Source organism: Perissodus microlepis, chromosome 10, assembly GCF_051167445.1.
Source record: "Perissodus microlepis isolate ML-2025 ecotype Zambia chromosome 10, ASM5116744v1, whole genome shotgun sequence".
NCBI classification, from domain to species: domain Eukaryota; kingdom Metazoa; phylum Chordata; class Actinopteri; order Cichliformes; family Cichlidae; genus Perissodus; species Perissodus microlepis.
The window spans coordinates 19,183,577-19,298,319 of record NC_140470.1 but is presented as its reverse complement, the minus strand read 5'-3'; the positions used below and the strand labels follow the sequence as shown (position 1 = coordinate 19,298,319).

At 41.9% G+C, this 114,743-nt stretch overlaps 9 protein-coding genes, 1 long non-coding RNA gene, 1 other non-coding gene and 2 pseudogenes across 19 annotated transcripts in view; 9 read left to right on the top strand and 4 right to left on the bottom strand.

The window, feature by feature from the left end:
• Nucleotides 1-15,889: 15,889 nt before the first annotated feature.
• Nucleotides 15,890-24,263, bottom strand: LOC146379322 (uncharacterized). Its single transcript, XR_014801423.1, has 2 exons — nucleotides 23,913-24,263; nucleotides 15,890-16,281 (listed from the first exon to the last, which is right to left on the bottom strand). It is a non-coding gene; the product is annotated as an uncharacterized LOC146379322 (long non-coding RNA).
• Nucleotides 24,264-28,058: 3,795 nt separating this feature from the next.
• Nucleotides 28,059-28,130, top strand: trnaw-cca (transfer RNA tryptophan (anticodon CCA)). The gene has a single exon. It is a non-coding gene; the product is annotated as a tRNA-Trp (tRNA).
• A 479-nt stretch (nucleotides 28,131-28,609) lies between these two features.
• Nucleotides 28,610-31,828, top strand: LOC146379320 (uncharacterized). Its single transcript, XM_084941293.1, has 2 exons — nucleotides 28,610-28,941; nucleotides 29,600-31,828. Exons 1-2 carry the CDS (start codon nucleotides 28,845-28,847, stop codon nucleotides 30,079-30,081), a joined length of 579 nt encoding a protein of 192 aa, XP_084797419.1. The 5' UTR covers nucleotides 28,610-28,844; the 3' UTR covers nucleotides 30,082-31,828.
• A 608-nt stretch (nucleotides 31,829-32,436) lies between these two features.
• Nucleotides 32,437-44,210, bottom strand: aifm5 (apoptosis inducing factor mitochondria associated 5). Its single transcript, XM_084941266.1, has 19 exons — nucleotides 44,195-44,210; nucleotides 44,006-44,096; nucleotides 42,507-42,616; nucleotides 42,171-42,280; nucleotides 42,044-42,088; nucleotides 41,140-41,221; nucleotides 40,756-40,868; nucleotides 40,581-40,667; nucleotides 40,319-40,410; nucleotides 39,701-39,831; nucleotides 37,957-38,072; nucleotides 37,791-37,862; nucleotides 36,947-37,010; nucleotides 36,652-36,728; nucleotides 36,414-36,531; nucleotides 35,867-35,965; nucleotides 35,575-35,650; nucleotides 35,370-35,474; nucleotides 32,437-33,916 (listed from the first exon to the last, which is right to left on the bottom strand). The coding sequence occupies exons 1-19, from the start codon at nucleotides 44,208-44,210 to the stop codon at nucleotides 33,883-33,885; spliced, it is 1,638 nt and encodes a 545-aa protein (XP_084797392.1). The 3' UTR covers nucleotides 32,437-33,882.
• Nucleotides 44,211-45,461: 1,251 nt separating this feature from the next.
• Nucleotides 45,462-48,653, top strand: LOC146379318 (TLC domain-containing protein 2-like; annotated as a pseudogene).
• A 298-nt stretch (nucleotides 48,654-48,951) lies between these two features.
• Nucleotides 48,952-55,795, bottom strand: LOC146379317 (F-box only protein 40-like). The gene is made up of 7 exons (XM_084941104.1): nucleotides 55,710-55,795; nucleotides 55,441-55,489; nucleotides 53,676-54,857; nucleotides 52,196-52,482; nucleotides 51,900-52,031; nucleotides 50,170-50,509; nucleotides 48,952-49,415 (listed from the first exon to the last, which is right to left on the bottom strand). Exons 1-7 carry the CDS (start codon nucleotides 55,793-55,795, stop codon nucleotides 49,197-49,199), a joined length of 2,295 nt encoding a protein of 764 aa, XP_084797230.1. The 3' UTR covers nucleotides 48,952-49,196.
• An 823-nt stretch (nucleotides 55,796-56,618) lies between these two features.
• LOC146379314 (F-box only protein 40-like) lies at nucleotides 56,619-68,068 on the top strand. Its single transcript, XM_084941103.1, has 8 exons — nucleotides 56,619-56,684; nucleotides 57,644-58,205; nucleotides 58,505-59,010; nucleotides 65,666-65,845; nucleotides 65,960-66,201; nucleotides 66,389-66,520; nucleotides 66,696-66,981; nucleotides 67,077-68,068. Exons 1-8 carry the CDS (start codon nucleotides 56,619-56,621, stop codon nucleotides 67,278-67,280), a joined length of 2,178 nt encoding a protein of 725 aa, XP_084797229.1. The 3' UTR covers nucleotides 67,281-68,068.
• On the top strand, nucleotides 60,205-62,612 carry LOC146379316 (uncharacterized; annotated as a pseudogene). Its single transcript, XR_014801422.1, has 2 exons — nucleotides 60,205-60,533; nucleotides 61,113-62,612. The product of XR_014801422.1 is annotated as an uncharacterized LOC146379316 (transcript).
• On the bottom strand, nucleotides 62,698-64,275 carry LOC146379315 (uncharacterized). Its single transcript, XM_084940527.1, has 4 exons — nucleotides 64,131-64,275; nucleotides 63,742-63,989; nucleotides 63,114-63,203; nucleotides 62,698-62,982 (listed from the first exon to the last, which is right to left on the bottom strand). The coding sequence occupies exons 1-4, from the start codon at nucleotides 64,258-64,260 to the stop codon at nucleotides 62,893-62,895; spliced, it is 558 nt and encodes a 185-aa protein (XP_084796653.1). The 5' UTR covers nucleotides 64,261-64,275; the 3' UTR covers nucleotides 62,698-62,892.
• Nucleotides 68,069-68,967: 899 nt separating the features above from the next.
• On the top strand, nucleotides 68,968-73,291 carry ccdc92bb (coiled-coil domain containing 92Bb). 3 transcript variants are annotated; one of them, XM_084940524.1, is made up of 4 exons: nucleotides 68,968-69,307; nucleotides 69,684-69,832; nucleotides 69,936-69,983; nucleotides 72,079-73,291. In XM_084940524.1, the coding sequence occupies exons 2-4, from the start codon at nucleotides 69,703-69,705 to the stop codon at nucleotides 72,792-72,794; spliced, it is 894 nt and encodes a 297-aa protein (XP_084796650.1). In that variant the 5' UTR covers nucleotides 68,968-69,307; nucleotides 69,684-69,702; the 3' UTR covers nucleotides 72,795-73,291. The 3 variants fall into 3 exon arrangements, with proteins under 3 accessions (XP_084796650.1, XP_084796649.1, XP_084796651.1); XM_084940523.1 differs by having other exon boundaries at nucleotides 69,684-69,844; XM_084940525.1 differs by lacking the exon at nucleotides 69,936-69,983.
• A 105-nt stretch (nucleotides 73,292-73,396) lies between these two features.
• Nucleotides 73,397-94,389, top strand: LOC146379312 (clustered mitochondria protein homolog). 4 transcript variants are annotated; one of them, XM_084940519.1, is made up of 30 exons: nucleotides 73,397-75,926; nucleotides 76,170-76,246; nucleotides 79,273-80,592; nucleotides 81,758-81,918; nucleotides 82,007-82,178; nucleotides 82,461-82,601; nucleotides 82,685-82,815; nucleotides 82,897-83,051; nucleotides 83,234-83,359; nucleotides 83,448-83,586; nucleotides 83,718-83,810; nucleotides 84,012-84,230; nucleotides 84,359-84,534; nucleotides 84,647-84,958; nucleotides 85,058-85,191; nucleotides 85,502-85,603; nucleotides 85,720-85,820; nucleotides 85,905-86,057; nucleotides 86,463-86,525; nucleotides 86,614-86,861; nucleotides 86,949-87,033; nucleotides 88,663-88,816; nucleotides 89,882-90,021; nucleotides 90,133-90,213; nucleotides 90,696-90,821; nucleotides 92,402-92,523; nucleotides 92,680-92,773; nucleotides 92,855-92,989; nucleotides 93,073-93,146; nucleotides 93,278-94,389. In XM_084940519.1, the coding sequence occupies exons 3-30, from the start codon at nucleotides 79,317-79,319 to the stop codon at nucleotides 93,387-93,389; spliced, it is 5,025 nt and encodes a 1,674-aa protein (XP_084796645.1). In that variant the 5' UTR covers nucleotides 73,397-75,926; nucleotides 76,170-76,246; nucleotides 79,273-79,316; the 3' UTR covers nucleotides 93,390-94,389. The 4 variants fall into 4 exon arrangements, with proteins under 4 accessions (XP_084796645.1, XP_084796642.1, XP_084796643.1 ...); XM_084940516.1 differs by having other exon boundaries at nucleotides 86,614-87,033; XM_084940517.1 differs by having other exon boundaries at nucleotides 76,170-76,251; nucleotides 86,614-87,033.
• A 112-nt stretch (nucleotides 94,390-94,501) lies between these two features.
• Nucleotides 94,502-109,125, top strand: LOC146379311 (lissencephaly-1 homolog A-like). Of its 3 annotated transcripts, XM_084940521.1 has the most exons (12): nucleotides 94,502-94,676; nucleotides 97,738-97,872; nucleotides 102,256-102,551; nucleotides 104,039-104,123; nucleotides 104,216-104,290; nucleotides 104,521-104,727; nucleotides 105,830-105,998; nucleotides 106,401-106,503; nucleotides 106,668-106,896; nucleotides 107,357-107,458; nucleotides 107,546-107,702; nucleotides 107,853-109,125. In XM_084940521.1, exons 3-12 carry the CDS (start codon nucleotides 102,520-102,522, stop codon nucleotides 107,924-107,926), a joined length of 1,233 nt encoding a protein of 410 aa, XP_084796647.1. In that variant the 5' UTR covers nucleotides 94,502-94,676; nucleotides 97,738-97,872; nucleotides 102,256-102,519; the 3' UTR covers nucleotides 107,927-109,125. The 3 variants fall into 3 exon arrangements, with proteins under 3 accessions (XP_084796647.1, XP_084796646.1, XP_084796648.1); XM_084940520.1 differs by lacking the exon at nucleotides 97,738-97,872; XM_084940522.1 differs by lacking the exons at nucleotides 94,502-94,676; nucleotides 97,738-97,872 and adding an exon at nucleotides 94,788-94,878.
• Nucleotides 109,126-112,790: 3,665 nt separating this feature from the next.
• The window catches only part of mntb (MAX network transcriptional repressor b), an 18,640-nt gene continuing 16,687 nt past the window's right edge, over nucleotides 112,791-114,743 (top strand). The window contains exon 1 of the mRNA XM_084940514.1: nucleotides 112,791-112,977. Coding sequence (XP_084796640.1) covers nucleotides 112,902-112,977 — 76 coding nt within the window. The 5' untranslated portion in view covers nucleotides 112,791-112,901. The remainder of the gene's footprint in view (nucleotides 112,978-114,743) is intronic.

Here is a 114,743-nt window from a genome sequence, read left to right as displayed (position 1 = left end):
CAGTGCAGCATCATGCCGAAAGTATCCCTTTAGCTTCCATTAAGGGATGTAAATGGTCTGCAGCAATACTCATAGGCTTTTTATTTCAAGCCATAATTATTACGGAGGCACAGAGTGTGCCAGGAAAGAAGCCCGGACTGTTGACATGAGGCACGTTGACTTCATGGATTCATGTTGTTGGCAATCTGAGCTTATCCTGAAGTGCAATGTTTTGCCAGCCTTCACCTGTGCGGTCGACCCACTGCACCCTCAGATTTCGGTTGTTGGTTCACAGAAATGGAACCTGATGTGAACCTTTCCTGCTGTTAGCCCATTTGCTGCTAGACACATATATGCTGTGAGCCAGAGATGGTTTCTGGGCAGCTCCCCACAGTAGTAAATATTAGATGTCTGAGTTATTGTGGCTTTTCAGTCAGCTCCATTAAGTCTGGATATTCCCCTGATCCAGACTTGATGGGCATGAAAATGAGAAATACTTAAATCAGATTGGTGCTAATAATCCTGTCTCCATGCTAAGCTTCTGACCTATAGCTGCAGGATTCTGTGCCACATGATTGGCTGGTTGGACAGGAGATGATGTACAGGTGTTTTTATCAGGGTACTTGAGTATATGTACTCATTACTGAAACTGAAAATGTTACTTGTCATAAAAAGTATGCCAGTGCAATAAATGAAAATTGGTGTAGGGTCCAAACATAACACAAAGTGTTGACTTTAACCTTAATTTAAGGGGTCTAACACAGATTATATTATGAATGTGCATGTATGATTACATTATTTTTGAATTCAGATTGTATTCATTTCACAGTACACACAGTAAGAATATCATGTAATAATCATGACATACTGCATGTTTTATAGAATATACTTTGTAAAGAAATTCTAAAGAGCCCTCTGAAAACAGTGTAAAAAATAGAGTAATGTTCCTTGAAGGTGTACTTAACCATAGTATGTAGTCATTTCTCTTCATATGATACAAATTTTCATCAAAATTTCATTATCTTAGATTAATCACCCAAAAGTTAATTCCACTTTAATCACCTATAATATAACATGTATTTGCACATGGATGCATCTCCATTAATAATCCACTGTTGTAGTGTTGTTGAAATATGAAAAAGAAATATGTCATTGTGTTTGATGACTTCTTTACTTTTTCACACCTTTCTGAGATTTCCTTACATCATATCTTAATGCTGTTTTAAAGTTCCATACCTTGTGCAAAAACATAAATCTGTATAATGAGCAAACAGATTTGACTGGATCAGCTCATGGCAGATAACCTAACAATGGTGTCAAAAAATATGATATAAATGACTATCCCCCGGGTCGTCTTCTGTCACACCAACCCTCTGATTTCCACCTGTCTCCCTCTCATTCACACACATGTGTCTTGCTTCTACTAACTTTTATTCATCTTTTCTCCAGACCATACCTCCACGTCTCCAGGCCTTTCTTCCACAAAGACTTCCATCACCGCTGCAAACAAAAAGAGACTCAGAGCCGATGTCTGATATAATTCCATCCCCACCCTGAACCCATCTGTCACTCCTACTGCTTACCTCACCTCTGACTCGCTGTTCTCATACATGTCCTGCACCACCGCCAGGGTGACCAAGAAATAAATGTGTAGCTAATACTGTGTTTTTTGACAGCTAGTCTTTCCAAGCTTTTTAGATTAACATATTGAGCGTGTTACTGGTTTGTCATTTAGCATGTACAGGCTAAATATATTTCCAGCACCTTTGCTAAGTATATGCAATAAGGATAGTAGGAAGTTCAAATTTGTTATTATGGTCTCATGCGATAATCTTAACATACTCCTGTTTTTATTTCATTTCGCCATGGTTTCCGCAGGCTTTAGGTTTCAGTTTGGACGTACCCATAGATTTGCAGACTTTTTTGAGCCACATTTGACAATGTAATCAATTTTTATCCAATTATGACGCACACACTTCACAGCGCACCCCCACCCCCCTTTGCAAATCTGAAAAATAACAAATAAAAACTAATAAAACTTAAAAGAAATAGCAATTAAAAAACACAAAATTCCTGTTTCTCGGAGTATAGAGCCGCCTGATTTTTGGACAACATAACTCTTCCAAAATTATTAGACACTCAAGCAATGGCACTGGATTCACCACTGACACCAGGTGAACTCCAGGAAGCCCTGATAAGTATGCCCAATAATAAGGCTCCAGGTCCAGACGGCTTTCCTGCAGAATTCTACAAAGAATTCTGGTCGATTCTAGCACCAGTTTTCTACAGAACGTTGTTGGAAATCAAAGAAAAGGGCAGACTTCCATCAAATATGAATTCTGCAAACATTAATCTCCTGCTAAAACCAGGCAAAGACCCCGTATATCCCTCAAGCTATTGTCCAATATCCCTTATAAATGTAGACCTTAAAATAATCTGCAAAGCTCTCTCAAAGAGACTGGAGAAAATAACCCCCCTCTTAATTCATCCTGACCAAACTGGTTTCATAAAAGGTAGGCACTCATCAACAAATACACGTAGATTACTTAATTTGATAGACTACTCATACAGTAAAAACCTAGAAACTACAATATTCTCTTTAGACGCAGAAAAAGCATTTGACAGAGTTAACTGGAAATTTCTATTTGCAACTTTACACAAATTTGGTTTTGGATCCTCTTTCATAAACTGGTTAAAAATATTATATAATTCCCCAACAGCTTGTGTCAGAACAAATGACCAAACATCCTCCAGCTTCTGTCTCTTGAGGGGCACCAGGCAGGGATGCCCACTCTCCCCTTCACTGTTTGCAATTTTTATTGAACCACTAGCAGCAGCAATTAGACAGAATTCAGTAATTAAGGGCATAAAATGCAAGAACGTGGAACATAAAATCAGCCTTTATGCGGATGATGTGTTACTCTTTCTCCAAAATTCACAAACCAATATCACTGGGGTGATTGAATTGATAAACTCTTTTGCAAGAATATCAGATTACTCTATTAACTGGTCAAAATCTACAGTCCTACCGATTAATTGCTCCCTCCATAATTCCTCTTCTACACCACTGCAATCGGGAAATATAAAATATTTAGGTATTAATGTTTCTCCCAAGCTTGCAGATCTAACTAAATTAAACCATATCCCACTTTTAAAGAAGGTAGAAGGTGATCTGGCTAGGTGGAAATGTCTACCCATATCACTCATGGGAAGGGTTGCCGCTATAAAAATGATGGTCTTACCAAAAATAAATTATTTATTCTCAATGATCCCAACTAAACCGCCACAAGATTGGTTCAGATCTCTAGATTAATGTATGTCCAAATTCCTTTGGAAAAATAAACCCCCACGTATAAGCTTAAAAACACTACAAAAGACCAAGGATAAAGGAGGATTAGAACTACCTAACTTTCAGCACTACTTCTTAGCCAACAGGCTTCAGTTTATCTCAGGATGGCTAAAACATACCCTCTTAGATGAACCTTGGCTAGATGTAGAACAGGCACTTTGCAATAATCTAGAGATTTCAGATCTACCATTTATCAGCTCAAACATCCAACGACATGAATGCTTTAAAAGCATCAACATCAGCTCTTCTCTGACAGCATGGTGGGAGTTTCTAAAATTGACGGAGTCTTCATTAATCCCATGCAAACGTACACCTATCTGGAACAACCCGGACATGTTACAAAACAATAATATGATAAACTTTTCAGATTGGAGTGGTAAAGGAATCAAATATTTAGAACATATACTAGAAGGAACAGAATTTATTTCATTTGACGGACTAGTTACACAATATGGGATCAACAAGAAAAGATTTTTAGAATATCAACAAATTAAATCCATAGTAAAAAAGAAATTTAAACCGGGTCAAGTTGAACTACAAACACCACCAAGTGTGGTTCAATTTCTTACTCTTAAAACCCCCAAATTACTATCCAAAATATACAGAATGTTTTCTAAAACAGATGAATCAATATCACTTCCTATTGCAAAATGGGAAACGGATTTATCAGTTAACTTAGACCTAAACTTCTGGTCTCAGACTTGCTTAAAAACCTTTCATCTAATCAGAAATCCCAGTCTTCAATTAATTCAATACAAAATATTACATAGAGTGCACTATACAGGTCATCGGATGTTCAAGATGGGCTTTACGTCTACCAACAACTGCTCACACTGCCAAACCAATTCACCGGACAATTATATCCACTGTAGCCGTCGCATTGAAATGTAATTATTATGTGATTGCAATGTTCAAAATTTGGTGTTTAATCTGGATTCATGTTGTGTTGTCGCCACCTACTGGTGGGCCTGAGTGTGGCGCTCTGTGGTGCGCATGCTTTGGGGTGATGCTCAATTAAGCGCACATGTCACCAGAGACTGAAGGCTCGAGCCAGAAAGAGAATGCTGGCTTGTGTAAAAGGTGGAAATATAGAAGATATGGACTACAATTGCTCATGAATGTTCAGTAGAAAGGCGCACACGGTATGTTGGTGCATTTACTTTGTGTGTATGTTTTATTTCAGTTGTAATTTTTGTTCTGCTGATGTAATATCCGTATTTTCATTGATCATTTCACCATAGTTTTTCACGGTGTTTGCTGGTGAAAAGAAGATTAAAATACTGGCTGAACATCAGTTGGAGCATGGCCCTTTATTCTACTTCGAACATGAAAAACCTTCAGGAGCAGTTACAGTGAAAAACGTGGCCTGTTATGGAGCGAGCAGCCAGAGCCCTGCACGCCATTCTTCCAAGACGGCAGCCCACGTGGAAGAGTAGACTGTGAGTTCTTACATCAGCGAAACGTTTGAACTGCATAAAGAGATCTAAGAAAAAGCCAAAAAGAAAATTGTATGGTGTAGATATTGTACATTTGTTCATTTATTGAAAGTTTATTACTGTGCTGTTTGATATTTAAGGTAGTGTACTCTGGGTAAGTTTCCTTTTATTGTTCTAAGTTGTTGGTTCAAAACATTGTAATGGAGCAGAGTACACAAGAAACTCATATCCTTGAGCAAATACTTATAGCCTTAGAAGATGAAAAGGCACAGTTAGAAAAGAAATTAGAAACTGAACTTAAAGATGCAGAAAGAGAAGAAGTTGAAGCACGCATAGGAGAAATTCATGGAGACCTTGAAATACACAAAATAGGGCTGCCTCAGCCATCATCTAAACCTGATGCAGAGGTGAGACGGACAGACCGTCAAAGGCAACTAACAGAAAAAATGCGTGAGTTTAAACAGACAGAGATAACAAGCAAAGAAAGAAAGTTTATGTCAACATATTTAAACTTTAAGGCAGAAATTCAGCTCACTAGGTCCAAACTTAAAGAAGAATGTTCTAAAGCAGAATTAGCTGAAATGATCAAGTCAGTAGAAAAATGTGAGTTAGGCCTACAGCAAGATTATGTGGCTTTACGTGCACTGACTACACCATCTCAAGATATGAGAAGAAAGATGGATAGCTGTACTTCAGTTTCTGCTGAGATGATGATACTTCTGAAAAGACGTTACGCAGATGTTGACAAAGAGTTTGATGCAGGAGCTGTAAAAGAATCACTCCTTCAGTTACTCCAAAGAGAAGGTGCAGAATCAATTTATGGCTCAACTGTGTCTAGAGCTGGAAGAAATAGCCAGCACAGCCATAGTCAGCAAGGAAGTCATGTATCTGCAAGGAAAGCAGAGGCAGCAGCACGGCTGGCATCGAAGCAAGCTGAAATAAACAGAGAAATGGAAATATCTGCCCGGAGAAAGGAGATATTAGCTCAACAAGAGCAATTGAAAATGTTGGAAAATCAAAGAGATCTTGAGGTCATTCAGGCAGAATACAATGTATATGCTGAAGAGGAATCAAAAATGAATGCTGAAATAAGAAATTGTGAAGTAAGGAGTACTTTGTCTTTCAGTCAGCTTCCTAAACCACTTAGCAGTCCCCCAGGCACCCAAGTTCCTCAGAGCACTGCACCTCCTCACTCTGAAGGTAAATTCATACGGACCTCACAAAGTGTTCACGCCCCTCACTATGATACTCAAGTGGTGCCAAAAGAAAGTGAGCTCTCTCTGGTGCAGGCATTAAAAGAGTCCTTAGTAATGTCTAGACTTCCAGTACCAGAGCCGTTTACATTTACAGGAGACCCACTGAAATTTGTTGAGTGGAGCACTTGCTTTAAGGCGCTTATCGAGACTAGCTGCGCAGATTCAGCGCATAAGCTGTTCTACTTGAAGAAGTACATTGGTGGAGAAGCTCTCTGTGTTTTAGAAGGGACATTTTATCGAAGTGACGAGGAAGCTTACAAGCAAGCTTGGGATGCTCTGAACAAACGCTATGGACACCCATTTGTAGTTCAAAGAGCCTTTAGGGGAAAACTAAGCAGTTGGCCAAAGATTGGTCCAAAGGAGTCACTTAAATTAAGAGAGTTTAGTGATTTCCTCATTTCTTGTAAGAATGCAATGCCCCACGTCCAAGGCCTCAAGGTTTTAGATGATTGTGAAGAAAATCAAAAAATATTGCTGAAACTTCCTGACTGGGCCACAACCCGCTGGAATCGTTTTGTCACAAAATTACTGGATGAAGAAAGGGCATATCCAGGGTTTGCAGAATTTGCAGACTTTGTGGCTGAAGAGGCGCGTATAGCATGTAATCCAGTTTCTTCTCTGTTTGCCTTAAAAAACACATTTGAAAAACCTGAGAAAGAACAAAAACGTCTGAAGGCCAGTGTCCTGGTGACATCAGCAAATGGGTCTAAAGATGTGAAGAACACAACTACAGTTCAGAGCAACAGAAAATCAAAACCCAACCCTTCCTCAAATCAGAACAAACGGCAACTTCAATGTATCTGCTGCAAGCAAAATCATTTTATCTATAAATGTGCAAAGTTTACAGCAATGCCGCTTGAAGAAAAGAAACAGTTTATTAGGGACAACAATATGTGCTTTGCTTGTCTGCGAGTCGGCCACATTTCCAAAAACTGTCGACAGAGAGCAACATGTAATGTCTGCAGACGAAGCCATCCTTCTCCTCTCCATGAAGATCCTCCACTGGGAGACGAACCTGAACCACCATCAGAAGAGGAGAATGCAGCCACCGTATCGTGCAGTGTGAGAGTAGGCAACAATGATTGCACTTCAATGATCGTTCCAGTGTGGCTTTCTTCATCAGCGAAGAATCAAGAGACATTGGTTTATGCTCTGCTAGACACCCAAAGCAGCAACACATTTATTGACCAAGATATTTGTGATAAGATACAGGCAAGCAGGGAACCAGTGAAGCTAAAGCTGACAACAATGACTGACAGGTGTTCGATTGTACCTAGTCAAAGAGTGGATGGACTGAGGGTAAGAGGGTACAACTCAGAAAAGTACATTGACTTGCCACCAACTTACACTCAAGAGTACATTCCATTGGAGAAACACAGTATTCCAACTCGAGAGACAGCAAAAAAGTGGCCCCATCTACTCAGCATTGCAAATGAAATGCCAGATCTCTTGGACTGTCCTATAGCTCTTCTCATTGGTTACGACTGTGCAAGAGCTTTAAAACCAAGGGAAGTCATACCAGGAAACGATTATGATCCCTATGCAATAAAAACAGACTTAGGGTGGAGTATCGTGGGAGCCATTAAGCCATGGAAAAGTTCGATGGAAGCTGCAGGGATCTGTCATCGTGTCACAGTAAAGGAGCTGCCATCTGTCACACCTGCTTCTGTGATTAAAGCACTTGAAAATGACTTTCTGGACACAAACCATAAAGAAGGGAGTGTATCTCAAGAGGACATTCAGTTTCTAGAGATGCTGAATGAGAACATTCACTACAATGAGGAAGGCCATTTAGAAATGCCTCTGCCTTTTAGAGAACGCCCACAGCTTCCAAATAACAAGCAGCTTGCAATGTTTCGCTTGAAACGTTTAAAAGGAAAAATGGATAAGAACCCAAAGTACAAGGAAGACTACATCAAGTTCATGATTAATGTCTTTAAAGATGGTGATGCAGAGGAAGCAGATGGCACATCAGGTAGTAACACATGGTACATTCCGCACCATGGCGTGTATCATCCCAGGAAGCCAGAGAAAATTCGAGTTGTTTTCGACTGCTCTGCTAAACACGAAGGCATCTCTTTAAATGACCACCTACTCACAGGCCCAGACTTGATTAATGCTCTGGCAGGGGTTTTGTGCAGATTTCGAGAGCATCAAATAGCAATTATGTGTGATGTGGAAAAAATGTTTCATCGCTTCCATGTCAACCCAGAGGATCGAGACTTCTTAAGGTTTCTGTGGTGGAAGGACGGGAATACAGATACTGAGCCTAAGGAGTATCGCATGCGAGTGCACATTTTTGGAGCGGCATCATCACCGGGATGTGCTAACTATGGCATGAAGTATCTCGCCAGGGAACAAGAAAAGGACTACCCACTGGCAGCCAGATTCATTCACAAAAACTTTTATGTGGATGACGGGCTAATCAGCATTGATTCAGTCAGGGAAGCCAAGCAGCTGGTCTGTGAAGCACAAGAGGTCTGTGCAAAAGGGAAACTGCGCTTGCACAAATTTGCATGCAACAACAAGGAGGTCATGAGCATTATCCCAGAAACAGAACGAGCCAGCAATACCAAAGATGTAAACCTGAACTACTCTGTAATTCAAATGCAAAGTGTGCTGGGAGTAAAGTGGAACATAGAGGCTGACGTGTTCTCATTCAGTGTAGCCCTCAAAGAAAGGCCAGCCACACGCCGAGGAATTCTAGCAACAGTTGCTAGTGTGTATGATCCGTTAGGATTTCTCTCACCCTACATTTTGACAGGAAAACAAGTACTCCAGGAAATGTGCAAACGCGGAGTGGGATGGGATGAACCTATTCCCCCGGCACTAGAGACCAAATGGAAAGCATGGCTCAGTGACTTGGAGAATCTAAAAAGGATTGAAATACCAAGATGCCTTGTTCCTGAGAACTTCGGCAAGGTCAAGAAAATTGAGCTGCATAATTTTTCGGATGCCAGCAGCAGTGGCTATGGACAATGTTCATACATCAGGATTGTTGCTGATAAGAACGTACATTGTGCACTGGTCATGGGTAAAGCCAGAGTGGCACCCACAAGAATAATCACTATCCCACGCCTTGAGCTCACTGCAGCTGCAGTTTCTGCAGCTGTAAGTAACTTCCTCAGGTCAGAGCTCGAGCAGAAAATTGACGAGGAGTTTTTCTGGACAGATTCTAAAGTGACGCTTGGATACATAAAAAATGATGCTCGTCGCTTTCATGTCTTTGTGGCAAATAGAGTTCAGAAAATAAGAGACTCTACTGATCCGAAGCAATGGTTTTACATCGAATCTGATCAAAATCCAGCTGATCACGCGTCTAGGGGCCTCAAGGTGGCAGATCTGCTAAGCTCGAATTGGCTCACTGGACCTAAATTCCTATGGGAAAGGGAAATTGTCACAAACCAACATTCCCCTGATCTTCTTGTTGGGGACCCAGAAGTAAAGGTCCTGAAGACAAATGCCCTTGAAGAAAACAGGTTTCTTGAGAGGTTCTCAAGATTTTCCAATTGGGATACAGCTCTTAACGTTGTGGCAAGAATTAAAAGACTTGCAAGGAGAGATAACTCAGGACCCATTAGTGTAGAAGAAAGACAAATGGCTGCTTTTGTACTCTTCCAGGCAGCACAGAGGGAAGCCTTTAAAGAAGAGCTCAAATGGTTCAGTCAAAACTCAGCTGGACTACCAAAAACTCATAAAATGTATCAGCTTGATCCTATTTTGGTAGACAACTTGCTTAGGGTTGGAGGAAGGTTGAGAAAGTCCTCAGCATCATTTGCATTGAATCATCCAGTAATCCTTCCAAAGGAAGGCATTGTCACACAACTCATTCTTGACCACTGTCACAAGAAAACGCAACACCAAGGCCGAGGCCAAACTCTAAACAAACTCAGGGAAAGTGGCTATTGGATCATAGGTGGCAGTAGGGTAGTGGCCAAATACATTAAAGGGTGTGTCAACTGTAGAAAAGTGCGTGGGCCAGCTGAAGAACAACGCATGGCTGACTTGCCATTTGACAGAGTGGATCCTTCGCCCCCATTCACCTACACTGGAGTTGATGTTTTCGGCCCCTTCTATACGAAACAAGGTCGAAAGGAATGGAAGAGGTATGGCCTATTGTTTACGTGTTTAAGCTCGAGAGCCGCGCACATTGAGATGTTGGAGGATCTCTCCACTGACGCATTTATAAACGCTTTAAGATGCTTCATAGCAATCAGAGGCACAGTCAGACAGATTCGTTCTGACCAAGGGACAAATTTTGTCGGAGCTAAGAACGAGTTCAAGAAGGGTCTATTGGAATTAGACAAGGAGATGATTTCTACTTATCTAGCTAAAAACCAGTGTGACTTTCAAATGAATGTTCCTGAAGCTAGTCACAGAGGAGGCATTTGGGAACGCCAGATCCGCACTGTTAGGAATGTCATGAGTTCTGTCCTAGCCCAAGCCACAGGGAGGTTAGATGACACCTCATTGAGAACTTTCTTCTACGAGGCCATGTCAATTTTGAACCATCGTCCACTCACTACTGATACAATCAACGACCCCAACAGTGCTGAGCCTTTGACGCCTAATCATTTGCTCACAATGAAAGAGTCTGTGCCACTTCCGCCTCCTGGTAGATTTGTAAGAGAAGATTTGTACGCCAGGAAGAGGTGGCGGAGGGTGCAATATTTAACAGAGTTGTTCTGGAGCAGGTGGCACAAGGAATACCTAACCAGCATTAGTTTAAGACAACGATGGCATACTCCTAAACAAAATGTACAGGTTGGAGATGTAGTGATTTTAAAGGAGGACAATATTCCAAGAAATGAGTGGAAATTGGCAAGGGTGGTTGAAGCCAATGAAGATGATGATGGTTTAGTGCGGAAGGTTAAGATCCAAATAGGGCAAAAGGATCTGGGAAAGAAAGGTGAACGTTTGAAACAAGTCTCTTTTCTTGAGAGACCAGTTCAGAAACTAGTGGTACTAGTTAAAGGGTCTAAACTACAGTGAAGTAGTACAAGGATTAAGACCACAAACATAATATGTGATCTATAAGTTTATTTAAGAAGTGTTTTTTTTGTAACATAAGTTGATGTTTGATTGTCAATTTATTAAAAATTACAGGATTTAATTTTGTTTAACACATGTAAATAGAAATCCTTTGTAATTTTGGTGGCAGTGTAGCCGTCGCATTGAAATGTAATTATTATGTGATTGCAATGTTCAAAATTTGGTGTTTAATCTGGATTCATGTTGTGTTGTCGCCACCTACTGGTGGGCCTGAGTGTGGCGCTCTGTGGTGCGCATGCTTTGGGGTGATGCTCAATTAAGCGCACATGTCACCAGAGACTGAAGGCTCGAGCCAGAAAGAGAATGCTGGCTTGTGTAAAAGGTGGAAATATAGAAGATATGGACTACAATTGCTCATGAATGTTCAGTAGAAAGGCGCACACGGTATGTTGGTGCATTTACTTTGTGTGTATGTTTTATTTCAGTTGTAATTTTTGTTCTGCTGATGTAATATCCGTATTTTCATTGATCATTTCACCATAGTTTTTCACGGTGTTTGCTGGTGAAAAGAAGATTAAAATACTGGCTGAACATCAGTTGGAGCATGGCCCTTTATTCTACTTCGAACATGAAAAACCTTCAGGAGCAGTTACATCCACGCTCTTTGCTTCTGTCCACCAGTTCAGAAGTTTTGGCGCGAGATATGTGAAGACTTATCAAAGTGTCTGAAATGTAACATTCCAACTTCCCCCTTAGTGTGTTTGTTGGGCAGCTTAGATAATGTCACTTCAGAAAAGAATATAGCCCATATGGTTTTCACTGCCCTATGCATAGCCAAGAAAACAGTCCTCATGAACTGGAAAAATAAAAATAATCTTAATTCTAACCAATATAGAAATTATCTATTAGATTACATTAGTCTTGATACAGCCTCTGCCACCACATCAGATCAATTGCTCTGGGCTCCTTTGATCAGCTTCATCACCTAGTGGGGGTGGGGGGTCATAGTTTGGTCCCGCCTTCACTGTTGTGATTGGTGTGGGGGTAGGGACAGGCTTAGGGCGTCGGGGGGTTCCCCGGAGGCATCTTTCTTGGGGGGCTCAACCCGGGGTAGCGGTCATGTCCAATTAGGGGCTCTGTTGGCTCTCAGGTGACGGTTTCCTCGTGGCTGCGTGCAGCGGGGCTAGGGGAGGGTCTGTGCTGACGGACGTGGGTTACTGACCTAGTAGCCTGGCTGCCCCTGGGTGGGTCCGGGATGGGCGTGAGGTTCTGGGGGCGCTCCGTCTCTGGGCTGGGGCCCTGGCCGGGCCTCGGGGGCTTGGGTCCTGGTTGGTGTGTTGCCGGGGTTGTGGGCGGGTGGGTGCATGGGTGCATGCCGCCGGTGCGTCGAGCCACCTGGGGGGCTCTTCAACTGGTGAGGGAGGTTGTCACATCTTGCAGGAGCTTTCCTCTCTTCAGGAACTCTCTCTGCAGGAGGGGGAGATACAGGAGAGGTGGAGGAAGATCTCAGCCTGGGCGTCTATTGTCTTATGTAGTCTGGAAGATGAGTGGATGGTGGGGTGGGTGAAGTTTTCTCTGTGGTGGGGTTGGGTGGACTGTCCCGGGCTCTGTGGGGCCGGGCGGCGCTGCTGCACTGGGCCCCGGTCTGGATGGGCCTGGGCCCCCTTTCCCTGGCGGGTCGCGGAGTATGGGGGTGCCTACTGGGGTCAGCGGGGGAGCTGGCCCCTTCCTTCCCTCCCCATCTCCAGCTGCCTCCCTCTTCCTGCTCCACCACAACCACCCACACATGCAGGGCCTTGGAGTAGGGGTGTGTCACCAGGGTGCAGAGGAGGCTACCCCCCCCCCCCCCCCCCTCTGTCCCCTTCTGGCTGCCTCTGCCTCAATTTTATCCCACAACTTAGACATTCACATACATATAGGATCTTGGGGGTGGGCACGCTACACGGATTCCAAAAGACCATCAGGGTGTACACCTCACCCCTGGCGTCGTTGCCCACCTCTCAATTTTAAATACACGTAGACACTGAGAGCTATCAGGAGGGACTATGCGCTTACCTGCTGCTCTCTGGCAGGTAGCTCCATGCCCTCCTGGGGTTTTAAATGCACCTTAGAACACACATGCATCAACACTACAATGAGCGGGTGGAGGGAGGTTTGGAGTCTTCTCTCACCCCCGTTCTCTGCGGCCTGCTGGAGCGGGGGGGCTAGAAGGAGGAGTTGGCCGTCCGACTGCGGTCTGGAGTGTGGGGCCTCCCTGCTGCTGCGGAGTCGGGGCGGTCTGCCTCTCCCCACCGCAGGGAAAAGGGTTACACCACCTGGGTCTGGGTGCAGTTCCCCCCTCCAGGGGCAAGGGTACCTAGACCCGGTTCGTAGAGTACGCTTGGGGAGTGTGATCGTGTGTACAGCGTCTCTTTATGTTTGTCTCCACATTGGTTGAGTGTGGAGTAAGTGCATATGAGAGCATGAGGGTGGGAATGGATGTTTGTATCTGTGTGTGCCTGTATGTCTGTGTCTATATGTCAGGTTGGGTATCAGACGCCACCTCTCTGGGGACATCTCAGGCCCTCCAAGGTTTGGAGGCCTATCTCCCCCCACCACCACTTCCCCTGCCAGTGGCGGACTCCCTCAGACATCGGTGCGTTGGTGGTTCTTTGTGTCTGGGGATGGGCATCCAGGTACACACCGGCTCACTCCTTGGCGGCCGCTTATCGGGGCCTGGAGCCTGGGGCTCGCTCGGGCCACTTCGGAGGTGGGGTGCCCCCGGCCTCTCGGCCTGGGGCTCGGTCACTCAGGCACAGCTGGCTGCCGGCGGAGCTCACGGGTGCGTCACTGCAACCCCCCCTGGCTTCTGCTCCGCGGCTGCTGAGTGACCCCTCATCTGGGACTCTCCTCAGCTCTTTCTGGGACAGTGGCGCGGCTGCCCCTCTGTTGGTCTTCCTTGGTCTCTTGTGTTCTGGGGGCCTCTGGATGTCTGGAGTTTTGATCTCCTCCATACCTGCTTCATGCCCTGGAGGACGGGGCAGTGGCTCCCCACACCCTCTAGCAGATCATTACATGAAGGAACCTTTTAAAAAAACAAGCGCGTCCATGCTCACAGGTGTACACATGGGTGCTCACACACACAAACTACACCCTTTTTGGCTCCTACCTCAAAGCACACTGTGTTCTGTTGATCTTATGTGCTGCACAATAATGTTTAATATTTAGTATTTACTGTCATATTCCCATATATCATTGTGATGTTGTTTATTATATTACTCTTGTTCTCCTCTGCTTGTTTTCTTTTTTCTTTCTCAACAGGTGATCCAGGTGATTGATAGATGCATTTTTTTTTTTCTGCCCATTCTGTTGGTTTTTGTGTTTTGCCCTTGTCCCTCTTCTCAGCTGTTTCTCTTTCCCTCTTTCTTTCTCCCCTTCTTTCCCCCAGTCAAGTCTGTCCCGTATTCAGCAAGTGAAAATAAAATAAACAATAAAAGGTGAATCAAATGGACCATTACGGCAAGGCTGGGATGGTCAATTTGGTAAAGTAAATCCGTTGGGCATCTTTCTTTGCCTTTAGACAATAATTCTGATGGCAAAAGAGCCAAACGGGACAGGCAAAAAAAAAAAAAAAAAAAAAAAAAGAGCCGCCTGATTTTCTGTGCGCTATTTTCAGTCATGGTGAATAAAATCTGCAAAGCTCGTCACTTTCGTTATCTTGTAACTTTTCCTTATGAATAACCTTCTTCTAGCTACAACGAAAAGCCTCCCCTTCACATGCGCTGGGTAAAAACCTGATTAACCTGATCTCCTGGAGAACCAATCAAAATGTGAGACTCTCTTTTGGACACTAGGACGAGGAATAAAAATGCTCACATTCTATGCCACTCCTGACTCATACAGTTACTCTCTTCTCCGTCTATCATCTGCTTTTAGCAATTTCTAACATAGTAAGATGCAATTCGTTAATACTGTTTAAACTATATGGGTGACTGTGCCTCATCAGTGTCAATCTGTCCTACAGTGAGATCAGGCTCCCCGTCGCTCTCAGCCATGTTAGTTTTTGCAGAGCATCCTGACATCTGGTGGTGATTTTGTGACACTGCACTAAGATCATCAAGTTGTTTGCGCTAACAACTCTCAACTTCTACTTTCGTCTTTCAAATTCCTGTTTGTCAGTGTGGAACAAAATACTCAGGATTTCTCAGCCCAACAAACCGCAGGAGCTCGTTCAGCTTTAAAAAGTTGCCAAAAGTGCTGAATGTGCTTTCCAGTCATATGTATATTTGAAGTACTGCTGAAAAATTACATCAGCATAATGTGACTGATTTTTGTTTTTAATCAACTTACTAACTCTGAAAGAAAAACTGAAACAACTATACATTTTTATCCTTTACAGAAAAAAAGAAGTCGTTTGCTCTACTATACATAGTTTTTTTCAATTTCAGGGCCTCTCCCAGTTTGACAATCGTGTGAGTTCACCCTGTGAAGGAATTCCTTAAAGCAGCTGGTGATGCCTTTAGGCTCTGAACAACAGACATTAGGGAAGTTTTTTTCTCTTCTCTTTCTGGTTTATATGTAACAGCAATCCAACTGGGTACAAACAGTCCTGACTGAATGCCATCGTGTTGACTTAACATGAGAACAAAGACCGGGCAGTTATTGCAGATCTGAAACCAATTTGCTTTGACAATTTAGCATTTAAAGAGCATCTTAATTTACTCTGATCCTTTGTTGCTCTCCTTTGATGGGATCAGCAGATACTTAAAAGCCATTAGGTGTGACACATTTTTGCGTAGTCATGTGCCTCTCTGTGAGGGTGCTGTTATTTTTGGACAAGAGAACATGCAGTGCTGGTATGCGCTTTATTGTCTATAGCGTGACTGCAACAACACATCTGAGAAAATATTTTGTGCTTTATTGAAAGACATAAAAAACACAATTCAAGCAGTTTTTGGTGGGAAAAAGATAACATGTCTGCCTATAATCTATACAATGTTTCTGGGTCCAGTCTTACAGGTTATAAAAGTCCTCTTCAGCCAAATTCCCATCACCCGTCATCTGCTTCCTCTTCTTGAGCCTTCCGGGAGCAGAGCTGGCCAGAGCAGTTCTTCAGCTGGCAGCTTTAGCATGTGTACAGAAACATAAAGCTTGCCAGTGAAGAACTGCTGTGCATCAGCTGGTATGAAGCCGGCGAGCGTGAGAGAGCCTGCAGTGATGCACAATCCGCTTTAAGGCGCAAATGGTGACTCCTTCCTCTTTCTTCCTCTGGCTTTAGGTGCATGTATTTCTGCAGAAGGAGAAGAAAAGATTGTTTAACTTCCCCTACAAACTCCCTGCTTTAGTAGCGTGGGCATGAGGTGGCATACAGCCAGTCACACACGTACAGTAAGTGGGTGCAGTCGAATCACAGTGTGTGCAATCAGCTGTGAGTAAGTGGGTGAAGTGAGCTGATATGCAAAGAAAAAAAAAGTGCCCGGGGAGATGCACACAAGATCATGCGTCAGATCACCAGGATGGACAAGCGGATCAGCGGCTCAGCTGCCTCTGCACGATATACGGTGCCAGCGAGAAATTCTTAGACATTCTTTTAGTTACAGGATGCTCGCATTCAGAGAGCAGCCTCCTGAACGAGAAAAAAAAGAAATTTTGTCAGTTACCGTGGTTACAAAGGATGAGCGAGAAGCGCTGAATAGGAGTAGACAGCCCGTACAAGAGAGAAGAGACCCTGCAGAAGTCCAAAGAAATATTTGTTTTTGAAGTTTTAAAAAAGTTTGGGTGTGTTCCAGAGAACACCTGTACTATAACTCATCTAAATTAGAGCTGTCATCTAACCTAGTGGTATGTTGTAACTGTACAGCTGACTACACGGTTTAAGCAGGCTAACTAACAAAGATAAGATTCATATCTAAATTAAAGTAACTAAATACAGAATTTTCCAGCCTGGCTAGAAGCATGGTCCAGGCAATTGACTGTATATAGAAGATGGATGTAGCGTCCAGTAAAGCTGCATTTTTTCTAATGGCCAGAGGGGGCAGATCCACTGGCTACGAAAAAAGAAGTGCAACAGTGTTAAAGTCTGTGCTTTATTGTGTATTACTATCATCCTTTTCTATGATGATAGTAATACTTTTTCTCATGAATTTACAGCGTTAATAACTTTTTTCAAGTCTTAGTCCCCTTACCCAAAAGAGATTAAACTAAGGTAGGCTAAACTGTGGGATTAAGGCTATTTTATAAGCCCAGAGTACTTTGGCTTCTAATGTCATGTTCGCTTCTAAAACACAACTGTGACTGCAAAACACGCTGCTTAAGGTTTCACACCGTGACTTCACTAACAACTGTGTGACAGCCATCTTTTATGTACAGTCTATCAAATAGTGTGTGCCAGATTTTTTAGCTGTTTTCACGTTGCCCAGATGATACGCATTTGAGAAAACGAATGTCATAATCAGTCGACTCAGATATTCGGGGTACGCATCTTCTGACCAGGTGACAGCTATTGCCAGAAACAAAAGAAGTATTTTTAGTAGTTAGAAACTCTCTAAATATACTTTTTTTTTTTGCTTTATAGGAATGGTTGAATCCTACTGAACTTTGTAGATCTACTTTGTAGTTTTGGGTGAATGGCCAAACAATGGTTTGCCATAACCAAAAACATGCATCCGCCTTGGCTTCACTTTATGCAGCACTACCGAGTAAATACACTGGCTCTAGTCTTTACCCCACATTTTTATTTCTTCTCCTTTTTAATTTTGCTTCTAGTTTTTATTTGACAGTTTGTAACTTATTTCTGAATTTCACTCCAATGCAGACCCGAGGGCTTGGAAACCGTTTCGAGCTGATGCAAAGAAGTAAATACACATGCAGAGAGTTTGAAAACTAACCACTTGCAGCCAAACACATGTGAAGTAAAGTAGCTCAGTGTTTTTCTAGCCTTCAAAGAATGCAATTTTGTGTTGATCTTAAGATACTGAGGACATGCTCCACTTCTCCCGTCGACGATGAGTAACACATGCTGCACATTCCTGCTGTAAGGAGGGCAAGAATAATCTCAGGTGGTTCACGGCCCTGTGGACTGTGCACGGTGGGGCTGTGCGGGTCTCAATCAGCAAGATTTATGAAAATGCCAGAGACGTGGCCATGGGGAGAAATCATTTTGCCTCAAACTGAGTTGGATTTTACTCAAACATCAAGTTGTGGGGTCATTTCTATGCATGCACAGAGCTTTGACATGAAATCTACTGGGTGTGCACAGAAAACCAGCCACTAGGACAGATATGCTCATGTCAAACGTCAGATTTTTTTCTGAAGTGGGTGAGTCAGCAGCCTGCCTGTTCTGACTCGTCGATGACGTGCATTGGTAAAAGTATCAGGAATGAAGTGTATTATCTTTTTTTTTTAAGTACCCTCCCAATTCTGCGTCAGATATTTGATTTAAAAAGACGGCATCTGATTACTTTATTTACTCAGAAATGGTTTTAGTTCATTTGAATCTTAAAGAAAGGACTTTCACCTTTGCTCTCTTTCAGGAGTTAGGCTCTCTGTGCCCCCTACCCCAACCCCCATCTCTCAGGATTCAGTATTTGACATTATTGCTGACCTCCACACCCCGAGCTTATCTTTTTTTGTAAACAGTCTGATTTGTTTATTTAAAATGAAACATTCAATGTGACTGGTGTGACGCAGTGCGACGATTGCAAAGAAAAGCCTTCCTTCTTCCTGGTTTGCTTCCATTTTGTCCCCACCTGTGGACTTCACATTTATTTTTCATGACCATGTAATGGCCCTTCAATTGTTTTATAGATACTAAATTCCACTGCAGAAAAGGTCACGAAAGAGGTTTTGTGCAACTTAAATTGTGCAATCATCAGTTTTACAGATACAATAGCCGCTGGGGGGAGTTGATTTTTCTTTAGGGCTACAGAGGACTTTTAATTAGTGCTGTGCTGTAGTTGGCCTCCAGGAAACAAAACCAACCACATTCTTTTATATCCATGTTGCTCCAAGTGCGCAAGTGTATTCACTGAGAATGAATCAGCAGCAGGAGGATACATCCTGAGCACCAATGCTAGCTAAATGCTAAATGTTAAATGCTACCAGTGGTTTTAGCTAAACACGAGTCGGTGTTACATGCGCTGTACCATTATTGTTTGATGGTTATCGGTGTTAAAGTGACGTCATCGCATTAGGAGAATTTAGCATGCATGGTCAGAGGTGGAACCAGTTGGAAACATTTGCAAAATGTAGCAGCTATCATGACAATCGCAGGCAAATTCACTCACTCTCCATAAGAACTGTGGAGACAGTGCACTAGATGAAAGTTCCCTCATTAGTATTTGTTGCTGGTCATCATTGCTGGGGTACTGAACAGGCTTCAGTTCACTAGGTAGCCCTCTATTTATCAGCCTGACATATTTCAGTCAAAGGTGTCCTTCACTTTCAGGAGCTTAAAGTGGAGAAAGTTTAACCCAACCACTTTGTGTCATGAGCAGTAATTTTGCCTGCATCGCTTGAATTAAGTTTCTAGCTGATTTTCTGTGGTCTCTGGTTGCTGCAACTCACTTTGTGGAATTCCTTTAACAGAAAGCCTTAGGAACAGTTGCGCTGTAACTTCAGCATATTATCTGAATTTGATCAATTGGGGTTAATAACATTTGGAAAGACTAGAAGGCGTATATCTATTTTCTTTTATTCCATTTCTGTGTTTAGGAAACCCGCAAGAAACGTGTGAGCTAGGCTGGCAGGAGTCCTGTGCACATGCTCTCCATCAGCTCAACTGACGATTTTAATGACATAAAAGCATAAAAGATGGGTGAATCTTCCAGGTCTAAAAAGTGAAGCCAACACGATAGTGTCTCAAACCTGCATTCTTTTAATGGCCGATAGAGGGCGACTTCTCTGGTTTCAAAAACACTTCTAGTTGCATTGAAGTCTATGGGGAAAACAGCCGTCCACTTCTGCACTCTGCAACGCTTTCTTTTTGACTTTATGGGCTTAATCACTACTTTCACGTCACATTGAATGAAAAATGAAGTCCATTTTGTACTATGTGGTCTTAGAATGACCAGTATAGTCATTCTAATCTAAGAGACAGGAAGTAGGATTATCCAGTTGTGTGGGAATTGGCCAATAACTCAGTCACAAATTATGCTAGTCAGTGAGTTTGGACCATAGGTGCAACTGAGCAACTTTCATTCTAGTCTGACTCCTCTTAATGTGTGCGGGGTCCATGGTCTTTCATAAGAGTAAAAACTAAAACCATTATGTTTAAAGGCACTCAGTGACAATGCAAATGTGCTGACGTTTAGCCAAAGTAATTTTCACCACCTTACTTTATCGTCTTAGCATGCACGCATCAAGTTTCATGCCAGCTGTTGTACTGCAGGCTTTGCGGAAGTGCGGGATCAACAGAATGACAGACTGACAAACTGACACTGGCATCTCTGGAAACAAGCCACTAGCAGTTAGGAAAAAAGTTTCTGAATGAAGTCAGTGAAGAGGACGTGCAGTACGAGTCCCCGGGCCACCCTCAGGAGTACTCGCAGTGTTAACTGTTCACTATGACTGCCACAGCGTCAAAATTGAAACTGAATTGCCTTTTTGTTCCATCGCGTGCCACTCCCTCCACGAAAAGTGACTCTGTATTTTTATGTTAACAAAGCCAGCCAGTGTTGAGTCTCCCGACTCTTTTGCTGTGCCACTCTTTCCTATATCTCCACTTCTTCTTCTTCTTCTTTTTTGTCTTTCCTGACTCGTCTGTCCTCTCCACCCTCTCCCTTGGTCAGATCAGACTGTCCTGCATTCCTGACATTCCAGCTGCGTATGTTAGAAATTCCATCTGGCTGCTGTGGGCTCGCACAGTCTCCTCCACTCCTTTTTTTCCATCGCTCTGTTCCTTACCCATCGCCTGTCTCTCTACTCATCTACATCTGGACTGTCCAGGCTGAGGCTTCACTGTCAGGTTTGACGCTCGCCACCCCCTTCTCTTTATTTCTGGCTGCATCATCCAAGAAAGGGAGGCAGACAGAACCGAGGGGTTTTGTCGAAGGCCTTGAGACAGGCTTATATACAGATGACACACAGCCTAATACACAAAGGATTGAGTTTATCTGGGGCCGTCGATGTGCATTCTCTGCCACAGCAAAATGGGATAAGAAAAAGGAAAAACACAGTGGAGTTGAATGGGCAGGACGTGAAATAGAAATGAGAAATAGGAATGATGGTTTGTAAACAGGACGGTGTAAATGAACCATGTACAAACCGAGGAACTGCTGACATTTTAACTCTTTAGGAGGTTTTCTTATCAGACTTTAGCCCACAATTATGATAAAGAGAAGAGAAGAGAAGAGAAGAGAAGAGAAGAGAAGAGAAGAGAAGAGAAGAGAAGAGAAGAGAAGAGAAGAGAAGAGAAGAGAAGAGAAGTTACATGATATGTGGGTGGGACATTTTGCTGAAGGTGAGGAAGAGAAAACACAAAAACATACAGTGCAAAGTTGAGACTAGGTGAGACAGACAGAGACCTCTTACCATGCTTTGAGCCTACTTCTTTGACCTCTACGCTCAGGATCGAGATAACATTACCCCGATCATGACTGTGACTTTGCTGCAGTTATCTCCACGTTTGGAGAGACAGCGACGGGGGTTTGAATGTTTCTACACCTCAGTGACTGAAAACGGAGGATAATTAAACGTTATGCATCTGTTGCATATATCAATTCAGGTGCATTCCTTTGCTGTGGGTGTGGCCCTGCTTGAGAGTGTTTACTGTCCCAGATTGTAGTCTGTAATACAGAGTGAACATTTCAGACTGGGAATGGGGACAAAGACAGAGAAAGGGCGGTGGCTTTGGCAGCGCTCTTCATAGAGCAGAGGGCCCGTTCTTACACTCTGCTGATCTCCGTTTGCTGGACTTTAAAGGCTATCTGACTTTAACCCTGAGATCGCCACGAATAAGGAGTGTAGGCTGTTTTATTTGCTAACAGGAGTGTCTGAATGCCACTCTGAATTCATGACACTGCCTGGAAATGGTAATGTGCAGCATGAGGCCTGTAAGCCTGTCCTCAGGCAGTCTGTGCCATTTTGTTTTAAAGCGCTGGATCTTTTCTTTCTTTTTTCTTTAGTGAACCTACATAACACATCCCTTCTTGCCCCATCCTCCCTTTACAAGGCACGCAGTAGGAATGAAGGGTGTAGCCCAAGTTGAGCAAGATGGCTTCACTTCTGCAAATGAAGGCAGCAACACAGCACAGGGGGAGGTTGCTTTTTTTCTTTCTTTCTTTTTTTTTTTTTTGCCTGGATGCAAAGGAAACAACACAGATGAGTTGCTTTTTAACGGACATCCTGTCATTGCCATGTGATTCTCACTGACAGGGCAGCTTATGTCACACTCTGGGTTGCAATGGCACAAATGCAGCTCGTGACACAGTCTATTGCGCATTCCTACCGGCACACTGAACTCTGGCTGCACAATTATGTAAGACATGCTCCATCGATGTAACAGACACTACAGTAAGCTTTGCCCTCTAACCATTTATCCTATGCATACTTGCACTTTGCTTTTAAGATGGTTTATACAAATGAGGCAGGCTGAAGGGAAACCCTATACATATATATATATATATATATATATATATATATATACATATATATATATATATATATATATATACATATATATATATATATATATATATATATATATATATATATACACACACACACATATATATATATACACACACACACACATATATATATATACACACACACACACATATATATATACACACACACACACACATATACATATATATATATATATATATATATATATATATATATATATATATATATATATATATATATATATATATATATATATATATATATGAGATGAGGAGACTGGAGGGCCTGGGCAGCAAGGCCTACATACGCTTTGTTGCGTCAGCAGCTTAAAGAATGTTATCCTGCTCCTTATAAACATCCAGAGTTACAAAGTCGTGTTTATAAACTCATCTTCCACTTGAAGAATCTTCCCATCTGTGCCAGATGACGGCGGGTGTCACTGCATTTCTGAGAAATGACTCGGCCTCAGTTATCCTGGTTTTCACCTATCCCCTACTTGAGCGCAGGCTTTTTCCTTGGCCTGCTATGAACTCAGCAGATTTTAAAGAGGCTTTGAGTGCTGACACTTTTTAATGTGAAGTTTTAACGCAGACATGTTGCTGTAGCCTCCAAATCCAGCGTTTGATTTGGATGGATGCACTTTAGTTTTACACTCATGGCAGACGTGTTAAACATCGATATTAATTAAAAAAAAAAAAAACAACAGCTCTGAACATTTTCACTAAGACTGTCTGTGTGCTTGTAGAGGCTTTTTTTTGCTCTTTTCTGTGTTAATGTAGGACTAAAGATGACTAATATTTGCACATTTATGCAGTATTACAGCTGCTGGCTGTAAATAAATAAAATAAATGGAAAGCTCTTGCCCACCTATGGAAATTAAATTCTTATGGTGGGATGGCCAAATGTCAGATTTCTAGGGTGCTCATAAATCCTATGAGCTCCCCTGTGTTAGAGGGCCTGCTCTCTCTCTCTCTCTCTCTCTCTCACACACACACACACACACACACACACACACACACACACACACACACACACACACACACACACACACACACAGGCCTTCACAACCAGAACTCCTAAAACATCAAATCCATGCCCTCCTCAATCTGACGACGCCGATTCGCGGAAAACCCGCCGCAGGGGTGAATTACACTTGAATAAAGTATGAGAAGGACGCATCCCCATTTGCCATTTCCACGTAAACTGGGTCATCAAGCCGCCAAAGGCTAAACCAGGCTGACAGGAGCAAGCATTCAGCCAGCAGAAACACACACACTGAGTAATACGCCCCACCTTGACCACCAACAGCAGCCGGGTCGCTCCTGCCCGCTCCGGCACATCTTGAACGGTCCGGCGGAGTTCAGGCTGCCTCGCCCACTGCTCGGCGGAGTCCGCCTGGGTGTGTCGCTGTCTGTGGAAAAAAATTGCGTCCGCGCTACGGAAACGTTTGACAGCGTTTAAGTGTGTGGAGCACACAGCAGCAGCAGCAGCGGAGAAGACAGCGCAGGACTTCAGCCCCTTTTACACAACTCCTGCCCCCCTCTCCCCCCCCACCTTCTCTCTCTTTCTGTGTCTCTCTGCCTCTCTCTCTCTTTCACTCTCACACACACCCAGGCGAGACACACACCCGGCTTCCCACTCCGATCAGCTGGCAGCGTGATGACGTGGGCCTGCACGGATCTGACGTGTACACGCAAGACAAGTGCATGCCGTGAGACAGCAGATTGACCTGTTTATAGTAACTCACGCTAAAACGTCAGGTTTTATTTCCCTGTCTAAAGTAGAAAACACGCACATAAGTTCTATATAGATGCTGTCACACATGCTGTATTACACGACACACTTTCCATTAGATTATCATTACTTAGGCATTTACTACTGTTGTTTGTTGAGTGGGCGGATTCCATATGAGAGTGCAGCTAATAGGTTATTGGAAATAGTGCAATGATGAATTAATTATTTAATGTGTTTAATTACAAACAAAAAGACCCAATTAGGACAGTAAATGACGAAGTCCTCACATTTGATGCTCAAAATCATCACATTTCTTTTTGCACTCAAATATACGACAGTTATTGAAACTTCAGGCAGTTTTTTTCTGGTCTGTGACTAACGGTGTAATTCCCTTTTAGAAATAACAATATAATTACTAAGTAATTACCTATGAATACTTAGCAGCGCGTAATGCGTCATAATGCAAAATTTACAGATGGAGAAACATTGTTTGGGTTTTCCACCAAATTACCTAGAACTTATGCACGACTTAAAATTACCTATAGTTTAACTATTTTTTTCTTTCCTGTAAAAACTTGAATTGCTACCCTTTTATTGTAATGTAAAATATACTGTTAAATATCATTGCTCTGTAATTTCAGAACAAAATACAGTGAAATTCTATTTAATTCCTAATGGGCTGTGTTATAAAATGCTACCACATTTTTATAAAAAGCATAATTTGATAAGCACTTACCATAAGTTTAAAGTTTTAAAGCTACAGTTTACCTAAAAACCTTTCTTCCCCCCTGACTGGCAGGACTGTTGATCCCAGATTTTGTTGGTTTGAGATTCCCAGTTTTTGTGTCTTCTCTTGAATATAGTGGAACCGGAGAGCACATGCCTTGTTCTGCTCAATGCAACAAAAATACACTTAAAAGCAGCATCTCTTTCCAGAAGCCCGATTACCCCAATAAATCCACAAACCTTGTTGTGCTCAGTTTTAAAGTAGGAACTATTCTCATATTGGTAAAAAAAAAAAAAAAAGATTTAAAAGCTATGCTACACTTCAGCCTCAGTTTAACTCTCTGGAAGAACAGGAATCATGACCCATCGATATATGAACAATTCAGTGTTAGTGCTGATTAAGCAGGATTCCATTTTTGACAGACAACTATTTGCACAAAAGTTGTGCTGTTGTTCTATTAATACGAGTCTGCAAGAGGCCTCCGGAGACATCAGCAGGTCGAGATGAATTAGTTACCCTCTCAGTGCTGACGCACACAGACGCTCACGCAGCAGTGACTGCTTCTCAGTCCTTGCTTCTTTCTGTCTCTCTCCCGTGAACCTGGGCTTGTCACTCTGCAGCTTTAAGGTTGCTGCAGTTTGAAAAGCTGCTTCCTCACTGTCACCTGACACACTGAGGACACGCAACAAATCCTCACAAGGCCACCTTCCAAAGTCTTCTTCCTTTTTCATGAATATTTGTAGAACAGCGTTTCCCACAGAATATGAGTAAGGTGTATTAAGATGATTTTGACCCCTGTAAATTCCCAAATTCTTCATGAGTTCCTACAAGACCATAGTGACCTACCACTCAGATATGGATTTTTTGGGGAAATGCTAACAACTGTAAAGCTGCAAATCATTGCTAGCTGGTAGTCTGTAACCTTCATTACCTGTAACCTGATTCAGACACAATCTCCCTTTTGGGGATTTGTGTGGGTGGAAATTATTATGATTCAGTATTTTTTATAGCCATACTAAAAGGCAACATTATTTAGGATCAGCATTGGAAACAAAGAAAAGGCAATCTACTGTGCCACTCCCAGTGTTGAGTATGCCATAAATAATTATTTTAGGTAGAAATCCAGCCCAGAGAATAAGCTGTGTCTTATATATTTAACACAACCCTGAACCCTGAACCCTGTTCAGCATGTAAAATGATCTAAGCGCTCTCTGAAAACTGCTATACATGTCTAGAGTGCCTGGGGGAATACCAGTAATGAACTCTCATCTGTAAAACACCTACTGTTACAGGATTGTGATTTATTTGATGCACCTTCAAAAAAAATCTAACTTGTCATGTTTGTAAAAGTACTTGAGCTATTGTTGACAGTGGCCTCACAAGCAGATGCCAGTGCACTTACTGCATGTAAAAATCTGTTTGTGTAATTATGTCTGCACCAGATGGAGAAGCACGCGAGTCACATCTTCCTCCACCGCCGCCAGAGTGTAAGCACACCAGAGCAAGACGTGACAGAGGCATGGGTCAAAATGCATGAAATGTAACACAGTCACATGACCTAGAAGTGGAAAATGTAATATTCTGGGTCAAAGGTGGTTCAAGTGTTTCATGTGTTTAGCTGTGGAAACTTGATCTCTTTTGTTGTTTTGGCCGTGATTTATCAGTTTTGCTTGCTCATTTATGCAATCCTGTTTTTTTAAAAGTGTTTTTATTTTTGACAGTTCCAACAGTGTCGTTTTGAAAAAGAGGGTTTTAAAAACCTTTCTATCGCGTCTCACTCTGAACTTTGTCACTGCTGCACGCATAAATGCTACGTGTCCTCTGTGACTCAGCAGATGGTTTGTCCCTTTTCCTCCTGTAGTTCTTGTTGGAAGATCACAGATATGTGGGGGAAATGCAGAACCAGGACAGACCCGCTTGAAATCCAGCACTGAGTCTATTTTTAGCACTGCTGCGTTTAGCATTTATGAGCAGACCAAGCATAGCGCCCAGGGGCCAAAATTAGTTACTTGGAAATTAATAGGAAGGTTAAAGTGCATGTAAAACTTAATAATTACGGGAAAAGGCAGATGTGTGTGCAATACAAGGAACCAGTGGTGATCTCGACTCTGTGGAACAGGAAAAGGATGGAAACTCCCTAGAAAATACCACACAGCATGCAGTGGAAGTGCTTTGAAATCCCCATGCAGGAGTGTAAAGGACGAAAGTTTTACAGATGGCATTCAGTCCCTTTAACATGATTAAAACACTTTTTTTTACTTTCCAGCTTTTTAAAAACTTAAATAATCAGAATGACAAAGATTTTTTTCTTTTGATTTTGAAAATAGAAACTATTTTTTTAAGATTATGTCACTGCCCAGAGGTTAAAATGTTCATACATCATTGTTTTCTAAAATAACAGCACTAAGGAACACAGACACAGTTAGGGGTTAGCTGCAATGATAAAATGTAATGTCAGTCTTCTATTCACAGCTTGTTTATATTGCCTCCTCTGCCCAAAAGACTTAGTGCAAGTACCCAGTTTGGGAAAAGTGGTAGACAATGAAGCATAGAGCGGGTGTATAAAACATGAGGCCTGGCGGCCAAATTCGGCCTGGCAAAGACTCCAAAGACTGTGAATTAACAAAGACTTTCTTTTTTTATAATTACAGGACAGTCTAATTATATTATTTTGTCTTTAGCTCAAAGCTGTAACACAGATAGTTCAAATAGTTTAGACCAACAGGTTTCATCTGAAGTTTGTGCGTGCTGTGAAGATTCATTTCACAGGACAACAGGATGCATGTCTGAGCATTTCTATTTAAACTAGACTGATTTGTATTCTATCAACCAGACAGAAATAAAAGTTTATAACCTTTTCAACGAAAGACAAAGAAAATTCCCCTGTAAAAAATGGGAAAAATTAGAAAATCTCAAGTACGAGAGGTGCTCGTAGCTCTTTCAGTGTTTTATTTTTTACCTGTTTGCTGTACAGTACAGACCTCGTGGCGCAACGGTAGCGCGTCTGACTCCAGATCAGAAGGTTGCGTGTTCAAATCACGTCGGGGTCAACTACTTTAACCCTCGGTAACGATCACATTATTTATGATGTGTGTAACGTACCGATTTCAAAAACAGAATATCTGTCTGTCACTGGTTTCCTATTCGCGCTTTATGCAAGTCACTGTATCCCCCGGAAGACAAAAATAAGACCTGTTTTCAATTTCAACTTTCTCATGATTTCCCGTGATTCCCATCAACTTTCTCGTGGTTCCCAAATCAACAGCAAACTTAATGCGTCAGATAAAAACAGCTAAACAAATAAAGTCTGTGAGTTTCATCCTTCTGTTTCTAAAATGTCTTCATTGTCAAAGTGATTGATTCACTGGCAGCTGGCAGCACGGTTAGGATCACAGAGCAAAGACGAACCGTGCGGCTCGGCTTACTTCGTTTGACGTGTCGACGAGACCCGGAGACATTCTTCTCTGGGAAGGTGTGTCCTGTTGCCATGGAGAGGCGTCACTTGGCAACTTGGCGGTGCAGCGTAATTGTGAGGCACAAAAGGTAGCTCTGCAGCTCGCAGTACTTAGCCCATCTCCCCCCGTTTGTAGAAAACGTATTTATTTTAAATAAATAAGATTGAAGGGCAGCTGCTGACAGGCTACTTGTTTCCACCGAGGTTTCTTGCCTGCAGTGAGTAAGAAGAATAATCTAAGAAGAATTTTATCCTGTTCATCAGTTGGTTTGGCGTGAGCAGACCTACTCATCGGCACTGAGACACCAGTATGCCGGAAGACAAGCCCGGCAAGCTCCTTCAGTCCCCCATGACAAAGAAGAAAAGAAACAAAGGCATTGTTTCCAACTGTGCCCTAGAAAATGCAGGTATTTTATTCTCTTTTTTTTATCAGTGGAACTCAAGTTCTGATTCATATATAATATTATGTGTTTTCCCTTAGAAGTAAAATCGCTACACTGAAAGTTTATGAAAAGAATATGTGATGGATCTACCTGCCTATCTCTGAATCAAAGACTACCTCAAAATCTAGAAAAATGAAGTCCTCGTGCTGAAAAGCACTGAAAATTAGATTTGTGCCTCGAGGGCACGTTAGAGGAGAGGAAATTAAATTACAGTGCCACATATTTTGTTATTGAAAGGATATTAGAAGCAGACCATGAAATGTATGTTTCTGATGGAGTTCATGCTACCAGCTAGTACAGAAACCATTCTGAAATGATAAACTGTGACCTAATAAAAAGCTCTTGAAACTCTCTCACAGCACAGCATTGATTTATTATTGGTCATGCTACAGAGAAAAAAAAAAAGAAAAGGCATGGAAAAACATCTGACCCTCATGTTTCATCCCTCAAATCACTTGAATAGGTCGTTAGAGAATCGACCCCGTGCCTCCTCATTAACCTATTATAGCTCTCTACTGTAACCCAAGCCAAAAGTCCTTAATCTCCATAGGAAGTCATTAGTAATAGGAGGCCTCAGTTTTGTTTGCTAGTTTCCCTACATGTTTATAATGCTTCCCTACAGAGAAACTTCTGGCTGTATCTTTGCCTCCTGACATCTTGCCGCTGGCCCTTGTGCCTCCTCAGAGTCCGGGTCAGTCCCAAGACCAGGTTCCCAAGCTCAGAGCCTCCACTAAGAAGAAACGAAAACAACAGAGGAAAAAACACCGCAAGGACTCTCCAGCCACGCTGACAGAGAACCATAAAAGCGATGGAAGCGGAGATACTGCTCAGGGATACGTGACAGTGCTCAATGTCCCGCAGCACTCTCTCCCAGCTCAGACTCTCAGCCTGAGGTGGGAGGGAGTGCTGCAGGATCCCCAGGCTGAGGCAAAGAGACTGGAGCAGTACAGGGCCAACAGGCGGCAGCGGTACATTGCACACAGAGAGGCTCTGTTAAAAGAAACCCAGGACGCCTTAAGACAGACTTTTCCTAAAGAGAAAAAGGTTCCAGCTAAATGTGACCAGCAGGAGGCTGCGTCATTACTGCAGCTGAGCAGACACTGAATTAAAGAAGCAAAAGAGAGCCTTATGCTGTTAGTGGCCTCGGGATTTATTTGTTCACAGTTTAAAATAGATTTATACAGTGTGAGACACAAAGTAAAGATCCTAGGGTGCTGTTAAGACACTGGACCAAAGAGAAACTGAGCAGCTGAACACCCTTTAAAACGCCCCAACAGAAATGCTTAGGTTCAAAGTACATAACCACAATGCCACAGCTTTCACGACAAGAACGCCTCCTGCTGAGCACACCTTAAGAAGTTAAGTTGATCTTTCAGGGCAAAAACCCGGTCGAGATCGCATAACATGAACCCAACTCACATCTGTCTGTGAAGTGAAGGGGGGCTGATCCATTACAGCATGAGAACCACAAAGAAAGATGTCCAGCAGAGAGGGGGTGGCAATGTGACTGTAACAAAGCGCTGCTCTGCTGTCAGACTAAGCACAATACAGTAAACACAGTAAAAAGCTTGTTGGTGACATGATGGAGCAACAATTTAATGTGCAAAGTCCTGAACTCATTATTTCTCTCTTCTTCTTTGTTGCTCCTCTAAACTGTTAACTGTGTAACACTAAATCCCTTACTGATAAATGGCAGTGGGTGTCTGTTTATCACATTTGAACTTTATAGCCACAATTATGCAGACAAGCAAATCACCACGCTACATGCAGGAGATAAAGATCATACAAATATACATACATATATAAGCTATGATGATTATAGTATGATGCTGTGATTTTGTGACACACCTTTCTAATCCGACTTTCTATTCAGTGCTCGTTGAACTGTGAAATGTCCAGGTATTGCCTCATGATAACAGTAGTGATACTGACCTTAGCCAAATGCCAAACTACTGAAAAAAAATCAGAAAAGATGAGAAGGGAAAAAAATGTTAGTGGCCTCCACCTGTAAAATCATTCCTGTTTTGGGGCTTGTCTCATTGTTGTCTCTCTAGTCCACCTGCTGTTAATTTCGTCAAAGCAGCTAAAACATATTAACAACCCCTTCAATTACTTAATTAATCAATATTCTAGAAGTTTGACTTGATGCTGTAGTCTAAATATAAAGTGTTCATTAAATTTTTTCTTAACAGTATATGTGATTTTCGGAAAATGTTTGTATATGCATAATAGATGCTGGCAATCCCAGTTCCCTAAGCAATGTTTATGCAGAGTTTCATCAAGATGGCTCCACTCCCCCAGGAGGAAATAGGGAACATGCAAACATACATCCATACATATGCATAAACTAATTATAGTATGATGTCTCCCCGTCCACACAGGAAGCAGTTTGTCTGTAAAGCATCACTTTGACACAGATGTTTGGCTACTAGTAGACGTTCCAGGCTGTGGTTGCCTAGGTAACCCTATAATGTATTTACTACCCTGTCATATGTCAATCCTCTAATGAAAGGATGTGAAACTGATTTTGCATGTTGCATCACATACAAACCAATTTGGCCATAAGTGGGCCAGACACTCCCCTTTGTGTCAATGTGAAGACGTTTAGCCACGACATTTAATCCCTGATACATCTTATTATATGAAAAAAGTAGTGCAGTTGCAACATTACATCTTAGTTTTTCTAAATGATAAGAACAAAATCTGTCAACACTACTGTTTGGGCTTTATGAGAAATAAACATGTAAAAACTTGAACTAGCTCATTGCCCAGACTGTGCTATATTGATGAAACAGAACATTTCTGTTAATTCACAGAAAATGTCCTTAATTTATTTGATTGTTTATGTATTTATTTTTTTAACTGTACCCTCATTGTAAAAAACATACATTTCTATAGTTCTATAGTTGTCTAGTGGGCCAAATTAGAGTCTTTGCTGGTCTGAGCCTTATGTTTGACACCCTTGATCTAATGTTCTTTACTACCCTGTCATATGTGTATCATAGGTATCCTGTGCTATCACCGTTGCTTGCATAGAAGTTTATCTCGGGACACGCCCACTTTGTGTCACTAGTGGTTTTTTTTTTCTTAAAACCTGCAATTGCTGCCAAGTTTCATTGGCTTTCAAAGGTTTCTGGTCACCACATAACTCGAAATCACTTCATGTGTGGATGCAGCTTAAGGCTCTTTGTGCTATAGATTTTTTACTGTCTCTAAGATGTTTGATGAGCAAATGCAGTAACATACAACATCTTAAATGTCCTTCAAATCACATAAAGAATTAAGTGTAATTATAGGTGTACATTTATGAAGTGGGACAGATTACTTCCTGTTTCTGTCCACTCTGTGTAGGAACACTACCACTGGTGGACAATAGATGCCAGAACAGTCCCTCTCTGAGTGAATCATATGTTCTCATGAGTCACTAAATACAACAGAGACCAAACTGATATGCCTGAGTTTTTTTTTAATTCAAAGTTAAAAACAAGACAAAAATGTTTAAATGACAAGTACTTCACTTTTATTCTTACTCTTGGCATCAAGAATCACTTTGAAATGATAACAACGCTGTTACTAACAAGAGGGCTGATGATGCTCATCAATGTGTCTTCTTCTTGTCACCTCAAGAAAACAAATCTAATAATGTTCTTATACCGAGGATATCATAGATTACTTGTTGTTACAGAGTGACTGGGTTCCTGTGAATTTACAGCACTATACTGTAAATGCATTGTACATACAGAAATGAGGTAACTTGAATATCACAGGAGTCAGTCATCTCCTGTGCAATGAAATACACCTGCTCTATCCATAATTATCTGTAAAATTAGCCATTTTCCCCCTGCATCACCAGAGCTTGATTTTCATTGTATTTAGGTTTGCACAATTAGCCAATTTTTATTTCTCTTACATAAGATAAGAGCTTCAATTTTATTAAAATGGCAGGCAACAAGTTTCAATTCAAATGCTAATAAAAAAAAACTGTTTAGCCTGCCCTTTGCAAAGAAAAAAAAACTAAATCTTTGACATGCAACATTAGCACAGAGAGAAAAAAAGCCATTACCACCTACTACCACCTAAAATATCAGGTACTACTAACTGGATCTGGCCCTGAAAGGTCCTGGGTGAACTGAGGCATCCTGCTGAGAGCAAACAGTAAAAGCTGAGGTGTGAATTAAAGATAGCAGCAGAGCGATTGAGGCGGGGGGAGAGAGAGAAACGCAGCATTTCTGTTGTGCAGTGCTTTTGTTCGTTGTTTGCTGCAGGCCTATTGTTTGCTGTTGGTGTGTTTTGTTACCATTGCCTGTTTCAGCATCTCTGTTTCAAAGAGCTGAACACTGCTGCCTCTGTTTTCCTAATCCCCCACCCCCCCCAACTCACTGACCGGACCACGAACGCGGATGTAGTGGGCATTAAGGTCACTTATGTTTTTCCAGCTGCCCCATCCAAGTAAAAGTCAGCTTTAAATACTAACAGCAGAGAACATACTGAGGCATCTTAAACAGCGATGTCTCTGGACTGTTACTGAAACACTCCTGGAGACATAAATCCATGAAATAAAATAAAAAATCTGTTAAATTAATGACAAAAAAAAATTAGATTTAAAAAAGAAGACCTATAAGCTGCATCTTTTTGAGGTATCTGTTGTTGACATTTGGACTCCCCCTCACATGAACACTGAATGCATGGTATGCACTTCCACACAGCCCGTATTAGATGCTGAGCTGTTACTGCAGCTTTCACTGTGTTTGGTGCTCCTTCCCTCCGCAAGTGAAGTTTGTCTCTTCCGACTGAAAAGTTTCAATCCACATTTCCAAACTCCCTCTGGTCCTTTTTGTGAGCCGTGCTGAAGAAGAGACATACGGAGGAACGAACATTGGACAGACGAGTGTAAGGAGCTGAATATCAGGACAGCTGCAGCCAGCTCAGGTCGTCTGATCTGTCAGAGAGAGAAAAAATATTTGAAAAAATGCTTTTATGTGGATTTCCACTTATCTTGTGTAATTCTGCCTCCATTCACCAGCACAGTGAATTTTAAATCAATCACCATGCGATGTGCTGACTTTCAGCTTTAATTCAAGATGTTTAACAAAAGTATTGCAATAGATACATCCATTTTTAAAACCTTTTTTATACATAGCTCCCTTTTTTTCAGAGGCTGAAAGTTAATTGGACAGATGACTGTCAGGTGCTTATATGACCTTGAAGGTCTGTTCTCTTGCTATTCATTCAGAAATTAAGCAGAAACAACGTCTTCCTGGAACTCCCAATATGAGGTCCAGAGAGATACCAAAGCAAGTGAGCGAGTGAGTCATCATTAGATTGAAAAACCAAAAAAAATTAGGAGTGGCTGAATGAACATTCTAGCTCATTCTTAAAACTGTAAGTGCAGGATGATGGAGGCTATGTAAAGTAACTTCACAACATTCAGCATTTAAAAGTCAAGAATACTCTTCAGGAGGTATCATTGTTATGGTCAACAATCAAGAGATGCCTTCAAGAATGGAAACACAGTGCGTTTACAACAAGCAGGTCAGATCAGACTTTACCAGAAAACATGTAAAGAGAAGATGCAGCTCTAATATAATGTTTGGACAGATGAAACCAAGATTAACTTGAAACATGGTGACAGCGTTAGGGCATGGGCATGTATGGCTGCCAGATCATCTGTTTATTGATGATGTGACTGCTGCTAGAAGTAGCAGGGTCTCAGAAAACATTTTTTCTGAGCGTTAAACAGGATATGCTGTATTTTGAAATTAAGATGCTCCTAGCTAACAAATGTGTTCCATATTTCTTAGTCAGATATGCACCTCATTCATCATGTTTGGTTTCAAAACAAGATGATATCATGCGCAAAAAAGACACTGACCTATGCAGACCTATGCAGGGACTTCTCTAATGATGCCATGAAAAACTGTTTTCAAATTTTAGTGATCTGAGATTTTTACAAAGCCTATGAAAAGTTTGATTGAGCCCATGTGAGAAGCATGCATGTTCTACCCAGATCCCAGCCATCACCAGAGACAAAAGGAGTATTTGTGTAGTTAGAATTTGTCTGAATCTCTTTTGAATGCTACGTGTAATAAAGGACAGCTTGAAACAAGGTAATGGCATGATTATCCGAACAATGTCTGGACATCATGTGTCAAAACAGCTTTGAAGTCATGTTCCTGACCACCTGTGGTGTCTAACTTAAACAATGAAACTCTGTTAGATCTTTTTTTGGACTCCACCAACCTCTAGGTAAGAAACATGGCTCATTTTTCACAAAAATAAATGTCCCTACATGTCTCTCTGGAGTCATATTGTTCAGATTCAGTTTGACTAAAATAATCAGAAGATGGGAATATAGAAACAAAGTGTAAAACAAAATGAACGATTTTACATACTGGGCCTCGTTTTTTGTGATGACTTTTCCTGTTGCGAGTCTCTCAGCTACTGCCGACACTGCTGGATCAAAGTTCAGGCCAGCTGCTGCTATGACCTCCTCATCCCTACAGGGAAAAAAAACATTCCAAACATACACATCTGGGTATTTATTTAATGGTTACGTTTTTTCTATCACAGTTGAATACAGTTTTAACAACAACTTACTTAATGTACAATGCGAGGAACTTCCTGTCCTCAAACTTTCCTTTTATCACGAGCTCAGTGTATCCCTCCCCATAGCCTGCACACAGCCAAAGCAAACATTTAACAATGGTATGCAGAAACATATGAAATCTATCACAGAGGGTTTATCTACAGTGTTTTCAAGCAGTAAAATAAACAGTTTGGATGGCAAAGACTGAAAAGAAAGATGTAATAACTTCACATGAATAATGATAATAAGACACCTGATTTTTTGTGTGCCAGTAAATATTTCCGTGTGTGTGTGTATACCCACCTGTGTATCGGATGGTCTTACCCACAAGGACAGTCCAGTAGAAAGGGACTGAGTTCAGTTCAGTTGTTTTGTTTAGCATGTTCAGAGCTACTATTCTCCCTTAACACACACACAAAAAAGTTTAACATGTAAATGACATATATGGGATTTTACCCTGTAACACCCAGTGTATCATATTTTATACATGAGTTTTTGAGACCATGAATCAATAGCACAATACATTTTTAAGCAATAGCAAAAATTACACAAATGAAAATGTATATATGCAAATTGATATTTAATTTGTTATTGTTTGTATTCATCAGAATGCTTAGTAAACACTCCAGCCTGAAGGAGAGAGCAAAGGTAAGGTTGACAATGTTGATGTCAGTTTTGGAGCTTTAAGTAATATAAATTGACCCAGAATTCTCGTGAATTTAGTCCCGCTTCCCATAGATGACGTTTTAACAGCTTTTGTGCTTCCCATGGTAAATGTCAAACATTGATTTTGTGCATCAAAGTCTCTTTGTGAAACTTTCCAGTTAAGTTTATATGTTTCCTGCTTTACCCTGTGCTTGTGCCATCTGCCAGTGTCCAATGTTAACCATCCTGTTTTTAGCCATGGCCAGTGGGAACATGGCCAGATCACCGCCACAGAAGACATCGGGGACATTGGTGTGCATGTACTGCAGGAGGGATACACAGAGAACTGATGATCAATCTTCCAAAGCACACGTTTGGGGGAAAAGTACAAGTCAGGCTTATGTGCTGTAGATAATCGGGTGAACCACTGACCATTAGCCTACCTTGTCGACCTTTACAAAGTTTTTTGAGGTCATCTGTATTTGACTGTCCTTTAGGTACTCTGAGTTCGGCATGGTGCCTAATGGAGGAAAAATAGGAGCAGTTAATCAGGTCATTTCACTCAGTTATTTGTATACAATTGTAACAAGTCATTTAACATTAACATCAGACATATTTACAATATGCTGGCAACAGTAATATAAGTGAATATATACATATACTGACTATAAAAGCTTTCAAGAATTCTGTGTTGCTTAATAAAAGACTCATAAAAGACTCTGATATGTTTCCACTTACCAATACCTACAATCAAAACTTCAGCTGGGATAACTTTTCCACTTTTCAGCACAACCTCCTTCACCTTGAGGAAAAAAACAGAACATGACAGGAAGAACTCAGTGTTAGTATTTTTTTTTCATTATTGAAGATAAAACTGTGCTGATATTCTTATCTAAAACTAGGCGTCACAATCCTGGGCCATTTGACCCAGCCTTTTGAGTCTTAATATATTTTGATGTTTATGGTTTATGTTTAAGTTCATTAGCTTATCTAAGTTCATTTCTTTTTTGCCTATGATGCCCTGTTATAGTTCATTGTTTATTAGATTTCCCTTGTGTCTTCACGCCTGTGTTTAAGTCTCCGTCGCTCTTCATGCGTTTCATGTCTGCGTCTCATTATGTTTCCCGTTTTATTTTGAAGAGGTTTGGTGTCCCGTGTTCGTTGTGTTTAGTTTCACTTCCCCTGTGGCATCAATATGTTTATTCTAATCAGCTGTCACCCATGTGTTTCCACTTCCCCTGATCACCTCCTGTGTGCATTTTGTGTGTTTTCATTGATTCCTTGTCAGGTCGTCTGTTGAGTTCTCGTCATGCCTCCATGTTTCCAGGTTTTTGTCATGTTCAAGGTTTTGTTCTTTGCCTGTTGTGTTTAGCATTTAGTTTTTCCCAGTTTAGTTCCTGTTTCACCTCAGTGTGCATCTGCCTTTTGTTTTGTACTTTTTCCCAACCTCAAATAAACGGCTCGCCTTTTGTTATATTATAGTTTTGTTCCAAGTGTCTGCATTTGGGTCCTCTTCCTCCCTCCACATGTTCTGCCAGTGCAAATCGTGACACTGGAATGAAGTTTATCTTTATCACTTTACCTTGCCATTCACACCTCGGATCTCCGTCACGCTATCATTCATGTAGAATTTCACATTTCTCTCAATCAGCATCTACAGAAACAAGAGTGAACAACAAACAGGTAAGCTGGAGATGAACTACTGTCAGGGAATAACACGTACATCTCCATCTCTTCATCTTTCTTACCGTCATGGTGAGTTTGCCGATTTCAGGACCCAATGTATTTTGGTACGGCATTTCACTGCTGCCTATCACTGTGATACTGGAGGCTTTGTCTGTCAAGTAAGATGCCACCTCCATGCCTGAAAGCAACATGTAATTGTAGGTGCTGGAGCGAATATCAGTGTGAATAATATATTTTACTTAATATTTGACATATGATGCGAACAAAAAGACAAAGAAAAAAAGAGAAAAATAAAGCTAAAAGATGTTGACGCTGTAAATTAAATTTTTTATTTTCCTCTCTTTTGTAGGCTTTTGGGTCTATATAAAAATAGGGAAGAAAGGAAAAAAGGAAGTTTTCACAGTTAAAGCATATAATTCCACTAGCTTTGTTTTCTATACAAATCCAGGCAATACAAATGTGCACATATTAACCATAGTAGAGCTGGGCAATATAAGATTTTTTCATATCACGATATGTTTTTTTTTTTCATTTCAGGCGATAACGATATATATCACGATATAAGCCAAATAACTATATTTGTAAGATTTAAATGTGCCGTTGCTCACAAGTAAAATGTGAAATAATCAGCAGCTTGTTTTGATTTAAATATTTATTTCCCATAGTAAGTTCAACAGGGTAGATGTACTTAAGGAACATGAGACTTTTTCAGATAAATAAAGGCAAATATTGCAAACTACACAAAAGGCAACCACTAAAGCGTTTAAGTTTCAAAATAGAACAAACGAAACAGACTACTAAATTGTCAATTCCACTTAGAAACAAAATATTAATTCTAAAAATAAATCTTAGTTTGTTTTACAGAAGAACAGACAAAATTGACTAACTTTTGTCAATATCAAATAAACTGAGAACTAAAAGGAAATTCTCAATCTCTCCTTGTTGTATAGCTTAGCTTTTCAAACAGTTTTAACAGTTACTTTAGTCTGACAAAAGCCGAATGACGAATTAGCACTTTCAGTCAGAAAGCGATTTATTGTATTTCCAGACTTGCTTTCGGCACAATTTACAGTGCGTGCTACTCTGTTTTTTGTCAGACTTGAAATAGCCGAAATACCGTCACACTACGGAACTTCTATGGCTCTTCCGTTCGTCCTGTCTTTGGCAAAACGTCCTACCGTAAGTAGTTTATGCACATTTCTGCTGTCACAGAGTAATTCCAGCAGGTAGGATGTTTCACCACTTAATTTTAGCTGTTAAAGTATGCGTGTACATCACATTTACAAAGGTAGGACAGTTTGGCACATAATTTTACCCATCAGAGTATGTTTGTAGCTTATATTCACAAAGGTAGGACGCCACTGAATTTTGTGTTGTGCGCATGCGTAGAAACAACGGGTAGGATGGTTTGTCAGGTAGGATGGATTCCCAGAGCACCTGCATTGGAACCATCATCTGTTTTCTCTTCGGTAACCTTCGGTCACGCTCTCGGTTGATTTTTCTCTAGTCTGCACACTCATTTCCTCCATTACCCGGGCGCCACGGCGGCTGGCTGCTTCCCAAACAAATACACATGTGCGGCTTGGCACTTGTGCTGTACGTAACAAGTCACGTGACGTGACGCTGCGGCTGTAATTGGTGCGGCTCTGCGCTAGTTAATTTGGATTGGCTGTTCTTCTTTTTTTTAAGAGGACAAGAGAGATGAGGCCTATCGCAATAGTTTAACTTTTCTATCGAGAAAAAGTTATTTCGCAATACATATCGTTATCGTTCTATCGCCCAGCTCTAAACCATAGTAATCAGTACCAACAAATGAGGTTCCCACGAGGACAACATCGGAGCCCGTACAGGCTGCGTGGATTTGCCGGGCGTCCTCTGGCGTCTCCAACATCTTGATATTCCCCAAGTTCATGCCAGGAACATCCAGACCCTTTGCTCTAAAGGACAGGGATCAGAAGCAACTCACTCTGTTGTAAAGTAAAGTGGATGCTTCACAGCAGGAACCATGATCCTTTCTCAGATTTTTTGAAACGACTAATTATATCTTAAAGTGGTACATTTTCTCGTTTTAAACTTTTGATGTGTTTTCTATCTTCTACTGTAGGTTTATGAGATTTGCGGACCTCTGCATGCTGTTTTAGGTACCTTTTATGCAGCAACCCAGCTTTTTCAGAAAAGGTGTTGTTACTCTGAGACTCAGTTTAATAAAGTCTCCTTAGTTTTATCATAAAAGTGAATTATAATATTTTTCTTATTTAAACATTTCCATCAAATGTGCAGACTTAAAAATATATGATAAAACTGAGAGGACACTAACAATAATATTTTAGTTGGGGAATAATTGATGCCTGCCTGAGGCCAGAAAAGGTGTTTATGCTGGAGCCAAGTATGTGTTTGTACACATATTTGTGAGGTTGTCTGTACCTGCAGCCAGTTGAAATGAGGAGTTGGTCGTAGCTCTGGACTGAACCATCATCAAATGTGACCGTCTTCTTGTCTGTGTCCACGGAAAGCGCCTGCAAACACATCAGCAACCTGTTTCAAAGCATGACTCAATCACATAGATAGCAAGTCATTCCCACATGTGTTGCTGTCCGGATGAAGATTTACCTCAAGGTCATAATGTCTATGAGATAAAACACAGATGCAAGCACATGCAGGATGTTGTCATACAGGAAGTACTCACTTCTTTCCTGAGCCACACCTCTATGTCATACTGATGGAAAAACTCCATCCTCCTCATCAGGATGCTGTCGCTCTCCACGTTCATCACCTGTGAAATCAGCAAAACTCCAGTGAAGTGAAGGAAATTCATAAAGAGACTTTCATGTGTTTGTGTCGAGTTATTCGCTGTGCTGAACCTTGCTCAGACGTGTTTTGTCGTAAGGTAGGAGGTCTTCTCTGGTCACCATGATGATCCTGCCACCAAAGTTTTCCTGCCGCAGCGTCTCAGCACAAATGAGTGACGCGGCTCCTGCACTTACACAAAACAACACACACACACACACACACACAAAGGAAGCAAATCAGAGGCAACTCAGTCTAATACCTGCACGTATCCATGTACAGCATACATGTACTTTTTTGCAGGATCAGAGAAGCATCTCATTTTCCTGACACATTTATTCAAATCCCAAGGCAAAATTGTTACATTTACTTATTTGTTGAGAGGACATGGTGGAAGATGCCAGTTAAGTGCCCTATTGAAGCCACACAACCACACACACATATTGGTCCACACTCACCTCCTCCCAGCAGCAGAACAGTGTGAGTAACTCCTGGGACTGCAGTGCCCATACGCTTTATCCTTTTCTCCTGCCTGAGAGTCTGAATCATGGATCAAACACGTGGTCAGGTCATCAGTAGGTACCAACAGTGATATTTACAAACAGAAAAATTATACATGGGATATTATTTCAGTTGCCTAAAAATACACTCACGGTTGCTTTCTTAGGTTCAAATCAAATCAGCCAGTCACATGAGACAGCCCTTCAGTGCATTTGTTCACTGCAACCTTCAGCTACAAACCAGTTTCCAAAAATGTGAATCAAAATAAAACGTAAGAGTTTCTGTCAGTGATGAACTAACAAGATAAAAGCTGATATTTTAATGATTTTTAAGGGGAAAATGTGCTCAGTATGAATTTATTGACACATCACACTTAAGAAAAGCAGGGAAATCCCACTTTGTAGCATCGTCTGTTTTTAAAAACAACAAAATGATAAGTGTTTGGGGCCCAACTGTTTTAGTTTTTAAAGCAATATGCTCCCCATTCTTGATTAATCTGTGTTTTCAGCTGCAAAGGTCCTCTTTTGTTAAGATTTGTAATGTGCTAACTGTTTCAGTGGGTCACAGATTTGGGTTGCAGAAGTACCAGGAGTCTGCTATGTTGGAGTCAGATCATCAACTGGTGTTTATCGCCTCCACCATAAAAATCCAGGTTCTCCCACAGGGAGGCAATAATTTCTGCCTCTCTTTCCTTCTGTAGCTGGGTTTTAACTAGTGTTTATGAATGCAGCGGGGAGCTGTGTTCAGTGACAAAGGTTTTCAGAATTAGTTGTGTATGGCCTTCTTTCCTCGCTGAAGAGATCGATACCAGGAGATTAAAATGGCCTCATATTACTAAAACAGAAAAGGTAACCTACTTACCTTTTTATTTATGGACACGTACACTTTGCTGTTTTGAATATGGACCTTCAAAAGAGAAAATAAAAATATTTAAACAACAGCAAATGTGCTCATAAGCTTTGTCTCAGTCTGTCTCTCCGGTTCATACTTTGTGGCAAGGTAGACAGTCGATGCCGGGGTATTCCTCGAGATCGCCTGTGTGGACATTGAAACAGGAGCCGTGCCACGGGCAGCGCACTCTGTTCCCCGAAATAAAACCTGAACACACAAAGATGCGCACAAGAAAAATACAAGATGAAGACAAATTATTAAAACATAAGAAACACATATGAAGCTCAGACCAGTCTGATACCTTACAGTGTGCACAGACAAGGTAAATTTCCTTAAATGACACTTTTCTGCCCACACAAGCACCCAGACTTGACTCAAGACTGAAATACATTTATGTCACAGAAATTCCTCTTCAGACTTCCTGTCTTCATACCTTTGCTAAGTGGAGCGCCGTAGTGTGTACACTGGTTCCCAATGGCGCTGTATTTACCCCCACTGCGCGTCAGCAGCAGACCGTGATGTCCGACTTCAACTTCCATCATCCTGAGATAACAGACACACACACACACACACAGAGGTTTTTAATTTTTTAGAATAAGATAAATTTCATTGTTTGTACATCTAAGCTTGTTTAACACTTCAACTTGGTCTTTTCCTCCAGCCGTGGAAGCGTCGTGTCTGCAGGGATGGCTTTATCTGGACTGAAAAAAATATTTTTTAAGTAAAATGCACCTGAAATGTATAAAATCAGTGGTTTATGTATTAAAATAATTCATCATTAATGGGTATAAACTGAATGCATGGATTAAATGTAATGTTTTAGATTGAACTTATCCAACAAAATTATGCACAAAAATTTACATGTAATCAAATTACATAAAGTTACCATTTTGGGCATAAATATTTTTTGAATACTTTGGGCTTTTCTATTTAAAAAAAAAAAAAAAAAACACCCGATGAAAACTGTAGTCTGTGGGCCATCAACCTTTTTCTGATTCTGAAGTGTGGTGTGCCAGAAAAAGTCTGAAAACCAGAGCTTCAGTTCAGCCAGAGGGCGTGTACACACAGACAAGGTGGTCGTGTTATCCTCCTTATAAACTGTAATCACTTTTACCCCTCCCCTGTTCCAGCAGAGGCTGTATTTTTTTGATAAAACTGCAACCTTGGGGAGTTTTTGACGGGGTACAATCAATGACAAGGCCTCCTGGTAGTATTTTCACTAAAACTGATGTAGTATTGTTGGGTTTTAGACAGGTTCAATAGCCCCAGTGTCTCTGGCTCGCGTTTATGAGGCTGGTATTCACTGTCTGATCTACAGTTTTGACCAGATGGCACAGACATATATTCACTCCGGCGCTTTCATCTACTGGGACCCCCACTGTCATTTAGACCCCACAGAGTGTCTAAATAATCTAAATAAAGGGGTTTTGTGGTCAAATGCGTTTTACACTGTGAGGTACATACAGCTCAGCCCCAAGGAAAATTCCCCTTTATGTCAAAGAAAAGAAGGTTAACTACACATTAATCCCTGAGATGTCTTAATTTAAGAAAAAGAGAGGCCAAGAAATGTTGCTTTAGCAAAGAAAGAAATCTCTGAGCAAGACTCTTTGAGCTTAAAGTGTAAGAAATAAATGTGGAAAATAACAAAAAAAAAGTCTAATTTCTCAGACTGACCAGTAATAATAGAAAAAAGGGTTTATTCACAGAAATTAACCATTTTTGTGAGGACAAAAAACAACAACAAAAACGAAATAGATTGGACTCTTTGCCGGGCCGTTTCTGGTCCCTGTCCCTTTTGTTTGACATCCCTGCTATAAACCATTCAAGTGTTTTAGATGTCACACTGAGACCAGTTTAAAATTTATAGCAATAACTGTTTATGTGGTTAAAACACACAGGCATATGTTTGCAGGTTCCCCATCCCCTCCTTACTGTCCATCCTGCAGGTCTGACTCCAGACAAACCACCTCTGTCAGCTCCTCTGATGGGTTCTCTGAATCAGAGTCCGTGAGCTCTCCGCGGGCTGCCCAAACACATTATAAATAAATGAGTAAATGAATGAGTCATCAAATGAATGATCACCAGTTTACTTTCAGACACCACTCTGCTGAGGCTACTCACGCGGCTTGGTCGACATCTCTGTGATTCAGCTGTAAGAGCTCGCAGACACCCAGGCGAACCTCAGGGACATTAAAGGTTATTCAGACGCTCAGGTGGAAACAATTTGAGTCCCGCGTCACTTTGCTTTTCTCTCAGCAGCTGAACAATGGGAGTCCATTTCCAAGGGAACCAGTCCATCCCCAACCTGCATCCCAGTTGGTCCAGTGAAAAGTAGATGATTTGGCTCTAATCACCCTGGAAAGTGTCTTCGGTGAGGCAGTGAGCGGAGAGTTTGGGCACTGTGGCGGCTCATGTTCAGCCGCCGTATTGTCGCAGAGAAAGGAGACCCTGCTCTTTTGTTTTTTTACAACGGCAGCACAGAGAAAGGCTGACGAGGCTGAACGCTGAATGGAGGGGCGACAAAGCAACACTTACTCAACCACAGGTGGTTGTAATTCACTCTAAAGCCGAAACACTGAAGTCAGGCACTGTGGTCACATTCACACATGAGGCTGCACGTCTATCAGATTTTAGCCCATAGGTGCCACAAGGAATTTCATTAAGAACATCCGGTGCAAACATCAAGTTTGTCATCAACTCGGCTTTCACAAAACGTTTCTTTTTTTAACATTGTTGGGATCACAGTTGTTGGAAAACTTAAGTAGCATTCATGGCAGTGCTGTTGGATTAGATTGATGCACAAAATAAATCATCACCCTACAAGATTTATAAACCACATAGGGGTGTATAGTTAGGATCACGAAATGATGAACCATCCATAACCTTTCTGCCAAAGTCTCAGGCTGCTGGGAGACTTCCACTAAATCACTCTAATCAAGTCTACAAATGGCCTTTTTTTGTGTGCGCAGTGATAACAAAAGACAACAGAAAGGCCAAGCATAGTTCATTAACTTAGGGTGAGGAGTGTGGAGCTGAGCTGTGTACGTGTGTGTACATATGTGTGTGGGGCTAGTAGAGCTGCTGAACTGTTCAGCAGACCCAACAGTACTGCTGAAAAGATGTCATAAAGATGAAGCGAAAGTAAGTTATGAAAGCCAGGGTTGTTTTCCTTGAGAGGCAATCGTACCATTATGTGTCCACGGCCCTTTACTATCAGCTATGAGTTTATCACTTGGTGTGCGTTAGAGGGCAGAGACTAGAAACAATATATGATATATAACAGTGACCTCACAGTGACACAAGCGTCTCATGCTCTCTTTTCATAAAGCGTGTTTCCACTGAGGTATGCACTGGACATGCGTGAGGTGAACTCCGCTCAACTATTGTTATGGATTTGAAATCAACACTTCTGCTCACTGGAGGCTCTGCCGGCTCTTTCAAACTGCTCAATGCAGTCATCAGAGTCCTGCCAACACCGCAGCCGGCACAGAGGAAAGCCTGGAAATGGAGGAATGTCAGCACGTCGTTAGCTCACAGCTGCCTGACAGGAGCGGGGGCTGTTTTATGGTTCGCAGAGGCGCGCAGCAGTCAGGGTAGTGTGGACGTTTGTTTTCTACTCGTGTGATATTCACTCTTCCTGTGGGCTCTCTCGCCCTGCAGCTTTTACCGTCACCCTCAGATGATGGAGGACCTGATCTCCTTTTGCTCCCTGCACTCCCACAGTCTTGTAGCTGTATCCACAGGTGATGCCCACGCAAACACACACACACACACACACATGCAAATGTATATACATTGCATTTCAAAAAATAACTTGATAGCAGTTTAATACTTTAGCATTGTTTAAATACATGAGCCTGCACACATATTGCTACCTCTCCTCCAGGGTATTTTATCCACGACTTCCTAGACATGGCCTTGAACCAGCCCTTCAAACAGTCCTGGGATCTACTCCTCCACCACTCTTTGGTAATGACCTTTGTGGGTCTAATGCTCGGGTGTGTTTTTGCTAGCACAGTGTGAAAACATGAACCAACATACACTTTTTATAACAGGAACACATCAGTTTATTTTACACAAAAACAGGGAATAATAGATCCATCTATCTCAGTTAATAAGATACTTAAGATACTTCTCCCTTGTCCTTACAAATGTAAGTGAAAATTATGACCTCATAAGAGATCATAATGAGCTGCTTTTTGTTTTGTTTTTTACATTTTTGAATATGGAGGTAGAGTGATGCAGCTATTCACAGGATAGGATTTGATAGGATTTTTTGGACAAGACCCTGCGGAGTTGAGATGCTGGTGGGGGTGAAGATGAAAACTGAGTTCAGTGAAGTGAAGATGAGAGATGAGAGTCTGAAAAGAGATCACAGATTTAAACAACGCAGAGTGGAGGCTGATCGCCTCAAAGAAGCCAGGCAAGAAGAAAGTAGTAATGAAGAATATAACGATGTCAGTATTGAGATTGACAGCAGGGGAAAGTGGCAGTAATGAAATAAACAGACTAGCAGCCGAAGAGCCAGGAAAGCAGGCAGATGAGTGATTACAGATCTTCCTTATTGAACTTTCACATAAGCTTCATTTCTGTCATCCATTTAAAATACGAGATTTGAGTACTGTTTCATCTCCTGAGTGTAATCTAAGAACACAAGCACATAGTTGAGTCAGTCTGGTGATAGCACTCATCCCATATCCGGGTGATAACGACGAGGTCAGTGAGCGAAACCTCAGTCGTGCTGCTCTATGCTGTGATTTTACTGTCAGCGCATACAGCAGACCTGCTTTCAGGCAGCACATGGTGTGTCATGGTGCGTTTGCTCCTGACTGTGCTGCTAAGTATCTCTATGCAGGTTCTATTTTATCCAAAGACACAATGAGTTATTTATTTTTACGTGGCGAACAGTTAATCCTGCACAAGCCTTTCTGATCAAAGTTCAAGGTTCAAGTTTTATATGTTTGCATCCAGTTTTCTCAGAGTGGGTCACCACATTCCTGAGGTTACCCAACAGTATATTCTCCTTCATCAAGTTTGGCTTGTTTTTAATTTATCCAGGTACTTAATTCATTAAATTCATGCAAAAAAAAAATCTCACAGAATGTTTAGTTACATAACTATTTTACCAAACTTTATTTATAGCAATTTATTAACATTTTAAACTCTCTTCTGTTGTCATTCGGTTATTTCCTGCGGTATTATTTTCAATAGTGGGGGGGGCAGCAGCTTCGCCTCACAGCGCGCATCAATAACAGCCGATATAAAACTGATAATTATGAGATCAATCAGCAGAGCCATCAGCTGGTGTGTGCTGGCACAGATCAGCTGATCTCAGGGGACGTGTGGAGCTTGACAACCTGAAATTCATCCTCCAAATACTAATGATGGTGTGTAAAAATTAATTCATAAAAATTCATAATTATTAAAGGCTATAAAGCCTTTATTAATTGTGGTCCAGCAGGTTTCTATATATCACTTACTGACATTCATTTCTGGGTGGTCTGAAATGAGCTAATTCACATTTTCCATGATTAAAACTTGTGATTTTTGCATGATTAACGTGTAAATAAAGTGTTGTATTGCTGTCTCTTTGCATGTGCTGTTTTAACGTTTCTCTCAGGTGATCTCATGCTTCGGTTTGGCTGTGACGTCCCGCCTCTATCTGGGTTTTGCAGTGGTGTCTCTGCTGGTAGAGATCAACTCTGTTTTCCTTCATCTCAGACAGCTCCTCATCCTCTCAGGACGGAGGAACAAGCCAGGCACTGAACTCACCGCCCCTTAGCCCTCTCTCGCCTACAGCATCACCAGCTGGCTCAACCTGGGAACGTAGGTGGTTCAGGAATTCTTTTTAGCAGGAAGAAATGATCTTTTTCATGCAAGGTGGGAAAAGATCATAAAGCACCTTTTTAAAAGCATTTTGAAGCATTTTTGAATATGTTACATCAAATAAATGTTAATATTATGCAAACATAGCCTGAGTAAAGCCTCATTAATTTTTTTAATGATGGCGTCATTTATTAAGGAGAGGAAAAAGCTGTCCAAACTGACGTGGTCCCGTGTGAAAAACTAATTCCCCCGAAACCTAATAATTGGTTGTGTAACCAGAATTTTTGAGCTTAAAGTTGTGAGGCCTCCAGGAAACCATCTGCGCTCTACTTTTACTTCTTTAATCTGTTTCCTGAAAGGCCTGTTTTGTGTTTATCTGCCTGAGACTGTTGTCCAATAATCACAGATGTGCCAGTTATATCCCAGCTGCTCCCACATCAATATCTCAGATACTGAGCAAGATACTGACTACTAAGCTTTCACTGTCTGGGCCTTGCATGGTGACTTTAGTGTAGACTGGTATTTGTCAGCTTGTTTGTTCTGTTTCATCTGCAGGTTTCTGGTGTTTCGTGCCTGCACCATGGGCTGGATGAGCCACTGGCTGGCCCGTCACAGTGAACACATTCCTCGTTATGTCCTGATGATGGGGGCCGCCGGCCTGAGTCTCATCTCCACCATGAACGTGGTGATGTTTTATAAAATGTTTAAAGCGGATATCCTCAAAAACATGCGCAATACCACTGAGAACCACTAGGGGGAAGCAGAGCTGTGTTACTCCTGCACAAGTGACTTAAATCCGTTTTCTACCTCATCACGTGGTTAACGCTGCACTTGCAGTTCATTTTCTATGCAACGGACTAAGCAAATATGTTTTGTTTACAGGCGTAACTCAAAATAAAAGAAAATAAAATGTGGATGCATAAGATAAAGTGTTTGGTGATACTATTTAGTCATGAAATCCCTCTCATTTCAGTTTATAACCATTTGCAAAGCATCTGTAAATGAGAAAGAAACGTGTGAATAAAAACAGCAGATATCTGTAGCTTGATTTATTTATTTATAATTAAAATTAATTTCAGTGCTCTTCTGACATCATGTTTAAATATATGTAACTTCTTAGATTCAGTTCAACATGTGACTCCAAAACTTATCTCTGTAAGCATTAATTTTATATTTATTGTGATTTTTCTCCTGTAATTTTAAAGTGAACTGCAGTGGCAGGAGATATAGGAATAGAAGGAGGGGGAAAAGAAGTTAACATGCAATAAAACCCCAAACCAGACCAGTTTACAGTGAACTACATCATGATTCTCTTCTGCTGGAACATGGTAACCAGAGTGGGAGGTTTGCATCTTGTGTTGGGCTGGATTTCTTCTCGCATGCGTGGCAGGTAAATCTTCTCCGTCCTGGACTCCCTCTCATAATAACGACACACCTTTAGATGCTCTGAGATAGGCGGCACATCCTGGAAGCACCACGTATCCACCGGAGAGAACAAGGTACTGAACTGCCAGACCTGCAGTGATGAACAGCGATGGAGATGCAACTAAATATAAGGTCCTGACTGCAAAAGGGGGAGAGATATCTCCCATTTTATTTCACGTTAAATCTTTCAGTGCTTTGATTGTCCAGAATGGTTACTATTACAGTAGTTTAAAAAATGAGGTGATTTGCAGGCCTCTGCTTTTTCAAACTGGGAAACTATTCAATCTGTCATTTTTATTTATTCTGAAGTTGCTTCAATTATATTTAGATAAGGATGCTCTTTAGGGTGAAGTCAATATCTCTAATATAATCTGCTCCAAGTGGTCACAGCATGAATTATGTGATTCATGAAGTCAGGAAAAAAAGACTCATGATTGCAAAGATGTTAAATTGCATTCATTCAGTGACTTTTTGCTTTTTGCTGTGAAATGTTGCATGCGCTTACTTCTTTGGCCTTCAACAATTAAACAGCCTGGTAAGAAATGTCAGCGTTGTGTTTTCTAAACTAAATCTAGCATCACTTGATTACTATCAAGGCAACCCTGCTACATGATGACAACAAGATCAACAATCATCTGATTTCTTGTGCCTCCAGCTCAAAGCCAAACTTGCACTCGTCCCTCATATCTTCCTTCTTTTATGCTGTATTCTTGCCCTTATTTCTAATATTTACTTCTAATCTTAATTGCCCCTTGGGGATAAATAAAGTCTTTCTGATTCTGATAAACATGAAATATCTCGCATTATGTCTACTGTGAGTCCTGTTAGCGTGGCTCCAATCTTACCCTCTGCTTCACCCTCCACTTGGCTCCTCCATGAGAGTAGGTCTTCCTCTCCCAGCGGAGGGTGACCATCCCTCTCTCCTGCAGCTGAGAGGAGCACACCTGCCTCATGAGGTGGGACACCATAGCCAGCTGGGACAGGGAAAAGCTGTCCAGGAAACTGGCCACGTGGCACAGCACTTCGTAGGGAAGAGAGCTCAGTGAGTCGTCCGCTCCTCCCGCTCGACTGCCTCTCTTCCTCCAAGCAAAGCTGGTGGAGGCATCCGTGCTCCTGGATGTCTGGGAAGTGTCACCCAGGCAAACAGAGGTGGTGGGAATCAGGCTGAAGCAGCCTAGATCCTCGCTGAAAGTACAGACGAAACTGTGGTCTTTGAAAGAGTATTGGATTTTTATTTGCAGAGGATTAAAATGCTTTGACTCTGATCTGAGTTATAGATTGTTAAAATAAAAGTTATAGTAGCTTTAAGGTTAATTTATGCATCATATTTGTTATTTTCACAACAGTGTGATGTTAAAAGTGTGACTTGTGATAAAATACAAGATTAACTGAAGTTCTGAAGCGTTGTTCAGTTTGATGCTTTCAATTTTACAGCCCAAAACCAAAATCAGGGACACCTTGCAAGCAATGAAATATAAAAGTGAAGCATTAAGAGCTAAACTTACAGATAGTGTATTTGTGTGCTTGTAGAAGCTACAAACATCCAAAAGGAGAAAATATTACTCAAAGAGGCCAAAACATGACAGCTGTGCTCTGCATCTGCAGGATATGTGAACAGATAACTATGTGCAAAATGTTTAACTAGTCAGTTTGATAGTGTGTTTCTGCTGCCCTCAAGTGGTTACAAATAGTTGTTGCAGATTTACACGAATCACTTTGACATAAAAAGAAGTGTGGAAAAAAAAATCTACACGCGCCACGATTCAGCAGCTCAGATTCAGAAGCATCTTTAGCAGCAATAACGTGAAGTAATCATTTTCTGCAAGACTTTATCAGACTTTGATATCACTGTGCAGGAATCTTTGCCCACTCTTGTTTACAATGTTTTGTCATGGAGGTTTGTGGGCGCTCGGTTATGCACAGCTCTCTTAAATTCCCACCACAGCATTTGAATCAGTTTTTGGACGGGGTCATTGCAAAAGTACTTTCTTCCCCCCATCCTGTTGTAGATCTGCTGCTGTACTTGAGATCATTGCCCTGTTGCATGACCCAGGCTCACATTTGACTCTTGAATACTTTGATATGGTTTTGTTTGTTCAAGTCAGTGGCTGCAGTGCACTCAGGTCATTTGGCTACAAAATAAGCGCGAAACCACTCCTCCACCACCGTGCTTTAAAGTTAGTTTGAGGTGTTTGTGCTCACATGTTGCTTAGTTTCTGCCAAACCTCCACTGTGGTCTCATCTGTACAAAGGACGTAGTTAGTAAATGTACTTCACTGTTGCTTGCAAATGTTTTTCAGATTATTGCAGTTACTCTCTGCCCAGCATGAAAGTTTACACAGGAGTCTATGCACTCCTGTGTAAACTTTCTTCATCACATGACTGTATAAAGAGCTTTTTTCTTTTCTACACAACTCTGAATTGATTTTTTAAATTGTTTATAAAGCTCAAAAAGTGAATTAGAAATGTAACTGGGACACAGTGCAGTTAGAATGTGTACCCTGTACCCCTCTAACACGCTTCAGCTCACAGTTAAATTTGTTTACATTTCGATGAACTCTGTGGTTTCTCTCACTTGTAGCTGATGATGGCTTCGTGTGTGGAGGGCTGAAATCTCCTCTGGCTGTAGCTGCATCCCAAGTAAGCGAGCGGGCATCTCTGCTCGAACCATCCGTTTACACACATCTGGATATCACTGTGGACGTTCCTGCACACGACAGAACATTTTTTATTAGAAATAGATCACTTTGATCTCACAGTAATGCCAGACACATGCGGTTTAGAGTCAGTGACTGCTTTGTGTATTTCTTGTTCAGGTCTTAATCTCTTTAAATGATGCAAAACCTAAATATTTAAGAAAAAACAACTCACTTATAATGTTTGCCATATTCTCTGCGCTGGAAGGTGTGTCCACAGAGGAAGGTGAAGGCGGAGCTGGCCTTGTGATGTCGGCTGGTGACGCTCTCCACCTGCAGCTGAAGGTGCAGCTCAAGCGGCTTGACAGCCGTCAGGTCGGCCAGCGAAGTGTTTCTCCGGAAAGGAGCCGACAGAAAGCTGTAGGTCTGCGTGCCTTCGTCTGTTAACAGACCGTCTGTGCACACGCTTTCTGCAATGAGGTGACCCCTCAGCTCCTTCTCCAGGGAGCACAGCAGAGAGGCCTGAGCAGCCAATCAAACAACAGAGCAATATTTCATCGGGGAGCTTCGTAGCTGGTGAGCATTAAACAACAATGAAAGCAAAAATGACTCTCGTTTATTAAATATAAGACAAATATAACATAAAACGTCATCAGTAAACAGTAACACTTGTTTGTTTACTCCGTGCTTTGAGAAAACATGAATATTTGTTCTCTGCACATTTTTGTTCCATCGGCTTGTGATGCTCCAGGATTTAAAATACAGTCTAAGAAGGTACAAGAAAGATATATTCCTGCTCAAGAACATGAAAGAAGTTTTTTCACTCACACTGTCGGCTTATAAAATGTAAAAAGAAATCAAAAGCCCTAAAAAACAACAACAACAACAACAAAAAACAACAGTTCTTTCTGATATTGTCCTGCAGCAAAGCCACACTCTCCTCTTAGATAACCAACTTAAGTGGTTTATTTTATAATTTTTGCATGAGTCCCAGGCCTAAAACCTACCGAAGAAAGTAAAAATGAAAATAGACATACATTTTTGTAAATGACCTGAAAGAACTTCAGTAAAATCCAAGCCCATCTATCTATCTATCTCTTTCAGACGTCCTTCATGCGTACACCCAATCACCTGGCCTACACTCAGCTTCAGCTCCTCTCCTGACATCTTCTCTCTTCAAACTTATTACCATTCACCTTCATCAGCTAGACTCTGTTTTCATCAGGGTGTCAGCTATAACCATCATGCTTTATATGTTTTACAGTCATATTATTCCTGGCTTTTAAATCTCTTTTAATATTATTCTTGTTGCATTTTGTTGTAAGGTGACCTTACAATTCAGAACAATGATTCAGCACTATGAGGTTGCTGAATCATTTATAATGTTTAATTACTTTGACATACATGTCTTTGGACTGTGGATGGGAGCCCAGAAAGAACTAATGCACATGGAAAGTCTTAAAATCATTATGAGTAATGCAAAAGGAGGTATTGAGTCTGTGGAAATCCTTTACTGGACTTGTCTACACAGCATTTACATGAACAATAAGCAGCTGTCTGCTGATAGGTCTGAATGAATGAATGAATCTGAATGAATCAGTGCTGTGTTCACTGCTTGTTTCTGCTGTACCTTAGTGACTTTTTCAAAGCCTTTGCAGGTCTAAAAGGACAATTTTACAAAAAGTCTTCAAGGAGGTTCAATTTCTTTGCCTCACCTGAACTTCCTCCCACACTGGCATCGCCTCTAGCGCCACCCCCAGGTCACTGGTATCCACAGCTTTGCTCTCTCTTTTGTAGAAACCTGGGTTGCGGATGCGGCTCTGCTTGGCAGAAAAGCTGGTCGGGACTTTGAAAGTGCGCACAGTGATGATCTTCATTGGCTCCAGGCGTTCATATGTAAACTTCTTCTTGTTCAGAGTGCTGGTCAGCAGTTTGCAGGTGTTTGATGATGTTGCACCTCCACAGGTATCTGCTGTATCTTCTTCCGTAACGGTGCTCAAGCCTTTCCCCCTCCCTTTAGCCAGTCCCCGTCCCCTTCCTGCCACAGCCGTCCCCTCAGCTTCCCTGCATCCACCCATCTCCATGCTGAACATTCGCTCCCAGGCGCTGTAATTTTCAAGATGATCAGCCTCTATTCCTGATGCCCTTGCAAGAGCCTCTCTCTCTTCCTGTGTAAGCCCCTGCTCATATTCGACCTGAACCTCTTCCTCCTCTTCATCCTCATCTTCTTCTTCTTCTTCTTCTTTGTCATCAGGGGTATTATCATTCAAATTGTACGTGTTAAAAGAGGCCCAGGCGAGCTCACTGGCTTGTTTTGCAGCTGCCCTTTCTGCTGCCTCCTTCTCCAACATGGCCTTTTTCTTCCTCTCCTTTTCCTTCCTCCTCTCCTCCTCCATCCTCCTTTCCTCCCTCTCCTCCTCCTCCACACACTGGATCAGCTCTGGGAACAGTTTCTTCATCTTCATGGAGTGAAAGAGGCGGTCCTGGTCTTTCAGAGCCAAGGCCAGGTCCAGACACCTTCCCTGCGCTCTTTCTCTGAGCAGGTTTTCATGCAGCTCCATGTTTGGGAAGGAGTGGGCGTCATTGGTTGGCCAGCGGTTCCACTCCATGGAGCAGCACACCACGCTGGCCGGGCACACCTGGAGGTGAGCTGCCCGTGAGGAGCGAGGCAATTGGATCGGGCAGCCGTACTCAGCGTTGATGCAGGGCACCCTCACATTAGGGCAGAGCAGCAGGTGATCCTCTTCTTTGCACAGGTGGAAGAGAGCACCACAGAGCAGACGGCAGGGGATGACCGCGCAGCACACAGAGGCCTCCACCCGAGCCCTGCAGCGGCGGCTGTAGCAGGAATCACAGTGGATGTGGTGGCGCACCTTGGAGGCCCGAGAACGGTGACTCTGATTTGAATGAGAAAATAAACAGGAGGAGCCAGCCGTGCAAGAATGATGACTTACTCAAAAAGCAACACAAGACATTAAAACACAACTCATTAAAGCTGAAATATGTAGAAGAATTAGGTGAAGAAGGAGTCAATGTCGCACGTTCTGTTTCTAACCTGACTTTCTTTCTGCACATCGTGTTGGCTGCTACATTGACTGACTATCCCGTCTTGAGCTACAAAGTGATATCATAGAAAAAAATCTGTGCTGTTGCACAATCATACTGGACATGCTTTTGCATGTTGGATGCCCAAGAACCATCACTCTGATTTGGAAAAATTAAGAGAAGACCAGATTGATTTTTCAGGAGGTCTTACTAAGCCAGCTTCTTTTGTCAATTTTTAAAAGTAGAAACAATAGATGTATAACAAGACAGGTTTAAAAAGGATTTTGGATTTCTGCAAACAACATATGTGTTCAATGGAGAGATGACAAACATAACACACCTCATGTGACAAATGTAAAGCTGCTGAAGGAAAAACAACCAACAGCGTTTTGAAATTTTTGGGAGGATCTGACGGCTGCAAAAATGAAATCATACCATTTTTTCAGATCCTCTGGTGCCAGGTCTCTGAAGCTGCAGGTCTGCCCTGCGAACAGAAAGGAAACTGTTAATCAGACTGAGCCCAGTGCATGTAAATGGACAATCAGAGGATATCAGCAGAATCCTGTGGCGTAAGATTCAAAGAGGGTTTGAGGTTTGAAAGGAGAGAATGTCCTCGCACTCCTTCTGGTACTTTTAAAGACCAAGTGTTTCCATGTGTATCTGTTATGTGTGTTTGTGTGTTATAAATAGAGCTCAGCACTGACTGAGAAATCTTATACGGGTGGTCAGAGACATGGTTTGGGTTACTGGTCGTCTCAGACACTTGCATCAGAAATCTGCCTACTTTCATTCTGCGCGCAGCAAAACGAGGCAGATGCTTGCTTAATATCCAAACGGAGTCCTCTAGTGGAGATTTAAGTGTTGTCAAAACACTATCAAAGTGAATTTATTTTGCAGTTGTTGCAGCAGAGGCTGAGCTACTTGTTCTAATATACTTGTACTAACAAACTTGTGCTCGGACACATAAACTCAGGCAGTGAATACGGAGATAGGAAGTCTTGTATAAAGTTTGGCACCTGTGGCTCCCCGCTGCAGCAATGTTGAGAAGCTGAGCGGGGAGTTATTTCTACTTGTGAACCTGCTTGTGCTGCTTGGCTAATTATAACCTACCAGTTCAAAGAGCACGGGGACAGAAAGCAACGTTATAAAACCAAAGAGAAAAAACAACTCGTCCGTGCTGTCCAACCGGTAAGATATTCGTCGAGAAGGTTTGACTCCATTGTGAATGTGCTGAAATTCTCTGAGATTACCTGGTTTCATCTCTAATTTGAAAGGATTCCAGTGAAACTGCTCGAACAAGTGATAAAAGTGGAGAAGTGAAATATTTCAGCTGATCTAAGTGCTCGTCTGACTTGTACGTGTCGAGATTTACAGCCACACAGGCCATAGCTCATTCTGGGTGTCTTTAAAACTGCACCAGAGCCAAGTGACATTTGTTTTACGCTTAGTGCAAAAGCTGCTGCATCAGTGTAGAAATGCTGCCCAGAACTTCTTTGCCTCCTTGTTTTGCCTGTTTTAGGTCATTATTGTCAGAGTCTACTTGTTACTGAACAGGAAACTGTTTTGACTTTCACAATATTTTTTTTGCAGATGTTCCTTCAGTTTTTAAAACCATGTCCGGTCAGGATGGCATGGTGGTGCAGCGGTTAGGACTGTTGCTTCACAGACTGTCGTTCTGGGTTTGAATCGAGAGGTTGCTCTGCTTTCTCTGTCTGTACCGATTTCTTGATAGATTCCAGTTACAACTTCCCCTCTGCAGCTCGGGATCGGACAAGAGGTTTAGAAAACATTTAGATTCTCAAGTCGTGGCAAAGGGTAGTAATGTCTTTTGTTTGAACACCTCTGACACATCTTGGCAGCAACTGAGAAGCATGAACTCTCCAAAGGATTCTGTTGTGTGACTTTGGAGTTTTTCACCCTTTTATGCAGACAAATGTACAGAAACATATTTGTGGGTTTGAATGAGTGCGAGAGGAACTAAGTAAAAATTTTAATGGTTTATGACAACATATGGGCTTCGGTTTTGTTCATTTTGCTTTGTTTACTTGTCTTTAACAATCTGATATACTGTACGTGACCAGTGATGATGGATTGCATGTGGATTAAATGTGGCCTATATTATTCAGTGTTGGGATGATGTCACAGAAAGGTCATATCATGTCATAGCATGCTTGACAGAAATGTCAATCATATACATTTTCTTTGTATTTTCTTCTTGCAGAGTTAGAAAACCAGCTGAAGTCCCGTTAATATGGTGAGTCAGACTTTTTCTGCTGTTGAATTAAAGATTGAAGCTCATAGAGCTTTAAAGGTGGAGTATGTAAGATTATTGGTTTTAAAGATTATTTAAACCAATGGACAGATCATGTGTATTGTGTTGTAGAGATATGCACCAAAGTTTGCATGCTAACAGCACATGCTATCAGTTTGTATCTAAAGACTAAATTGAGAGCTAAAATGAGAGCAAGAAGCAGTGCAAACAGGTTACGCCTATGATGCCAGACCAACATAGAGTTCTGAAGCATCCCTTTATTCCAGGGAATTTCACATATTGCACCTTTAATGAGCCATATTTTCATATATTGTAAACAAGTTGTCATCACTGAATCATTCTGGGTTTTTTCCTCATCCAAATCAGAGTCGGCGTTCTCGGGCCTCCAGGATGCAGCAGCACATCCACTGTGATTCCTGCTACAGCCGGCGCTGCAGAGCTCGGGTGGAGGCCTCTGTGTGCTGTGCGGTCACCCCCTGCCGTCTGCACTGTGGCGGCCTCTTCCACCTGTGCAAAGAAGAGGATCACCTGCTGCTCTGCCCTAATGTGAGGGTGCCCTGCATCAATGCTGCGTACGGATGCCCCGTTCAGCTGCCTCGCTCCTCACGGGCATCCCACCTCCAGGTGTGCCCAGCCAGCGTGGTGTGCTGCACCATGGAGTGGCTCCGTTGGCCGATCGATGACACAAACCCACACAGCCACAAAGCCCTGCAGGACAACTTGGTGAAAGAAAGTGAGGGACAGGAGGAGGCTCTGGACCTTGCCATGGCCATAATCGATCAAAAAGACCTTTACAGCCGCCTAAAAATGAAGCCGCTCTATCCAGAGCTGACAGAGGAGGAAGAGGAGGAAATAAATGATGAGATGAAAGAGGAAGCAGCAGCTGGTGGAGTAGTCAATGGTGTCGTAATTGAAGATACCAGTGATGGTGGGTAATAGTGGTGCTTTTCAAAAGATGCTTTCCCTAACAAAATCTGCCTAAGAGTTACTGAAAACCTAAAACCCATGAGAGATTAAAAATAAATTGAATTTTGTGAGATTAAAATCATGTTTCAGGTACTCTAAAAATAGATTTGTGATAAATAAATCCTCAACACCATCAGCACAGGATATTTCTGGCTTAAACTAAAACATCTTCAACTAAATTAAAACTGATATGTTTTTGAAACTCAGTAAAGTTCAGTTTCTCTCTTTGAAAAGTGTATTTCATTTATTTTTTCTCTCCAGGTCTTCCTAAAAACACCTCCTGTGAGCATAGTGGTGCTGAACAGACTGTACCAAACAGTGCTGTGCAAGGTTCAGGCATCAACAAAGATAAATATGACCTGTTCGAGATGATGTTCAGCATGGACAGAGGCGGCTGTGAGGCCGCTCAGGAAAATCTGAACAACCCCAAAAAAAACCCAAACGTTGGTGACAAGGGAAAAACTCAGAGTGGCAGAAATCCAAAAGGGACTGAGAGGCAGGACCAGACAAACGCAGAGAATGACAGCTCTGCTGCCAAAAACTGTCCCCCAGCGGACACCAGTAAGACCGGGATGGCCCCGTGGCAGGAGGGAGTGCTGGACCGTTTGGGGCAGGAACTCACACCACAGGAGTACAACATGTACGTGGTGCATCATGGTCGCATGCTGCTAGCCTTTGGACAAATCGAGGCCTGTACTCCGAGGGAGAAAGACTTTGTGTACGGCAGCTTGGAGCCAATTCCCGTCCAGACACTGCGCTCATTCAAGGTGATGAAACTACATTTATTTTTTTTATTGTAAAACAGAAATAGGACAGAACAGGATGTTTAAGTGCCACTGTTGCCTTACTTTAAAAAAAAAAGAAAGAAATGCTACTACGGCTCTCATTTTTCATGTGCAAAATTCAAGGTTTTACATCCTTTTACATCTGATTTCGGGTTTTAACTAAGAGCAGGAAGTGGAAAATGAAAACGTTAAGAGTGAAGCACAAATAACAGCTGCTAAAAGCTCCAACCAAAGACAAATTGCACTCAACAACATTAAAATCCAAACAGACTTATTACCAAGTATCCAACACTCAAAGCTGAGGTTTGCAGGAAAAAAGAAATATATAGTATTTACTGAGGTTTCTTATTGCTATGGAAGCTTCTTTGTTCCACAAAAAACTGCGTTCAAAATTTCAAAAACTTCTAAATTTCAACTTACTCGCTTAAACTTCTGAGAAAAGAGGTCAGAATCAACAAAAGAACTTTAAATTACAGTCTCCATTTCTGATTTGTGTCATACTTTTTAAAGTGAGTAGCTGGACGGTGTTTGAAGACAACTCCATCACTTCAATTCAAACTAATACCATAATAATACATTAGCGACCAAAGCAATTACAAATTTTTGCCAACTGGCTGGTAATTCACCAGTGGTTGCCAGATGGTTGCAGACCAGTCTTCATTTTGATTGGGACAGTTGTCACATGTTCAAATTGGCAGACATATTAATGGTATATAATATATAATATAGTTAGTGGTTACATGTGTCCAAAACCCCACTAACAAAGTGAATCTTTCAAAACTTGGCTAATTGATTTTATATAATATTTGTGGGTGTGGCTTCAAAGCTAAGTATAGACTGGGGAGATAAATAAAACCCTTCTCTTGGGCTGCGGCAACATAAGTTACTGTTTAACAAACTGATAATTGTTGACTGAGTCCAGAGTCTGTTTGATTTGAGAGTACTCACTATTAATTAATCGATAAGTAGCTGTAGCTAAAACGTCCCATAAAACTACTGTTAAACTCAACAGTGTGTTCACAGTGAACGCAATAGACACGAGTGAAAACGCCCCAAACGCCCCTAATTTGACTCGTGCACATTCGCACCTCAACATGTGTCCAATAAAAAACCATCGCGCCTCAAAATTGCATATTTTGACACGCGTGAAACGGAAATGTGGGAGGAAGTTGTGCCAGACGGTATCTTTGCAAGATGGCAGCTGTCGAGCTAGAGGTTGAAGAGAGAGTCTCCCTTCTCTATGCACTGTGGAGAGCAGTGCAGCGGCGTAAAAGACGTCCTCGCCGTACCTGGGTCCATCAGGTCCTCCAGAGGCGTGAGCAGTTTGGTGAGTTTCACCATTTGCTCCAGGAGCTGCGCCTGGATGACGGCCATTCCAGCGATACCACCGTCTTTCACTCGCCAGTTTGAGGACCTGCTTTCCCACGTTGGTCCCAGAATCTCCGCCTAGATACCAACTACAGGCGCTCAATCCCACCTGCAGAGCGCCTGTCCATCTGCCTGAGGTTAGTAAAAGTGTTTAATATGGTAGTCCTTTATCGATACCTGTGCTAATATATGCTAAACCATCCGTTTATACACTGCTAACATGGATGTGCTATGCTAACAGTGAATGCATCGGTGTTTACTGAAAGGAAACTGTGGTACAGAGACGACTGTGTATAATATTTCTAGTGATACTCGAAAGGTCTCATCAAGTCCCGATTTAATTCGATTTATGCTGTTATCAGTGTTTACAATGATAGCACGGCTGTGGTGTTATATCAATATATGCTCTCGGTGTTTGCTGATAGCAAACTGGTATGAGGACCACTGTGAGTTAACCTTTGTAGTGATACTCACTCCATTTTTTTATTTAGACCAGGTTTAATTCTGGGATAGTTGAATATTTCTATATAATCCCCGCAGACTGTTTTAGATTATATCTAATATACATTATGTAATTATCATTATAATTACAAAGTGTTTTATGTAAGATTTATGTTTTGTAATTTAAATCTGACATCACAAAAGTGTTTTGGAATTGGAATAATGTATTTGTAGCTGCTGTACACATAATACTAATTTTAAACAATTTTGTCCAGGTTCCTTGCCACCGGGGACTCCTTCAGGACCATCGCGTTCAGTTTTCGAGTTGGTGTCTCCACGGTGAGCCAGATCATCCCCCAGGTAGCGACGGCCATCTGGGACTGTCTAGTGGATGATTTCATGGCTGTGCCTTCACCTGGAGACTGGCGGTCCATTGCAGAGGGATTTCAGGAGCACTGGAACTTCCCTCTCTGCTGTCGAGCTCCGGATGGGAAGCATGTCCAGACAAAGGCACCCCCCAACTCAGGATCCATGTTCCACAACTACAAGGGATCTTTTTCCATTGTTCTCCTTGCGGTTGTGGATGCAAGGTATCGCTTCCGCGTTATTGATGTTGGGGGGTACGGGAGGACCCGGTGGTATTCTGGCCAACTCCACCTTTGGTCAGGCTCTTCGGGCTGGGACTCTGCCTCCTGACCAGCCTCTACCTGGTGGAGAACACCGTGGAGCCCAGCCCCATGTCTTTGTGGCTGATGAAGCGTTCCCGCTGTGGCGTGAGCTCATGAGGCCTTTCCCTGGACGCCTCCTCCCTCTAGAGAAGAGCCTCCACTCTCATCCTGGCCCTGGAAAGGGCCAGGATGAGAGTGGAGGGTGCCTTCAGTGTCCTCTCCTCACAGTAGAGGTTGTATCGGTGCTCAATGGAGCTCCGTCCTGAAATTGCGGAGAAGTGTGTGAAGGCAATGTGTGTTCTCCACAATTTTCTGCGCTGTTTGGACGAGAGAGGGGCACCTGCTGTGAGGGGTGTGGCACCTGCTGTGGTGGAGCCGTTGCAAGGCCTGGGTCGTGTAGCAGCAAACAACTCCTCCAGAGAGGCTGTCCTGGTGAGGGAGAAATTCATGGCCCACTTCTCGGTGGAGGGAGCTGTGTCTTGGCAACCAAAGGAGTAGCCTGTTTGAAGTCCGAGTGACTTCCCCACAACGGCTCTTTTAAGAGCCACCCACAAACCTCTAAAGAGTGTTCCTGTCTTTTTAAATTTTTCTTAATAAATGGAGCTCTACTAAAAAATAAACTAACCTCTTTTTACTCTCTTAAGTAACTTGTCTTCACTATGTTCCTATATACAGTGTGATGCAAAAGTTTGGGCAACCTTATTAATAGTAATTATTTTCCTGTATGAATCGCTGTTACAATGAAAAATGTCACTTGCATATATCATATAGGAGACACACACATTGATATACACTAAATATTTATTTCATTTCTCTTTTTTTGTGTTGCCAATTTATGCACCTGCTTGATTTAGTTTAAACAGTTATTGCACAATTTCTGTAAATCCAGTGAACTTCATTTCACTTCTCAAATATCACTGTGTGTCTCCTATGATATATTTAACTAACAATTTTTATTGTGACAACCAACGATTTGTACAGGAAAATAATTACTTTTAACAAGGTTGCCCAAACTTTTGCATCACACTGTATTGGTATATTTTGTCATTAGTATAATATGAAATAAATTCTACTTGTGTCAAGTCGTGTGTCAACATTTGCTGCGTAGTAGAACAGAGACATTAGTCATTACAAATGTTTATTGGAAAAAATATATAAATTCACTAACAAAAACATTAAACATAAATATATAAAATTTAACTATTTACAGAGAGACAGGAATAAAAATTAGGGTCCAATGTTTCCAAATTTAACACAGCTGTGCTGTTTTCAAAAACTAATTTATACATTTGAAATTTCACGGATTCTCGTGTCTGAGGCGGCATGCTCTCCAGAGCAGGAACAAGGCTGAGGAGAAAATATTCTGTTGGAGACGGGCGTGGCCTCTTTAGGGACTCCAGGATGGCCAGCTCCACCTCCGATGGACCGTCCTGGGACCCGTCCCTCGACCACTTTCGAGCTGTCCTCCTCTGTGGGCCTGTAAAACGCAGCACAAAACAACACAAAGTAATGTGAAGGCTGCTACTAGATTTTCATTTTCAAATTTGAAAAAAAAAAAAAAAAAAAAACAGGATATAAACAGATTGGTTGTAGATATTTAGTACATACCTGTGGGTGCAGCAGCAGGAGTGGAGGGACCAGGGACTGGGGAGCCAGGAGAAGCAACAGGGGATGACTCTGCTGCAGAATCAGTTGACTCTATCAAGACAATATTAAATGTTAACAGGTTGAAGACAATAGTCATAGAGAAATTATATACAGTGGTCTCTCATTTATTGCAGCACATGAACAGTAGTCACAGTTCTCACAAGTTGATTCTCAAAGTGCAAACCTTTGTCGATTTTAAAACGTAAAAGTATTATCATGCCGCGCTTTTTCTCCGTCTATGGCGCCACTTTTGTGCGCCTTTTTCCCTCGCGGTGCAGGTGTCTATTTCCGAATGAGGGTCATAGTTATGAGTGTTTTTGTGCTGTTTTTTCTATTGGACGTGATGGTTATAGAAACCAAACATGATAAGTTTGGCAAGCGCAGGAGACACGACATGGAGGAGATTTGTCAATTGGGCTGCAGAATGCAATGCTGTACGGTGCAATAAAAAAAAAAAAATCAGCGAAAAGGCGAGGCAGTGATGGATGAACAGCGGGACCACTGTATACTGTTTATTAATAAACAAAATATATTCCTATATGACAACACGCATAAATTAACGGCCTACATTAACTCATTGTAAACATACCTTCTGACTGACACTCCCCTGCTGCCTCTCCGGACTGTCCCTGGTCCTCGGGGGGGAAGTTCTCCACGGTCCGCACCATATTGCCGCTAGTCTCCCGCGGGGTGAGGAAGGGGTCCAGAAACCCCATGACCGCGAAGAACTTCTCCTCCCCGATCCTGCTGCAGACCCACTTCTCTTCTCCTTCTCTGTCCTCTTCTCCTTATTATACGTGTCCCTGAGGCTATTCCACTTTCTCCTGCAGATGTCCTCTGAATAAACACATTATCTTGTTAGCGGAAAGGTATTTGTACATCAGTGGGAAAATAGCGGGACAGTAGGCGGGCTTGCTAGCTTTTGCGCGGCTTCATCGGGTCAGTCTGAAAATTAAAAAGAAGAATGAATGAACTTACCAGGTTGTCCGATCTCCTCACTTATGTGCCTCCAAGCTCGGTCCTTTTTATTCCTGTCTCGGTAGAAGTAGTAGCTAGCATCATATAGCTCTGGATGATTAGCCACGGCTCTGATGAGCTTTTCCTCCATACTGAATGAAGAATGAAGGGCTTTGGGTGGATCTGCCCCTTTGACCTAGGTCAGAGCCACGTCACCAGGCTCCTGATTGGTTGTCGCGGCGCGATTTGACGCTGAAGTTCAGATTTTTCCAACTGAGCGGTTGACGCGATATGCCCGTATGCACAAAATGCAACACAAAAACTGTTTTTGTTTTTTTTCGCGAGTCAAACGCGCCAGACGCGGTACACTGACGCGCGTTTCAGCGTTTTGGCGTTTTCGCGACGCAAATCTGCTTCCGAATTTTCGCGGGACCCGCAATCGTGTGTCATCACGCTTTTCCATGGACTTTACATGTAATCCTGACGCTCTGGCCGCCTCTATCGCGTTCGGTGTGACAATAAACTGCCTTATAAATACATGTTTTAGACCAGTGATATGACTTAATTTGCTTTAAAAAAAGTTTCGCTCTCCTGGTTTATTATACTTACAATAATCATATTTATGCTAGTATTAACTTTGATAATCGTTTGAGGGATACTTTTTATGTTTTTTGCTTTAAATTAGTTTTATGGACAAAATCACATTATCCCCACTACTGCTGGGGTGGAAGCTAATGGGACAACACATAAATAAGAAAAAAATATCATGTCAGTGTCCTGTAAAATGACTTTAAAGCATTACCTGCCCTCTGTGATGTATTGTATCCTGTGCCAGCCCTCCAGGGTTGAGCAGCATGACAGGGTTTTCTCTGTACAGCAGTGAAAGATCCTGGTGTGCAGAAGAAACAGATGTTACTGATGTTGTTCAGTTATAGCACAAACTTCATACTTCTAAAGTGCTTTATTTTAACTTACAGAAACACAAAATGAATATTGGATATTTGACATGTCTCTGTGTGTTCCATCTTTTAGTTTCCCAAAGTTTCCCTCTTCTTCGTACTGAGGCGTCACACGTTTTGTCTCACTGAATATACGCTGAGCAGCTTATAAATGCACCATTATGGTCCTTTAACCTGCTGGAAGCTTTAACTTTGAGATAGAACGGACTGTAGAGGCATTGTCACATAATATATAGTAAGCAGAGATACAGCCATGAGTTGTAGTGTGAGTCTAATAACTGAACTTTTTATCACCAAACTAAAGTGGCTTAATGCATTTGATTCAAGTGCTCATAATTGGTGTTCAGTAGAAATGAGTTCCACCCACTTCAAACTAGTGAGACTCTCACAGCTGAAGCAGTGATCTGTGTCTATATGTGCAATCCTACCAATGAGATTAAAGCTGACATTTGAACTTTTAGTAGCCTTTTAAACAGAAAGAAAACAGTTATTCAGCCTCTGCTGTTGACCATTCTGGCTTTAAAATATCCACCAGCATCAGAAAGCACAAAAGGTTCTCTGTTCACTGTACTCGCTTGATGTTTGTCTTCCTCACAGGTCCCTGACAGCTATCACTACAGGCGACGTGTTCATCTATACGACACGGCCGCACGGGTTCAAAGTGAACCTCGCGGTGTGGACACATCGGACCTCGGAGTCAAAGAAGATGAGTGGCTCACTGATGAAGCAGCAGCCACGCTGCTGGGCTATGCAGAGGAAGAGGTCATGGGTCACAAGGTATAACATGCTCAAGCACACAAGCAGTTCAGGAAAAAAAGTGGAAAGTCTGAAAACCTTTATATGGTTTATAGTTTATCGGGTATTGCAACTTACTGGTTTCCCTCCCTGCAGATCAGCGAGTCGAAAGCATACGACGGGCTCTACATTGACGTGGGAACGCAGACATATTCGTTTCGCTCAGCTCCTTTCAAAGGGAAGACCACCCTGGCTGAGGTGATGGTGGACAGACCGCTGAAGCTTCACCTGCAGCTGCAAGCGGAGAGTGTGAACAGCAGACACAACAGAGCCAGCTGTGTCTTCACCTTCCTCTGCGGTCACACCTTCCACCGACAAGAGTTCGCCAAACATGTCAGGTGTCTGTGCAAAATCTGCCCTCAGCATTAAAGTAATAAGTGTTAAGCTCTCACTGGAAGCAACTGTGGATGAGCGCATTTTTGTCTTTTTATTTTTAGACACAACCTGCAAAAAAAAAAAAAAAATCTGTATGAATGGCCCTGGTTGTGTGCTTTGAATGTATAAACTGCCTTGTTCTTTTTCCAGGAATGTGCACTGTGACATCCACACATGTCTGAGCGGTTGGTTCGAGCAGCGGTGTCCACTCGCGTATCTGGGGTGCACCTATAGTCAGAGGAGATTTCATCCTTCCACACATAAAGCTACCGTCACATACAAGTGAGCACAACTCATATGAATCCACACAGATTCATTTTGTAATGAAAATAGTCTCTTAATGTCTTAAACATTGAGTACAGTGAGTGCAGCAAAGGGAAGATTTTATTGCATATGCTCCTCCTTTATTTTAGTTTTAACTCCACCCACTCTCCTTTCTCCTTTCCCTCCCGTACAGTAAGGAGCTGAGGAGTTTTAACTTGCGTCCAACATTCGAAGGATTAGTAGGTGACAATTCACCCACGAGCTCAGAAGGAAGAGGGGACTCTTTGAGCTCTCTTCCCTACGAGGTGCTGTGCCACATGGCCAGTTTCCTGGACAGCCTGTCCCTCTTCCAGCTGGCTCTGGTGTCCCGCCTCATGAGGCAGGTGTGCTCCACTCTGCTGAAGGAGAGAGGGATGGTCACCCTCCGCTGGGAGAAGAAAACCTACTCACACGGGAGAACCAAGTGGAGAGCCAAGCTTGTGAGATATAGAAAGAAAGCCAGCTAGTTCGTCACATACTATGGCAATTATGCCTCCTTTGGTCTTCTCCTGACTCTGTTTTGGTTTCTCTTCAGGTGTGGGAGTTCAGTCATCTCTTCTCCTCAGTGGATTCGTGGCATATGGCTGCCATCCCTCCTATATCTGCTCACCTGAAAGTCTGTCCCTACTACGAGGTCTCCCTGCACAGTAAGCCAGTTTTCCTCCCCAGCATGGACGAGAAACAGAGGTGCAGCCAGAAGAGTTCGAGCCTTGTCAACCATTTCACAGGAAACAGATGACAACAATTCCCCTGCTGCACCTGCCCCAAAAAATGTATTTATGGCCAGGTTATTCTGCACAGATATCAAGAGTGTCTTCTATAACCATTATGTTGCAAAACTCTACAGAAAAAAAGTTACCTAAACGTAACAGACGCTTTTGGCTTACTGGAAAATAATGTGTTCTAAGTATTATCATTAATCAAACTTTTAGCTGATGATATTTGTATTGTGTGGGATTAAGATGATTATAACAGAATAAAAACTGTTAGTGTTAAATAGAAAATAAGTTCATACTTTCATTTATAAATATACTATATGTTTATTAGAAGTGTTGATCAATCATATTTTAGTCATTTTAAGCAAAACAGCTGAACTGGTTCAAGGCTTTTATGTTTTTATTTGTCAGAAAATATATTAAAATTAACACCTTTGTGGTTTTTTACAAAGATTATATGCAGAACCGTTGGACCTAAAGATGGATAAACGTGATGAGGTATACCACTGAGATATAAAAAAGAGTTGTTGAAGCTTGGTTAAGAGGAGAGACTGAGCAGCCAAAAGAAGAAGATCATTGTGGTTCATCTTGGTCTGTGAAAATGACAACGCACATAATACATGCTTTCTTTGCACAACTTCTTTAAATGTGTGACTGATTGTGGACTTAAATTTTATTTCAGTTTTTGTATATGTAATATTCATATAACTGCTACCTCCTTTTAATTTCAGAGGCAAACATTGACTTAGCAACAATTACTGGTTACTTCTCTTTGTCAGACAAAACATCACCTGCCAAAGCAAATGCTGTTTTTTGGGGTTTTTTTGTATTTTAGATCATTTTTGAAAGATTCAGAGTTACACAAAAGGAAAGTATTCTGAATCTGCACGAATGAGAAACTTTACAGTAATTTTAAACAGAATATATATTTTCCATCTTTTTTTGGTCCAAGCTTTTAAAAGAGATATAATTATTTTCATTCAGTTCGGGATGTTGTCCACATCAAAGGAACAGATCAGAAAATAGGGACTTTTTAGGTTCTTTAGTTTCTTTCTTTACCAACACTCCACAAAACATATTACAAATTTTAATTTTAATTTCCTTGTCATTGAAAATAAGGTCTTACAAAAAACAAAAGTAAACCAGCCCATTCAGTCTCTTGTAGAAGCTCCATACCAGCAATAACTTGAAGTAATCTTTTCCTGTATGACTTCATCCGTCTCTCACATAATTTTTGGAGGAATGTTGACATCTGCTTTTACAGAGGTCCTCCCACCTGCTGATGATCAGTTAATCAGCACCTTTTTTGCTGTTCATATGATGGTGTATTTACCTAATGTATCTAATTTTAAGGTAAATACTAAGAACCATATTTATTTCTAACAAAGAATAAAAAGGGCATACTTTCTTTTTACCATAACAGTAAATTAAATAAGGTAAATTGATTAAATGAGTAAAATAAATATATTTTACTGGATATGTAAGACAATAAAAACAGAACATAGAAGAAAAAACACAAATCTTTTACTTATATATAATCTAATACAGAAAATGCTGCTGATTGGAATTTTTTGTGAAACAGTTTTTTCTATCCTTGTATGAAGCACGGGTTGCTGTCATATAAGCAAAATACACTTCTGACACTGTTCACGTTACAGTAAAGATGAACTGTTGTGGGCTTATTGGTGAATTTTGAGGCAGTTAGATTTCAGGAAGCTCCTCCTCCTCCTGGTGCTGCTCCGTGGCACCGACAACCTCACACTCCGTGGTGCTTTTGTTGTGAATACATCACCGCGCTGCACGTAGCCAATAACCAGAAGGTTACGAGGAGGTTGTTTCGACTCAGCCTGCAGTAGGATTCATTCATTCCCGGAGAGCGAATCGTGTCGTCCCGGAGAAGAAAACAAGCGAGCGCTTTTGCAGACTGATCGCTTTGCACGGGCCTTTTGTTTTCTGCGTTTCTGCTCCATCAAGGACGGGAAATAAAGAGCCAAATCTATACGGAGATCCATGACAGACGCTTTGGAGAGGATATCGCTTCAGTATCACGGTAGGCCACAGCCAGTGATGGAGATAAATGAGAGACTGAGTAAACGTGCAGAAATGAGAAAGCTCATAAAACTGATAATATTAAATAAGAGCAGGCTACTGTCAAATGACCGAAGAAGCAGATGCATAGAAATGCATTAAAAACCCTTAAATGACGTAGAACAGCATTGTAATATAACACCAGTTATGCTAAATTGCATGAAGACAAATGCATAATTACTAATGGATATCATTGAGTGATATAATCTTATTTTAAGTGTTCGCTTGCAAGTATTACTCAATGCCAGCATTGAAACTGCGACACTAATATAAACAGCTGTGGTAATAAATCTTGCAGCCAATCCAAAGACAAACCAGTCATCAACATCTGTGCACAGGTTCTGCAGGGGTTCGGCCATGGATGCCGGGAGGCTCGAGCAGCAGGTGGCCAGTGTGGAGAGAGGCATCACCTTCCTGAAGCAGGAGCACCTGGCCATGCTGACTGGCCTGCAGCTGGAGATCACACACCTGAAGAGGCGCTGTCACGGTCAGTGTACAGGTGAACTGCTCTTGCCATCTCATTATGTGCTTCCTTGTCTTATATTTGTCTGTCTGCCAGCCTGTTGTACTACTGCCTTTTTTGCCTGCAGAGCTGAGCTGTGAGCTGGACTCCAGGTTTCCCGACAGAAACACAGCAGGTGAGAAATTACAAACCCTTGCTGAGCAAGGGAAAAATGATATATGAGAGACGCTGAAACTTTATATCATAGCTGTAGAGATCTAAAAAAGAAAAGATGGGCAGAGGACAACTGAGAATTAACAGGGTTACACTGACAGGGCAATCTTGCTAATATTTATAAAATCTATATTTATTGTAAATTGTTACAAAGCAGAGCTACAAGTCGATAATAGATTTTAAATACCGTGATTAAAATCTTGTTTTTCAGTTACCAGCTGGATTAGCTGCTGTCATAGTTAAAAATGAGCCTAGGGAAATAAAAAGTTATGTCTTTAGATCCCAGTGTTGACTTATTTGTAGCAGTACATGATGATATTGGTTTGTTGTTAGCACTTTGAGTTGCATATTTAAAATCTATCAAATAAAGTTATCAAAATGACGTGAGATTATAACGTTTTGTGACTCTTCTAAAAAAATAATTAAAGATCCTAGCTCACTGAAATTTAGCCCCTTACTTTGTAGATATACCTCTTAGGTAGCACTCTGCTTCCAGCGTGTCTGCTACTATATAGTACTGTAGTATAATACTGACAAATTAGACTCATGTCTCTCTTGATTTGATTCTTGATGTGGACAAAACAGCTACCCTTAATCTTTAATTTCATTTGGGAGAGGGAGACAAAGTAGAAAGTTTTCAAACTTGGTGAGTGGGGTGGGCGATAAGTGGTAGTTCTGCTGATGTAGCATGTTTTTAATGCATGGTGTTCCCCAGTCATGATTCTGACCTGATGTGTCGCCTTTGACAATGTAGACATTCCCACTAACAACCCCAGTTTGGTTTTCAAATCATAGTCAAGACATTCAGCCTCATAATTCTGGCTGCATGTTCGACCACACTTCTTGGCAGAATTGGTTTCCTGGCACAGACCTGGCTTTTCAGTGTAGTCCACAAATTTTCAATAGTGTTGAGGCTGGGACTTCAGAAGCTTAATGTTAGCCTGCTTTTCCAGATATCCAAATTCAGATTTGATTTGTTTGTAATCATCATCCTGTGGGAACACTCAATCACTCATTATTCCATTCTAATGTACCGGTATCACAGCAAACAGCCCCAGAGCATGATGCTACCACCACCATGCTTCACATTTGCTACACTGTTCTTAGGTTTGAAAGCCTCACCTTTACTCCTGCGAACACACCTCTATTCATTGTGGCGAAACAGCTCAATCTTTGTCTCGTCTGACCATCACATTTTCCCCAGAAGGCGTTTGGCTCGTCTCTGTGGGCAGCTGCCAGTTTCCCTCGACCTTGAAGATGTGCTTCTTTCTTGGTTGAAATCCTCCCAGTCCTTGGTGATATAAAACTCACTTCACTGTGGACAGTGATGCTGGTATTCCAGCAGTTTCCAGTTCATGGGAGGCTTGAGCCTTGCTGGTTCCTGATTATTCTTGAACAACCTAACCAGTTTCCACTAATCTGAGGGTGACAGTGTGGGTTCTCTGAAAAAGCTGTACTTACAGTTGGTTGAACTGATGTTGGAATGTGCAGATGTTTAGAACTGGCTCCAAGAGGCATTCCTGACATGTGTAAATCTGTAATTCTCCTTCTTAGATCGATCTTAATCGAGTCCTTGGACTCAACTGAGGTGCTGAGTGCTGTCAAACAAATCCTTTTTATGTTGGCAAAGAGAAACTAAGAGTTACAGCTACTACACAGTGCTGGAAATGGTCCCTAATGCACAATAATGCATGCAGGTGGAGATCTGCCAAACTGAAGGTTTTGGAAATTTGTGATCGTACCCTGTACTGTAAGCTCTGATGCAAAATGTGATCTAAATAATAGAATTTTTTTTATTTAATTATTGGGCCAGGTTTCACTGACTGATAAGCAAAAGTAGACAGAAAGACACAGTGAAAAGAGAAATTCATGCAGAATAAGATAAGAATGAATGGTTAAGCAGATGAAACAACAGATATTAAGCACAGAAAAACAGACCAAAGTCTGGCACTAGAAGGTAAACAGTGAACCCCTCATAATTTGTAGTGTATCTCATAGCTTTAGTATCCACTGAACCTGCATTTCTGTGTGTTTGTGTTTTCATATATGCTTCACAGAGGAGGAGGCAGAGCTGGCTGCACGTTGTGATGCTGCGGAGCGACTTCTACAGGACCAGCACTGCATGATGGTCGCTGCACGGGGGGAGCTGCGGGCCAGCCGGGCACGGGCATCGGCACTCGGGAGGAGCCTCAGAGAAGAAGAGCGACGTTTCTTAGAGGAGCTGAAACGTCGAAGCCACAAGATCACACTGCTGAGTCGTGAGCTTCAGCGGCAAAATGTCACGACCACGACCCTCTGTCATGAGCTGCACACTGCACGGTTAAAACTGTTCCAGCAGCAGCAGAGCAGTGGGTCTGCTCCTGAGGGAGAGGAGGAGGCCAGAGGAAAGGAGCAGGAGGAGGAGGAAGAGGAAGAAGAGGAGGATGAAGATGATGAAGATGGTGAAGGGGAGAGCTCAGACTGGCTACTGTCTCCACCTCCTCCTGTCTCTCCCAGCCAATCAGAGGCAAGGCAGAGGATGCGCATCAGCGTAAGAGAGGAGAGGGTCAGGGCTTGCGTCCCGCAGGAGAGAGTGACATCACCACAGCAGCCACACCCCATGCCTGACCCCGCCCTCTTCCTGGTGCCACTTAGGTACCGCCTCCTCCGCATGCATCAGCCAGTCAGATCACAGGATGGAGAAGGGCTGGAGGACGAATGGGAGGATATTGATGACAGCAGGGTGCCCAGGAGGGTGGACATGGGAGCAGGGGAGGGAGAAACTGCTCTGTGATGAAGACAGGGAGGTGGAGTTGTCTTCCAACAGGTCTCAGCTAACGTCTGATGCAGTTATACTAGAAAAAGATCCAGATGAGAGCGATGTAACCTTGTGATTGTGTGTAGATTTTGGGAGGTTAGAGTTAAGTTGTGCAGGAGTGCGTGATCCAACCTACACGTAGACGTTATTAGGTGAATTTGTCACATTGATGGTGCAGCATATAGTCTGAAAGTAGGTGAAGAAACAGGGCAAAAAAAGCAAAGAAGATTAATGGCTTCATATGGATGCCTTTTGATTTAAACACTGTTGATCACAGCTTTTTTCCTATAATTAGGAGCCTTGCCTCTGGGTTCATGAACGCCGACACCGTGCCGATAAAGTGGCTGTCTGCTTTCTCACTGCACAAGCTGTACTGCAGGTTTGGAGAGTCACTCTGAAAGGCTTAGGGACATTTTGTAATCATTCGCACTTTATTAAATCCATGCAATGTGCCTGTTAATGGCCGAAAATTATGTGGTCATGTTTTTTGTTCTATAGTTGACTTCTTAGGCTGCCTCTAATAACATTAGCGAGTTCTCTGCCCTAGTCAAGTCTCCCACTAAGCTGTAATAATTTATTTTATATTCATTACATGTTTCCTTAGAAGATTCTTTAAGGACACAAAGGTAGGGGGAAAGTGCATCATCCAAATCTTTATTCCAGGCTTAGGTCATACATAAGTAGGCAAAAGAAATGCTGATAAAATAGATAGAAAGGTCAAACGCAAACACAGAAAACACAAGGATCTTAAAATTTAGGTGAATAGCTCAATCTATTCCAATGATGGCATGGCATTATTGGAATAGTTATTATTATTATTATTATTGACCTGGTATTAATCACTCTAGTGAAAGTGATTAAATTATTGGATGTAGAAACAGCAAAAAAATGGCAAATGGGTTGGTGTTCAAATAGCACCCTTCTTCTCAGTTGAACATTCAAAACACTTCCTAGTACTACGTCTCATTCACCCAATCACACACACATTCATACAGTGTATGGTGCATTCATATTATGTATGCATAGGTACTTTGTGACATTCCAGTAGATGCATCAGAAGCAACTTGGAGGTCTAGTATCTTCCCTAAGGATTCTTTGGCATGGAGGAGTCAAGAATCGATCCAACAACCTTTTGAGTAGTAGATGACTCACTCCATATCCTCACAGATGTCCAAAATGGAAGCAAAACTAACCCGGGTGTAAAAATAAATTATAAAACAGTAACCCCACTCCACCCCCATATTTCATATTCATATTTGGGGCATATTTGGGCAACACGGTCGTTAGCATTGTTGCCGCACAGCAAGAAGGTCCTGAGTTCAATTCCACCATCAGGCTGGAGTCTCTCTGTGTGGAGTTTGCATGTTCTCCTCGTGTTTGCGTGAGTTCTCTCTGGGTACTCTCCGGCTTTCTCTCACAGTCCAAAGACATGCAGTTAGTGGGGATAGGTTAATTGGTCAATCTAAATTGCCCATAGGCGTGAATGCGGGAGTGAGTGTGAGTGCGAATGGCCTTCTGTCTCTGTGTGTTAGCCCTGCAACCTGTCCAGGGTGTACCCCGCCTCTCGCCCTATGACAGCTGGGATAGGCTCCAGCGGCCTCCACAACCCTGAAAAGGATAAACGGAAGCGAATGGATGGATGGGAGAAATATTCAAACAGTTAATAGTTAATACACTATAATTTAGCAGGTATAAGGGTATTTTACGTTTTTATTAGTCAACAGCTAACTTCTCCTGCTGCACTGCTGTAATTGTGTTCTTTATAATTTGATTATAAGTTAAATTATAAATAGTGGAATTTAAACTGAAGTAAGCTTTTATTTCAAATCACAGCACTGGGTGGCAGTATAGCCCAGTCTTCAGAGGGATTATTATAAGGGTAAGTCTTTGAGCCCTGCGATAGGTGTCATAGGGATATAATCTTACACATGAAGAGTCGCTTCCGCATGTCTGCTGTTAAGGCATTATCGTATTAGCTACCTTATTAGGTAGGAAGAACATAGGAAATTGTATTATAGCAAGTAGCATTTTTTAAAAATGTGCTCTATTATGCACACAAACACCTACATAGTTGGATTTTCTGGGCTTGAAAAATTAAAGCAGAGAGAGCATTCAGGGTCCAGACAAGTCTGAGGAGGAAAACTGTGAAGACTCATAGTCCAGTTTTCAGAAATTAGTCCTTCATCTGATTCCGGAAAACTGGGACTCTACACCTTCATATACGCACATTTTAACCTGCTAAAACAAGGTGAAGGACACATAAGAGACCAAGACCGCTGAACCATGAACCATTACTTTCTAGTGAAGCTGGCAGTTTAAATAAAATTAAATTTTGACATGAGTAATATACGCACAAATATACACACATATATGTATATACATATATATAATGTATTAAAAAGAAAACAAAATATAAATAAGCTATAGCGAGAAATTAGGTTTACAAAAATCACTCATTAAAACCCAAACATGGTTCTTTCAGTTTGTCAGTCGACACTTGTCTCCTAGCAAACGTCCCATTCTAGAACGTTCCCACAGTTGTCTTGGTGACTGTGCTCAGAATGCAAATGTACCGCTGCAGCGCTTCCATGGCAACCAGAGAGCTGCTTTCAGACTGATGCCTGAGTTTTCAGCGCACCTACTGGAGCCTCATTTCCAGCACTGAGTGTCTGAGGAGGTGTTTGCTGTGTCATGTTTACATCTCACACAATGTGAAAAGGCACCAGCCCTCGTCCCAGTCCTCCTCCTCTTCCTCCTCCTGCTGATGCTATTTATACACATTGCACGTGCTCACACGTTCAAGATTGATAGAGAAAGCATGGGCCGATCTGAATACAGGAAGTTGCATCATGAGCGGCAGAAAGGTTGCCCTCTTCTGGACTTGGACGGGTACTGTGTGTTTGAGCAGAGGGCCTGCCACAGCTCCTCTCCTCCCCTTGAAGGGCAGACACACACATAGTTTGTGTAATGTGGTTTCGCTGTAAGGACTGGGGAGCCTCCTGCTCTGGAGGAAAGCCTGAGGAAACTTACGTTTCTGATTCCATGAGGAGCAGGAGAATCTGGAGAAGATGAAACAGACTGACAGACTCAGTCTTTCTACACTGGATGGTAGGGTTGTAGATTTGCTACACTAATCTGTAATGAACTGATGTGATTTTCTCTGTTTTGAGACATGTGCGCTCATTTTCTGCTGTGCTTGTGTTCTCATGAGGTCAAAATAAGGTGTGCTACATGTTACATATAAAATCATAACTCTGTCCATTTCAGATCTTCTGCTGTTTTACTTTGACTCTTTTGAAGCTTTTTAGAGGATATTTTTCTCCTTCTCATCTGTTTTCTTCCTCATTCCAGGATTTTTACACATCCAACATCACTGCTGAGTTCGTCTGATCAGAATTTGTCTCTGAGGTTTTCCAGGCCCTTCCACTGTAAGGTGACACCTCTGCAGGAATACTTCATGATTGTCCTGTCATCAGCTGTCGTCTAAGGCTCTAAGCTGCTTGCATTTACACATGACACACACACGCACGCTTGTGGCAGTGTCAAAACTTAGACTCAGTTACGGCTTAGCCGCTCACACCAGACTGAAAGTGCGTGCTTCTGAGTTTTGAGTAAGTAAATGGGTTTGCACCTGTAGCCATACCTCGCAGTGATGTCTACTAACCTCAGCCAGAAGTACGACTGTACATCACAGCTGCAAGCTGAGAAGTTAAAACATGATACTAAAATATAATTAGTTTGTTTTTGTTTGTGTTTGTGTGTTTGCTTTGGGTAGCATAAGACAGCGTTATCAAATGTGCAGTCAGGAATTTGTACTGTGGGGGGAAACAGTTATCTGATCCAATCCTAAATTTGTAAGTTTGCTCCCTTGTAATGAAATCATCAGACTCTCGTTTTATGGTAGTTTCAATCTAATAGAGAGAGACAGAATATCAAGCAAAAATCCAGAAGAAGGACATTATAAAAAAAGTTATAAATTGTTTTAAATGTCATTGATCGAAATAGGTTTTTCATTCCCAAGCAAAACATGACTTTGTACTTTTTCTTGTTGGCAAGCACAGGCAAAAGACGTTTCTTGTAGATAGTCACTAGGTTTGCACACATCCTAGAAGGGAATTTGACCTACTCCTCTTTACAGAAACTGTGAAAATTTTCAGGCTGCCCCCCTCAGATTTTCTACAGGGTGAGGTCTAGAAGTCTGGAGATCAACTATGCTACTCCATTACCTTGAAGCATTTCTTCTTTAGCCCCTCCTTTCTTGCCATGGTGGCATGTTTTGGGTAGCTGTCATGGTGAAAGAGCCATCCTATGAGACACCTTCAGTGCTCTGGCTGAAAGAAGGAGGTTCTCATTAGGGGTGGGCGATATAAACGATATACGATAGAAACGATATAAATTTGGCCAACGATAGAGATTTGACTATACCGCTCTATCGCGATAGCGCATGTTGATGATGTCATCAAGCTGCGCCTGCTTTGGTCTAAAGCATCGCAGTGGCTACAACCATTATCATCTGCAAATTATGCTGAGAGTCATAGCAAAGAGATGAAGCACTTTTGAAATATGGGGAAAGCCAAAAACTGCGCTTCCTCCACTTCCGTAACATTGATTCATTAATGTTGAATTCTCTCGCAGCTGCTCTATGTTGCAGTATATTAATAACTAACCTTGTATTGTGGATGAATGATCTCAGTTGTTCTCCTGACTGAAGTTTGGCCCGTGTATAGCATCCTGCTATGTGATTGCATTTGTCCCTGACCACCAGAATCCCTCACGTTAACTTTTATCGAGTGGAAAACAGTTGGCGTTTGTCCTCCAGCTTCACTGTGGTAATGTTATGCTAACATAGCTGTGTTGTTAGCAATCACGTAGCACAACATTATATACCAGGTAGTCCAACTTCAGTAACCCTGCAAACGCCACTGCTGTTTAGTTTTCTGTCTTCATTATTTTGGAAGTGGTAGCAGAGCTGTACGTTTTAATTAGTTTCAAAAATCTCTCAGAACATGGTATGTCATGTTTAGGTGGAAACTAGCGAGCTAACTTCCTGTTAACTTCTAACTCTGTTAAATTTAATAACTTCTGTTTTCATGGATGCCTGGATGTTAAACTTAATTGTTACACCTGGTAAAGCAGCAACGCTGATGATTTTATTAAAAATTAAAGACTATTAAAGAATTTAGACCGTTTTTAACTCTCAGTGATCGTTTGACTTTGGGACCTGAAGGGACGGAGTTTTGGACCCAGATTACTCCGCGAAGCTCCTCACTACGGCAGCCGTAATGCTCTGACAATCCATCAAGCAGTGCGGCTTACCAAAGTTGTACTAAAACATTTTTTAACAGATTTCTGCACGCCAAAATCGGTTCGAGGTCAGTAAGCACAACCAGAATGCATACATAAGGCACACTCTCGATTTTTGAGAAAATTAAAGGATTATAAGTGTGCCTTATAGTGTGGAAAATACGTTATACAGAAGAAAAGAATATATCGCAATATATATCTCGTTACCGCACATGCTTCAAATTATATCGCGATATGAATTTTAGGCCATATCACCCAGCCCTAGTTCTCATCCAAGATTTTACAGTACATGACCCTGTCCAATAGTGCCTCAATGCGGTGGAGTCTTCCTGTACCCTTAGCTGAAAACAGCCCTAAAGCATGATGTTTCCACCTCCATGCTTGACTGTGGGGTTTGGTGATCTTTGGGTGATACTCAGCATTTCTCATCCTTCAAACATGGTGGCTCAAGTTTAGTTTCATTTGGTCACAGCACTTTTTTCCCTAAGCCTTCTCTGAATCATTTACATGTTTTCTGTAAATGATAAAGAGGAGTGGGCAAACTGAAGATGGGTCTTCTTCAACAGAGGGACCTTGCAGGTGCTGCAATGTTTCAATCAATTGCAGTGTAGTGTTACCACCAGTTTTCTTGGTGGCTGCCTTCAGATCATTAACATGCTCCTCCCATGAAGTTGTGGGCTAATCTGCCACCTTTCTTATGACCATCCCAACCCCATGAGGTAAGCTCTTGCATGGAGCTCCATGTTGAGGAACTGGTGAGAAACTGGTTTTGTGGACAGATGTGCTTTATACATAAAATGGGCTGAGATCTGCCAGAGATTAAACAATTCATTCCACCAATGTCAAGATAGAAAACACAGCCCCAAACATGTCAGGTTTATCTAGAAGAGAAAACAATGTCTAATGTTTGTGTATGATTGCGTTGTTTTCTGGTGAAATGAGGAATAATTAGGACCATTCATTATCTCTAAATAAAGTTCTTACTTTGTCAAAACTGTAGGGTCTTGTTGCTTGTGATTTCCTAGTTTGACTTATTTGTTTCCCTTTTATTGTTGTAACTGAACACAACACTGGCTCAAGTATGAAAGTATAAGTGGACTCTACTGGGGTTTGACACTAACATAGGTTTTTTTTTTTTGGTCCTCTCTAGGTCACCTTCACAGTTTTTACTTCTTTTTAGCGCATAAAGGCACCATGGGAAACATCTTCCAGTGCTGCCAGACCCTCTCAAACTACTTTAAGTGTCAGGATACACCAGGCCCGGGTGAGGCAGAAAGATCTCCTCTGCTGTCCAGCGAAGAGAGTGAATGTGAGTCACCGAGTTTGCTGGACAACTCGGAGGACGACGCGTTAACCGTCTCAACAAACAGTATAACAAACCTGGCCCTCGAACCGGAGAACTTTCTGTTTCCTGACATCATCCTAAGCAGCAGCTTGGGAGGAGATGTGACTCTGGTGGAGCCAATGGTGTGTCTGCTCGTGTCTGAGGAGGATGAAGGAGGAGGCGAGGGGATGGGCGAGCAAAGAAGCGAAGAACGAGGGAGGAGCAATGAGGTGCGAGGCAGAGGGTACTCTGAGGTCGAGACTCAGACTGAAATAGAGACCCAGATTGGTATGGGGGTGCAGACTCAGACTGAGTCGCAAACAGAAGTTCAAACACAAACAGAAACACTCGAGTTCGGTAATAAGAGGGTGGTGAGGGGAGGAAGTATGATCATTAATAGTGAGACTGGAAAAGAGATGCATGATTGGGATCAACATGAAGGTGTGGAACAGCTGTTTTTGGAGGCACAAACATCGGAGAAGAAAAGCAGTGACATTTGGTGTGACGTTGAAGTTTCTGCTGACTTGAAGCTGCCAGGAAAGGTAGGAAGGCAGACAGCCAAAGACAAACTCGAAGTGACGGCCACCTTAACAAAGCTAACTTTGCAGACAGAAAGAAACACTGACCCAATTGAAGAGGAACATACAGATTCTGCCCTGAGAGAGCCGACAACCTTACAGTGCAACAAAAAGCCAGACAAGCAAAAGACTGAATCCAAACACACCTCAGTGATGCAGGCTGACCACAAGGTCAGCGGCACAAATGAAAACATTGCTGCAGTGGAGTCAGAGAAGATGACAAAATGCAGCAATAATGACACAGAAAATGTGGAAAACTTTGACCCCACTGAGGGTTGCGTGAACCTGAAACAACAGAGCAATCAGGACAATGGACAGATGGAAGAGTTAGAGCAGACTGCAAATGAAAAGCAACATAATAATATCCACATAAAAACAAACAACCATGTGGTTCAGACAGCAGGTCATATACAGAGTCAGGACAAGTCACATCTGCCAAAGAAGTTAGAGGAAGCCATCAAGACTGATGAGCGACAGGCAGAAGGAGAAGAAGAAAGAGAGACTGAGATTGATCGAATGACCCTTTTTTTAGTTGACAGACTGTTTCTGGGAGCAACACATGTCCAAAGTGAGTGGATTTTTTTGTAGTCAGTATTACAGCTGGTTAAGCTAAGTCTGTGTTTAAGAACTCATTTATTTAGTCTGAAATCTATCACAGTGAAAAACTCTGGACGATAACACCATATCTTCATTCATCTTCAATTCAATTCAATTCAATTCAATTCAATTTTATTTATATAGCGCCAAATCACAACAAAAGTCGCCTCAAGGCGCTTCATAGCGCCATCTTCCTTTTCATTTTTTAGATTTCTTTCACTTCCTCGGACAAGGAAGGCATATTTTTGGTATTTTTGGTCGTGTCATTGTTTCTGTCTGTAAAAACAATAACTTAAAAAGTTTTGAAAGATTTCTGGTCAAATTTCGTAGGGGTCTAGATCCTGCTCTTCAAGGACTTCAAGGTCAATTCACTAGCTGGGCCTACGTCCTCATTTTAGGTTTGACAGCGTTTTAGTAGGTAAAGGTGAATACTTGGACATGAATTGAGCTGCGGTTTGGGGAAGGCCTCGAAGGGGACTGGGTTTGGCAGAACCCCATGTACTAATAGGAGTGAAGAAGTTAAAGAATTGAGAACAAGGAGGGAGGGAGGGTGGGGCATGTAAACAAGAATGAACAGCTTGCAGAACTGGGGGAACCTATATAGATGACAACCAGAAGGAGCGTGTTTGGAGGCGTGGTCCTGCTCCTGAAATTCCGAGATATAATCTCCAAAAATTGACAAAAAGCTTTATAACTTAAAAACTCTGATTCTGATAAGTGTAGTGTTTGTTGGAATGTGGAAAAGCCGAAATACACTGTAATATAAAATTATATAATAAGCTCAAGTTGTTCATGTCCAGTTATTCGCAAATCAGCATCTATTATCCATTACCCGCTCCAACATAATGTTTGGGTAATCAGAGTAAACATCTGCCATGCTGCCCTTATCTGATTTTTACTCCACTACAAACTTCTTAAAGTATGTATGCAATCCTCTGCCCTTAGAAGTAAATACTGCCCAGAGAGTGAGCAGAGTGCTCTCGGGGTGCTTCCTGTATGATCAACTTTCCTTGTTTTTTTTTTTTCGTTTTGAATTTGTATTTTCCACCTGATTAACTCACATTAAAGTGTTTGTTTGTTTTTCAGCCAGTTTCATCTCAATGGTCTATTTTTGTCTTTTCTCTTCTGTTTAACAGCACATCCAAATCCAGCTACAGCACCCTCTGAAGATGATCTCCCAGAGCAGTCTGATGATGATAAAAGGAAAAAACTCAGTATCCAAGACATAGTTGATCTCCAAGAGACAAGTTTTACTGTCAGAATCCAGCCTCCGGGAACAGAAAGTTTTGAGCTGCAGGTTCTGTTGTTAGTCCCTGTTTTCTCAAAGATTCACTTCACTGTGTCTTCATTTCACTTCAGCTCTCATGTTTCTCCTCCACCATCAGGTGACCGGCCAGCTGTTGGTTGTGGAGCTCCACCAGGTGCTTATGGATCATGAGATCACCTGCCACCGCACGTGCTTCTCCCTCCAGCTGGGTGGTGTCACGCTCGACAGCCTTAATGAGCTGCACTCTGTCCCGGGCATCCGTGACGGAGCGGTGATCAAGGTGGTGGAGGGTAACTGCCTCTTCCTGTTCTTACTGCATTAGTTTTGTCTTCATGTGATGATTCACCATTTGAGTCATTTCTCAAAATAGTATTAGAGTGAAAGAAAAACATGAGTACAAAACATCCATACCTTCTTATACTGATGTTAAATTATTTAGCATTACTATTTCTGCATTTCCACTTGATAATCTTATTTCATGAGCATCTTCATATGGAAAATGCTTCCATTTAATCCCGCACTCGTGCAAGATAGATTTGAATCCTTTGTGAGCGTTGTTGCTCCTGTTGCAGAATCTTACTCGGTGCGTGATGCTCGTCTTCATCTCAGACATGTACGTGATCTTCTGAGGAGCCTCGACCCCACCGATGCGTACAACGGCGTGAACGGCAGCTCACTGTCTTACCTCACCTTCTACACCAGAGGAAACAATGGTAACGCCCCTCTGTCATACATTACGATCAGCTTCCCTGTAAGAAAGTGCTCAACCCTTTCACCTTTACATTCAACCCTGCAGATGGTCAGAGCGTGGGGAAGAGGCGAGCTTCTGAAAGGGAGTCTGTTGACTGCAGCCCTCCAGAATACGTCCTCCCCGGCTCTAAGGAGCGACCGCTGTGTCCACTTCAGCCAGTCAGAGAGGACTGGAAGGTGAGCTGTCAGTTTTTCTACATGCAGTTAAGGCTGGGTAAATGTGCATTTAGTCGTGGTTAAACAACAGTGAAATGACAGCCTTTGCAGTGCCTGCGGGTCTTGACCCTCAGCAGTTGGAACCCACCTCCAGGAAACAGGAAGATGCACGGCGACTTAATATACCTGAATGTCCTGACTATGGAGGATAGAGAACTCAATATTACATCCTCTACACGGGGTTTCTTCCTCAACCAGTGAGTTTTACATGCTATAAAAAGGTTTTATCCATCCTGGCAAGATATTTTGTTCAGATGTTTCCAGTAGGTTTAATAGTTATAATTATAATTAAACTTTGGTCTTTCCCCTTGACTACTGTAGTTACTCAAGGGTATAAACTTGCCTTGACTTGGCGTGTGCTCTTCTCTGACTTCTTCAGGTCAACTGCCTTCAACTTTAACCCCAAACCTGCAGTTCCTAAAACCCTTTGCCATTCTCTAGTGGAGCTGCTGAGTCAAGTCAGCCCCGCTTTCAGGAAAAACTTCACCGCCCTGCAGAAGAAGAGGTGAGCCAACTGTTTGGAATTGATTTAGAACTTGTTTTAGCATGAAGCTTGACAGTAAAAATATTTTCCATCCTCTGCTGTGAGCCAGAGTTCAGCAGCACCTTTATGAGCGCATTGCAGCACCTTTCCAGGTGTTCACCTGGACTGCGCCACACGGAGACCACACCCTTGACTGCGTGAGAGCGGAGGAGACGCACGCCAGCTACATGGGCCAGGATGAGCATACGGTAGTGGACGCAAGATCGAGGAGGCAACCTAAATGTGGAAATGCAGGACACGTAAAAATATAGGTTTGATTTTACATTTCAACTGATGGCGATGATGATGCTGATATTTGGGTTGTGTGTCATGATCTCAGAGTCGGGACTGGAACGAGGAGCTTCAGGGATGCAGGGAGCTCCCTGGGAGCTCCCTGCAGGAACGACTGCACAGAGAGAGGAGCATTTTCAAGGTGCGGATTCCCAACATCATCTTTCCAAGTCTGTCCTTCATTACTAATGAAGCAAACCTGTGATAATCAATTTAAAGCCCAGAAGCCATGACCTCTTATAACAGTCCTCTTATGTTTCCTCTAGTCTTCTTCCTCCTCTGGGACCAAATTGTTTTATTGAAACATAAACTCATTAACCAATATTTGAATCCCTCCTCGCAGACCAACAGTGACTTTGTGGCCGCTGCGACACGAGGTGCTACGGCTGTCATTGACGGCAACATCATGCCGATAAACCCAGGGGAGTCGCCTCATTTGCAAATGTTCATGTGGAACAACCTCTTCTTCAGCCAGGGGTTTGATGTGTCTGAGCACTACCGACCACTAGGGGGAAACACTGCTGCTCACGCTGCTGCCATCTGTGACCTAAGAGGAGCTCAGGTGAGAGATCCTGATGGTATGACCGGGGAGGTGTTTGGGAGGAAATTATAATTTCAGATATCTTTAAGGGTGTAGTTATAAGGATATTAATGGTCAAACTGGTCAAAAAATAATCTCCACGGCTGCAGGCATATGCATCAGTGGACATAGAGGGGCTACACACAATCGGCACAGCTGTGGTGGATTATCGCGGTGTCCGAGTTATTGCACAGATGATCGTTCCTGGGATACTTGAGAAAAATCAGGAGGAAAGTATAGTGTACGGCTCCAATGACAATGGCAAGACAGTGTTTACTCATCCGAGGTAACATTCCTACATACTCAGTGAAATCTTATATTGTAGATCTTGATCGAAAAACGTGCCCTTTTATTTTTTCACTATTACTGCAGCTGAGCAGGAGTGTGTTTTATGGCAGGTTTCTGGAGCTGCTGGACAAAACCAGTAAGCAGCTGAGAATCCAGCGTCACCAGGTTTTAGACCACAACAACAGACCGGTGGAGCTTTGCTCTGGCATCGAGACCATAGGCATCCTGGGTAATGATGGACGACCTTACATCTTGGACCTCCTGCGAACCTTCCCCCCAGATCTTAACTTCCAGTTCTCAGAGACAGAGGAGAGGAGGGAGGAGGTGCCAAAAGAGTGCCAGAGCTTTGGTTACCCATGTCTCCATTGTCACAGTCTGGCCAGCCTGAGACCTGAGCTGATTGAGGCCTTCATCCAGCACAGGTGAGGGAGACTTTCAGAACTGAACTGCTAGACCAGCAGGATGAGCCAATGTTAGAAAATGAGCTTTCTCATCTTCTTATCTTTTATTTTATGATGTAGGTATGAGCTTTTCATGAAGATGGTGTCGCATGAGCTGAGCCAGCTGACTGAACAGGATGAAGCCACAGAGTGGAGTGAGAAGCCCGTCTGTGATTCAGATACTGGGGAGAGACCTGCAGCCAGTGCTGACATGGGTGAATAAGACCTTATACAGTAAATAAAGTGAATATGACATATGTACAGAGGTGTCATGCTGAGAAAGAGCATTGCAGATGTGATGTTTGATTTTAAACTGTTGATAGAGAAATCTACAGAAGGTCAGAAGAAGCTGGAACACATGCAATAATCTACACACACTAAAGAATTTTTATCATAGGCCTGAATCACAGATGATAGAGCCACAAAATGAAAATGCAAATATTAAATGTTAACTGATGTGTGAGGGCAAAGAAAGCTGATTGTCTTCACGTTGGCTGACAATACTTTCATATTTGATTTTTGTAGAAATAAGGAAAAGAAATGCAATCTTGAAAGCTTGTAGAGCCGTCGGCTCAGTGAGTGACTCCTGCTTTGACATCCGCTTCAATCCTGATGTTTGCTCTCCAGGTACTGAACACCCTTGTGCTCACATACAAATACTCAGAGTAATATATATATATATGTATATATATATATATGTATATGTTGTCAGATTAAAGGTGAACTGTGTGTCTTTCCTGCAGGTGCTCGATTCCCTGCTGAGTGTTTAGAGGAGGTTCAGAGGCAAAGATGCCTGCTGTGGGAGGCAGCTGCTTTTCTCCTGTCTCATCAGATCCCAGCACTGGTCAGTTGTGTGTGGAGTGATAATGTTTAAGTTTATCATATGCATAAAGTGTAAGATGATGTGTGTGTGTCATTTCTGTTATAGTTGATGGACTCTCTTGACCACACAGCAGTGCCAATGGATGGTGGAAGTCTGACCTCAGCGCTTCATCAGCGGGGTGTGAACGTGCGATATCTGGGCACCATACTGAGGGAGCTCGGCAGGGTGGAGGAGAGAAGACGACTCGGCCATATACAGGCACTTAATACAGCTATTAATAACCATACCACATAAATGCTATTATTCAGCATATATGTATAAGGTGGGTCTGTTAGGCTGGTGAAGCGTGCATTTTATTCCACTGAATATACCGCATTGTATAAGAAACCTGTTCCTAATCGTTATTGTTATTATTATTATAAGCTTTGTTTATTTTGCAAAAAAATAGAAAAGCGTTTGTCATATCAAGAAATCAAGAAACATCTCTAAAATCAAAACTTTAAACCTTCATCAAGCCTTTAAATGTCTGTTCATTCACGTGTGAAGCAGCAAGAGCAGTCTTCTCAATATTAGCCTTCACGCATGGATTGTGAAGACTGAGCTGCAGTTTGATCTCATGAAGGCGAACTTTTTCTCAAAGTCTTCTCTCCTCTTCCCTTACAGAGAATTTGCGTCAGTGAAATCATCCTCAGAAGTGCCAAACACATCTTCAGGACCTACCTGCAGGTGCTCAGATTAAGAAAACACATGTACTAATCACTACGCAACCTATCATTGTTTTTGATTTATCAGCAATTACCTTATTTTCTCCCAGGATGTGGAACCTGCAGCTTTCTCTGCAGCTGTCAGTCACTTCCTAAACTGCCTCCTGACCTCCTCCTCCTGCTTCCCCGACTCCTGCTCAGACGAGCTGCTCTCCCGTCGCAGGAGCCGCCGACGCCGGAGTCACGGGAGTCGAGTCGCATTGTTGAGTGACAGCGTGTGGGCTAGGCTGACGTCCGGCGAGCTGTGGGGCAGGATCAGGGCTGAGGCTCGAGATTATTATCACTACACATTTGACAGGTGTTTGCGTGTGTGTGTGTGTGTGTGTGTGTGTGTGCCTATGTGTTCCTGGATAGAGTTTTACACTGTCATCCTCTCTGTGTTCAGTGAAAGTATAGATGAAGTAATAGAAAAGCACAACCTTCAGAGGATCTCCCTGCTGAGAGAGATTGCCATCAAGACAGGCATCCAGGTCAGACATCTCTTCATAATACAGCAACCTATGAACTTAAATTAAGTCTCCATCCCATAAGTCTCCATACCGGCAATGCTACGTGAAATCGCAACATCTGTATCATAGAATACCCAACAGACTGCTTTATTTGGTCAAGACATAACAGACAGGACAAAAATATGGAGAAAAAATACGTAAAAATGCTGATCACTGACCATGAGTCAACATTTCTACCCCTTTGCAGAAGCTGACGTGAGGTAATCTAGTTTATTTTTTGCCACACTTCTGTTCTTTCAAGGTCAAAAACTTGAAAATAAACTGAGGCTGGAAAAAAGATAAGATCTAGATTCAATGTTATCCTACATTTATCCAAGAATATTTTTTTAAAATTAGAGAATACATTTTTTAATATCCGAAACATTTAAATTTCAATAACAATTAAATGACAAATACATTTAGATTTTATTAATAGCAATAAGTTGACAGATGATTCTCAGCCAACAAGGCTGATCAACAAGATGATCAGCCTTAGAAAAAAAGAGATAACATACTACCAAAGATTTAAATTCAAATAATGACCTAAATTATCACTGCACACTTTGCTACGTACATCCTCAGCTTTCAGCGCTACCTTAATTTTTTGTGGCATAGATTCAACAAGGTGTTGAAAACACTGCTCAGAGATTTTAATTTTGGGTGCACTGTGGACATGGTCAGCAACAGTACTCAGGTAACCTGTGGTATTTAAATGATACTTAGTCGGTAGTAATGAGCTCAAAGTGCGCCAGGAAAATATCCCCAACAGCATTTCACCACCATCAGCCTGAACTGGTATTAAAAGGCTAGATGGAGCCATGCTTTCATGTTGTTTACTTTAAATTCTGACCCTACCATCCAAATGTTGCAGCGGAAAACGAGATTCATGAAATCAGGCAACATGTTTGAATTATAGCATCCATATCCTGTTCTATCCTGTTCCTATTAGCCTGAAGCAGTCTAGACATTCTCCTCCGACCTCTGTCATCAGCAAAGCATTTTCACCTACTGAGCTCACTGGATATTTTCTCTTTCTCGGACCAAGATCTGTAAACTCTAGAGTTGGTTGTGTAGGAAAATCCCAGCAGACTTTCTGAAATTAACTATGTCATGTTAAAGGTCACTAAAATAACATTTTGCCCCCATTATGATGATCTTGCCCACGTCACAGGTTGCTGCCATGTGACTGGCTGATTAGATATTTGTCTTAACGAGCAGCTGAACAGGCATACCTAATGAAGTGGCCAGTGAATGTATTAATGAACAGTGTGGCAGTCTAGGATCTAAAGTTAAGCGACTTAAGAGGAATATAGAGCTGTTTTTGCATTTATTACATTTATTTAACATTTATTAAATAGTTTTAATCATAACAATCATGGGTGAAAAGTGAATGTTTTTTTACTTTAGTTTTTCTCTTAAATCCATAATTCTATTTCTTGTGCTTTTACACAAGAAATAGAATATTGACATCAAGCTTCAGAGTTTTTGGTGGCTGAAGTTCACAATTTACTGTGCTTAGAGCAGAAAATCAGACCAAAAACCACAAAGTTATTAAGTCCAACTTTTAAAGTGCATCTGCTTTCTTCCTCCATTCCCTTTCTCTGTGTTCAGGTGCAGCTGAGGGAATATGTGTTTGAGTCTCGACACAGGCCGGCATTTGGTGAGGAGGACATCGTCAACATGTTTCCCGTGGTCCGGCATCTCAAGCCTACGTCATCGGATGCCACGCGGCTTGTTCAGCAAGCCCAGCTGGCGGTGCAGCAGGGTGAGACATAAGCACAAATATAGACGTAAACAGCATAATATACAGTGTATGTGTTCTTCTTCTTTTTCTTTTTCTTACAGTAAAATTAAACGTGGCCCTCGATGTAAAAGGAGTTTGAGATCCCTGCATTTTAACATCCTGCAGCAGCAGGAGCTGCTTCCCTCCAAACATCAACACAAACTCTAAATGTCACTAACTAAAAATATCACACATCTGATAGGGGCACATGTGTGGCGTGGGAAGAAGCGTTAACAGTATGCTTACACAATCAACAGGAAGTTTTAACGTGCTACTTGTTATTTGTTTGCATTTGCATTGCAAGAAAGAAAAATCACTGTTTTAAAAGTAACTTCCTAATATGCTCTGTGTGTGAGGAAGTTCTCACATGCAAATTGAAAGAGTATAGTTCTTTGTTCCTGTTCATAGTGGCGACACTGACTCTATTTTAATGCCAGTGATACAAGAGCCACACTTCTCATTCTGTAATAAAATACATTCTTAATCTAATATGGAGCTTCAGCAGCCAGTCAGTCACAAAAACCAAGCAAATGTCTTTTAATGTTGCACTCACCATAAGTTACCATGGTGATATAGCCAGGTAAAGAGACAGCCACTTTCATACGCCAACTTTAAGCTCTACATGGCTTGCTGAGCCCATCTGGCTTCATAGTGCAGGCCACAGAGCAAGGTAGGTGGATGCTGGACCTCATCACCTATATTGAAATCATCTCAAGAAGGCTTTCCAGCTTATATAAGAAGAGTAAGCAATCAATAACCTGTACAGTCATCTCATCAGTCTACATGTAGACATGTGTGGATGATTTTATGACACACTTAAAAATGTGCGTTTATACCAAGCATGTGCACATATTAAACATGACCGCATTTATGCTATATGTGCTGTATTGTGCCGCTCAGTTCCTTGTATTTAACACGATGTATGATGCACATTGTCAATACAGATCCTGATAATGGATCTGCTCAAAGGCCAGTCTTCATATGAGGAGCAGATATTCATTTCTGTTTATTTGCTGTGCATTAATAGTATTTTGTGTTTGATTTTAGGGCTTCTCAAGGAATGCTACGACTTGATTAGTCAGGCCCTGACTCTATTCAGCAGTGTGTGTGGGGTCCTGCATGAGGACGTGTGCATGTGCCTGCGCCTCTTCGGACGGCTCAGCTACATCTTGGGAGAAAACGCAGATGTAAATATTCATTATGTTAAGTTGTACAATGAACCAGTACTTAACTTTCTGAATCAAGCAGACCATAGTAATGTACAGCAATGTTTCCTGTAACGTGTCCATGCATTGCAGGCCCTCAGCCACCAGGAAAAGGCCGTAATGAGTTCTGAGAGACTGCATGGTATAGACCATCCACAGACCATACAAGATTATGTGAGTTTTGTCACTTTTTCATTAATTTACAGACAGTCTTGTTATGTTATTTGTGTTGTCTTCCAACCTAACGATCTCCAATCCACACATCTTATTAAAATATATATAGTGATATTTTTCAGTGGCACAATCCCTGATTAGGATACCTAACATCACTATGACTAGAATGAATATAGCAGTTGTGGTGCTCTATTTACAGATCTGCAGTTAAAGAAAAAAAAAAAAGGATAGTTTCATTAACATCAGCATCATTTGTGTTTTTCAAGTCTTGACCCTGTGATGTGGATAAAGACACTTATCATGTTTTTTAAAATCCATCTATAGAACCCAAGTTTGCTCATATTGGCCTCACAGTTCTGCAGCTGTTACCGACTGGATCTGGGGATTATTTTTTCCATGTAGAAATTAAAACAAAAACTAGCCAAATGCTTAACTGTATTTATTAAAATGTGTCTTTGATATATTATCATTTTATGCTTCAGACCTTTTTGACCCTCTACTGCTTTGCTGGAGGCCGCCACTTGACCTCTCTACAGCTGCTGTATCGCGCTCGGTACCTCACCCTGCTTGTTAGCGGAGATGATCATCCACAAGTAGCATTACTGGATGTAAGTGAGATCCCACCTGATTTATTTATTTATTGAGCAGGTGACCACATACTTTAAAAGCAAAAAGGCCCAAAAAAATAATCTTTTAAAAAAAAGGATATTAGCGTGTTTGGTTTGGCAAAGATTTTATGGTGGGTATCTTTCCTGACACCACTCTCCCCATGTATCCGGGCTTGTGACCGCCACTGGGAGCACACGGGCTTGTGTCCCACCTGTGGTTAGGTTAAGAAGAGAGGTGATGACCAAGAAAGAACACTACAGATGTGACGTTTGTTTTGTGAGTGTTGATGGAGAAGTATAGAGGCCAGAATTAGCTTCACTGTGTCTGTGGCTCTAGAGAAAGCATATTATAGGGTGACAAGAGAGGAAGTGTGGTACTGCATGAGGAAGTTAAAAGTCACAGAGAAGTATGCGAGGGATGGGAAATCAAGACAGTGGTGAGGTGTACAGTAGAAGTGACACATGGGTTCAAAGTGGAGGCTACGACGGGGATCGGCTCTGAGCTCCTTCTTGTTGACAATAGTGATGGACAGACTGACAGATGACATCAGGCAGGAGTCTCAATGGACTATAATGCTTGCAGATGATATTGCAGATGATCTGTAGTGAGATTAGAGAGCAGGTGGAGGAAAGCCTGGAGAGGTGGAGGTATTTACTGAAGAGACGAATGATGAAAGTTAATAGAAGCAAGACAGAATACATGTGTGTGAATGAGGGGAGGCAAAAAGAAAGGTTAAGACAGTGAAGGTAGATAAGTTTAAATACCTGAGGTCAACTTTTCAAAGGTAGGGACAATACAGACTGAAGGGGAAGGTTTACAAAATGGTAGTGAGACCTGCTATGATGTACGGTACAGAGACAGCAAAAAGACGAGGTGGAGCTGGAGGTGGTGGAGATAAGGATGCTCAGGTTTCATTGGACGTAATCAGAAGCGACAATATTAGATATGAGTACATCAGAGGGACAGCTGCGGTTGAGCTGCTTTTCTAATGTAAAAAAACCCTCTTACCATCAAGATTTTTTTATTTGGACATTCAAAACAGTTGAGGAAGATAAAAACTCCGAAAAGCAGAAAACCTGTTGGTGTGTCAGTGTTCCCAGGCCAGCCAAGAGATGTAAACCCCAGGTCTACCTCAGGGCCTCCTTTCAGTAGGACATGCTTGCCCAAGAGGCATCTTAATCAGATACCCAAACCACCTCAACTGACTCCTTTTGATATTTTAATGAGTGAAATATAAAGTAAAAGTCCGAGAATATGTAACACATTATATAAGAACCACAATATTATGTGACACAGTGGTAGTCTATGTGATATTGCACTACATGATAATGTTTACTCTAAGTTCAACTTGATATACCTTTAAACTTTTCAACGATCACTGCTGTGCGGTGTTGTCCTTGGCATAAATGAGGTGTAAACATAAACAAGCAGACTAATTCATTCATAATTCGTGAACAACGACGACACTTTTCGAACATGTGAAACTGGTCAAAAGGTCAAAGTGGGTCATATCCATGAACTACTCAAGAGTAAGAGCTCATTTGTGCGTTTGTGTCCCTGTTTTGCTCCTCTGTGTTAGAGCATGCTAGGTCTGGTACTTCATGGACTGATGGAGTATGAGCTGTCCCTGAAGTTCCTGCAGAATGCCTTAACTTTAACCTCAAAATACCACGGTGTCACATCCCTGAAACACGCACACAGGTACGTGACACACTTTGTCCTCACGCTCCTTCTTCTTGCATAAAAAAACATAGATTCAGTTACAGAAAGTTTGAGAGACAACTGCTGTGATCTTCCTGTTCACATTTGAATTTTCTTTGCAAAAAAATATCCTTTCCATGTCTTTCTTCTGCACAGTCATCACCTGCTGGCCACTGTGTATGAGAGTAAAGGAGAGTTTCGATCAGCTCTGCACCACGAGAAAGAAGCTTATTCAATATATAAGAGCCAGGTGTGTTTTAGAATAAAGTGTTTTCTGGTGTTATGTCCATGCTTCCTGCTCTGGATTTTAACTGTTGCTGAACATGTGTAGGTTGGTGAGAACCATAACAACACTAAGGAAAGCTCGGAATACCTGAAGAGCCTCACTCAGCAGGCTGTGATCCTTCAGAAAGCCATCAACCAAATATACAGCAACACACCTGGTGCCTGTATTCCACCACCAAAGGTTTGCACAGTTTGGATGTTATGTGAACATACACAGATATGCAGTGCATGCATTTCTGGTTGTGACTGTCTGTTTTTCTCTAGTTTTCCACACCGAGCCTTCCCACAATACTCCAGCAGCTCAACCTGACATGTGGAATCATTCTCATCCCCCTCAGGTGATTACTGAAACAGACACAGGATCGAAAGTAGCCACTAATGTGCCAGTTTAACACTCCCTGATTAAAATTGTTCATGTAAATGTGCTTTTCCCTCTCACTGTATATATGTTTTGCCTTTTCCTTTCTAGTGGAAAAGAAATTGACGAGCTCCGGGCTGAGTTTAAAGGAAAAGTAAAAGTGAAAACGGAAGAGCTTGAAAATCAATTGTTAAGTTCTGTGGAGTACAAACAACAATACTGACTTATGAACTAAAAACACAACCACAATGGGACACCTGCATGATCTGTGAAAGTGACCGTGGACAATGAGCAGCAATGGCGGATGAAAGCGAGGCAAAACAATGCCGTTATTAAGCAGGTCACCCAGGTGCACCTGTCTCCTGTTAAAAGAGGACTTTGCTCTGCTGTTGTCAGTAGACATAGATTATCAGTGCCATAATAAAGCTCTTGCCGAACTGTACGGCACTGTACGTGATGGCAAACACGTTCAACTCACTTCCTTTTTGTCGTGAAAGTAGATAAATAAAAGCAAGAATTGTGCTGCTAGATGAATGGAAAAGCACAGTAAGTTTTACACTGCGTATACAGAGAAAAAAATATATAGCCACAGTGTTTAATATCTCAGATTGTGAAATGGCATGTCGTCTTCTTGCACTACCCTGAGTGTCCACTGGGTTTCACACTTGTGCCATGAGCATTTCTCAGAACAAAGTAGAGTAGACGAGTTCCCATTATGCAGAAGAAATAGATTTTTTTTAAGTAACTATTTTATAGGCTTATATTAAGTGTGTGTTTTGTATTGTGCGATAGGCCACAGACCTGAAAGTCCAACATTTATGTTACTTGTGTGAATCAAGTAACATTCGAGTGAGAATAGGTAGAAAGGCTGGGGGCACTTTAATGAATACATTTTATTGTGTGAGACTGATTTAGATCTGTACCACAATTTAGTTGTCATTAATATCATCTTATTTTTTTATTCTTCTATTATATAATAACAGAAAGCTTAAAAATGAGAGGATTAGGCTTTGAAATTGCATTTCTACTTCATAAAAACAGCGACAGTTTTATATATTTTATATATTATTCCATCTGAAAACTATCCGAGTATTTCTGATATAGCTTCCTGTGAGTTGTTTAGTATAAATCAACATCTGTAGAGCCGAAGCATGGCGGTGTAATTTCATCTATTCAAATCAAAACATGGATGCAGCTGACAATAAAAATGACTTATAACGCCATGGTGACTATGTTTTTTTTTTCCTTTAATTTAGAAAAAAAAATTAAAGCGTGATATTTAGAGCGTGATATCTGTACGCTGCGCGCCACCATTCATGTGAACGTGCGCGCTCCCGATATCCAACCGCGACCGTTAGCTGGGCCGGGCGAATGCGGTGGTACCAAGAGGAGAAAAATCTGACCGTCCGTGCCGGGTGATGCGAAAAGTCCCATTATCACATCAAAACCAGGGTATTCCGTCGCATGCTCGGGCCAGGAAAGAAGATATGAGAATGAGATTTGCCTTATGGTAAGTTATTAGTTGTAACAAATGTGTATTTTTGTTTTGGCACTTAGTGAGACTTGTTATTTTGACGACGAATTGCCTGCAGTGTCTGCGCTTTCCCGTTCCAACCTCAAAATGGCGGAGAGGCCGAGAGCTAAGCTAAGTGGCAAAAGTTCGCCCGCATAAGATCATCGACTCGGAGGTTGAACGTTGAGACAGTCTCACGGTGAGGTTATTCAACGCCCCCGAGTGTGACTGGGATTTTTAAAAGCAAGTGTCGCGACTCTCGGACTATGCATGACTTGCATCGGGGCGCTTGTTGTGAACCCTCCCTGTAGATCGAGCTAACGTTAGCTACGCCTATTTATGGAAGTTCGGATGAGCTAACGTGGTGTGCTAGCCGGCTGAGCTAACCTGGGTGCTGTCATATTTCTCACGGTCAGCTGCAAAGGATCTGATGCGGCTGGAAAACGCCTAAATTAAGGTTCTGAATTTTAAAGTTGAAGCCTTTTGTGTTGTCCCGTATTGGGAATATTGGCAATAACATCCCAAACTTGGGGCTCATACCCTCTCCGCCTTCACATATGTCGGGTAGCAGTTATTTTTTGTCAAACAAGCGGCTGGATGTTTTAGCTGTTCGTTGGTGTGGACAGACGCCCTTTGTATATTTTGTTATGTTGACGGTGTGGTGATCCAGGAATCCAGCGTGTGGTTATTAGCGGACTTGGTGCACTTGTCGTGCTAAGCTAACGCTAGCTGGAAAGGGCGTTGCTGAGGCTGTACTGCAACTTTGCCCTTGTGGCCACAGAGGCTTAGAAAGACGTCACCCTATCCAGATTTTAAAACTCGTCTATGATTTGTAATACATGAAGCAGTCTTGGGACATTTGGTAGTTTTCCCTCCATATTTAAACCTGCATTTTAGGAATTACATTCAGAGTGGAGTCTGATGGAAAAATACTATGCAGATTTAAATTGCTGTGCACAAAACTGTCTTCTAAGCCCAATTTTGCTAATTGAATCACTATTGATTTGTCTACCAGTTGCTATTGCATAACACGGAACGCGAAGGCCAGTGCTTGTTCAATAGACTGTCCATCTTATAGCGTGAAATTATATTTTATATACTAAGGTAAAGGTTCAATTCAGTGCTAAATTTATGCATGCATTTCTGATTTGTTTATAATATGTTTGAGATGCCTGCATCTATTAATATGCAGGTTTTTGTTGTAGTTGTTTGGGTATTTTTTGGTACCATTTTTAAGATTGTTAAATAGTTTGGGTTTTTTATGTCATGGGCTGTCACTGTTGGCAGCACTTTGGTCGTGAGAATAACTTTTAAGCTGAAGTTCTAGACTAATAGAATAGACTTAAATGACATAATTAAGAAAATCTTAAGTATCAGGGCTTGCAAGTGGAATAAAACAGATTGCTTTGTCATGATGTTTGGTTAGTAAGCAAACATTGCTATATGCTTTAGTCTGTGCAAGAAGGGACTTGTTTGGCCTGAAGGTCATCCATAAGGAGGGGCATTGCTCAGCAGTTTGACACAAACAGAGCAAATACTAATGGGTTTGGTTGGATTTTGTCACCTTTTTGTTTCATTGGGTCTGCATGTAAACATTGTGAAATTTTGTCTTATCTAAATAACAAAACAACATATGCCCCTCTGTCTAGTCATAAACTCAGTCGGGACACGTGTACCCACAGGCTGTACATTTTATCAAGGAGTTAAAAAGGCATGATTAGTTCTGTTTCTAATCTCTGCCTGTAGGCTCTGTTATCATGGTGTATAACTAATAGCTTAAGTGAAGAACCCAAACCTTTCTGAAAGTCTTTATTTTAAACAAATTTCAAACAAACAAATAAAAAAAATGTGATGGTTTAAATTGGCTATAAAACATGCCAAGTCAGTTTTTAGGATCATGCTTTTGATTCAGCTTCTCCAGTGTATTTATTTTATTTTCCTGTTTTATAATGTGCAGAGTTTTTTTTGTTTTTTTGTTTTTTTTCCCTGTCTATACTTTGAAGTTGAAAAAAGAGGCTTTGGTTGTCTTCCAAAGCAAAATTACCCAGGACAGAGAATTTAAAGTTTTATTATTCATTGTCAAGCTCCTTTGACTACGATGACCTGGATGACTGAGAACCTTCACAGACATTCATTGTTATTATTTTTTGTAAATGGTGATTAATTTACTTGGTTGTAAAATAGAATAGATTTTGATGTGTGAAGTGACGAGAAATAACAGGGAAATGCATAGACTTCTTTTAAGTAGGGTAGCTGAGACGTTGGCCTTAACTGTATGTGGACTAGTCTTGCTCACGTATGTAGTCTCCTTCTGCAAAGTCCCATTTTGAGCCTAGGTAAAATCTTGCCTTATCATTGTAAAGTAGTTTGGTTGATAAGAACATAGTGAATGTAGGAGTGCCTAGCAGGTTCAGTGAAATTATTCTCATGATTGCATCATTACAATTAAAAATGAATTTCTACACCGCTTAGATAGCGGTGCGTTTATACAGTGTTCATTTGACAAGTGCGGTAAGGTCTGGGTCACCTGTGCATGTTGCTTGTTAAACTGAACATAACGCGTATTTGAGTCAGGAGGAGCTGAGGCGTAGCTGACATCACTGCCTGTTATTGTAGTCTTAATGGGGGCTTAGTCATCTTTCACCTTCACGGTTTGAGAGTATTTCATGGGTACATTTGTAGCTCTTGGTGAGAGGCGTGAAGAGCTTTGTGGATGATGATGAGCGTCGGGAGCAAGATGGGAGGACATCTCTGTCCTTTTCACTGACTGCTAAATTGAAAGTGTTCGGTATGCTGTGTACACTCTACTGATCGCCTCATGGATAATGTGCCGATGACACCACGTTGGCTTGTTTGTCCATCTAAAGACGTTGGCATTGGTTTAATAATAAAGGTTTAGAGCAATTAAATCACATAGGGCAATATCATAGTATGATTATATTCTTTTTATGTAAATGCACAATCAATTGCTTGCCAGGTGTGTTTTAGAATAAAGTGTTTTCTGGTGTTATGTCCATGCTTTCTGCTCTGGATTTTAACTGTTGCTGAACATGTGTAGGTTGGTGAGAACCATAACAACACTAAGGAAAGCTTGGAATACCTGAAGAGCCTCACTCAGCAGGCTGTGATCCTTCAGAAAGCCATCAACCAAATATACAGCAACACACCTGGTGCCTGTATTCCACCACCAAAGGTTTGCACAGTTTGGATGTTATGTGAACATACACATGCAGAAAGCATGGACATGACACCAGAAAACACTTCATTCTAAAACACACCTGGCTCTTATATATTGATTATAGGATTGCTTAAATGCACTTAACTAATTATTGGCTGGTTCTTTGAACGCAGGCTTATTTGTTTAACCGTCTCACTGAAACAGTTTCAGTTTCATATCTAATCTGAATTGTTCTCTAGCTACTTCTGTGTATCAGACAGTATGAAAAATGGACCCGCTACTATGAAGTTACCCATTGGTCATTCTGTTATACCTCGAACCAGATCTTGGGAAAAGTGAGGGAGAATAATAGATGGTATAAAAGATGGTCGTATCCACCCACTGAGTTTGGACTACACATTTTGAAGCTTCAGTGTTGGTGCTTTTTCAGCCACCTTATTGGGTTTCTTCAAGCCATAAGTTGACATATTTGAATGAGACTATGAAGTTATTATCCAGCGCTACTGAAGTTGGTTAGCAAGCTGCATTTATAAACTTCATGAATTCACATGTAGAGGCTAGTTAGTGGTAGAAATAGAGGTGTGTCTTAAATAAATGTTGCATAAACATGTTTCTAATAGCTTAATGATTATGTGAATGTTTACAAATGATACAACTGGTTTCTAACTAGAAAATAAGCAGTTATGTTCATACACTAATAAGTGCGTATGGTTTTCCTTTTTTATTTGTTTATATCTTTGTGTAGAAAACTCATTAAAATAATTTTTGTATTTTATTTAATTTAATTTTTTTTTTTTCATTTAACTGAAGGGAAGGTTGCAAACAAATCGCTCCCGCATGAGTTCCTTTTGTCCTAACCTTGTAACTAAACACATTTGCCTCTCAGTGTAATAACTTAGAAGATTTAAAAAGGTGTTTGTGAATTTTAAACCGTTCTTCAATTATTGTTTATTTATTTGCAATAACTTTTGCCTGTGTGTTCTTTTAAAATATTTTCTCCTTAATGGTGATGTTCAGGAGTGTCGGGCAGGTGCAGAAGTAACAGAGATTGTCTTGGTTCTGTAATAGATGGAGCATGGTATGTTTGGTTAAATCGCTGTTTTTACACTATGGTGAGAGATGAGATCAGCTAAAATCATTTGCTCTGTCCTGTCATCTCAGTCAGTCATCATGTTTGCAGGCAGGAGAGAGGAGCTCCTTCTAGGATATTACAGGCTAAATGTTTGCAGTGGTTGAATGCTTCCGTTTTAAGCAGATGCTCATCTGTAAAATATAAATATTATTATGAACAGTTTCCAGTGAGGCACTTTGCAGTTTTCATTTATCTTAAGGCGGTCTAAAGGGTGAAGTGGACGAGAACAATGCAGCAGACTGTGACATAAACAAGGGCAACATGCTCTTATGGTCCTCTGTCGGTGTCTGGGGTTAATCCTTTTAGCGACCATCCAGTCTCTTCTTTACATTGCACTGTCAGCTGTATGAAGGACTTGTGGTCTGTGTCACGACTTGAAGTCGTCTGGTCTAGGCCACTAAGGAGCTTAGTGCTATCGTGGCCCCAGGTGCCAGCAGCATTGAAGCTCACTAAGCATGTGTTCATGTTAGCTTCAAAATCACAGAATAGTGAGGGGGGTTTTGTTTTGTTTTTAAACACAAGATGCTGACTTACTCTTTTTTCAGGGTGGTTATGTGGTTCCAAAATCCAGAGTGATGTTGTAAGCAAGAACAAAGAGAGATGGTGTACATGGTAAAGGCCAGTGTTAACCTGACACAGTAAACATGGCGGTTGTTCTAAAGTGATGCCGGTAAGATCAACAGAATCAGCTGCTAATTGTTTTAAAAATTAAACATGGAGTAGTTTACAGAAAGGCCTAAACTTCAATGGTCTTATATTTCTTGTGAATTTAAAGGCATTAAAAGAAAACGACAAATGTCTGCTAGAGTCACTAGAGTCAAGTTTTTGTTTTGTGGCTATTTGTATATAGTCAGGGATGCACATAAGTGGTCCGCAGGTGCGCATGCGCTGTCAAAATAAAAGACGCGCACCAGATAAGAATTTGCAACGTGTGTTTGCGTACATACAAGGCACTGTTTTTGTCTGCTAGAGTGGGATTTTCACGGCATTTTCTGCACCACATCTCTGTGTGTTCATCATTTGTTTGAAGCCAGCTCACCTCCTGCAACCACTTTTCCGAGAATACGCGCTTCTTTTGCGGTTCGGACTCTTTCTGACATTTCTTTGGAGGTGGAGAAACACCAAAGTAATTGCTCAAAGGAGCTTGCTTCTTCGACAGCTTTAAGAGTTCTAAGCAAATGTCTGTCCTCTTCCAGAAAATCTTATGTATGCAAACGCGCGTTGCAACTTCTTATCTGGTGCGTCTTTTATTTTGACAGTACATGCGCACCTGCAGACCACTTATGTGCACCCCTGTTTATATAGTATATCCTATACTGTGTCTTGCATTTTACATTATATTTGATTTTATTGTATTTTGAGTTTGTATGGCTGTTACCTTGGTCACGTCAAAGAGATTTGATTTCAGTGGGACTTCCATGTAAAATAAAGATAAATGAATACCAAAAATCATTTCTGTGGTTATCGGGACATAAAAACTGCATGTATTGAACCAGTTGTTTAAAAGACTAGTAAATCAAGTGGTCCAAAAGGAAAAAAAGTTATACAGTGGAACCCTGACTTACGAATACCCCGTTTCACGAAAAATTCAAGTTACGAAGGCACTGAACGGCAGTATTTCTGCCCGTGTTACGGCAAAATGCCCGAGTAATGAAATCTGTTGGCTCGGATTGGCTGAGCCTACAATGCCTTCCAAATCATGTGACAACCCCTTGGCTTCCGTACTTGCGCTTTGCTGTTCCACTTGAACGACGTATTGTTGTTCTAGTTAGCAATTAGCCTATAGCCTATCGTTCAGCATCGCCTCACTCAAAACGCGCAATGGGTGCTTCGACTTACGAAAATTTTCGAGTTACGAAAGACCCTCGGGAACGGATTAATTTCGTAAGTCGGGGTTCCACTGTACTAAATTGCGCCTTTAAGATTAGCATTCTGCAAAAGTCAAATTGCATTTGTTACTGTGTGTGCGTTCCTCCTTTGTAGGTTAACGTCCACACGCCTGTGCAGAACACATTGCTTTGTATAATCAATCAGTCATGTTCTACATCAGACTACTGCAGAACAGCACTCATTAACACAGTTATCATCTATAATCTATCTTTTTTGTTGTTGTTTTCAACTCCCCATCACAGAGAGGGAACAGTGCCATCGGAATTTCTTAATAACAGGAAAAATTAGAGTAATTTGATTAACAAACCAGTAGTGGTGCAACGGATCACGGTTGATCCGTAATCCGAACCGATCCCTCTCCACGGTTCAGCACGCACGTGATCCGAAGATTCGAAAAAGAAGAAAAAAGTATGTGTATGGTGCACGTGATCAGTCTGTCAAGCGATAGCTATGGTCAGTGCTAGCGGTCCAAGTGGAGGAGCAGAGGAGTTTGCGGTATTTAAGCAGCCCTTTGCTGCCCAATCCGACCGGGCTAAAGCTATTACAAAAGCTATTGGGGTGTTTAGCTGCAGATGGGAGGCCGTATTCTGTTGTCCAAAACAAGGGGTTTAAACTAGTCAACGCACTAGTTGACGCATTGACGCCGTGCAGCCCCACGCACGGGGCGATCCGCGGTAACTAGTTAACGGAGATTTGCCGCGTTAATGCAGTTATGGCATTAACGTCATCTTAACGAGATTTACACTGACAGCACTAGTTTAAACTATGATGAACGTGCTTGAGCCACGCTATGATATCCCGTCGCGCGTCCACTTCAGTGACAAGATCGCTCCAAGCATGTATGAACAGGAAAAGTTTAAAGTTATGGCTGAGCTGTCCCAGGCATCTTCTGTTGCCCTAACTACAAATGGGTGGACCTCCAGGGCAACGGAAAGCGAGGAATGAGTCTTGAGTTGAATGTTTTTTAATAGGCAAAAAGTACTTAAATAAGTAAATGGCGAGTTAAATTTTTGTCTTCTTTTTTTTTCCGCTGATCCGAAAATTTATCCGATCTGTGATGAAAAAAACGTGATCTGATCCGATCCGAACCGTGAGACTTTTGATCCGTTGCACCACTACAAACAGCAGGATTTAAACATCTAGCTGCTCACATTCCTATTCTGGAATCACAAATAAAATCTGCTTTAAAAAAAATACTGGAAAGTTTGTTGGCTCCAAAATATGGTGTTGAAAAGTTTCATATTCTTTTACCACTGACTTTACTGTTGGAGAATTCTTCTAGATTGTAATTCATGTGTCCCATGTTTCTGTATGTCTGAATACTGCATATATGTATGTTTTATCCACTGCTCTTCACCCTCTCCTCTCTTCATCAGGTGATGGGCTCATCTGTTCAGTGAGACAGATTTGGACCTTTGTGAGAACTCGTGGAACCTGATCCTGACATTTGGGTGACGGCAGTATCTCCAGATCATCTTGCTCTGCCCGGCACCTTTACTTTCCCCACCTTTGCACCTCTGGAGGAGAAAGTTCTGAGGGATCAGGCACCTCACCACCAGACACTTACAAGCCAGACTTCCCCCTCCCCTCCCACATCACCTCATCCTCACCTCCCTGAGAGGGAGTGAACAGCAGCCACCATGGTGCTGTCACAGAGACAAAGAGATGAACTGTGAGTGCCCTGATGTAAATATGTGGGAATGCAGCCTTCTTAAACATACAAACAAGAATGGACATGTAAACTGACAGGACTTGAGGAGGGGGAGGGGGGCCCTTTCTATAAATGAGCCGTTTTTTGTTGTAAATTTTGTATTTTCTAGTCCTGATACAAAACACTGCCTTACAAGAATGTATTATAGGAAGTGTAAAGAGATGTGAGCTTTATGGTGCTTCACTTGTTAGCTGCTTGGTGAATATTTCATAACCCCGCATGACAGGAGCAAATAAATGAGAGTGGGGTGTGCCAGGAGGAGGAACTTAACAAAGTGATGGCTGTTTAATGTGGGCAGCCTTCTTCCGTGGTGAATGACTGGCTGATCTCACAGTCCAGACAGTACAAAAAGTATATTTTTAAACATGTTTTAGGAGTTTAACTCGCCAATGGACTTCAAAATGTAGAACATTAAAAAAAAAAACAGGTTTGATCATGGCTGGTTTAGCTCATGAAAAACCTGAAAAACCCCTATGCTTATTAAGTTAAGTGGGCGACCCATATACCATAACACCAACACAGAGGCTCAGGTTTGAATCTGGCCCAAGAGTACTTACTGTGCACGGGGTTTGTTTTGTTGTTGTTTTTTGTTTTGTTGTTTGTTTTTTTTCTGTCCCCCACTGGTCTTTCTCCCAGCTTTTCTGTCTTCTCTTTGCTGTCTTGTTGCAATAAAGGTCTGAAAACCCCCAAAACGAAGAAATCAGTGGAAATCCTGTTGAAAGGCAATAGCAGACAGGATTTATCAGACATTTGAAGTAGCCCCAAAGCTGCAGCCTAACTTTAGCTCACTTACTCATGAAATATTCACCCATCATCTTATAAAAGAGCCCTTACAATCATTTATATAACTCTGTATGTGTGTATTTGCATGCTCTGTATGCGTTTCCATGTGCTTGCGGGTTGTGGGCTTCGTGTCATCCACACTCGGTGTTCAGGACTCTTTCTGTGGCAAGTCTTTGGTTTCCATAGCAGCACAAAACACAGTTTCCCAGTGATCGGGTCCTTACATTTTGTTTCTTCAATGAAGGGTTAGAATTTCCTCTGGCACTTGCTCAAACTGCCCGACTTTTAAGGGGAGGGGAACTATGAAACTTGAATCCCAAAGCCCCCATCATAAGACGGGGTGCAGTCTGCCCTCTTTCAAGAACCAGCATTTCGGTTGGGGTAGACTTGCTACTTAATAAATGTCGACATCACCTTGACTTTATCGACATGTGTTTGATTTGGCACAACTTGGCTCAGGTCATGTTTGTCACGTAAGATTAGAAATGTTAGAGTGATATATGATACAATATACTTTATTTTCCTCTCGCAGAAATTTGATTTGGACTCTAGTGGTTTCACAGAAACTGCATTTCCAAAGTGTTGGTTAAATCTTGAGATGAAACTTTTAAACAACAAAGAAAATGACTGTGGTGTTGTAATTTTTTATTTATTTTTTTCGTCAGAAACCGGGCCATAGCTGACTATCTTCGTTCCAATGGCTACGAGGAGGCGTATTCCACTTTCAAGAAAGAGGCAGAGTTAGATATGGTATGACGAGGTTGATGCACAGAAATGACCAAAAAGTTGCACATGTTATTTTAATGAGGGGGAACATTTGTTGTCTTTTACTTGGTTCACAGAATGAAGAAGTAGATAAGAAGTATGCAGGGCTGTTGGAAAAGAAGTGGACCTCGGTTATCAGATTACAGAAGAAGGTAACAAATGAAAACACATTTTTAACATGGCGGAATAGACTTGTAAGCACAATGCATTATGTAAAGTGATAACTACGTTTAGCCATGGCCCCCTGTACAAAGAAGCTATAGGTAAAGCGAGTTTTATTTGCGTTAATGAATTTGAAAACTTTTTTTTTTTTTTTGTTTACTGGGATAAGTGTTGTCTCACTGGATTTCTTAACCTGTTGCTCTTCCTTGCTTTACTTCAGGTGATGGAATTGGAGTCAAAATTGAATGAGGCTAAAGAGGAGATGACACACGGAGGGTCTGTGGGCCAGAAGCGCGACCCCAAGGAGTGGATCCCTCGCCCCCCAGAGAGATACGCCTTGAGTGGGCACCGTGCTCCGGTCACGCGTGTTATATTCCACCCCGTGTTTTCGGTCATGGTCACAGCTTCTGAGGATGCTACCATTAAGGTTTGCATCTGTATTGCCAGACAACATTTACATACTGTTAAAATATTAGTAAATACAGTCAGTTGCATTTGAACCTTGCTTACAAATCCTGCATGCAGTTCATTCATTTTATGGTTAGTTAAATCTTTACATTTCTATCACAGTTTAAGAAAACAAGTTTAGAGCAGGGCTTTTACATTGTATTAGACAGATATGGGCAGTGTGAAGGTGTAGTTTCCATACTGAAGAATAGAACGTCTCCTTTTTCACCATATCAAATTGGAGAATTAACAGCTGTATCGCCCATTCACACATTTGTCCATCTTCTTCTTCTGCTTATTTAATTCAAGGTCACTGAGGGGCTGGAACCTGTCCTACCTGTCACTCTGATAAATTATGCATTCATTTGTCTGTCATAAGTTGCTGCTGTCTTTTTTTTTTTCCTTCTTGTTCACATCACATTTTGTTCACATCTTTGAAATGCCTTATCTGAAGTTAGTCATACTGCTTTGAAAATGTCTCTCTGAGGAATTTCAAATCAGTGGTGTCTGTGTTTAGCAGCATTTCATAAGCAAAATCAGGGAGACTGTTGCAGCACAGCGGATCCTCTGCAGCTCTGACCCTTTAGATCAAAGCCGTACTGCAGATCTGAGGCTGCTCTCCCTTTTTATCCTCTGCATTTCGGCTTCAGCACACTCCACCCTCCACCCTCCTCCCTTCTTCGCTGTTTTATTTTTTTCTGCTTTGTCACTGCTCATCTATGTGGAGATGGGCTGATGCTTGTGTTGTCAGAGGGAGCACTCCCAGAGCACAGCACTATGGGAAATGTGCAAATCTTTTTCTTTCCAACGTCACAGTTCATTCTTGTTTTAATGAATTTAACTGACACTGTGGTAGTAAATTGTATACTTTTTAATTAGGCTGAAATGTTTTCTGTTTTTAGTATTTTTGTTACATTTTGTAACCCAACCCTGTGTCATGATTCTGTCCAATAATGACTAATTTAATCACTTTTGATTAAAAACACATGCACTTTTGTGTGCATGTGTTTTTAGCTTCAATATTTAGTTCTTTTTGATCCTTATGGACTGGCGTTCCTCACTGCCTGCATCTGTAATTTTAGGTGTGGGACTATGAAGCAGGGGACTTTGAGCGAACCCTCAAAGGCCACACAGACTCTGTGCAGGACATCTCCTTTGACCAGTCAGGAAAACTTCTGGCTTCATGTTCAGCTGATATGAGCATCAAACTTTGGGATTTTCAGGGCTTTGAGTGCATTCGAACAATGCATGGTAAGAAATATTTACAAAACACCACCTGCAAAGGCTTTTAAGTTACACCATCGTAACTTGTGTTACACACAGTATTTTATTAATCTTACTGTAATTATATTTAAATATGTGAGTATTTCTGAGAGAGAATCTTGTTAACAGACAACAGAAAGCTTCTGGTTTAATCTGGGCCTTGTGGCCTGAGGCTTGCCATTCATTTTGGGAGAAAATTCTAACAAGTGTGTATGACTGATTGAGATGTTTGGTTTACAGTCTCACTAAGGGTTCACTTCTGATTTTCTTTTTCTTTTTTTTTTTTTCTTCCTAGTGAAGTTTTAGAAATCTTACACATTGACGGTCTTATTTGGGAAGTATCTGCCTTATTAAGAGCAGACCAACTAATCTTTTGACTTTGTCCTACAGGCCACGATCACAATGTGTCATCTGTAGCTATTATGCCAAATGGTGACCATATAGTATCTGCCTCCAGAGATAAGACTATCAAGATGTGGGAGGTGGCCACTGGGTAAGTGAGACAGAGGCATGTTTTAAGGTTCTTAAACTAGGTTTAAAGTTAACTTTAAACATTTCATTCTTTATTCCAACAATGCTGTTTTAGCCCTCTGTAGTAATGCATTTAGGATAAGTTGAACATGCTCTCTGTAGATCACCTTGTACTTTCTTCTGTAGGTACTGTGTGAAGACATTTACAGGCCATAGGGAGTGGGTGAGGATGGTGCGTCCCAATCAGGACGGCTCGTTGATTGCCAGCTGCTCCAATGACCAGACGGTGCGTGTCTGGGTGGTTGCCTCAAAGGAGTGCAAAGCTGAGTTGCGGGAACACGAACATGTGGTAGAGTGCATCGCTTGGGCCCCCGACAGCGCTCATTCCACCATCCTGGAAGCTACAGGCTCAGAGGTGAATATGGCAGCTGCAGGACCCAGGAGGATGTTTATGTACATTGGGTTCTATGAAAGTGTCTGCCTCAGTAGCAGCGCAGTTACTGTAATAAACCACTTTACTTTGGTGTGGTATAGCAGGGATTTGTAAATAAGAAGGATCTGATGATATTAATGATTCAGACAACCTCTCTTATGAGTTACTACATAATTATTCTAGTGAATAGTGTAGAATTATTGCCCTCATTTACAATTTGAGCACTCTGCAAAAACATTCAGTAGGCTGGACTGGACTGTTGTGCAGGCTCAGACTGACTCACAGAGCAGCGTAATCCTGCCTTAAATCATGTTGTCATAGCTGAAAAATGATCTCTTCATATCTTAGAAGGAATCTTTACACATACCAAACTTCACTGTCATCTTTGCTGCAACCAAACACCGTTTCTCATGGCCTCGTCCTATCTCTGTCTTTGTGATAGAATAAGAAGAGTGGAAAACCTGGGCCTTTCCTGCTCTCTGGCTCCAGAGATAAAACGATCAAGATGTGGGATGTGAGCATCGGGATCTGCCTCATGACTCTGGTGAGTAACAGAAGTGTCAGTCCCAGTGTCGCTGCACAGTGGGTGAATAGTGAGGAGTGTGGTAGCTAATCGGTCTTGTGTCTGCAGGTGGGACATGACAACTGGGTGCGCGGGATATTGTTTCACCCTGGAGGAAGATTCATAGTAAGCTGTGCTGATGACAAGACCATTAGGATCTGGGACTACAAGAACAAACGCTGCATGAAGACCTTGAGTGCCCACGAACACTTTGTTACCTCTCTTGGTGAGACGCACTTTTTAAAAATAAATAACATATGACAAAAGATGAAGCTGTCTGTATATGAAGCTCTGTAACCTGAGCTGGAGCTGATGCTCACTCTGTGATGTGTGAACTTGTTGAATGTGTCTGAGCAGATGTTTCCCTCTCTTGCAGATTTCCACAAGACTGCTCCCTACGTGGTGACGGGCAGTGTCGATCAGACAGTCAAAGTGTGGGAGTGCCGCTGAGATTGCCTCAATCACCCCCAACCTCCACCCCTAAAGCCCAACCCTGTCCTGCACCCTCTTCCTTGTGCCCACCCCCAACCCTCTGCACTTCAAACCATAGTAGACCAAGGCCGCTTTCCCCTCTCCTCGCTGCCCTCCCCCCCCCTCCCCTACATCGGTCCAGCCCTCTTAAGATGACTATTGTCCTTTTGTGTAAATTATTCTGGATGTAGGGTACGCTTAATAAATGTCACGCAATCTCTGACACATAAACACACTCAAAAAAAAAAAACAATAAGAAGTATCCTTGCATGGTTAATTCAACAAAAAAAAAATTTCTCTACTGTTAAATTTGCATACCGTTCTCATGACTTCCCGTCGGGTCAAAGGGTAAATATATGTGTGCTGGCTTAGGTGGGTTCTGGTTAACAGTGCACGAATACCAATAGCACCTCTTTCTTGGAGGGGTTTAGTTTAATTTTATTTTACTCCATGCCTCCATTGTTGTGGTCTGTCACTGTGTGGTTGGTGATGGAGAAAGTGTGAGGGAGGTGGGGAAAAGTGGAGCCTGTCCAGGAGACGACGCTGACAATGAAGATGAAAAACTGAAGCAGGCTGCGGCTCCCTAGATGAATCTCATGAGTTTTGTTTTGTTTTTTGTGCAAGTGCACATGTACGTGTGTGTTTACGTCGTGTGAGTGCGCGTGTGTGTTTGTATGTCACGACAGGAGAATCTCTCCAGCGTCTCTGCTCTGATGGTCAGAAGAGAGAGAGGAGGCAAAGTTTCTCACCCGCTGTGTTCATTCATGCCGCTTTCATCTCTTTTAACAAACTTGCTTTCTAGTAGACACTCACAGGACCTTAATGATCCATAAGCTGCTGAGAGCACAGGCACACAGCCCATAGCGAGAAGTGTGTTTAACAGGAAAATAAGCCGGCTCACCTTTTTCTTCCTGAGGTTTGTGCGTGTGTGTACGTCGCCCTGGAGAAATCGCCCAGTGCCCTCTTTTTTGCTCGCTATCTCTGCCTTGTTAACCCACTGAGGGCTCCCTCACACAGGGTTTTCATTCTGCTTTCTGTGGTCTCACTGCTCTCTTTACACACACACACACACACAAACACACACACACTCACAAATGCACATACACGCACAGTAAAAGTTGTGTATCAATATATCTGGATGTCATTGTTTGCAACATAATAAAATTCTGTAAATATAACTTACCCGTGTGTGTGCTTTCTTTGAGGAGGAGGAACAAGAACTCAAAGAGCAAATTTGGATGCTTCAGCACATTGTTCAGTCCGTTTGATATTAAAGGCAACTGATTGGATGCTGCAACTGCTGCACTTGTTGCTTTTAATAGTCAAAAAAAGGGGGCTAGTCTGCATGTCAAAGTAAGAGCTTTGTAGTCTGTGTGCCGAAGAGGCATTTAAGTGCTTTCTTGATAGGATTTTAATTGATTTAACACAAAGAACCAATTGTGTAGAGACTTGTTTGTGCTATTGGTTTTATTTGTAACATACACGTCGTTTAATCCGAAAAGTATTTTGGCTCTTGGAGAGCAGTTGGTGCTTGTAAATCAGCAAGCACTAAACATTGTCAGCTTAGATTTTAAAGCCTGTCTGCTAACTTTAGGTCGCCAGACTAAAATCTTAAGAAAGAAATGGGTCAGTCGAGGAAAAACTGCAGCTGTAGACAGCCAGTATTATTTATGTATAACTATCAGGCTCAGGAGCACTGATGTTAGTCTGGCGCTGCAGTGCAGCCTCTTCAGGGCGACTTCCATCCAGTGAGGAGGTCATATAGTCACTGTTGCTGATGCAAATAGAAGGAATCGATCAATCTCGAGTATTTTCTTTAATGAAAGATAAGATGAGAGACACAAGATGTGATTTAAAAACGAGATGTTTGGGTGCTGTGTGTGTAAAGGAGTTTAAGGTCCAGTTCCTTACACTGAAGAGTTCAGGGCCTTTTTTTTTTTTTTTTTTTAAATCAATTATGTACGGCACCTCAGCCTACTTCTGTGCTCTCTCACACACACCTGCTCACTCACCCACACAGCAATTACTCTTCCTCTGCGCCTCCTGGTATCCTAGCAACAGTTGCCTGGATGGCAAGAGCAAACCACCACACCTTGCTCTGTCCTGCAGACCTGTGAGGGTACTCAAATACTGCTAGCTATACGGGACTGCAAAGGGTAGGTGCAAATGCCAAAATGGGGATTGATCACTGAGTTCGTGCAGTGATTGTGTCTTCGTGGGATTTAATGAAAGAATAATGAAACCTGTCTCAGTCTGAAACTGGCGTTTCTCAAAAGAGGCACTGGAGTAGAAACACTGGCCTACATCCGCCCCACCACCTCTCTCTCATATATGGCTTTTGCACGCTTTCTCCCTCGTGCAAGCTGAATACTTCATGAGATGGTTAGAAGAAGGGAGACGGGGGAGAAGGCTCACTTTCTCATTTATATTGCTTCTAGGTCACCCATTTCTACATAGTTCTGTAACGAGACTGTTGATATGGATTCATGGCACACAGAGAGGCAGGGAGCTGTGAGCCAGCATCGATTTAAATAAGCTGGCATGATAAGAAAGTGCGGAGAGGTTTCAAGGTCAGTGTACAACACAGACACGTCAGATGCTGCAGTATTGATTCAACCACGGAGAAGTAAACTGTTTCATGCATTTGTCTGCATTTGAAGATCTCCGCACTGTCCACTTGCACATGCGGCTGCCGGATCGTGTAATTTATAGGTTTCTGTGTCAGCTCAGTGTAGCTTAGATGAATCCCATTTTAGTTTACGTGACCGGTGTTATAATCCCTGCAATGCCCGGTGAGAGCGTTCGGGAAAGCTTCAGAAATTGATATGTTACAGGATGTGGCGCCCTCTGGTGGTAGCATACATGAGGAGGCGAAAACTGCTGCCTCCCAGCACTTTGCAGCAGCAAGTAAGCAGGGGACACATAAATGTAATGGAAAACGGAAATAGAATAACTTTTAAAGGTTGTTTTTGTCTTCACAATGACAACAACAACAAAAAGCTATAAATAAAGTTTCAGATTAAACTTAACGTTTCAGGTGGTCAGCATTAACTGACGACATAATGTAATTTTCTAAGATGCTTGCCAGATAGAAGTTTAAATTTCTATCATATGAGTAATTTTTCTTCCCCTATGTTGCTTCGTTTTGGTCTCCAGTCTGTAGATCCAGGAATGATGCAACACTTCTAACTGGGTCAGCCTGTGCCTTCCTCGCATCCCTCCCGCCTTCCCCACCATCGCTTCAAGTCACCCCTCCTCTTCTTCCTCCTCCTTTCCTCCCACCCCTCTATATGCAAACACTCCTATAGTTTTTCACCATGCAGCTCATGTGCTGCGGCCTCTCGTCTCACTCTCGCCCCCAGCCCCCTCCTTTTTTTTCTGCCTGATTCATTTTCTCCCGTCCATGCATGCTGTCATAGTGTCTCAGCCTGTTGCTAAATGACTCCCATACCCTCGCACAAACACACACACACACACACACACACACACACACACACACACTCTCACACACACACACACACACACACACACACACACACACACAGAGTCACTTTACGCTGGCTAGTTGTTATTGTGGTTTTCCCACACAAACCTGACTCTTAACCGTGTGGATCGTAATGGTGTCAGTAGGTTTGTATGTACAGGAAGGGCAGATTGCGTGGCAATGTGAGCTCTAAATGTATTTCTGAGCTGCTCTTCAGATTGGCTGACACTCTCAGACCTCGGTGCGGTGGAGAATATATATGACTGAGCAGTGTCCAATCAATGATTGTTACCATGCAGCCACATACTCTACATATGTGCATCCATACACAGCATACATTCATAAATATCGCTGTAACTGTAATATATTTCAAGCACTATAACACTATTAATCGGTCCCCTGAGAGAAACACACTGCATGAACCTTAAAGGATACATTATAGAACAAAAGACATGGCCATAAATCTATTATACCAAAGGGCAGGAGCATGTAGCTACAGAGAGGGAACGTCCCCTTTCTTTATTCCAGTGTGTGGCACAGAAACAGCGCGGATGAGACTTTAAAAAAAAGTGAGGTAAATGGCAGAAAGGAAATATAATTTACTGTAAAATAAGTTTTATGGGAAAATAATTGCAACTACTTGTATGTTTTTTTAAATAATAATTAAGTAACATTTTTTACATCACAGTACATTGTGGTCAGCTGCTTCTCCTCGGATAAGTACCGCCCCCTGGTGATTTGACTGACAGCTCTGATCCGGAGACGAAAGGGTGGCCAGTCACGCTCTCGCCATGCAAATGAGCTGCGCTCGGGCCGGGCGGGTGCCCATGTGGACCAGCACCATGCCTTGTTGTTCTGAGTGCTGATTGGCTGGCTGGCGCCTGATCGGGCTTCATGCGCTGCGGGCCAGCGGCGGAAAGAAAAACATGGAGGGACGTTTACGGCTACGGGGGTTTCCTTTCTCGAATCCCGCGGGGATAACGCCACTACACGAGGAGCCCCTTTGTTCGCGGAGCTTGTAATTCAACTTCATGCCATTAGGAATGTTAATAAATGAACAATGGAAGGTGCTAACAAGCTGGTAAATTAGAGCGCAGAGGATTGGAGAGTGATTCGGTCGCCGGATTTTGTGGGTGGCCATAGTAACAGGGCGGGGCAGTAATCCGGGAGGGGCGGGCCCTAACGAGAACACGACTCGCCTTGTTGTGTGTATTCCCGTGCTCGCATCGCCATCTTGTTGCCATCCTATTTTTTACGTATGCGAGGATCTATTTTCCGTTCGGCCGGATTAAAAATCGCCCGTGTGCTTTCAGGAGAAACCCAAGGGACGAAAGGTTTGGGAGGGCTGGTGTGAACCGTGCATACGACGCTTACTACTGGGACGCTACTTACCTCCCTCCCCCCTCCCTCGGTCTTTTTCCTCCTTCCGTCCCGGGCTACCGGGTCTCCTGCCGTGAGGTTTTACGCGCAATGAGCATCGATACGCTTCTGGAGGCGGCCAGGTATCTGGAATGGCAAGCCCAGCAGCAACAACAGACCACACGTGGTGAGTTGAACAGCAGACCAGGGGGTTCGTGCTCAACGTGCAGTGCAGTGCACAGTGTGTGTGTTTAATACCATACTCCCTTTTGAGGAACCGACACCCGTTACTACCAGCGGGTTGCATTTGTAATCGATCCGCCTATGAGGCGTTTGTTTGGGTTCCTGTCAAAAAAATAAAATAAATAAGAAGGATTCACAGAAAACTACCACCAAACCCCAGGTGCTTACTTATTGCACAGCCTCCCCCGCATTAATGCGGAAACGACTAAAGTTGTTTTTTCGAACAACTTTGCGCGCTCTCGGGAGTGTGTGTGTCAGTCATAGTTTCACCACTCTAGTGACTCACCGTACGCGCGCGCGCGCGTGTGTGTGGGTGAGAGGCAGGAACAGGAGACTTTGTGTGACTAACCGTGGTCCATTTATAAATTGTGTGATTGTCATATAAGTCCTTAATGTGTGTGTTCAGCTCATACACGCGCTGTAACTGTGTAATACCCCCGTGTGCTTTTGGAAATCTGTAAAATCGGCAGTGAAACGGTTTATTATAATTTTATTTTTTCATATTTTTCCAATGAAAAATTTCCCCTGGATCAGTTTGCCCCAGTTTTTGTCCGTCGAGCGCCGGCAGGGCGGTGGCGAGCTGAGGCTGCTCTTTACATAATACCCTGACATTGCTCAGCTATCTTATGACACTCACTTGGGCGGGCCCTCGCGCGCTAACCCCGGCCCTCATTTGTATATCAGTGCTCGAACTTATGCATATTGGCTCGTGCTCCTCCGATTAGTTGTCAATCGACGTAAAGATCACTCACTGAACTGGATGAAGGGGGTTGGGGTGTAGAGGGTGGGGGAGGCTGCCTTTTTGTGTTTCTCCCATCAGATGACGTGTCAGGCAAACCAGCCCCCCGCTCCCCTTCCCCCTCTCGGCGTGCTTCACCCTACCGCGTGCTAGGGCCCGCCCACAGCTACCACGTGCACACCCCCTCCTATCCCCCCCAATATACAAACTTACGCGCATGCACACACACCCTCCTCGTCCCCGCCCTTCCCATTCAGTCTGCTGACAGTGGCGGGTCAAAGAGAGAGAAAAGGGGGGTAAGTAGGGCAGCTCACCGCCCTTCTCCTCGGCCCAGCCTCAATGCAGAAGTTATGTAATTTACGTTTGCGTGCGATGTAAATTATAATAATTTACGTAATAATAATACTATTATTATTATTAATATAATAATAACAATAACAACGAATAATGTAATTAAGTGCTTTTTAAACTGTTTTGTATTAGTATTATTATGCCTGTAACAGAGGGATTTCCATTTTCTGAGTTACAGTGTGACTTATCTTAACTTAGAAAAAAAAAGCCTCTCTTTCACTTTCAGTCTTTGTCATCACATAGCAGCTGTGTGAAAGCAATCATGATGATAAACACCATCTCTATGTTATATAGAGTATACTGTACTGAAAAAACATTTTGTTACTTTAGTTTTTAGTTTTAATTATTATATTATTGATATATAATTTTTTAATGCAATATTTGGCTTTTTTGTTTCAGAAGCTGTCTAAAAACTTGAAAATGTTCAAACTGCGATGTTCATGTTCATGTTCATTTCTATGTGATATGTTGAGGGGCTGGAGCCTAAATAAGCTTACACTGGATTAAAAGCGATATGTAGTAGGTACTTTATTAAATCCATAAGTTAGGAGATCCCTGTTATTTTATCCAGAATTCTAACAAATTAGCTGAAATAAAGCTCAATAAGATGCACAAAATAA

Excerpts from the sequence above, each read along its gene's own strand:
- LOC146379320 (XM_084941293.1), top strand. The coding sequence starts at position 28,845 with ATGCCGGAAGACAAGCCCGGCAAGCTCCTTCAGTCCCCCATGACAAAG. Across the intron at positions 28,942-29,599 it reads CTGTGCCCTAGAAAATGCAG|AGAAACTTCTGGCTGTATCT; the intron begins GTATTTTATTCT and ends GCTTCCCTACAG.
- aifm5 (XM_084941266.1), bottom strand. Across the intron at positions 38,073-39,700 it reads CGTGGGAACCTCATTTGTTG|GCATGGAGGTGGCATCTTAC; the intron begins GTACTGATTACT and ends TGTTGCTTTCAG. Across the intron at positions 36,729-36,946 it reads AGTTTTGATTGTAGGTATTG|GCACCATGCCGAACTCAGAG; the intron begins GTAAGTGGAAAC and ends TTCCTCCATTAG.
- LOC146379317 (XM_084941104.1), bottom strand. The coding sequence starts at position 55,795 with ATGAAAGTAGGCAGATTTCTGATGCAAGTGTCTGAGACGACCAGTAAC. Across the intron at positions 50,510-51,899 it reads GAAGCCATCATCAGCTACAA|CGAGGATCTAGGCTGCTTCA; the intron begins GTGAGAGAAACC and ends CTGTACTTTCAG. Across the intron at positions 49,416-50,169 it reads AGTGGAGGGTGAAGCAGAGG|GTCTGGCAGTTCAGTACCTT; the intron begins GTAAGATTGGAG and ends TCATCACTGCAG.
- LOC146379314 (XM_084941103.1), top strand. The coding sequence starts at position 56,619 with ATGTCCGGTCAGGATGGCATGGTGGTGCAGCGGTTAGGACTGTTGCTT. Across the intron at positions 58,206-58,504 it reads AATTGAAGATACCAGTGATG|GTCTTCCTAAAAACACCTCC; the intron begins GTGGGTAATAGT and ends TTTTCTCTCCAG. Across the intron at positions 65,846-65,959 it reads AAGAGGTCATGGGTCACAAG|ATCAGCGAGTCGAAAGCATA; the intron begins GTATAACATGCT and ends CCCTCCCTGCAG.
- LOC146379315 (XM_084940527.1), bottom strand. The coding sequence starts at position 64,260 with ATGGAGGAAAAGCTCATCAGAGCCGTGGCTAATCATCCAGAGCTATAT. Across the intron at positions 63,990-64,130 it reads TGAGGAGATCGGACAACCTG|AGGACATCTGCAGGAGAAAG; the intron begins GTAAGTTCATTC and ends GTGTTTATTCAG. Across the intron at positions 63,204-63,741 it reads AGGGGAGTGTCAGTCAGAAG|AGTCAACTGATTCTGCAGCA; the intron begins GTATGTTTACAA and ends TTGTCTTGATAG.
- ccdc92bb (XM_084940523.1), top strand. The coding sequence starts at position 69,703 with ATGGATGCCGGGAGGCTCGAGCAGCAGGTGGCCAGTGTGGAGAGAGGC. Across the intron at positions 69,845-69,935 it reads CTGTCACGGTCAGTGTACAG|AGCTGAGCTGTGAGCTGGAC; the intron begins GTGAACTGCTCT and ends TTTTGCCTGCAG. Across the intron at positions 69,984-72,078 it reads TCCCGACAGAAACACAGCAG|AGGAGGAGGCAGAGCTGGCT; the intron begins GTGAGAAATTAC and ends TATGCTTCACAG.
- LOC146379312 (XM_084940516.1), top strand. The coding sequence starts at position 79,317 with ATGGGAAACATCTTCCAGTGCTGCCAGACCCTCTCAAACTACTTTAAG. Across the intron at positions 84,231-84,358 it reads GTGACCTAAGAGGAGCTCAG|GCATATGCATCAGTGGACAT; the intron begins GTGAGAGATCCT and ends CCACGGCTGCAG. Across the intron at positions 90,822-92,401 it reads CACAAGTAGCATTACTGGAT|AGCATGCTAGGTCTGGTACT; the intron begins GTAAGTGAGATC and ends CCTCTGTGTTAG.
- LOC146379311 (XM_084940520.1), top strand. The coding sequence starts at position 102,520 with ATGGTGCTGTCACAGAGACAAAGAGATGAACT. Across the intron at positions 102,552-104,038 it reads CAGAGACAAAGAGATGAACT|AAACCGGGCCATAGCTGACT; the intron begins GTGAGTGCCCTG and ends TTTTTTCGTCAG. Across the intron at positions 107,703-107,852 it reads ACACTTTGTTACCTCTCTTG|ATTTCCACAAGACTGCTCCC; the intron begins GTGAGACGCACT and ends CCTCTCTTGCAG.